Consider the following 144179-nt stretch of genomic DNA (forward strand, 5'->3'; position numbering starts at 1 on the left):
CCAACCAGCAAATATTCCAGTTATCTGATTTGGACACTCACAAAAATGATGGCCATGAAAAAAATATGTATGTTACAGTGAGGAAACTTTTTCAAAAATTACCCAAGCCAAAGGAGAACGCAGGCGGGGAAACAAAGAGAGCCGGGTGGGGCGAAGGCCCTACGCTGGCCTGAAAGCTGAGTCACAGAAATCGCACCCCTGCAGTGGGCGAGGCCCTCCAGCCAGGGACACCGCACCCTTGCTTGGGGATGTCTGCATCAGACAAAGCCAGCCTCGCAGTATAGGCATGTCTGTCCCCCTAGGTACTACCCAGGCCCTTGGCTATGAAGCTCCGATCTCATGAGAGGCTTTGAGCGGCTGTAGCGAGAATCTATGGAGATAAAATTGCCGTGAATGGGGGAAAACTCATTATGAAGGAAGTGTTGGAAGGTGGGCTTCGCTCGGCTTATTTTTCCGCCGTCGTTGCGGTTACGGTGCCCTGGGGGTTCGGGAGAAGGTGGGCCAATGCTAGGCCGGCCCCCGGACGCAGTTCCGCGGCCCGGCGCGAAGGAGTTAAGCGGCGGGCCGGTGACGTCACCTCATTTACATAGAAGCGTCTATATAAAGGCGCGTGCCGCGCCCCATTCGGCATTCGGCAGCAGTCTCTGCGTAGACCGTTCTTCGATCTTCGCGCGCTTCGCTCCGGTGAGCCCCAGGGCCCCTGCCTCTTGCCCTCCTGTCCCCTGCCCACCCCGCGCCAGCACTGGCCTCTCGGCGCCTGCATCCCTATTAAGGAACCCCTAAAGCCGAGCCCGGGCGGTTCTCCCGGGAAAGCCTGACAGGTGACGTAGAGCATACCAGCCTTCCCAGTGCTAGGTAACAGGGTCGGGGACTGGGTGAGTTAGAAACAAAACGTACGTTTTGCTGTGCAGTTTCTAGGGCTCCCCCACCCCGCCACCGCCAAAAGCATTCCACATTGCCTCTTAGGCGGTAATTAGCCAGGAACAAAAAGATCCTTTGTTCCAGCGCACCCACCCAAGCTCGGAGTTTTTCAACAATGACATTTTTCCTGGAGCCTCTGATGGCTTCGTGGGGTGTATCTGTCCGTGTTTAAGGTGGCTGGGCGATACTGTGAAATTAAAAAGCCGTTCTTGCAGGGAGATGTGCGCAGAGGCTGCAGAGCCGCATGCAGATTGCGGTTCATTTACGGGGCGTGGGCAGCTTTTTGTGCGCCGCTGGCGCATTGTTGCGCGCGGGCGATGGAGCGGGTGGGGCGGTGGTCGGAGGCGCCGGCTGCGGCTCCCGCCTTTGTGAGCCGGAAAGAGCAGCGTGGCCCGCATCGCTGCAGGAGAGACCCCGGCTGGGAAAGGGAACGTTTTTGCAGCCTCGGCATCATTTGCAGAATACTTGCTCGAATTATTGCCGGTAAACTTGAAATGGCGTCACTGATGTCCTTCTAGCCAGATTTTAATCTTTAAACACTCCAGTTAACAGCCCACGGTAGTCAGATTCATGATTCCGAAGGGTTCGGTCGCTTCCGGGGAGAGCAATCCAGTTTTAGTTCCTCGCGTTATGAAATCCTGAAGGGGATTCTTTTTTCTGTAGAAAGAGGAAGCTCTTTCCGCCCTAAAGGAGAACGGAAGGAGGTAGGGGCGGGGTTTCAAGCTAGAGAAGGGAGAGCTGGAGCGCATTTCTGAGCCGACAGAGACGAAAGTGGGTGGCTAAGCTCCCTCTCACCCTCCCTTTTGGCTTTGTGTCTGCAGCATCCTCTGCAACCATGTCTGACAAACCCGATATGGCTGAGATTGAGAAATTCGATAAGTCGAAATTGAAGAAGACAGAAACGCAAGAGAAAAATCCACTGCCTTCAAAAGAAAGTAAGCGACGCCCCCCCCCCCCCCACTTCTAGAGAAAAGGCTGGGCGGGAGTGGGGTGGTGGGGGAGGGGTTGTGGGGAAGAGTGCTGGAGGAGCCGACTGTTTGTGACGAATGTGGCCTGGAAAGGCTAATTAAAAATTTGCTTTGCAGCCAACAAACACAGGGCTTTAATAATTCAACAATGGCATGCGGAATATACCACATTAAATGCAAATGTTTTATCTGTTACAGTGTTATATTTAATACAGGGATTGCATAATGGCATGCTTATTGATATTTGTAGAATTTTTGATAATAGAAAGATGTTCTCAAGGAAAGTAGTAATGATTTTCTAAGCTATATTGAACCTGCATAATCCGCCCCCTCCATCTTTCTTTTTGTCTTTCCTGGCCACAGCGATCGAACAGGAGAAGCAAGCAGGCGAATCGTAATGAGCCGTGCGCCGCCAATATGCACTGTACATTCCACAAGCATTGCCTTCTTATTTTACTTTTTAGCTGTTTAACTTTGTAAGATGCAAAGAGGTTGGATTGAGTTTAAATGACTGTGCTGCCCCTTTTTACATCAAAGAATTGAGAACTACTGACAATGAAGGCCGCTCCTGCCTCTCCCATCTGCCTGGCTGGCTGGCAGGGAAGGAAAAGAAATTGCATGTTGGTGAAGGAAGAAGCTGGGTGGGAACGGGACGACAGTGAAATGTAGAGTAAAAACCAAGCTGGTCCAAGGTGTCCTGCAGGCTGTAAAATGCAGTTTAATCAGAGTGCCATTTTTTTTGTTCAAATAATTTTAATTATTGGAATGCACAATTTTTTTAATATGCAAATAAAAAGTTTTAAAACGTGACTGGTGTGACTGTTTCCTATTTGGAAGAGGCGGCTTATTGGCAAACGAAACCTTTGCAGAAGTTTCACTGGGGAGTGATAAATGACAAACGTCTGGTAGTTTGGGTAACTTTTCTACTGATGTAGAAATGTGATAAGCCCAGGTATGTGAAATACTCATCTGTACTAGGTAATTGGGTTATTTTCCTAGGCTGATTGAATTCCTTGTATGAGTTGTATGAAAACCAGTAAAAAATATATTAGCAGTTCTACAGGGTTTGATAAGCCAGCAAGCACTATTGCATCTGATAAAGAAAATGAAGGTGGTGATAATTCAGTACAGTATTTGATTCAGGTGTCAAACTGAACTTGGGTTATTTGGCCAATTACCAGCACTGACACAACTTAAGCATTCTTAGCAGATAAGGAAAAATAACAGCTTTGTAAAAGAACTGGAGGCGTGCTTGCTTCAGTGTTGCCTAATGGCTGGTTCCAATAGTCAATTACTTAAAATTACTTTTATAAAACCGTTAAGTGCACTTACAATTAGTGGATGTGATTTAAAAATTACTAAATCCTCAATTTGAAAAAAAAAAAGTACTTAAAGGGCATTAACAGGACAAGGATGAAATTTGTGCCAAGATTAAGTCCAGTAGGATTTAATTGGCTCCTCTGGGCTTGTCTGGTCCCTGACAGCTTCTCAGTTTTTTGAAGTACCTATTTTGACTGGTGGGTAAAAAAGCCAAGCCCTTGTTTTGGGGTATTTAAAGTGCAGAGAGGGAAGTAAGGTATCAGTTTTTCTAAAGTAAAGAAATTCCTCCCTTTTGTAAGGTTGCAAGTATTTTTTCAAAAGCAAGAGGATCAATTCAAGTGGAGCAGCACTTAAGAGCACTAGTTTACCTGGTATTAGATGGGATTGCCAATGCAGGTATCCAAGAAGTGAAACTTCCCCCCCCAAAACTGGTAAGATTATGAAATACCCTTTTGAAGGCGGGGGGGGGAGGGCAATTGTTGATCATTAAACCAGTTGATTTCATTTCCTTTGCTCAACACTTATTTTGAGAAATGCACAGGAAACCATTTACCTGTGGTTTAGATAACCAGACCATCAGCTAGAAGCCTTTATGTGCTTTGCAAAGGGAGGGGTGTGGATCCTCCGCGGCTGCAAAGCCTGAGGTGCCCCACTGCGCCCCATGGACAGAAAAGGCAGCAGAGGTCTGGGAGTCTTGTCAAGGTGATGCAGGGCCCTCCAGCCCTGCGTTTTCTTTTCCTTCCTGCAAGGAAGGGGGTGGCAAATGAAAATGCCCAAGGCAGGAAGAAAAACCAAGCCGGTGAAGTTTTTTGCAGAGTGTATTTTTCAAACAAGGCAATGAAGTCAGATTTTAAGAAATTAACTCCAGTGTCCCTCAGTTTAAAAATGAGCATCAGGGGGACAGGGATAATTTAATGAAATCAAGAGAAGACCTTTCTCTTCTGGGAGGACAAGGTTAAAACGCAGCAAAAAAAGAAAAAACTTAGTAACGGTTGACTTTCGGCTGTTTGGTGTGTAGGATGGGGGTCGGAAGCTGGGGCTATTAAGTGCGCACGCGAGAACGGGGCTGGGAGGGGCTCCCTCTTTTATTTTGATGGGGAAGATTATAATTTCTTCCCAAGAGAGAATCCTCCCGGAAGGGCTGGGGATATTTACGAATCAGTGTGGGAATTTATACTCCTGCTCTTTAGGCGCTTGGAGTGGACAGTCCTTTTCACAGCCGCGAAGGGGCCTGACGGTCACCTGGAGGCTGGACGGGCCCAGTCGGAGACCCCAAGCCCCGCCCCTTTGACCCCTCCCCTGCCCCGCAGGAAACAGGCCCGGGGAGCTCTCACTTGGAAGAGCCCAAAGGACCCACCGTCCTGTCTGGGACTTCTGCAAATGTTGAACTGATCAAGACGAATAAAACAAAAATGAAGGAAGTAAAAAGAGGCGCACCGAAGGGCTCTCAGGACAGAGTCATTTTCATTTCGAAGTCTCATTCCTCAACCATCGCAGCCACATTTTCCAGCCTTCCAATGGACAGAATTTTAAAGCTGCTTAATTTTTTCAGGGGAGCACCTTAGTTTGTGGGCTGTGTCTGCAAGGATTGAGCGGCTGGCTGGGAGCTTCGGGGAGGCAATGCAGTCGAACAGGCGCCTCTCCCTGTGCAGGGCCTCTGGGGAGTTACATATTGTCCCTTTGAAATGCACTAGGAAGATCTATTTATTTCCATAAAGAGGCATCTGACTCCTCAAGACACAAAGATTAAATAATTTCCTATTCTTTCTAAACAAAAATTTCCTATTCTTTCCAAACGTATGGGGCAAATTTGGGGCTTACTAGAAAGAACAGTCCATTTGGGAAACAACATTACGGCCAAAAAAAAAAAAATCTTGAGCCTTATCTTTGTTCAAAATGTAAACTGAAAATATTGTTTCATAACACTGAAGCTCCCAACATATTTATCCTCAGTAGTCTTCAGTGGCCTAGCAACAGAATAAGAAAAATACCCTCTCCAGCACTTCCCCGCCCTCCCATAGCACCAGTTTTTCACTTTTAAGAGTGGCTTACTTATGCAATCTAAAAGAATTAAACATGCCAATTCGAAGTTCAACTATATTTGATTTGCATGATGAGAAGGGACTAAATTACAAATTTAAGACATAGGTGTCCTATGAAGTAAGCTAGGAGGAAAATATATTTCTAATATCTATTTTTACCTGGCTTGTTTTTTCCTGGGATACTTGAATAGCCTTTTCTCTCTCTGGTCACATTGTCCTGCTAATACTGTCTCTACGCTTGGCTTCAGAGACTTGGGTGGGCAGGGTCTGTGCACTCTACGTTCATACTTGTGTATTTTCCCTTCGATTTCCAAGAGTGACTGACATGTACTAGGACTTCAATATGCACTTTGCCCCCTTAACTGATGGAGGCTTCATTTAACATGCTGGCGTTGGGGTTCCTTTGCATCCGTGAATGTCTTGCTAGATAGCACACTTTTAAACGGGGGCAGTTTCCTCCCTACTTAGTGCAAATACCCACCTAAATGTAACCAAAGGAAATTCACAGATAATGTGGAGTCTCCACTTGTAAAATTTAAGAAGTAATTAACAAATATATTTAAAGAGCTTTGAACACTAATTTGCCAGTGTCCTTGGTTGTGCTGATTTTGAATCAACACTTAAAGCGAACATGTTTCTACGCCAGAGCTCTGGGTCATTAGCTTACTCCACCAATATTTATGGACTGCCTAGTATGTGCTAGGTAGTTCATTTGCTACACAGACAGTCATGAATAAGATGTCAAGAAATTACTCCATTCCATTTTTAGGATGAATGATGTACCTAAGGGCTTTGGATTGTTAAGTGAGTGTTAAGACCTAATTGCTTTAGTGAGGACTTTTTCTCACTGGTATGTATAATGATGGTGAGTGACATTTGATGGGAACCAGCTGATCCTTTGCATCACAAATATTTTATCAGCAGAGAAAGATTGGGCATAATAAGTCTTGCTTGTTACCTTTTGATAATCTTTTATGAGGAATGCCCAAGAGTTAGGAATGGACCGAATGGGTATACTTTAAAGTCTTTTTCTAGGATTTTATGATTTAGATGCTGAATTTCCAGAGAAACACTACTTACTGTTAAATCCTTACCTTTCCACTGTCAGCCTTCTTTCTCCAGTTCAGCTGGCAGATTGCTGGGGACAGAAACGGCCACTTGGATTTTGAAATCCCTCAGAGAACGTAGCAAAATGACGACCACCTAAAGGTATTCACGAGCATAGCACCTCAATGCCTGACAGCGGTGTCACATTTGTTTTGTACGATTCTACAGCTTGGAGCTTCAACAGAGAGGGCCAAGTTATGTTCATGATCTATTCAAAGCATTTGGAGCTATTCCTGTCCAGTTATTGTCAAACCACAGGAAATTATGCCTTTCCTCATTACCGCACAGACCCCTGTAAGAGGCTGATACCCTTTGGCTACAAAAAGCACTTTGTAATAGTGTTTTCCCCATCCAGAAACAAAATATTTCATAAGATTAAATACACACACACATGCACATATGTATCTCAAGTGTCATCTAGATTTTTCAACCTAAAGTAATGGCTTGCATGGAGGATGGAAAGAACCATTCTTTATTTACTCAACAAACATTTACTGAGCAATTCCTATATGCGCAGCTCTTTCCCAGTTGCCGGGAATAGAAGATGCCAGGCCTGACAGGAGGGCAGATCCGTGTGAGTGGATAGCCATATATAGCAGGCAGCATACATCTGGTTGGTTACCCAACTGCTATTCCCCAAGCTTCTACCTTTGCCAGGTAAGACATAGCATGGAAGATCAACTGAAACTAGATAAAGGGCCCTTAAGGCTGGCTAAGGGGGTTGAAAATTACCCTTGGGCAATTGGGAAATATCAGAAGTAAAACCATTTGGCCCACATGAGATAGCCTGTGGACTTCCTGTACTGAGATAGAGCTATTTGGAGGACAGGGCAAAGAAGAAACTGTCCATCCTTGTCATGGAAAAAGCAGATTATCAGTGTGATATTAACCTAGTATGAGAAGGTAATAAATCATATATTATTGGTATTTCTTAGCCTACATTTCAGTAAGGCTGTAACACTCATGCATTATAAACACTTTTTATGTTCATTTGCTACCAGTTTTTATGCTGGTGTGGACAGAGGGTTAATATATTTGAAATGGTTAAAATAACATCTTTTGGGTGGGATCTCTGAGGTTTGCAGGGCCTTATCCTATGGTTTGCACATTAACAGCTGGTCTTCAACCACATATTAGTTTCCCCAGGCTGCTGTCACGAAGTGCCACAAATCACATGGCTTAAAACAACAAAAATTCATTCTCCCACAGTTCCAGAGGCCAGAAGTCCAACCTCAGGGTATCAACAGACCACATTCCTTCCAAGGGCTCTAGGGGAGGGAGCTCTCCTTGCCTTTTCTGGCTTCTGTTGGCTCCAGGAATTGCTTGGCTTGTGGCTGCATAGTTCCAACGTCCATTTTGGTCCTCATGTGGCTTCTCCTCTGTCTCTGTGTCTTCTGCCTTTTCTAGGGACACTTGTCATCGGATTTAGGGCCCACCTGGGAAATCTTTAACTACATCTGCAAAGACCCCTTTTCCAAATAAGTTCACATTCACAAGTTCCAGGGATTTGACATGGACAGAGCTTATGGTGGGGCGGGGGCGGGGCACCATTCAGCCCACCAACAGGTCTTCTAAGAGGCACGGCAGCTTGATGGTTGAATTGGTACACTGGTGAGCGACACTGTGGGCATTTCACTGAACATGTGGGGTTGTGGGAGGGGAGAAGAGAATTGCAATTTTTTCATATTAGTCAGAAAATTTACTCCATGATATAAAGATTAATATGGAGAAACTTACAGGAACTTCGAATGAGTGGAGACAAGAGGGCATAGAACAGAAGGAACATTAAAGGTTTGAGATGGGGTATGTGTCTATTGTGGTCACTGAGATGAATAACACGGGTGGTCATAGAAGAAAACAATCATACTGGTACAGTAATTCGAAATATCCTCAAGGTGAGTGAAAAATACCATTTGGGAAAACAAGTATATATATATATATATATATACTATTAAAAGTAGTTGGTGAGGCCAGTGTCAAAAATTAAGAAGGAAATAACAGAAAAAAATAGTGACTAGATGGTCACTGTTATAATAGAAAGTGGATTATTTAAAGAAAGGATTGTAATATATAACCCTGAACTTGTCATTTCAATAAGTATTATTAATGAGCTAGGAAGATGAGAGCACCATGCATTCATAGGTCCAAACGAGTTCTTCAAGCCACACATAGATGCCTGAGGTATTTCTCTAAGATTCCACTGACTTCTGTTTAAAAGCTCCATGTTATAACATGTTATAACAGAGATGCATGAATACCTACATACACCAGGAACAACCAGATTAGCAACTAATATTTGGAACCTTCATCCAATCGGGGCTGCTTTGCTGAAATAGGTCAGAAGTTTCCCAGCAGGAGAGAGAGATACCAAGAAGTAAGTGTATTTAGGTCCTCAGCCCAAGTGTCAAAGAATTAATTCTTCATAGAAATAGGTGAGGTCAGTTGTATCTCAGACATTAAGAACCATCTATCTGCTCACACCGCACCTTTGTCATGTTCCTTAGAAACAGCTGTGGGTTAATTTCTCTCTCCTCCTCTCCTGGAAACCGATGCCTATGTATGTTGACTCTATGCAGGTTCAGAATTTCTTGGATATTTGGCTGAGTCCAGGTGTGATTGTCCCCCTGCTGCCCTTTTTTTTTTCTACCACCGGTATTTCCAATTAAGGCCTCCTTAGGGTGTGAACAAAACCTGGGAGGGGCGGAGGCTTAGCCGGGAAATGAAGGCAGAGGCTGCGTCTCCAGAACCACCGGCATCCTGTCAGGCTAAGCCGCACTCCCCCTGTCCGCAGTCCCGCCCCGCGCAGAGCGTGGTTTTCCACCTGCAGCCTGTGTCCCCTTATGGTCTCAGACAACCAACTCAGTTGGTTTTTGCCAGCATTTAAAACCAAAATGAAAAAGTGCACCCAGTCAAAACAAATTACTAAAGAGAAACAGAACAGGAATGGCCAGAGTCCTGCATGTAAGGGGGTAGGTACTGTTTCATCAAGCTTCTCGGTTACTGATGTGAGAGAGAGTGTGTATGTGTTTACTGGCTGGGAATGTGAAATGTTTTTCTCAGTGTGGGTCAGAGTCACATTTATCAAGACACCCATTCCCCAGCCTCCTGCCTCCACGTGGCCTCGTTTCCTGTCTTTTCTCAGTCTAGCTTCTACTCCTAATCAATCACCCCGCATTGACTTAAAACCCCCTTCTCTCCATGCCCTGCTGAAGTCGTCAGCACACCTCAGTCTTGAATCCACTTTAATAGCCTACGTCTTGCATTCCTTCATCCAGGCTTTCGAGTGCTGACAGAACGATCCACTTCTCCAAGCTGTCCTCACTAAACTTGCCACTTGTTCCTGGTCAGCTCCTGTTAGCTGTGCAACCTTGCATATGCTTGGTGACTTCTCTGAGCTTTGCTTTTCTCATTTGTGAGGTGGGGGAGGGAATGGTCCTAATCTGTGGGCTTGTTGTGCATTATATTCATACACTGTAGGTGTTCATTTGTGGTCACTATTACAATAAGGACATTCTCTTACATAACCACACTCCAGTGATCAAATTCAGGAAATTTAACCTCCATACAATGCTACAATGATCTAATATGAAGTCCACATTTAAATTCTCCAAATGTTCCATTAATGGCTTCTACAGCAGTTTTCTCCCCCCTCCCCAGGGATCCAATCCAGGATCACACACTGCATTTAGCTGTGCATCTTCGATCAGAAACAACCTTTCTGCTGTTCTTTGACTTTCAAGACGTTCATATTTTTGAAGACTATAGACCAGCTGGTTTGTAGAGTTTCAACCTGGGCTGCCTGATGTTTTTTCATGATTGGGATCGGATAACTTTTGATTGGGATACCCGGTAAGGAAATGTGCTCCTCCCGGTGTCTCGCAGAGGAGGCAAGTGGTGTCAGTCTGTCCCATGCATTGACAGTGCCTTTGATGGCTTGTTTATGTGGTTGCCACCAGGTCTCTGCACTATAAAAATAACATTTTCCCCTTTATAATTAATAAGTAACCTGTGGGGAGATTCTTTGAGACTGAAATCTCCTGTTCCTCATCATACTTCCACCAGATGGTTTTGGCCCTTATTGATTCTTGCCTGAATCAATTATTTCTATGATGTCAGCAATAAGGTGAATAACCCTGTTAAATAACCCTGTCCTTCAGTCATTCCTTCTAATGTGACTTGCCATTTTTATGTGTTACACCTTATAAGCATAAACCAATGAATTCAATTTCAAATTTGTATGCTAACAATATTAAAAATAAAAGCAGCCTGTCGGCTTGTTTTTTGAGTAGACTCAGCCCCTCTATAGAGATGCCCTGTTAAAGGAATATTTTCAAAGGCCCTTTGAAGAGATGGCCCAGGCAGGCCTGTGCTCTCATTTCCTCTTTAAAAGGGGGCTTAGGGCTTGTTTGCAACCAACATTTTCATACACTATGGCTGTGATTTTAAAAGAGAATCTAGATGCATGTGTGTAAGTCACACTTACATTCAGTTGAAACTAGATCTTTACTGTTAATTTGGATCAATCACAAATATTATTCATGAAATGGCCGAGAAACTGCTCCTAATTAGTTCTGCATGGCTATAGCAAAGGCTGGAGATGTCCAGGGCTGGTAGGGACAGATCCTTTTCAGCTCCCACACAGACAGGGATGTTTCCATTATAAAGGAAAATGAAACATCACTGAGACAATTGGCCTTCAGTACCTTGGCTTCTGCTACTGCCCCTCAGAGAAGATCATCTGATCTTTCTCTGAGAACCAACAAGTGGCCGCGGAATTTTGAGGTTAACTTCAGTCAGGTGCCTGCACTTTGGCAAGCCTTAAACAAACATCACCTGCTCTACTGGTCAAACAACCCTTCCCTGCAGTGGCAGGAAAGGAATAAAAGGTAGAGAGCTGTTTAAGGATATCTGGCCTTCTTCATTGTCTACCCGGAAAAAATGTCTTCACCAAAGACCGCTGTTTGCTTAGAACCGCTGTGCCCTACCCTGAGTCTGGCCGGCGGTGCTAACCTGGCTGCATCCCCGAACAATAGCTCACCCCCAGAGTCATTTTAAAGACACCCTGGCCTCGTATTTGTTGCGGAAACCAGGGAAAAGTATGATTTCAATGGGGGCACATGCTCACAAGAGGCAGGTACCCATATATAATTATAAATAATAAAAAATTTCTCCTGCTTTTTTGGGCGGATGGGAGCTAGTGGTTGACCTTTGAATGATTAAACATTTGTGAACCCATAATACATTTATATGGTTCAAATATTAAAACAACATGGAAAGAATATTCCCCTTCAACTGGTTTCTCCTGGCTCCCTTTGGGTGACACTTTTTATTAGCTTTTTGTTTAGCCTTCAACATATATGCAAAAGCAAATTTATATTTATCTTCTGCCTCCTAACACAATTGGCATTTAAATCATCTTTCTAATGTAGTGTTCTTAAACTTTTAAAATTATAAGAATAATGCATATCTCTTTGAAGTAAGTCAAACAATATAGAATGGATTGAATTAGAAAGGAAAAGTTATCCTAACCTCCAACTCACTTTTCAGAGGTAGCCACTCCCAACAGTTTTAGGTGAATTATTCCAGATGTTTCCACATAGTGATAAATAGTGGCAAGAGCTGCTTATTTAAATTTTCCAAAAATTTGAGAGGTGATTATTAAACACAGCCACTATTAAAAACTAAATTATACAAACTTAGAATGAAATAAATTATATTAAAACAAAAGTAATAAGTGCTCATAACTCATCACTGCCTAATTATTTTACTATGATCTATGCTGTTGGGGTAATAATGTCTTGTACATGTGTGGAAATAGAACAAAGTGCTAGCTACTGGTCATCTCTTCTCTTGGGGACTTTATACCTGTATTGACATTGAATATAAAAGATAATCTATCCAAAAGAACCAAAAATATAAATTAGGGCATGTAAAGATGCAGCTAAAATGTCAACACAATTATTTGTAGTTGGTCTTCTAATAAACTGCATTGTTCAGTGAGGAAAAGGAAAGTTGGCTAATCCTCAGAGATGTGCGAATAGCCTTTCCCTTTTTGCATCCAAACACCCAAGTTGACAAGATCTGCCCTCTGTCATCCTGCAAAGCCTCCCATCTCATTCACCTGTCATTTTTTTAGTTGTCATTCCATCGTCTCCCCTTGTATTGAATTTTTCTGCTTCTCTTTGCTCTCTTTTACTCTGGCTCTACTTCTCTTTCCTGTCCCTTCAGTATTGGTTTGTCCAATGAGCTAACCTTGACCTCACGTTTTCCTCCTCTACAGTCCTCCTTTCCCCAGGGCTTTAGTTTCTCTGACGTGGTGACCCTTTGACTCCCTTGGGCTCCATCTGGCTAGACATCTCCATATGACCATGGCTTAAAGGCATCCTGTTACAAAACTGTGCTCCCAACTTGGCCCATGGTCACTGTTGTTTAAGGCACATGGCAAGTCAACTGCATTTTGTTCCTCTTTACTTCCGTCCATTACTCACCAGTGCCGGGAATCTAATCTGAACGGTCTGTCCTACAAACCTCTAGCTCTGTCCCTGGACTCAGGACTTCTTTGTTCTGTCAGGTTCGCTCTTCCCTATGTGCCCCATCCTCATCCCAGTCATCTTCCAGGGCCCAAGTCACTTGACTCCACCCAGATGTGTCCCTAGATCCTCATGCAGATTAATTCTGCCCTCCCCATACTTCCCACATTCTGCTTGCACTTTCTGTGAAGGCCTAGAGCCCACGCTTTTTGGGAGCAGCATAATTTCCTAAACCTCTCTCCCTCACCAGGTTGGTGGCCCCTGGGCTGGGAGGAAGAACGGATCCTCTGATCCTTGCACGGAGCTCTGTGGAGTATGTGCCTGAGAAATGTAAGTTGAATTGTTTTCTACAGGATTGATGTGCTACATGTAGGAAACTTGCTAATGAAAGGTGTAGGAAAGAGCAATTTTTCTTCATCTCTGGAGTCTCAAACTCATGTCTACAGGTACACGCATGTAGACAGTGGGTCACAAAAATAACCGGAGAGGCCAGAGAGGAGAGGCAGCCCCTTTTGGGCTCCAGCCAATTCCATAAAGAACATGGACCCAGAATTGCCATATCTTCCCGTTTTTCAAGAGAAGGCAGAAATATGGATTTTTAAATGCGTATTTTCCCAAGGTTTAATTATTGGCCATGAATTAAAAGCATTTTAGCCTTTTTATTGTAAAATTAAAAAAAGGTAAGGCAAACTACCAAAAATTGTACAGTTTAATGCTTTGGCATAAGGAGAACATCCAGCTCTTACAACCATCACCCGGGTCAAGAAACAGAACTCAGCCACCTACCCCCGGAGCCCTACCTGGACCCACCAGATCGATGGCTCCCCTGCTCTTACACTAATGATTTGCTTCTGTTTCCTTATGGTTTTATCATCTCGGTGTACATCCCTACGTGCTATAGTCCTACTAAACACAAGTTTAGTCTCACTCATTTTTTTAAAAATTGTGTCTTTTCATCTACAGCTTCCCCTCCAGCCCTTCCTTTTCCTTACAAGTTTTCTGATGAAGTACCTGGAGTATTTGACTTGTAAAGTTTCCCACAGTCTGGATTTTGCTGATGTTTACTCAATGGTGTAGCTCAATGTGTGGTCTGCTTTTCCTATATTTTGGCTACTAGGTCCAGAACTCATATACATAATTTAATACTGTTTTAAACTGTCAGTATCATTCGTTGGCAGGTCAGCTCTGCACCCTCTACTTTGCTTCATCTGCTTACTTCGTTTCTCTGCTTACTTTACCCTTACTGTGAATAATAAACCAACCTCTTTGCCACTTCCCATATTTAGAAGATGAGTGGTGTATTCTGATCTAACAGAAGCAAAGTGTGCATAATGTTCACATTGTGGACCATAAGCATTAAGTGCAGTGGCTCCTTTGATCCTGTAACATGGGCCTCGTAGGATGCTTCAAGGGGAGAAGAGCAGGCCTCATCCCAGAGACTGATTGGTTTTCTTTTCAGCCAGATGGTTTCTGGGTGGGATTCAGCCAAGACAACAATTTTCCCCTCACCAGATGACAGCGTTTCCTCCAACCATAGCTTTTGAAAACCACATATTGCTTTAAAAGAGAACTCTGGACCACTTCCCACAGGTGGGGGTAACTCTTGCGGCAGGTGTCAAAAGCCAGAGAGTTCTAAAGGCAAGGGCTGGGAGGGTTGGAGGTGTGTGAATACAGCAGAAGGGAGACAGAGCTTGTTCAATAGATGCAACCATATGTAAGGACCTGTGGCTTCCACAGGGGTCAGAGGAAGCGGGGTTGGCAGGGGGCCCCTCAGGACAACAAAGCTCTGGTGAGAACTCGAGGAGGGAAGCTGTAAAGTTCCCTGAAAGAACACAGAAGAAATGAGAACAACAAAACCCAGAAAGAAAAAAAAAGGACTCTAGACAACAGAACCAGACATTCACCTCAATGTCCTGATCAGAAAACATTTTCCCAGTCAGTGAAAGGGGCCTGGTGACCGAAGCTACAGTTTGTGCATCCATGGTGTGCATGTAATGAATTATAATTGTTGAAGCCATTTAATCATTTCAGGTAAAAATGTATCCATAGTGTTAGATTGCTGCCCAAGGAAAACTTCTCGTTATCAAAGATTACGAACTTAAATGCATAAGGCGGAATGTAATGCCCATGGAGTGACGAACTCCTAACCAGGCAGAAATCTGTCTCTAGGTGAGTTGACCCGAATGGCCGCTGCCCTGCGGCGAATTCCCCTCCTGCTAGTTGAGTGGAAACAATGTCCTGAGGCAGGAATGACCGGTTGGAACAGTGGGTAGGTGCTTCTTCCCGCCTAACCCTTTTTCTTCTCCTTTCCATCGTCTTCACTTCTTTTTGCTTGACGCTTTCATTTCTTATCCCACCTCAAGTCCACTGTTAATTAGACAGTGAAATGTCTGATTTCACCTAGATGACTAAGTAAAAGTTTCCTAAAGGAACATAGAGCATATGTCTGGCAATAATTGACTTTCATTAATATGGCTCTCTAATGCTAGACTACTGACTTTCAAAATAAGTTTTCTCTGAATAAAAATTTGCCTGAAAAAAAATGCCACACTTTGGGCATTAAAAGACCACATCGTGGGGGAGGAGACACATCTTCATTACAAAACAATTCTAAATTATGTATATAGATACTCTCCCTGTTTGAGGGGTGGGCGCAGGGATTAATCCCTCCCCCACTGCATGGGGCTGGTTTAGTGACTCACTTCCAAAGAATAGCGAATATACAGGGGACACAAAAGCTACGACATAGCGGAGAAACTTGGCAGGCAGCACCTTAACTGAGTAACGAAGGGAGACATCACCTGTGAGGTCCTGTAAATGTCAGGCACCCTCCGATTCTGATGTGAAGGGTAGCTCACCTCTTTAAAATGCCTCACCCCAGGCTAAGAGAAAAACATCAGGCAAACACAAACCGAGGGAAATTCTACAAAATCTCTGACGGGCACTTCTGCAAATTGTCAAGGTCAAGAAAAAAATACGGCAAGGTGAAGAAACTGCCACAGCCCAGAGAAGGCTGAGGAGATGCAAGATCAAATGCAATGTGTGTCCTGGATGGAATTCTGGAGCAGAAAGAGGCTATTTAATGGAAAAACTGGTGAAACTGGGATTAGTTAATAGTGATGGACCATTGATGGTTTCTCAGTTGTGACCGATGCACTATGGTGATAAAAGATGTTAACGATGGGGGACATTGGGTGAGCGGTACATGGGAACTTTGTCCTATTTCTGGAACTTTTCTGTAAATATGAAATTATTGCTGTAAAAATTTTTAAAGAAATTAAAAGCTACAAAAGAGGACATCTTTTAATTGGATACCAAGTATTCAGCGTAGTTTTGTTTTAATAGTTCACTATCCTGTTGTTATAACGTACAGTTAACATAACAAAGACCTGCCTTGTATTTGCAGGGCAGGCTGTTTAGTGTATACAGAAGCTAAAGGCAAGGCCGTGGGTTTGACAAGAGCTTGTTAATTCTGTTTGAGCAGTAGCCACAGCTCCTGCCCTGGCTTTGTCTGGAGAGATCTCATGCAAATGTGCACTGTGGGTCCCCCAGAAAATCATCGAAAATGCACGGAAATTAGCCTGCGGTGCTGTCTTTGCATATGAAGATCTGCTTGATTATAATTAAAACTTCCATTTGACTATTAAAATTAAAGAACAGCTATAAATTACGGTAACAATATTAAAAACCTCGGGGGACACGTCTAAAAATCCTCTAATTAGAGAGCTACAAATTTTGGGAACACCAATTCTTGCCCGGCATCAAGGTCTCGTTTTGTATGGAAGCTGGTATTTTGTAAATCACAGCTCCTCCAGGGCTGAGGACAAATTTTGGTTCTTGTCTAGGGTTATTGCCTGAAATATGTTGTCCTTTATGAGCTAGACTACAAGTTAGAGGACTGATTTCTTATCCTGACTGGATACGTGAGAATCTGGGGGGTCTTGGGCATGGCACGACCTTCCTAGATTAGAGTTTCCATAGCTCTATAGTTGGCTGCTGGGTTATAAACCTTATCTGAGTCCTCTAGTTCAGAAAGTTTGGAGTTTTTATTGTAATAATGAGAGTCATGCCCCCTAGCACAAGCTCTCCTTAAAACACAGAAGGCATCAGCTCCCTTTGAATGGTGGGTTTGGTTATTAATGGTTTGTATATTCTTCTGGGCACTGGCCTGTATTCTCCGTGCGTGTGCATGTGCAGAGTCATGTATCACTTTAAGATCATGAAAAATAAAATAGCTGCATTTGAAAACACAGTAAGGACATACACTAACAGATTTTTCGTTAAGGCTAACTGACTTTACGTTAATTTACTGAGTTAAACTATTGTGCTCAGGGGGACCTTAATCCTTCACTTTAAGGAGAATCTTGCCAGGACAATCAGAAAACTGAACTTGGCCTTCGGTCTATTCCCTGTCATTTTCCACTTGCCAGTCTTAATATTTGTACTCTCTAGATCTTACTCCTCAGTTTTTATCTCTCTCTTTTTTTCCACTGGATTAAAACAAGCAATGAACTTTAAAAAGAACATTCCTCATGGTAGATATCTCCAGAGAGCTTGTATTTACTTTGAACTGAATTCTGGCTGACCACCCAAGTGGATACCCCTGATTTTTTTAAAATTACCATTAACATATTACACTGCAGTGGATACAATGATATAAAAACTGTGTAGTCGAGCAAAGCTCTGACAGCTCAGCAGGACAACACAAAACCATGAGAAGGTTTTTTCCTAATTCATACTTTTCTCTCCCTTCCTCCCTTCCTTCCTTTCCTCTTTCTTTTGAAGTTTGCAGAAGGCAAAATTACAGATATAGTAATTTGGTTCCTAAGAACCTGGACTTTGGAAAATGGGATTGTCACTTGCCATGTTTCCCATTGGCTAAGGAGATGCTTTTTCTAAGAATACGCAAACACTGTAATCTAGTCTTCTACATCTCCTAAAGTCCTATTTGTTTGTTTTATAACAATGCCAACATGACGTCGCAGTCAGCTGTATCTGAGACTAAAACTGTATGCTATGTGTTCAAAGCAATGAGTGAGGCATGGAAAAATTGGACATTTGACTTTGCCCACGATTATCTTAAGTTGACAGAGATTTGAATATGGCTGGGTCACTTCTGGTTTGATTATCTTGGCTGATTGCCACCAATCACATCTAAGGATTCTGCTACCACATGGCCCATTGTTCATAATATTGGTATGTGTCTGTCAAATAGTGTGAAGGACTCTGGTAATTTTAACCCATTGCTTGGGTCTTCAGTTGTAAGAATAACAAGGTACATCTCAGTTTACTGAATTTATTGTGCAGAATGACATGCTTATACAGAACCAGTTTCCTTAGCAAAAGTAAAATCAATCTCTTCTTTGAAGATCTGCCGTAATTTGTGAACCTGACTACTAAAGGGTATCTTTGCTAATTTAATACATATCTATATGCCTGTTGCTACTTTTTTGTCTGTTTTCATTCCAAAGGGAGAAAAATCTTTTACAATAATTATATCATGAACTCTGATGGTTTCTCTCTACAAATGGAGAGTCAATAAACTGGCTGAGGGCCAAATACGGTCAGTTACTTGTTTTTCTACAGTCTGAGCACTAAGATTGATGTTTACATTTGTAAATGACTGGAAAACAAATCAAAAGAATACTATTTCTTGGCATGTAAAAATTATATGAAATTCTAATCTTGGTGTCTATGAAGTTGGCTCTCGTTCCTTTGTGGTTTTTGTATGGTTGCGTTCAGGTTCCATGGTGCAGCTGGGTAATAGCGAAGGCCTGCAAAGCAGAAAATATTTACTGTGTGGCTCACTGCAGAAAAAGTTTGCTACCCCCCGGCATAGACACAGCTATTTTCAGAAGAAGAGCTGAGGCACGGCATGAAATGTGCAGGCAGAAAAAATTTACCACAATGAACTGGCATGGAATGTAAACCAAACGGCTCTCGTGGTATAATTTCTAAGAAAGCATCTTGCATAAACAGGGAAAATGAAAACCTGGAGATTAAAGTAAAAAAACAAAAATTGAACCCCTGCATTTTGTAGAGTGGGTAAGTTTGGAGAATAGAGCACAAAGACTGAAGACCTATTTTACCTGTTGCCAAAATGTGCGCTTTGGGGACTGGGCTGAGTCCCTGAAAGCACAGGTATGCAGCCCTAGGCACTTGCTAGCCCTAGCTGATCCACTGACGGATGAGGGACACCCAGCTTTGATTCCGGTCTGAACAGGCAGTGATGAGGGGGGCCTTTGAATGGCTAGGGTCTCGAGGCAAACCTACTTCGGGGGTCCCATGAAAAGGCTGAGTATGAATGGCTCCCTAGAAGCACTACTGTCGGGTTCTCATGCCTATTCCTTTTATTTTGGACATAGGTTAGTCCATTTGGGAGGGGCTAACTCAGTTTCAATACTTGCTGTAAACTCTACAGCGGGGAAGAGGACTGTCAGCGGTAGAGGAGGGACGTGGCTGGGATGGTGGTTCTCTGTAATCTCTAGTTTTGTGCTTATGTGTGCATCTAATGTTTTATTTTGGGGTAATCCTTTGGTATAGTAGCTCATGTATGTAATGTATGAATATGTAATGTTTTAACGTATTTGTGTGCTCAAGCTTGGTGGTGGTTTTGTGTTACTAGGTAGCTTGCATACTTTTGGCTTAATTTTCTGTTGTTACATAATAAATCACAAATTTAGTCACTTAAAACAACGTATCTCACAGTTTTCATCCATTAGGAGTCTGGGAATGGCTTAGCTATACCCTTGGCTGAGTCTCATAAGGCTGCAATCAAGGTGTCATCTGGGGCTGGGTCCTCATCTGGAAGCTCAGGGCCCTTTCCAAGCTCAACTGGTTGTTGGCAGAACTATTTTCCTTGAAGCTGTAGGACACATGGCAGTTTACTTCTGCAAGGTCTTTAGGAGAGAGTATCTAGGACTCAAAGGAGGCCTACACTCTCTTTTAAAGGATGTCCAGAGGATGAAATCAGGCCATCCATCCAGGATAATCTCCCTTTTGATTAAAGTCAACTGATTTGGGACCTTAATTACATTTGCAAAATCTCTACTTTGCTATAGGATGTAACTTAATCAAGGGATGATAGATTCTAGCACCTTTTCATATAACATAACCTAATCATGGCCTAACACCAGGGGGCTGACATCACAGGCACCATCTTGGAGCTTTGGCTATTACAGAGTGGGCAAGAAAACCATAGCTCCACAAGGCAGAGGGAGCCGACATTGAAGCTTAGGCCTCCCACACGTGAGCTGTGTGACTGCACCGAGTAATTTCACTTCTCCATGTCTGAGTGCTTTTGGCTGGAAACTGGAGATGTCCTAGCATCATTTTGGCATTCTAGCATGTATCACTTTTGGCTGGTGCCAGAATTAAATAAGGTAATATGTAGAAAGTGTCTAGCACAGGGTGTCTAGCAAACATTGAGTGGTGAATAGGTGTCACATATTTTCATGAGATACTCGTTTTCATGCATACAGACATTGTATTCATATAACAAAAATAATATTGGGCCTCACCAGAATGTGCATCTCTGGATCTCCAAGAAAGTGAGACAAGAGGAGGGAAATGAGGAATGAAAATTAATCTGGTTTATGACAGAAGGGGCTTGCTCCGGTGGTGATGAAGAACAGGCTTGGTCAGTACGTGGCACTTTGACACAAAGCGAGACATGGTATGTGAAACCCCCTCACCTGGTAAACAGTCAAATTTAAGTCTGGTCAGAAGTACATGCTTAATAATTGTTAGTGGATTAATTGATATGATTATCTTCTTTTTAAAGTCTAATCACTTGCTTAACCAAATTACTTCTGTCCCTTTAGTTACCTGCAGAACTATTCGAACACGGCAAACATTTAATTTGCCAGGAGGCCCCTCCCTTCTTCCTGGATCTAAGGTAAGGTCTGTTAATATGAAACCGATAGAGAAAGTCAAAGTGCAAGAACATTGGCCAAAGGTCTTGATGAAGCATTGTGTAGCAGATGGAGAAATACAAATATGGAACCCAGGCCCTGTAGTTTCTGTACTGAAAAACAGCTCACAGCCACTTCCTGGTTTCAAGAGAAAAGCCTGCACTCAGCTCTTCCTCTGGGAAGGGGAGGAGGAAAAAGCAAACACAGAAACCCCAAACCACGAAAGGCCCCGCTGCCCATCACTGTAAATTTGCTTCTGTCCTTGGAAAGAAAAAGAGTTTCTCCTGGTTAGAGACTTCCTGATGCACAGAAATGCCCAGGCCCCAAGCTGCCTGTGCTCACACAATGGGCAGACAGAGAGGCACACAGTGCAGGCTTTTGTCGTCTCATGGTGGTGTCATCTCAGGCCCCGGCATGGCTTCTGGCCTGGGCCTGGGGAGAGGGCATGCTGGCTGGCTGAGGAGCCCACTTCAGAGTGGCCAGTGTGGCTGTGGGCGGCTGGGAGTCTTGGAGAGGAAAATTCCTGGGGGTAGGGGCTGTGTGTGCTGTGGCTGCCCTGGGATTCCTGACAAGGCTAGTGCTTTGGGCTCCCGCAGCTCCTACCAGCCTGGGTCAGAGAGCTCACGGAGCCCACGGTTCATGGTAAAGAGCAGATGGACGGGGGAGAACACCCAGTGCCGTTCTGGGCCTCCTGGTCAAGCGTAGGCAAACCAGGAAGTGGCAGATCCAGGTCTTGCTAAACTGCTCATAAGACAGGAATTGTTTTGGAGGGGAGTAGGAAAAAAGGGACCGTGGGGCTGTTAGATCATTTTTTACTCTCTTAGGAATCACTGTAATCTTACTATTTTTATCGTTAACTAATCAGAGGAAAACAGAATAAGGGAGACAACCATCCCAAAGTTTCAGAATGTCCAGGTGTTAGACATTGTGGAAATATACATAGGCACACATTGTCTGGGCCCTGCGCAGCCTCACTTTCTATCCTTTTTATTTATTTGTTTTTATGTATTTATTTGGAGGGGGTGGATTGGGTGGGCTGTGAACAGACTTCATTCATTCAACACACACTTGTGAAGCCTCTACTGTGTGTGAGGCCCTGTGAAGGACACCGTGATGGTGCACACAGGGACTCTGGCCTAAAGGTATTACCGTCCCATCCCAGGGACTATACATCTTGGAACAAGCATTGTTCAAAGCTGTATTGACATTCATACACCTCACTTGTCTTTGGGAAAAAGTGCTCCAAAACTGCAAGGGGCTGCCTAATTTTAGAAGAGAACACGAGTGAGATTGAATTGACTGGTAATTCAATAAATGTGGTTAACTAGATTTCCAGTTCACCAACAGCCAAATACAGGCTTCTAAAAGGAGTAAGTCGGCTCGCTGACCTGTGTGCATCTCCTCCGGGTCTACAGGAAGCGAACGCTCCCAGTCCCACTGCTATTGGCTGCTGCTGTCCAGCTGCAAGCAGCCAGTCCCACGCGGTTGTCATCTCTGGCACACGTGTCTGGTTTCACCTGCATGCTTCCTGCAGGGCGCTCTGCTCACTCAACATCCATAGCTGTATTTGTTCCCATTCAACCCATCTCTCTCTTAGTCACCACTGGCAAAACAGGATATGATAACTTTATTATTGTCTGAGGCTCAGGTTTTATCTTGTTATGTTTATCTCGTTAAAAGCTAGGAGGCCATTGCATTTCTCGAGAGGACAGAAGTAATGGATGCGATGAGGAGTTCATATAGCCAATGGGTATTGCAAATTATACTAAGAAAATCCGAGAGCGAATATTTTGTTATCAGCTTCTCAAATTTCATGAGTGCTATCTTATGACTGTTAGCTACACGTTTGTGGCATTTTTCTTAAGGTAACAGCCAATCTAATATATAGATTATTTGCAGCACCTATAGCACTGTTGCTAAGAAGAATGCTCCATGTGGGCGCTGATGGAATTTTAGTCTTTATTTCTGAGCTGTTGGAGCCGTTTAAGCAGCTGACATATGAATAGACGCCTTAAAGCACATTTGAATACCTTACAGAGAGGTATGATTTAACCAAGGCTGTACTGTCTTTCTGGCTCTGAGAGTCCCTGGAATGTTGGGGAAAGGATGATACATCAAAATTCTATGTTATTTAAATGTGTTTTTTTTTTATGAGAGTCATAATAAACTGTGCCTCTCTGTGCTATTTGAAGATATGTCATGTGGCAGGTCTCGCTAGACAAAGGCAGCCAGGAAGTGACTCTACTCCCCCGGCGACAGCATTTTCAAACTGCTCTTTTTTTGCTCGGTAAAGGTTAGAGAGGAAGTGAAACCTTTTGTACTTTTCTGCACTGCTGTTTTTCCAGACAGAGCAGAAACGCCTGCCCATACGTTCTTCTAAGGCTTTGCTAAGAAAGGGTTGAAAAGAGCAGGCAAGAAGTGTTACCTGTTTTGCTGTCTTAGGCTATGAAATGAAAACGAAAAAAATAGCATTGAACTTGGTGTCTGAAACTGCAGTACTGTTGTTGCAGTGATGACCGGCTCCCGAAGCCCACAGTGCTCTAGAAGCATGAGCCCGTCTCAGGAGCCAACTCGGTCGTTTCTCCAGAATGAAAATGACTGGGGCCCCGGGGTGTTTCCTCTTCCCGACATTTACAGCAAGCAGCAAGCTGGGCAGAAACACATGCAAATAAAAATCAAGAGCCCCAGAGTGTAACCGAATCACTTCCAGACAGACTGATAATGAACTTCAAGCCTTCAGCTCAAATATCACTGGTTTAAATCCATTTGTTCTTGCTCTTTAATAGAATATGAGGTTAAACACACAAACTTACATTATTAGAATGCTCTCTGTGCTGATACTGTCATGTGATTTTTTTAAAGACAACATAGAGTGATTTAAAGAATCTAGCATTTATATCTCAATAAAGCTGGTGAAAAAATCTAGCATAGATGGAGAAAACACAAAATGCTTTAGGGTTTCTTTTCCCTAATTTTGAACGGTTTTTCCCCCCCTTCATGTGCTGCCTTGAAGAGCTAAAACTTGAAGCTGGGTGTGAGCGCTGAGAGAGAGGAAAGGAGCATTTTATTTACCTTTGTGTCTCCGGCAACCAGAAATGGTGGTGGTTGCGTTTGTTGAATGCAACACTCTTCAGCTAGTTGCACTGCTATTCTTCTAAGTGATCTAATCCATGCTTCCAATTCATCTATGTAGGATGATGTTAGACTTGAGTCACAAGCCTCTGGGTCACAGTAGTAAGCCTTGATTACATTAAAGAGAAGTTCAGAAGATTGTGTATCTCTGAAGTCATCCTTTGCCTTTTTTTCCATGTGTCAGGAGATTTATTGAGAAAATCTGCCTCCAGCTCTCATGGTGGTTTGGCAGCCCTAGTTCTATCCCATTTCCTATTAATCATTCAATCATTTGCATTTATATGGCCTATTATAGTTAATATTTCAAAGAACCTTGTAAAATGTGAGGATTAATTAGCTAAGCTGTGCTTCTCTGTCTCTGAGATGGTTAAGGACAATGTTTTGCTCATTTCAGAACTGGAAAATTAAGGCCCCAAAGTTGGAGAGGTATTTCTCTTTCCCAATTCTGCATATATATGAAGTGTATGAATAAATAGAGTAAAAAAGAAATTCAGAATTTTTTTTATTAGGTTGGAAACAAAAACACTTTTCAGAGATTTTGATGATTCCTCCTTCAAACCTTAGCTTAATCACACCTTCTGCTAACTAACCCACCATTCTAGGACCAATAGTACCATCTGCCTTTGTGATCGGGGGAAACCATCAAGACATTAGCGAAAGAATTAAAATCTTCCCTTTCAAGGACTTTCATGATCTTTCTACTCTATGAAAATCCCTTCCTCTCTCTCTCCTTGTCTGAATTTCCCATTCATAGTGCTATATCAAGGGTTCTAAACTTATAAAAAAGGCAACCCCTTTTTTGCACCCCAAATTTTAATTTTTGTCCCAGAAGACACTATAATGATTTGTTTAGAATTTTGAAATTGATTGAAAAAGAAGAATCTTCTAGCTAAGGAATTGCATTGATTGGTTGGGAAAATACATGATTGATATTGAATCTCTTGGTCCCTGTTATAACTCTGTGCCCCCCCCCCCCCAGTAAAGCATCTCTGGTTGTTTTCACTCAGCCATTTGAGTGTTCCCTTGCCTTGTTTTCTAATTGCTTCACATTTCCTTTGGAAACATGGGAATCTGGCCATCTTTTTACCTATCACAAGGCTGGCTACATAGTATGGCTTCAGCCACTAGCTGTTCGCACATTGCTTGACCCATTTTCTCTATTCTCTGTTGCCCAGGAAGAGACCCTGCACTGACCTTCCTTACAAATCTTTGGTTACTGCAACTCGTTTTATATTTTAGTATAAAGTGAAGAGCCTCTGACGTCCATCTAGTAACCTGAGCAAATATTTGTGGATTAATAGCTTCTGTCTTGCCAGGTTTTGGTCCTTTGAAGCTCGTGTGCTTTCTTTTCTTTCAGTGGCAGAGTTTTTCAGTTTTCTGATGAGCATGAAGTTTCCAAAGACCTATTCCTTCTAGAAAGGAATATCAGAGCCACTTGGCTGGCTGGATAAAGGGTCCAGGCCTGACCCACTGGCTGCTGGAATAGTCCAGTGAAAAAAAAAATGGCCCCATTAACCAACTTTTCTGCCGATACTTTAAGTCTTGCTTACAAATTACCTGTTTCTAATGTCTTTCCATCATAGTCTTCACAATCATCTTGTCAACAAGTTATCCTAAAAACTATTGAAAGGCCTCCATTAATTCTCAGCACAGAAGCTAGCTATCCCTTGGATTCCTTTGTGACTATTGCTTTGCCCTTAACATGGGACTGGTATGAGCTGGTTTTGAAAATTCTGACACTGGAACACATCTTCACCCAGTAAAGTCACTGGCATCTTTCTCATGGGCTGGTTTCAAGGGGCTTCTTCATGGAATTGCCAGTGACCCTAGAAGCTTACCTCCACCGTGAAAATTTCCCAGTTAACACAGCTCCCAAACCTCATCACTACTTCAGTTTTCTGGGTTGCTGGATATTGAACATAAACTACCTTAACTGGGGTTGCATAGAATTGATTGGGAATCACATGAGTTTTCCCATATAAGCACTATTAAGAACTCTTCATAGGGTCTAGATCTTGACTTATGTTGCCTTCTCAAAAAATAAACAGAGATGCTTTTTCATTTTAAATAATGTACAGGCACCTGCCACTGGCTCCAAGTTTTGTAATTGCATAGTTCTCTGATGTTGCTTGGGTGGGGGCAGGGGATGTGTGGGGGGGGGGGCATGCAGGTAGTAGACCAGATAGATCAAGATTCAGGTATCCAGTTTAACGGCTCTCAGCTACAGCCAAGATGTATAGGTATGCTCCTGCCTTCTGCTTAGACATGTGACTTTGGATAGGTCATCGTCTCTGACTTTGATTTTCTCACTTGTTAAATAATATAATCGGACCAGGTTCCTTCCAGGCCTTTTTCTGGTCCTTTCCATCTCTAAAGGTCTATGATGAATAGGTGAGTCACGTCATTGTGGTTCCCAGCATAGCACCCTAGAGCCCTGCTCCCCATTCCTGGCACGCACACACATCTCCAGATGGGACTCCCTGGTTTTTAAAGAAGGGCAAATGGAAAAGGAGACCTGAAACCCACATAGTTTCAGTTCTGACTTAGGGAGTTTTGAATTTAAATGCTTTTGCATATGAAACAGTGAGTGGGCAGAGAAAATTCTGCAGAAAGAGGGCCCTGAGGTTGGATGAGCAATGTACAACCCCTTTCTAGTGGTGGTTCTCCTTAGGAACCAAACATATCACTGCTCAAAGCCAAAAAAGAAAAAATAAGTAGAAGTAGGAAAAAAAAAGAGAATCCACCACACTGAGAGAGGCATTATTGAACAAAGAGAAATTGAACTTGGTGGCACATATATCCACATAGGCCCTTGGCCAACCCACGTACTTCTAATATAACCTGCATAGAACAGGATGAGTTCCGGGTTGGAGGTTTTACTGAGCCTTTGAAGGTGGAGGAACTTGCTCTCAGTCTCAAGACTTCCAAGAAAAAGAAAAACAACAGCGCTAAGAGGGAAACCTGTTGGGATTGATGCTACATGTAGTAGCGTCTTCCAAGCAGCCCTGTGGGATGAGTAACTCTTGAGTTGGGATGTGTGACAATGCTGGGACCAAGAATGGCTGGACAGTGGTGTATCCCCATTGCTTCTACAGCTTCTCTCCAAGGCAGAGATCCCTGTTATTAAGGGGTCTGAGCACAGTGCCTGCAAATAATATGTTTGCAACTTTTAAATTAATTGGGGTCCTGATTGACAAACATGTTCCAGGTAAATGTTTACAGCCCTTAAAGGAAACACAAAGCCAGTCATGGAGGGAGGTCTGAAATGTTGCTTGAAGTGTAAAGAGTGAAAGGAGAGAAAAGCTAAGAATTTAAATGGGAAGAACTAATGAGAAAAACATATGACACTATTATACTGGAATTTTTCCTTTTTAGGCCATTCCTGAATTTCCACTGAGACCCATTTTGTCCCAAGTGATTTCTCTGATTTTTTTACATCTTATAAAAATGGAGAGTCTCTAAAAGACAACATTTTGTAGGCCTGAGCATTTGTAACTGGCTTTTGGAAGAAGTGGTTAATTATGTGCCCATAAGTGCCTTTTCAAGCTTTCCTTGGATTTTTTTGAGGGGGAGAGGGAAAATTAGTTTTTCTGTTTAAATATTGGACCTCTTGGATGACATCCGTTTTCCAGAGAGTGATAAATAAGGAACGTGGATATGATGCATACAACAAATCTAACACACATCATCAGTTGTGTGAAGGTACATAAAGAAAACACATACTGATTTGTGGAACAGGGTTCAAGGGAAGTCAGGTCTCATGGAGGGAGTAATATAATGGGACAGTTCATGGCAATGAATGAAGAGATGTAGCTGGAGAATCAAAAACAAATAAGAACTGAAAGTAATGTTGATCTGGAGGCTTAGAAAGTTTTGGGGACCATTTAAAAATAAATGCTCCGTGGTTCTCTCACTGTGCCTTAGGGATGGGAACAATCAATTCCTATGGGACAGCCCACTGTATTCCTGGGGCCGAGGCAGATCTTGGAGATACACAGTGACTAGAATACACAGAGTTCCTGCACGAAGGAGCTTGCATCCCAGAGAGGGATCCCTGACAAAAAGCCAAATATATAATATGCCACATGTATTGATAAAGACCTTGGAGGAAAGTAAAATAGGGTAAAGGAGATGGAGAGAGGGCAGGAGGGTGGGGCTTGTGCTATTTTATATAGGTTATGATCGCGACCATCGTTAAGTCTAGACACCATTCTCCCACTGTAAGATGAAGAAACTGAGCCATGAGAGATGGCCCAAGTTCCCCCACTGGTAGTGGCCCATTGCAAATAAACCCCAGGTCTTCACACAAGGCTTGCCCACGGTTGAAAATGAGTGGCTACCATCAGATTTTGAAGTCCATCATTTCTTCCCTTCGGCATTGATTTCTACTGATTTTCTTATAAGTATAGAATTAGCTGTCCAACACTATTCCCATACTGACTGACACTGGTGGTAATGGTACCTAAGATAGAAGATATTAATTTACCAGTTGGTGACTCAGAAGTTGTCTAGAGGCGACCCGACCCATTGTGTGGTCAATAGGCAGCTGTGACACCGCTTAGTGCTTGTCACCATTGTGACACCCCCAGGAGCGCACATGGAGCTCCAAGTGCAGCGTGTACGTGGGTCAGCTGGGAACTGCATGAAAATGCAGATTCTTTCTCAGAACATCTAGGTGGGGGCTGAGATTTGCATTTCCAACAAGCAGACGGGTGATGCTGATGTTGCTGGACCACAGACCACACTTTGAGTACCGAGGGTCTAAGCACCATTGCTCCAGGATGCTCAGCTCAATTAAAGAAGAAACTTCAGAGTTAAAGCTTGCATTTTCTTTCTTCATTTTTCCCTTTACCCTCCTCCCCTTCCTTGGAAGAACCCAGCTTAAAAAAAGAAAACGTTATGAAACACCAGTGCCAAGCCCAAATTACAAAATTAGGCACATAATTATCTGGGCAAAAAACAGATGTCTCAGACTGGGGGTTCGCTCAACTGCTGCCAGGGCCACATGATAAACTTGCTAGATTGAAAAGCTGGTCATGGCTGCACAGCATATGTAAGAGAAAAAGTGATGCACGTGCCTGAAACTCAGGGAGGTGAAAAGTGGGCAGGGTTAGCGTTGTGGAAATAATGTTGGCAGCTTCTCCTTCCCCGCCAGGTTGCAAGCTGGTTCCCACATGCTAAGCCGGGCTGCAACGGTGACTCAGTCTGTCTGCAAATGCAAGCTTTCATCCCTGGCCGTAAAAAAAAAAAAAATAACAGAGCGTGTGCCACCAGGGGGCTGTTCCTCTACAGGGGGCTGCTGCTGCCCATCTAAGAGCCTCTGCTTGAGCCATCCTGAAGGAAGCGACAAGCTCCTAATTTGGGACAGGTTGCAGAAGCGGTCTGTAGAGAGCAGGCTTCGTGCAAACCGTCTGAGCTCATGTGAGCATTGCCTTTGAGCCTATTCTCTTGCCGTACAGCTGACAACAACCTTGAGTGACCTGAAATATGGGAATGCATGCCCCAGGGCCTCAGATGGTGGCAGATCTTCCTGAGCTTGGGAATACTGGGCTTGCTGAGTCTTTTTCTAAGCTCAATTTGTTCTCAGAGGAAAATGGCACCAATAATAAGAAAAAATTAAATCATTACCTACAAGTGGAGACAGGCTAAACAGTCCCCATTATTCTCAAGTTCTAATGGTCCTAGACTTCCACAGCTATATGCAGCTTCATTTCAGTTCCAGACTTTGGACTGTTTGGTTTGTATTCAGTAAGACCCAGTGGGGCATGCGAGGATGGGGTGGGGAGTGGGTGGTACATAGCTGACTTTGGATTTCTAGGCATTTGTGAAAATCGTTTAGGCTGAGTTACTCCTTCCGCAGTTAAAACCTGTTGCTGCCAGGGAAAATGGCCATTCACCTTGGAACAATTGGAATCTTCCATAACGCTCTCAGTGAGGACAAATAGAACAGCCTGGACCACCATCCAATGGTCCAGAAGGTTGAATTTCACTCTGGAATTTTTGTGGTCTCTTTTGTTCAAAGTTGAGCTAGTGAGGTGGCAAGGAGAGGTGGAACTCTCTTAGCACTTATTGGAATGCTTTTCCATGACCCAAATAAACCACCCAGGGAAACAAAGACTGGTTTCCTTGGCCAATGGCCACTGCAGCAGAGAACAGTAATAGCGACTCTACCTGAGAACAGCCTTCCAGCCTTGGGGAAGAGAATAGCAAAGGCCAATACCCTCTTTTACTTCACCAAATCTCAATCCATTGCAAGTGTCAAGATTTGCTAATGCACGCTGGCCTGGGGTTTCTGCGTGAGACTGTGATCTTGGCTTAGCAAGCACAGTTTCCAGAGGGAGATTCTGGGGCAACAAAGGAAAGAACTCTCTTAATTCAAATGGCCCTTCTCACTGTCATTTTGAATGGCTAAGTCATTTGTACTTTTAACTGTCCACACTTCCAGATGTAAGTGGACACCCACTGAGAGGGCCACTCTATAGCTCTGGGGAGCGAGCCACACCTGAGGCGGGAGGGGGAGCAGGGAGAAACAGAGAAAAGTTCAACCCATTTTTCTTAATTGTACCACTAATCTTAAAACATTTCAATGTCTTTAAAGCAAAATAGCCTGCTTGTTTTAGTTTGAATAAACTTTTTACTTTGGTAAATTTTCAAACTCACAGAAAAGTTGCAAAGATAGCACAGAGGATCCCCATAGAGTCCTCATCCAGCTTCCCCTAAGGTTAGCATCTTACATTTCCACTGTTCATCTGTGAAAACTAAGAAACCAACATTGGTGCAGCACTATTAACCGAACTCCAGACTTATCTGAGTTTCATCAGGTTTTTCCATAACTGTGCTTCCTTTATTCCAGCAGCCAATCCTGGGTACCACAGCGCACTTAGTACCATGCTCTTTCCTAGCAAACCTCCACTTGAGAGCTGATCTTTTTACCGTACTGAGCACCTGTTCTGCACAGGGCCCTGGCTGGGCCAACTCGGAAGACAAAGATGAGTAAGTCCACAAGCAGGTCGCTGTCTAGTTGGGGAGGCTGATGTACAAATACCACCATTCGAAGCACACATTCAGAGTGGTTTGTAAGCGGTGCCTTAAGACTGCAGAGCCGGGGTATGGCCAGCTGTGCCCCTGGCCTCACTGGAGACACTTTTGCCATGAGCCTGGGAGAATCAGAAGTTGTTCATAGGTAGAGAAATGGGCTGGGGGAGGAAGTCTGGGAAGGCGATAAACAGGGCTCTACTCAATTTGACTTCAGTAGGGAAGGGGAAATACTGTGGGGTGTTGAGCCAATCATTCAAGACATAGGCATTTAGAACTAGGAAAGTCCTAGTCTCCAAAAATAACAAAGGGAAGTACCCTAATACTGGAAAAATTGTGTGTGTGTGTGATTTTCAATCAGGGCTCATTAGGAAGACATCTCACCAATCTTTATTCCATGGTAGCTGGTTGAACTATTTGATTGTATAGCAAAGAACTCACAAAAAGAGTACCTTTGTCCCCAGACTGAAAACCCCAAAGCTCCTGTAGCATGCTGGCACCTGGGTAGAAAACCCTCCATTTAAGTTTTGGTTATGAATTGCATTGGTGGCGATCATCTCCGTTCTTTCCTCAGCATAGCAGAGGCTTGAATAGTGGAGCGAGTGCCCATTTTCCCCATGGAAACCACGTGGCTGCAGGGAAGTGGGACAATCTGACTGTCACACAGACTCAGCCTAGTCCCCAGAGAAGACCATGGGGTGTCTGGAGAGAGACTAAACACAGAGTGGAAAGCAGGGTGTCCTTTGGTGTCAGAAGAAATAGCAATGTTGAGCTATAGGATTTCAGGTAGGGTTCAACCCAAGTGTTTCCAAGTTCTGCTTCCATATTGAAAGCTTAAGTTCTGTTCTCCCGTGAGAATTTGCTTTGTTGATGCAAAGAAGGCTAAGATGTAGCATCAGTACTCTTGTACTCTGGTCTTCCAGAAATTTCCCAGTGTGCACACGCTCACCAGCAAACACAGACTTTGGAAAAGGATGTAGGAGTTGGGGTAGGGCTGCTGCTGAGGACCAGCCAGGACTGGGAGGGCTATTTAGTGGGGCAACTGGGTTAAATTTAAAGATAAGAAGGAGAGACTGTGGGTGGACAGCCTTCCATAGGTGAGGGTCTGGAGGTTAAGAAGGCAAGAAAAAGTGTTTTTCACGGCTGAATGGAAGCCAGTGTGCATTCAGGAGCTGAGTGGACCTTAATCTTTTTGAACCTTAGGTTTTCTTCATCTGTAAATGAGAATATTATCATCTGCATTGTCTGTTTTGCAGGGCTCTAATAAGAATTAAAAAACAAATGAATGTGGAGTACATTGCCTGATATAACAGTACTCAGTAAAGGGTGGCTATCATTCATATTACTTCATGCATCCTAAAAGAGCACTTCCCAGCATTTGAATTCCTAGTAAATATGAGGGTATTATGGCAGGAAAAAGAGAACAAACCATATGCTACTAAGAAGAAAATAAATAGGTATCTGCCTGTCATGGTAAAGAGAATAATGGTTCTGCAAAGATGTCTATGTCCTGAACCCTGGAACCTGTGAATGTGTTATGTTGCAAGACAAAGCAGAATTTAGGTTGCAGATGGAATTAAGGTTGCTAATCAGATGAATTTAAAATAGGGTGACTATCCTGGAATATTTGTGTGGTCTCAGTGTAATCACGGGTCCTTAAAAATGACAAAGGAAGATGTGACTGTGGAAGAGAAAACAAGAGAGCCGGCAGCAGGAAAAGGACTTGGCCTACCTCTGTCAGCTTTGAAGATGGAGGAAGGCCCCATGAGCCAGGGAGTGCAGGCAGCCTCCGGAAGTTGGAAGAGGCACAGAAATGGATTCTTACCAACTGCCTCCCGAAAGGAACACAGCCTTGCCAATGCCTTGGTCTCAGCCCAGTGAGAGCCATGTCAAATTTCTGATCTACAGAACTGTGAGATAAAAACTTTGTGTTGTGCTATGCCACCAAATTTGTGGTAATTGGGTTAGCAGGAATGGAAAACGAATGCACTTGTCAGTAGAAGTTCTGGAGTTCTGGTGCATTCCTAGCTGTAGGAATGAAATGTTTGTGAGCTGCATGGTTCTCTAGGAACCTCCTTCATTCTTCTCCTTGTGCACAATCCCAGACGATTAGTATTTCCCCCTGTTTGCCTGGCCTGTATTGTGGTTGCTCAGCTCCAGCGGCTATTTACAGAGCTCTTTTTATACTTTCTATTATGTTTGCAAAGATTTACATACAAAATACTCTTGCGATTCAGACTCCCTAGTCTGATTTCCAACAGGGTGTGCCAGGGTAAATTAAAAGGGAAATTCCAACTCGAGGGCAAAGTGATGTTGATAAACTCCAACTCAAAATATTTACAGAAGAAAGACTGGTACGGCCAGTGGGCCTTTCCCCCTGTGATTTCAAGGTTTGCCTGGGAGCAGTGCAGATAACATCGCTTTCCCCTTGACTTGCTTTTAACATCAAATGAGAGGTAAATGATGATAACCCAGTTCACACTGTTCAACCCCCTAGAGGGGCTCAAGGAGAGGAACATCCTAACTCCTCAACGTCTGCAAAAGGATTTGCAGCAAAGGATGAGGAAGTTCCAGGACCAGCTAAAAGAGAAGGAAGGGCTTTATTTAAGGGCCCTGGATTGTACTTCCTGTTGTGAAGCTCCATGCTCTTTCGTAACAGCCCGGGGGCTGCGGTGTCTTGTGCTCTAATAAGGAAGCAGTGCTCTGGGTTTCTGTGTATTACACAAGCTAGTGACCTCTGCCGCACAGGCAAATCGATGGAGGAAGGAGAAGGGGACACTAGTCCTTGGTCTTGCAGTCACAATAAAGCTTTCATTTTTTTTAATTGCAGAAATATCTTTTCACATGTAATATTGCATATGCAGCACATCCTTTATATTGTGTGTGCTCTTTGCTGAAAGGGGTAAGTACCCACCAGAGGGGCCCCACCGCATGTGTTTGTTGTCACTGCACAGCCAGAAGCTACAAAATCCAGCATGGGTCTGTGAAAAAAAAGGAACTAGATTTATGTCTTTTTTATAACTTTGCCACAAGTGTCATGAAAACAGTTTTTGCAGCAGATTTGCCTGGAAGGTCAGCCAAGGAATTGGGAAACCATTTTAATGTTGACAGGAGACATTAAATCCTGTGCGTGTATCCTTTTGAGGATGAGTGTTACCAGACCTAGGTTTACACAAGTAAAATACAGTGAAAAACTTCAGATGTTCTGGGTATCTCATTAACAAATACAGAAAAGTCTAGATTTTTCAGCAATGAGATCTTCCATAGTAGATAGAAGACAGAGGTGGGGCTCTATTATTGCACCATGGGAGTTTGAATTCAGGTGGGAAATTTTACTAATTACGTGATCTTGGCTAAGTTAACTAACATCTCTGTGCCTCAGTTTCTTCATCTTTTATGGAAAGAGTAATAAAGCTTATACCTTATGGGTGTTGGGACACTTAAGTAAGGTGACATATGAAGCCCACAGAGCATTGCCTGCTGCTATAAACTGCTCAATCAGTGTTCATTTTGATTGGATGGAAAGGATGGATGCATATTCATGGTAGAGGAATGAAAGGTGCAGAAACAGGCGAGTCCCTACAGAGAAGGAGAGCTTGCAAGTCCAGGAAACACTGCCCACATGGTATCATTTGTACCCAGTAGTCAGAGCTCTCTACTGTCTTCACCCCACTTCTTTACCAGCCCGCTTCCCCACAATAATCTGTCAGGAAGCATCTGCAGCAGCCGCGCTGGTCTCTAGGACTTGCCCATCTTCTTCTCCAGACATTTTTTCCCTCCTAGCCATACCTCTGTCCATCTGTCCTATTGAGAGTTCTTCCTTCTTTGAAATCCTCCTTTGAGCTCACATAACTAAAAGTCACAAGGCTTTAAAAAAAATATTTGAAGGGACTTCAGATGTCTTGATTATGTTATAAGTTTATGTATCTGAGCCAGGAAGGTTGCATGCTTTGACCATCTTATTTCAACTCCACACTGGGAAAATATGGACTAAATCCCAGGTTTTTCAACTCCCTTTCCACTGGGCTGTACTAAAGATTGGGGCTACCACTCTGCCAGCAGGGAAAGTCTGTGCTGCAGGATTCTTTTCCCCTGTAACCTTTGGGGTTTGGTTTCTTATCTCTCTATTAGATTCGAAATGCTCCAGGGCTGAGATCAGATGTAAGCTTTGTATTCCCAAATATTATCTCTTAAATACAAATCTCAGATGCTGGATACTGTTGAAAATCTTTAATATAAATATTTATTGACATTTGCATTGATTCAATGAGTAGGTGACTTTCTCTCTTTCTGTGCAAACATCTATAAAAGGCAGGTGGTTTTCCCCCACTGCAGGCTCTGTGCATAGGTGCACCAGTCTCAAGAGTGGCCCCTGGCTGTTGTGCATTCTGGCTGTTTCCAAGACAGCAGGTGGCATTCTGGACTCTTCCCCCAGACTTTGGTTCCATCTCAGAGTCCTCCCCTTAGCATTCTGCCTTGACCACCCTGGAAGTGAAACTACAGGCTCCTTTTTCATGCTGAGACACAGTGTATAAGGAAGTAAAAAAAGACAAAAAGAGAATGGGACCTGCTTTGTTCCCTTTAATCTCAGACTCAGTGGGCTGCAGAATTTGGCGCAGGCTTTGGAGGCCAGCAAATTACACCACATTGCCTCCTTTGTAGGCTCCAAGGGACATGGCTACTGAGTTCCTTTTGCACAGGAATGTAGGACAGTTTCAAAATTTCATCATTGAGTATGTTTCCCGGGAAATGTAAAGGAAGGCAGGATCTTCACCTGCTGTGATGACTGTGGGGCCCAGGCAGGGACATTGCAGGTGGCAACTATCACTGGATCTTGAGTCTTCTTTTCTTCTGGATGAAGTTCATGCTGAAGATTTAGGAGATCCAGGTGTTGAGGGGAAGGTCCTACTATTGCCTCCATTAACTGCCTATTATCCTGGCCTTTTATGGAATTGGACTTTGGGGCCTTTTCTCTGATGAAGACTCACAGTAGAATTAAATGTCACTCTCATCAGAGCATTCATGTTGACTGGTCTTCCACATGTTCTAGGTGCGGTGGAAATATCTCTCTACAGTTTCTGGCATTTCCAAGAGGAAAACCATGGCTGGGCCTTCTGGGAATGCCTTTCCCCCACCACTCACAGCCTTTCACTGGCTAAGTCATGTCCTGCTTTCCGTCTCAGTCCAGAAATATTATTTCCTCCCATAACCTTAGAGAAGGTTGGGCCTAATGGCAAAGCCCTATTGGTTCCCACCTCTTGAGACTCTCCTTCCTGGGTGTGGTATGGTACAGGGAAAAGAAAGTGGGCCGTGGTGGCCCCTTGGGCTCCAGCAGCAGCAGTCCTGCTCCCTGGCTGCATGGGGTTCAGTGAGTTTACTTCTCCAAGGCTCAGTTTCCTCATCTCTCAAATGGGAATGATAATGCTAGTCTCCAAGGGCCATTGAGAGAACATTAATGAGGTCAAAGCATCTAGTACAGTGCCTTGCACACAGAGAGTGCTGAATGCACTTAGCTATTCTTATTACTGTTATTACTGTGTTAATGTTTGTATCTTTCATGGGGTTAAAAATAAAAAGAACAGGTCAGGTGAATCCTTACAGTGATATGTTAAAACATTGGGAAATAGTAAATGCCATTTTCTGCTATCAATCCTTTAGTCTTTCTCCTTCCATTTTGGGCCCCAAATCAGATCCTGTTATTATTGTACATTATTATCTTTGGTCTGGTTTCCATCATATTTCTCTTTGTCATGTATTCCACAGAATCTGACAAAGTGCTATATGCATGGCAGTGCATTATAAAACAAAGAACATATTGAATCAATGCTCATTTAGACCATTTCTGCATACCTCGGTCTTCCAATAACCTGCCTCCTTCTCCCCCAATGAGACTAAGCTGATGTACCTCTGGCATGGTGAGGGAGCAGTTGATAAAGTGTAGGCCAAAGTGATTGAGCTATTTCTAGTTTTCTCCCTACAAGTAACTCATACTTGGACATCACTGATTGCAACTGATGGTTCTGCTCTAAAATGGGTTTTACTTTTATTTTGCTACATGGGGTTCAGTTCCTAGCAACACCACTACCACGATCTACTTATGAACTCAGTTCCGAAGAACGTGAACATGTTCACAATTCTGTGGTGCAGACTTTGTAGGTATCATTCTCACTTCCACTTGTCGCATTAGAATCTTTTAGGTTGGGATGTTGTGTGTCAAATACTACAGGCCAATCTCCTTCCCCCTCCAATGTTACTTCCTTTTTTGAACCCTGGGCAAAGGACATATGAGGTTTTCCCCTATAGGAAATGCTTCACATGTTCCTATCCCTGGATAGTTTAAAACTCAGAGCTACGGGGCATATTTTTCTCTCAGTAAATCTCCACAGAATTAGCCTCTGACAGATCAGCAGCTAACATGACTCCTGGCCAATCCTGGATGAGTCCTTCCTTCATGGGGCGGGGCTTTCACTGCCCTGGGGCTACAGTCTCTGTTACCTGAGGGCACCATGCAGTGCGCAGTGAGGTTTTGATGAAACTCACTAATTGTGCCATCTCTTCAATTCCCTGTATGATGTGTGTGTTCTAGCATAAGATATACAACTTCTCACCATTTTTCTTGCTTTAAAGAGGCTAGGAGTGAAGATTCCCCACAAGAATTTTCATAGTATTTGACTGTAGTAAGAGAAAGTTTGAAATCACCTGAATACTCAAGTGAAGGACATTAGCCTGATAAATCATAACAAAATGGGATATTAGGCATCTATTTAAAATGAGGTGTCTGAAGGGCATTTCAGTGTTATGGAAAGTTTATAGTGCTGCAGCAAACGTCCTCATGTATGAGCATGCGTGCTTATGCAAGAAATTCTATAGGCTATATTTCCAGGAGGGGAATTACTCATTCAAAAGTTTAATTATTTTCATTTAATAGATATTGAAGGGTGAGAAAAGCTACAGAAAGACTGTATAAACTTATAATCACACGGCACTGATCAATTGGATAAGATTTTTTCCAATTGATTTTCATCCATCCATCTTGGTCTAAGATTAAGCTAAAATGCTCTGCAAGATTCTGTAAAACACCATACTTCTCTTTTCACTCAACTATGTATCATTTTACTGGAAAGATGTGTAGAGAGGCTGCATGTAAAAAGTTAAATGTATAAGGCTTATCTTTTGTTACTAAATTAATCAGTAGTAAGTGCATGTATTATAAAAATACATAGTTGAAAACATGTTTTTTTAAATATCCTAAAAGCTCTAGTCTGCATAAAGGCCATCCAACTTTGTGTCTAAATGCTATGCACCATTATTGTGTTTTAGCCCCCGTTTGCTTATTTTTAAAATGGAGGGTTGGAACCTAAGGTCCATTGTAGCTCTAATAACTTTATGATTTCACAGTTCCTCTTATCAACTGATTGTAACGACCGGGAGAACTTCTTCCTCTCTCCTAAGAGTGACATCTTGATTTTTAGGTTGTGTTTAGCGCTCGTAAAAGAGCTCTTTGAGATTTAAGAATCATTATACCTATTTGACAGGAAACTGAGGCACAGAAAGGTCAAGCAACTTGTCTGGGGCCACAGAACTATGGGTGATAGAGCCAGGTTCTTTCTTTTTCTCTCCCTTCTTTCCCTACAGTCAACAAATGGAAGCAAATGTCCAAGGAGATCCTATAGAATTTTAAACTTTGCATGCCCTAGCATAGATAGCATTTATTTCTGTGTTCCAAGGGAGAGGTTCTTGAGTAATATCCAATTGAATGTATAAATGTAAACTTGGCTTAGCTTCTTTGTACCTCTGCTTTAAGATGAAGGGACTTTATTTTTATTTTTATTTTTTTGCAATTTTTACAGGATACTGAAATTAAGGCAGGAAGGAGTTGGGGGGGGGGAAATCCCTTTAAGGTCAAACTGAGTCATTTTCTCTGGCATATCAAGATTACTACGCGCCCATGGGGCAGGTTGCTGTGGCCCACACAGAGATCTGAACTGATTCCATTTTCCTGTTAAAGAAGGGTCATCACAGATGAGAAAGCAGGGTAATGTTGAGAATCAGGCACAACAAATTGTGAGAGTGGGCCCTCAATGCATGCTGGCCGGTGCGTTTGCCTGAACGCCCAGCCCCGCTCCAGACTTCAGGCACAGATGGCTCAGGACATTTCAGCATTTTGTGCCAGGCAAGAGCCCAGGATTCTCTCCAAATCTACATCATGTTGGAAATTTTTTTTCTTTCCAGTCACCTGAATGTTCCACATCTCCAAAGAACAAAGGAAAACCACTTAATTTTTCATTTTAAACTTTCTTGCTTGCTGATCGTAAGTGTTCTTAAGAAAGCATTTTGCTGATCATCTTTGATTCGTCCATCTTTTCCAGTTGATGGGAACTTTCTCTTCCTAGATTATTCCCTATGTGCCATAGGCCCTGGAGTGGACAGGTTGGATCTACCACTTGGAGCAAGTTACCCAACCCCTCTGAGTCTCAATTTCTTCCTCTGCAAGGAAGAATTATAATATCTACCTCAAAGCATACTGGGGCTAAACAAGGCAATATGTGTAAAGGTCCCAGCCAGGGTGTGCCAAACCGAGCCCACTGCCTGGTTTTGTAAATACACTTTGTGGGCACGCAGCCCTGCACACCCATTTATTTACTGTCTGTGGCTGCTTTCCTGCTCTGTGGTAGACTTGAGTAGTTGCAACAGAAATTGTATGGCTTGCAAACTCTAAAATACTATCGAGTCTTTGCCAGAGAAAGGTTGCTGATTCCCAGTAAAACCATATAGAAAAATCGGTCATCAGCTGTGCTAATAAGCCCCTTTCATGACTTCATTAGTGTGTACATTCAACAAGTGTTTATTGAGCACGTGGGCCAAGCATATGCTAGGACCTCACTTATAAATAAGACACCCAAAGGATGCTCAAGGAATTTGGGAGACACTGCAGTTCTGTGTGTTAAGTGTGTATCGAGATATATCCAGGACTCCTAGATAGTGGGAGGGTGGGTAAGGTGAGGCGGTGTGAGAGAGGTGTCGGGGGTTGGAGTGAAGGAGGACAGGGTGGGGTGGGTGGTAGCAGTTTCCAAGAACTGAGGACATCCAAGTTGAATCTTGGGTAGGGAGGCAGTGGGAGACAGCTGCCTGTGTATGTTGACATGTACTCATTTCAGTAAACATACCTTGAAAAAATCGGGCAAGATCTCTGCTCTTAGGAGAATAAATTCTAAGATAGACAATCAACAAGTCAACCAAGGAATGAAGACAATGATTTCTGAGCATGGTAAATACCATGAACAATGAAAACCCAGGTGATGTGCTACAGAGCATGGAAGGGATTCAGGCAGGGGCAGATTTATCTCAAGTGCTCTGGGAAAGCCTTGCTACAGTGAGGAGGGCTTGTGCTGGGACAAGGATGACAAGAGTGAACCAGCTATGAGACAAATGGAGGGGCAGAGTGTCCCAGGCTGCAGGGCAGCAGGTGCCAAGACCCTGGGAGGCTGATGAGGGTGAGCATCTGCTCACTGCGTAACAGGGAAGGAGACCTACGTTGCGTGCTGGCTGATCACAGGGTGTGAGAGATGGGGAAGAAGCCACTGGCCTTATATTGTGATCTGATTCTCATGCAATAGACAGCCAGTGGAAGTTGAAGCACCAATGGAAGTTGAAGCAGGGAGTGAAGAGATAAGCTAATTTGTAATAAAATTGTTATAGTATAACTATTATGATCATTTTGAGATAAGAGTAACTTGAAAGGAAACACCCCACTCCTCTGCCCCGAACAATAGCTTGTTTACCTGAAATGGGAAATTCCTTGGAACAACTTCCCAGCCTCTAGGGCTTCTACAATTGTGAGGTCAACCCACACTCTAACCTGGAGCAGATCAGGACTCACTAAACTGAGACCGGCACCAGCCTGAAGGCAAGCCTCTCATGGTCCACGAGTTCTGCTTCAACCCTTCCATGAACAGGTGCAAATCTCACTCGTGATTCCATTATGATTGGGCATCAGATTTCCACCTACACAAATTCTACTATGAAACTGTTTCTGCAACAAAGCCACACAGATCGATTCAGTCAAATAAGTACTCAGCAGAAGGGAGGGGAAGCCAGTCAGAGCAGGCGTTTGGTGTCACATACACAGTGACAAGCTTTTACTGGACCACACCTTACCCTTTTTAGCCAGAGGTTGTACAGGCAGAGCCCAGGCTCGTTGCCCCCTCTGCCCACTGAGCCCTCCCTCTCCTCCTTCCCAGTGGCTCTGTGGGCTCCTTCATGCTGCTCCCTTGGCTACATCCATGGCCTCTCTGAGATGCTGTAGCTGTGGAAGATCAGAGGAAAGGGCAGTATGGGGTGCTCGGTCAAGCAGCTACGCCAGCCCAGTGCTAGACAGACAGGGCCTGGAGCCCAGGTGAAGGGAAAGCGTGAACACGTGGGGCTCTAGCACTCATTGGGTAGTGCTGGACAGCTGGACAAAAGCAAATATCAAACATACCCAAGATTAGCCAGCTGTTTACCCAGCCAGCGGTTTGCCAGTTGCACACTTGTCATTCTCTGTGTGGGACGTTCTCTTCACACGATGCATCAGGTCCCTTCCAGTGCACTGTAAGGGGCCTTCCTTTTCTCTCTTCCACATTCCATCCCGATTGTTCTCTTTCCCCCGCTCCAGGGAGACTAGGAGGCTGCCTGGCGCCTGTTTCCAGTCTTACAATGAGCATGGCCATTTGGGGCTGACACATGCAAAGGAACCCAACCCCTAGGCCTGCACATCTGGGGGAAATGCCTGTTTTCCTTTGCATTCAACAGGCCCCTAATGGCTTTTCCATCCCTTCAGAGCTCCCAGAGCTCTGCTGTTGTGTCCACTGGTGGGTGTTTGCAGATGTAAAGCCACTGAGAGTAGGTCTGGCAGCCAGGGGAAATGGTGGTCTCTTGTGTCCCTTGACTGGGCACATTTAGGAGAGAGCCTGGGGTGGCAGGAAAGGGAGTTGTTTCCACCCTCTCACTCTGGCCTTTTCAAGAATCTTTTTTAATAATGAAAAGGTACACAGATCATTGTACAGCAGATCGTAAGAGTCACCTTGCCATCTCCTGCAGATCAGGAATGTAGGCCATTTATAAAAATGAGACAGAGATTTTGATGTAAGAATAAATGTAGAAACCCATATTATCTACGAAACAATTCAATCTGGATCACAGCTATAAAGTACTAGTTAGGCTGCTAGTAAGTCGCTAGAGAGAAGCAAAAGCGGACTTGAACATAAGAACGTCAGTCTCTTAGAAATGTTTGATTCCCAAGGAAGTTACAGAAAATCCATGACCTAAACCTCTGAACTTGGGTATTTCCAAGGAAACCACCCGACTTCCCCACTGTCTTTGATTTAACACAATTAAGGAAATGCCTGGTAGACCCCAGAGGTCTTTGTGCAACTAGATCAATAGCAGTAAAAGTCATCAGCATCTGAGATTTTTCTTTCTCTCCAACCAAGACCCCTTAGGCTTAGTGACATATCCAAGTGGAAAGAAGGGGGAAGAAGAAACCCAAGAAAACAAAACCAGCCAACCAAACTGCTTCAGTTAAGAGCGCAGAGTTCTCCTGCAGGCAAACAGCTGGCCTGACACTGCCAGAGAGACTGACGGGAGCTTATTACTCAGCCTTTCTGCAATATTGGGCACGATTCATTCTTCATATTTTAATAAGACATGGGTCGGTAGCAATACAGTCCTTACATTTTAATAAGGTGCAGTTTAGTATTATCAGCCTCATTTTACAGATAAAGAAATCAAGGTTCTGTAAGTCATTGGCAATCGTGAGTCTAGAAAATTCCAGGACTAGGGCCCAAACCCAGGACCTGGGACTCTAGAGTCTAGGGAGTATGTTGTCTCCTTAACAGTCACACCTTCACAAGCCTTACTGGGTAAGAGGATTTCATATATAATTTTTAAAGAATGAGGATATGGGAGGAATGAAAATGTGGCCCATGAGTTTCCAAAAAGTAAGACAGCTCGTTGGCATGCCAGGTCATGCAATGACAGGTATGAACATGAGCTAGTAAACCACAGTGCACATGGGAGTGGCCCAGACACAACTGACCACACCATCTGGAAAAATGGTGAAGCCTACTGAGAAAGGATGCCCAGCAGAAAAGTGATAGGGATTTACATCAAACAAAGACTAGTATCTCGTGTTTCTTTTTACTTTAAGTATAGTTATTCCTACTTACAACGTATCCCTTCACCTTGAGCTGACATGCATTTATTGCGTGAGTGTGAAAAAAGAGGAAAGCCACTTGGGAACTGACATTCTTTTTTAGATTGAGCCCCTTCTGGTGAGACCCTGACTTGGGGTAAATCTCCAGGATTTCAGTGAGAGAGATTGCTTTCCTAGCAAACCACACTGGAAATTCTTCCTCCTCTTTCACAGTCCTGGTGTTCTGAATCATTTTATCAATGATCTGTAGGTTGGAAGAGAAAATCCTTCTCCCTAGATTTTAAGATAAGCTTATGGAGAGGAGGATGGGAGTTTGCTGATTGGTACCTAGCAGCTTGGAAGAGAGGTCAGAATTCAAGAGATCAGAGGAAACTGAACAATGAAAAAGGACTCATAAAACAGTACAACAAACACTTGTTGAATGAGTGATAAAAATGCAGGGTGGTTCTGGGGAAGATGGAGATGGAGAAGCAGATTCCAAAGGCCGATGGATCATAGTTATGGTTCCTTTGTTTCTGAAATGAAAGCCTCAGCTATATCATGACAAGCATAAATGCACTTCATAATATTCACTGAGAGCTCATTTGATTTATTCTGTTGAGATTCTGATGACGTAGGAAAAGGAAAATGAGAACCAAAATGATCAATTCAACTACTTGTTGGGCAGTCACAGGGTAGCTCTTGATTGGTGCATCAAAATGTACTCTTTCTGCATTTTTCAGCTTTATTGTGGGATAACTGACATACATCACACTGCATGTGTTTCAAATGTGCAGTCTGATGCATTTTGATTCATATACACACATCTACAAAACCATCTCCACAATCAAGAGCCATCATGTTTCAAGTGTCAGTATTTCATCTCTTTATTCCTGAGTAGTGGTCCATGTACAGCTGACCTTTGAACAACATGGGTTTGAACTGTGTGGGTCCACTTACACATGGATTTTCAATAACCATGTTGGAAATTTTTTTGGAGATTTGCGACAATTTGAAAAAACATTTTCTTTTCTCTAGCATTATTGTAAGACTATTGTATATAATACACATAACATATGTATTCAGTGTTCATTGACTATGTTATCAGTAAGGCTTCTGGTCAACAGTAGGCTATTAGTAGTTAAATTTCGGGGGAAGTCAAAAGTTACATACAGATTTTTGTGCAGCAGTAAGCTCCCCTACACCACATGATGTTCAAGGGTCAGCTCTAGTTTATTTTTTGAAGCTTAGTTATGGCTTCCCTGGAAAGATTAGTCAGTTGACGCATTCTTACTCTCTTTCTTTATTTTTTCTGTTTTTGTTGCTTGACTCACATCATCGACTCAGTGAATACTTACATTGATTTATTTAAGGATTTGGTTTTAAAAAAATCTTTGCGAGGACTCCATGCAAAGTCATTCATTCATTCACTTGTTTAACCATTCTGCAAAGAGTAATTGAGACTACCAGTGTTAAAAGATAAACTGAGGCATATTAAAATTTTGGAGAGTGTATTTGAGCAAATATCAGTTTGGGGCAGTGTCAAACTGGAAGTGGTTAGGAGCACTCAAGGGACAGCAGCTCAAGGGGAGATTTTATAGGGAAAAGTAAAGTAAAGGAAGTGTTAATTGGCTACAGCCCCAGGCCTCGTTGGCTATCTGTGATTCGTTGTCCTTAGGTTTCAATTTGGTTACCTTGAGGCATTTACAAGCTTAGATTTTGTTTTGCTTCTTAGGCTGCCACAACATTAAATTACCTCACTCTGTGGCCTCCCTGTTTCATTAATTTAGCACTAGGTCCCAGGCACTGTTCTAGGCACTGGAGATACAGTAATGAAGAAAACAATGAATTCCTGCTCTCATGCCTTCACATTCTAATGAGAGGAGTTGGACAATAAACACAGTAAAAGCACAAATTTTTTTTTTGGTATCATTAATCTACAATTACATGAAGAACATTATGTTTACTAGGCTTCCCCCTTCACCAAGTCCCCCCCCACACCCCATCAGCGTAGTAAGATGCTATAGAATCACTACGTGTCTTCTCTGTGTTGCCCAGCACTCCCTTTGTCCCCCGCCCCCGACATTACACATGCTAATCGTAATGCCCCCTTTCCTTCCCCCCACCCTTATCCCTCCCTTCCCACCCATCCTCCCCAGTCCTTTTCCCTTTGGTAACTGTTAGTCCTTTCTTGGGTTCTGTGATTCTGCTGATTTGTTCCTTCAGTTTTTTCTTTGTTCTTATACTCCACAGATGGGTGAAATCATTTGGTACTTGTCTTTCTCTGCCTGGCTTATTTCACTGAGCATAATACCCTCTAGCTCCATCCATGTTGTTGCAAATGGTAGGATTTGTTTTCTTCTTATGGCTGAATAATATTCCATTGTGTATATGTACCACATCTTCTTTATCCATTCATCTACTGATGGACACTTAGGTTGCTTCCATTCCTTGGCTATTGTAAATAGTGCTGCGATAAACATAGGGGTGCATCTGTCTTTTTCAAACTGGGCTGCTGCATTCTTAGCATAAATTCCTAGAAGTGGAATTCCTGGGTCAAATGGTATTTCTGTTTTGAGCTAAAAGCACAAATTTTACAGTTAGAAGTTAGCACATGCCGTTGAGAAATCCAAGAACAGTGTAAAGGGCCATTAGATGCCACCCTGAAGAGGCAGCCTAGATTTAGACCAGCTTGCACAAACTGGACTGAATGCAAACCGTTTACTGTGGTTCTCAGTCACTCTTGCAACAACCTCAGGGAAATGATCACCTTCCAACAGGACTTAAAGGGAAACCAGGCTTCCATGAATGCCAGGAGTTAGTGCTGGGTCCACTGGGACCATCCCCAGGTGTTAAGATGTTGTGTCACCTGGAGGAGAAAGGGAGAGACTGGTGGCATAGTCCCCTCCCCCAACCTTCTGGAATCCAGTCAGAGTGATAACGGGCAGTACACTCTGCCCAAACTCAAAGCAATTCACATTCTGTTGGCAATATCTCATTTCAGTTCCAGATATAAACCTGGACCCAGGAGTGCGTGGGCTTTGCTCATTCCAAGCGTTTCTTATTTGGTTTGGGGGAGGAAAGTTGAACCAAACGCAAATAAATATCTTGCTGAAAAGCTGACGAAATGGGGCCCCAGAGCCATAACCAAAGAATGTTGGACCCTTTCCCCAGCCTCAGAAATGTTTTTGCATTTAAGCTTAGGTAGTTTAAGGGAGGTGTGCTTGGAGGGAGTTTCTGTAACTAGAGGAAGAGAGGCCGCTGCCTGCCTCCGGCACTTTCACTCCCCAAGGTCTGGCACCTGGCCAAGGTGGCCTGTGCTTTCTGAGAGATTTGATTTCCTGTTCCCACTGCCTGTGCTGGCAGGAGGACTGGGGAATCCAGGCAGGGGAGCAGGGGTATGGGTTAGTTGAAGGCCCGGGGGTGGAAACTGCCCTGACGTGCTTAGCAATTCTCCCAGCAGCAACTGTGAAAATAAAACTGAGCTGTAGAAGCTTAGCTCTTCCAATGGTGAACTTTGCTCATGAGATTCTTAAAAATCTTTTGGGAAAACAAGTTTGTTTTGTTTTGTTTCAGTCATTTAAAACATTAAACTATCAATTTCTTAAAACCCAGAAGGGGGGCCTTACTGTCACTTAGTTCAACCCTTGCATTTTGCAGAGAAGCAAGGCAGAATTCAGAGATATTGAGTGACAGTGGTGCAGGGGATGGAAACAGGGCCCACGTCTCCTGACTCCGACCCAGTGCACTTTCCTCCACTGATTATAGAAAAGCGCAATTCCAAATGCCAGAACTTGGTGGGTTTTACTGTATGTAAGTTATACTTCACAGCCTGACTTTAAAAAAAGTATATCTTATCCAAGTACCCTCTTGAACCTGAGTCTGTTTGATGCCAGAGCCAGGGCCAGTCCTGCAATTTGCCTCTAAAGAGCATTATTGTCACTACTGTGAATCCACACTCTTTGCATGGTTTGTGTTTGAGGACGAAGTGGAGGACTGAAGCGGCAGTCCGGCATGTAGGTACTAACCACGGCAGTAGGAAAGAAAAGTTTGCTGAGCCCGGAGCTCCAGGGTCACGAGCTTCTGATGGGGCCTTGCAAATTTCACTTCCCAGTGAAATTAATCACTCTTCGCATAGAGGGGCCTTTATTTCCTCACCAGTCCCTGCTTGGGGTCCAGCACAGAAAAACAAAACAGGGCCAGCCCCGTCATGGGAAAGGGACGTTTTATATTCTCCTTGGCTTCCTGGCTAATTACACAGTGTTAATGACATTCAAAGGAAACCTGCCTCCCTCAGTGATCTACAAATAAGGAAGGTCAACAGTAGGCGAGCCAAAGAAAAGCCAGGGTTCTTCCCCCTGCCCCCTACCCCGGAAGTGCAGAGCAAAACCAATCAGCTCCAATGGAAAAGCATCTTAATTTACAAAGGAAATAGACACTCCAGTCACTTGGAAAACCAGCACAGGCCAAAATTAGATGGGACCAAGGCCTTTTAAACTAATCAGGGCTGGTTTTCAAATCTTAAGGTTATTACAAACCATTTCTCAAACAATAAACTGATAGTATGAATGCTGGTCTCTTTCTTAACATCTATAGTAAATATATAAACATGAAATCTAAATAATGTGTATCACAGGAATAAGGAAATAAGAACAGATAAAGACAATGAAGCTTTTTAACTTTGGTAACAGAAAAGGTTCTCTAATAATATTCCTTGGGATAGAAGAAATATATCTGGACCTGAAATGAGACATTGGCCAGCAGAATGTGCATCGCTTTGAGTTTGGGGAGAGTGTTCAGCATAATATTGTTTTATCCCTTATGAGTATTCTTGATGAATTTTGCTCCAGTGGTTAAAATGATATTAAACTCGAGATTTCAAATTTTTCCTTTGAGAGCGTGTGCTTGCTGGTCAGGGCCAGTTCATCCTGATAGTTGATATGGTTTTGGTTTATATCAAATACCAGTCTTGGCAATCCAGGAACTGAATCTTTTTGTTCCGCAGCGTGCTGAAACCATGCTCTGTGCTCAGCCTATAATGAGACTGCTGAACGAATGAATTTGGCAACTTCTGAATTACACCTCTTGAAATTCCTGTGTGTTTTATTCTGCCTTTTCAGTACTTCTCTGGTGTCTTTCAGGGTTGTTAATTTGCTTACTCCCTTTCCTGCTTCACCGTTTCTCATCTCCAGTTTGCTCTGTGGGGTGTTTCACATATTAAATGGCTTTCTTTACACAACATTAAGATATGTTCCAGGGATGTCACAGGCAATGATTTCTGGATGTTCAAGTTTATGAAAATAAGGGTTAAACTATTACAAAGGCCGGGAGTATTCACCGTGATAGCAGGATGAGTGAAAAGAATCTCCTGGTTTGGGGACTGGTTGCTTTAAGGTATCTTTAAGAATGTATTAATTACCTACTTTTAGAAATGATCCACACGTCTTTGTGAGCTTGAGTACCAGGGATGGCCTGCCACAGGCTCCGGGCATTTAATTTGGTCCTATGCTACTTCAGTCACTCAAGCCAGGCACTTCACGATTCTCTAGTACATCTATAAAGTTAAAGACTTGCCTAACAAATGGCTCGCAGGGTCTTGGAGCAGGCCGAATGTTCTGGAAGACATGCTCTATATCTTTCTGCAGCTCGGACTTGCCTCACCTTTGCGCTGAGTTTACCATCATGTGACCTGCATTGCTTCGGGAAGAAACAAAACAGGAAACCATGACCAGGGACATAAAAAACACACCCTTTTCTTGGCCTGCTTCCTTTGTCACATCTTCTCCGGCTCCTCCGTTGCAGAGGACACCCCTTCAGGTGCTGACCCCTTGCCCACATCTTCACTCTCCCACTCTCCAGAAGGGCGCCGGAGCCCAGAGGGCACAGCCCCATGTCTCTGGCAGCTGACGGCACCAGGGGTCTTACAACATGCAGGATGAAACGACCACCCAGAAGACCCTCGGCTACAAACAAGCCTATTTCCCCTCTGAGGAAACTCCTCCAAACCTGTACTACCTTCTAGACCAGCAATGTTAAGGATGGATTTGAATCTATCCAGGCCTTTCCTACTCCACTGGGTGAAGTGTCCATTCTGCCTAAAATGGTGGGCTTGGAAACATGAGGCTGCCTAGCCTCAGAGGTCCAGAATGATCCCGCCCACAGCTCTTGCGCCATCTCTGTGTAGGTACTCAAGACTGCCCTGAGCCTGCTTCCTCATTGTCTGCTCCTGGCCCCCTTCCACCTGGCCTCCCTTGCTTCTCCTGGGCAACTCTCCCCACCCCAATATGGGTCCGTACCTCAGGCGCAGCCCCAGCTACACACCAGAAAGCCCTGCTTCAGCCTGGAGCTCAACCGCCACACCTCTATGTTGAAATTTGTCTTCATAGGATCATTTCCATTGATGGGTTGGAAGCCATCTTCCTCCTTCAAGTCAGCCTACCTTTATATCCAGGAGTGCTCAGTAACCTGAAGGGAATCCCCAATTCCTGACACCGCTGGCTATCCGCATTTCCCCACCATCCACGTGGCACCCAAATTAGCCAATGAGACATCTTGGGCAATTTTATGCTAAAATTGCCCCAGGGTCCCCTCTGTTTCCAGCATAAGATGTGTTAACAGTTAAGAAAGAAGACAAACCTTGTTGAGTGCTTTGTGCAACCAGCCTTACTGCTTTATAGGCCGTAAATAAAATTTACAAAGGCCTCATCAAGAAATTCAGCTGAAAGCAAGATCCCAGGCCTGTTCTGTAATCGAGAAAACACACACAGAGCAACTGGCAGCATTCAGCTAGAATTCCCTGCTGTCTCAGTTTTCTTTAAAAGAATGTCAAATTAAGGAACACATCTCTGTCCCAAGGCAGGATGACCTGTGAGGTGGGGACAAATGAGGATTCCAGAGCTACGTATTTGTCACAACCACCTAGAAACAAACCAAAAAGAATTTCGCAATGTCAAGCAGGCACAAGGCTTTCTTTCCAGAGCACCAAGTGTCCAAGTTACAAAACCCTAAAAAAATTCTTCTAAACTCTCAGATGGGGCAACTTACCTCTTTTCCTCGCTGGAGTATTTGTGAAATGTCTCTCAGAAAGAAACAACTCTATATGCAAATCTTTAGGCCTTTGTAAAGGGAAGAGGTCTATTTGAGTCAACTCTGGGTTCAGGAAGCCCAAGACTTGAAAATGCATTTTTTACATAGGTTTTGTGAACTGTCCGAAGCATTTAGAGCAAACATGGTCACTTCAATGTTTTTCCCACTAAAGGTTACCTGCTAAGACCACAGGAAATGCCTAAGCAAATATAAAAGCTGTTTCTCAAGAGTTATTAGGATAAGAACAGTCATTTAGAGACTTGGTTTCCAACAGCTGAAGGCCTGACACCTCCCACCCCTAATATGGTTCTCCACCCTGTTATGTGAATTAGCTCACAAATAGTAAAAACGCTTGCAAACAGGGCAGGAATGCCTTTTGTTAATGTTCTCTCTTTTATTGTGCTCACTGAGGAAATGTACCATGCAGGTTAGTAGATGGACGGAGGGACAGACCCGTGCATAAGCAAGATGCAAGTGGTGGAATCGAGGGGTGGGAGCATCGGTGTTCTCTATAAAATTCTTTCCGCTTTGCATTACATTTGAAATTTTTCAAATGATGTGTTAGAAAAAAAAATCTACCACTCATTTTGCAAACATCTAGAAGTCTAAGATGTGGCGACTGGGCTGAAGACTGGAAACATCCATCCCCTGTCACCTGAGTTAGTGACTTCAGCTCTAACAGCCAATCAGTCGGTATTAATTTACCAAATGGGGTCAGTGGGGCAGGAGACGAAAGTTTCACTGCCAAGAATCCTCTAGATGTTTGAATGCTTCATGTTCCTTTACATTTCAGCATTTTCTCCAATTCTCACACTCTTGGCAAAAGTTTTTGCTCGAATGCAGCAGCAAATGTTATTAGGCTCTGGTTGTTTAAGAATCAACTAAAGCGTTCCTCTCCTTTAGAAAGCCTCTCCCAGTTATTCCCCCACGCATGAATGCCCCCCATCTGTACTCTGCTCTGGGCAAACTGTCTCAGGGCCCTTCTCGATGGGTGTTTCAGGAATCTCTTCACCTGGATCACAGTTCCGTGGAGGCCCAGAACAGTCTTGGTCAACTTTGCGTCTCCAGTACTCACTGCCCCGTCGGCCCAGGGTAGGTCCTCAGCAAGCACTGCATTTGTCAGCACGTGCACCGATGCTGTGCAAACCTGTAGAGACAGGGGCTCAGGTCCTGCCACCAAACAGCAGCAGCATCCTGTGCAGGGTTGGGAAGCACATGTCTGCTTAGGGCAGAGGTTCCCCATGCCAGGGTTCCCTGGAATCACTTGGAGAATACTGAAGCACACTGCTGCCTCCATCTTACCTGCTGAGTTTCTGGTAAGTGCCCTGGGACGTTAAAATCTCTCCCCAGTGGTAGAGACATGCAGGAGGCACCAAAGCCCCCGCCTCAGCTCCTAAAAAGGTCTGTGTTGTTTTAATATAAAATTAGTAATCAGTAATCGTGTTTCAAAAACCCCTTTGAGAAACTTGGGGCTGAAACATTCTTTGTCTTCCCTGCTCTTGGGTCAAGGAATTGAGGTTCCACATGACCCTAATCATAGCAAGGCATACCGGTGCCCTTTTCTCATGATCCTACCCTCCTCTTCCCCACCAAGAATCCATAACATGCCTTTTAAGGTAAAGTAGAAGTCACTTTTGCATTCTTGGAGCCCTGGCTTCTCTTTATTGTCATGGATAATTGAGGTGACTGTGCGAATGGCAGCTAGTGAAGAATCTAAAGACAGTTCTATTAATACAGCACTGAATTCATCATTAAAACGGAAGGTACCTGACTTACCGCTGTACTGCCAGGTCTAGCACGATTCCTGGCATAATGTTTATGCTTAACAAATGTGGACTGAATGAACCAGTGAAGTAATCCCACGAACCAGAATAAGAAGCCATGAATTCAAGTGATTTATAGACTGCAAAATCTAGAGAGTGTTTGAGATTGATGTCTTCTCTAATGGTAGCCAAAAAGAGGTGATAGCTGGCTTTCATTTTATTATTAAAGCATGAATGGAGGATATCAATATTTATTTTCTCAGGGAACCCTTGTTTACTGTTGGTGGGAATGTGAATTGGTGTAGCCATTATAGAAAACAGCATGGAGGCTCCAGAAAAAATTAAAAATAGAAGTACCATATGATCCAGCAATTCCACTTCTGGGTATATACCCCAAGGAAATCAGGATCTCAAAGAGATGTCTGTACCCCCATGTTCATTGTGCATCATTCACTATAGCCAAGGTATGGAAACAACTTAAATGTCCATTGATGGATGAATGGACACACACACACACACACTTCTATGCTCTGCTCTGTGCAAACTACCTCAGGGCCCTTAAATATTATTATTATTTTTCAGTCTTAAAAAAGGAGGAAATCCTACCATTGCCAACAATATATATGAACCTGGAAGATTTTATGCTAAATGAGATCAGCCAGACACAGAAACACAAATACTTAATTATCTCATGTATATGTAGAGTTTAAAACAGTCAAACTCTTAGAGGCAGAAAACGATAGGTGCCAGGGGATGGGAGAGATGGGGAGATGTTGGTGAAAGGGTGCAAAGTTTCAATTATGCATGTTGAATAAGTTCTGGAGATTTAATGTACAGCACGGTGACTATAGTTAATAATAACATTATACCCTTGTAACTTGCTGTGCAGAACTTCGGTGTTCCCATCACAAAACTAAACAAACAAAAAGCAATGGACACTATGTGAGGTGATAGAAATGTTAATTAACTTGATGTGGGAATCATTTCACAATGTAAATGTATATCAAAACGTGTTGTACATCTTAAATATATATAATTTTTGTCAGTTATAAAGCTGGAAGAAAAATGTAACAGCATATTCAGAATGCTTATTTACTTCTATCATTAATAAGTTATTTTAAAATGACAAAAAAATTATTTTCTCATCCTTATATCAGAACTTAAGAGTATCATCAAAATTATGGATGAATATAATTCCAATATTCACTTCAACATTTCTTATTGGCAGATATTAATTACATTTCTCTTTAAAAGAAGGATAAACAGTTTAAAACAGGAAATATTTAACATGATTGGGTTTTTTGAAAAGAATTTTTGTGTTTTTATCAATATCTGACAAACATCCCAGGAGTGACTTCTCCATTAGGCACAATTATTTTGATTTCTTATAAAAATGAGCAGGAAAAAGACTAATATAATCCAGCCTGGGTTATACTTAACATCAAACCAACATAGTTATAAAATACAATTTTTAATATATATTCTTTTTTGTGGAAGAGAGTTCCATGAAGGGAAAAGTGCCTGCAGCCCATGAAAGTTGTCCAGGGGTCCTGGCTACCTACCACCTCCCTATATTCCACTGCTCTATTCTTTTCCAATGAAGAATGGGTTTTTCTCATTTGCTTTTGCTTTCAACTTTTCAGAGAGCTTCATTCAATCATCTGACTCAGTGGAGGGAGAGTGGCAGCTGAGGACATTTTATATCCAAGCAGTAACCAAGGACTGTCTCAGACAGTGGGGAGTGGAGAGACAATGTATGAAGCAGGACTAGACTGACTTACAGGTCAAAGGAGAAGGCTCAGAGATGACTCAGCTGGGAATCTGGGCGGAGGAAGGTGCAGTTATCTAAGAGAACTCCAGGAGATACCATGAGGAAGGAGAGGGTCAATGGGTCTGATGGAGAATGGGACTGGAAAGGGCTCAGGCTGACCCCGGCAGACATAGGGGTAAAGGAGGCACCGGTACAGACAGTGGTGCAGCAGGCAGAGGCCGGAGGACAAGCCCGAGAGTTGGGTCCACAGTTCTGGAGAGGTCAGAGTCGTACGGGTTATGGAGAGTCAATACATTCAAAGACTTTGTAGGGGTCAAGGAGGTTGAGGTTTGGATGGCCAGCCCCAGCTTTAGCCATCTGGAGACACCAGAAGTCTTTGCTTGCTAGTTTCTGAAGCCCCATGTAAGGAGAAGTCAGACTGCAGTGGATAGAAGATATGGAGGTGGAGAGGGAAAGAGAGTTCCTCCCTTAAGGGCCAGAACATTTTAGAATCTAAGTTGAGGAAAAGAAGTCAGTGTCAGTGAGAAAGAGAGCATGCTGGTGTTTGTACTTCATTTTTGTCTCTCAAGAATATACTTTAACAGAGAGAATGAAGTATAATCATCTAGATCAAGGGTCACCAAGCTATGGCTCATAGGCCAAAGCCAGCCTGCTGCCATCTATGTTTGTAAATAAAGTTTTGTTGGCACACAGCCATGCCCATTGTTTATGTTTTGTCTACAGCTGCTTTTTGGGTACATGGCAAAGTGGAGTAATTGTGACAGAGACTGTCTGGCCAGCAAAACTGAAGATATTTACTATCAGGCCTTTGCCTTTATAGAAAGTTTGTCAACCTCTGTTCTAGGTCAACTTCCCTGATGTAAAGATGAAGAAACACACATTCCATCATATTTCTGTGCTCATTTGCTGTCATGTTCTGACAAAGCAGAAATGCCTCCTGGAATGACTAATTATCTAGTGTATCTCTCATCACTCACTGAATTTCTACTCCCCATTCTAGCTACAAACCAAAACGAAAGCTAAATGCACCTTCTCCTCTGCCTGGGCCTCGTCTCACGAATGTTTCTTGGGCATTAATGAGAAGTGTCTTCACTTCATAGCTGTTTCTGAAAACGTGGACATTTAAGTGAAAAGGAAAGACTTTTGTTTCTGCCTCAATCCTTCAGTGTGAATCAGTCAATAGCTCATGGTCAGGTTGGCAGTTCACAAGAAAGGGCGAGGTTGCCAGAAAATCAAAATCATGCAGTTTCCTGTTTTTGAAGATGTATTTCAACAATGTCACTGAGGGCTTCAAAGACAAAAATGGCTGTTTGCCAGCGCCAGACCAGCTCTAAAAGCCTTTGTATGCTTTATTGTTTGAGGCTGAGGGGTCAAAGCCCCCTCTCCATTGTGTTCTCTCTGCTCCCCAACCCTATTTTTTTGTTATGCTATTAAGAGTTCTGCTGAAAATTAACTTAAACTTCCCAATTTCCTCTTTGTTGATCCAAGCACCTAAGTATAGAGAAATTGGAAGCAATTTGTACTATTCGAGCATTTTTTGAGGTTGCAATTGGCCACAAAGATGGTAGAACAATAGTTTTGACAAAGGGAAGCTACTTGTACTGATTTTTCAATCACTGCTTTATGTATCTTGGCATCAAAATTCCTCCCATTCACTCCATGAACACGAGAAGGTGCCTCATTTCCTCCGCCCTCTCCATCCTTGCTTATCACATATATCCTCTGCATATTTTTTAATCATGGTGCAAGGCCTGTATAGCTTCTGTAATCTAGCTCCAAGAGCAAAGCCACTACCTAGCATGTCATTGCCATTTACACCCATAGCTTCAGTTTTGGCACTGGTGAAAATTCTCCCACCTAATGTCCAAGAGGGTTCTTTCTCTGAGGTAGGCTTGCTGGGCTAGCCAGAGGGCAGGGTAGATTTGGTTCCATTTCAGTATAGAATGTATGTAATGCAGCCATGGAAGGACTGGAAGATTCACCAGCTAGAGAAGCTCCCAAGATGACCTTTAATGAATTCAAATGGGTCAAGGAACTGTAAGATCGACCCACTGTCCTAAGCTTTGGGTCCAGATCCATGTGGTCATCATAGGCTTGAATGCAGTGACCTCTGGCCACCACAGCTGAAAATTAGACTCTTGAAGAAGGTAAGGGTTTTTGGAGTCTCCTTAAGCTGTGGGAGCCTTCGGCCTGGAGTGCCTTAATGGTCTCCGTTAGGAACCATTTGGGGTATGGTGATTGCATTGTCTGACTTTAAAGTTGGGAGGTATGAGCAAATATCCGGAGTCATGGACAAATATCCATGGAGTACTTGAAGTGCCATTGCCTCTGAGCTAAGGACTTTTCCAGGCTACTTGGCATTTCTGTAATTTGCCACTCCTGAGTCTCCTAGGAGACAAGTGGTTTCTGGGGCCTGGACATCCCTGTCTAGGTCGACCATCCAGATCTGTCCACCTCAGAAACAAGATCTGGGGCCCATGGCGTCACACAGGTAGCCCTGAGGGGAAGACAGAGCTGTCCAGTCATCTCAACTTAGGGTAAAGGCGTGTGACCCCTGTACTGCAGTGAGAGGGCCAGCTCACGCTGCAACCCGGTGAGATCACCTGAAAGTCCTTGGGCTGGAATGGAAGCTGCCATGGTTATGGTGATCACGCTCCTTGTACCTTACAAAATATTCACCCACCAGCATAAGGGGAATCCTTTATAGGCCCCCAGGGACATTTTAGTTACGATGATTTTTCTGTATTTACTGAAGGCCATCCCAGAAATTTGTTCTTCAAAGATGTTTTAACTGTAGAAGTTTGCTGTCCTCTTTAGGATTTAAAATAAGTGATGAGCAGTCATTTACACTTAATTAGTGTCTGGTTTTGAACTGTCTCTGAATCATGAGTTTATGCTGTTCAGATTTCAGGTGGACCAGGAATCACAAACACACTTGAACTTTGAACCCATATGAGTTCATCAACACAAAAGGAACTGAGACACAGGGATACCCTTTGGCCATTAGTATTCACCATAGCAATTACTGAGATAATCTTAAAACATCATAAAGAATAAGAGGTTACGGCTTAGTCCTGGAAAATCAGAATTATAAGACACTTGAAATCAGTATTGCTCTAAATCAGCATGATCCATTCATCACACCAATTACAAGTAACAATTACTGATTTGGAAGGGTTTCCTGAATAGCCCACACATTCAAATCAATGTTCTATTTAGTACAATCACAGCATTTTTGATAATTTTTTTTATAATTCTAAAAATAATATGAACTCAGGATAAAGAAACGATGGTTCAGCCTTTCTCAATCCTGCTCCTCAGCAGGATAGTAACACTAACTCATATAAGCTTTCAGAATATTTTTTCCTCTACTTACAGATATGTAATTGACATCAGTTGATTTCCTCTTCAGTGGCCTTGTGAGTAGAACTAATATTTCTTTGTTTTCAAATCATACCACACATCTGCACCTGCCTTTTATTTAACCTCATGATGAACCTGGGGCACCTTGTGTATCAGGACACACACGTTTGCCTTGGGTCGTGGTTGCACAGCAGTCCATGTATGGAGGTAGCGTGTTTTAACCAGTTCCCTCCTGATGGCTGTTTGTGTTGATTTTAGCTTTTTTCCCTTTGCTGATATAAACATGGCATTTTTATATCATCATTCACTTGCACAAATTCCTAGAAATAAGAAAACCCTGGATCAGCTAGGGTGTATTTAAAAACCTTGTGATCTATTGCATGTTTCATGTTGGCATGAAAGCCAGTCCTAGTATTTAGGAAGGTGAGGCCCCTGGGTTAGCAGAGGTGTCACTAGAATCGTTTGGAGCAGAGCCTTTGCTCGCTCACTCGCTCTTTTATAGTTTGTAAGCCGTTAGCAGGCATTTTGTATTTATAGCCCTCAGTGGCAAACTGCGTGCTACAATCACACTGGATATTATCCCCGCCCGTGATTATGGGACGCTCTTCACATGCACACTGAACTTTGATTGTGAAGATGGAGCTTGCTGATTTCGCGAACATAGAGAAGACAAGATTAATGCTTAAGACTGCTATTTAGAAGACAATTGTGAATTTGTTTATTTGGCACATAAATGTAGAATAATCAGCTTTGTTATTTGTGTTACAAATACTCATGCAAGCCTTTGCCCTGAATTATTTATTATTCCTCAGAACTCAGGCCATTCTAAGTGCCCACTGAATGGTGTTTCCATAATGATACAGGCCTTCGGAATCATTGTTTATAAAATGTAGAATCCAAATCTGGATAATTCAAGCAAAAAAGGAATTAATTAGAAAGACAAGGGTAGTTCACATAGTCATCAGAAAATGGAGCTCAGGCTCAGAAAATAAGCAAGAACCAGCAGGGTCCCTGATGACCCAGGACAGGGCCGACTTCACGCTGTGCTCTGGTTCCAGCCTTCCTGCTAGCACCGTTGCTCCTGGACCTGCCTACACCTTTAGGCCCCTGGCTGCATCGTGCCTGCCTCCCTCAAGACTCAAAGTGCTGGGTGGGACTTTCTGATTGGCTGAACCTAGTCATGTGCTTCAATCCCAGTTGTAGAAAACACTAGGAGAGGGGACTATCTCACACCCTGGGGCTCTCCCCTTGGGAAATCAACCAAGATTTACCCCGCAACATGGGGAATTGTCCTGAAATAGTGAGTTCAATGCCTCACAACCAAAAGAATGAGAAATAAGAACTAACCACCACTGTGAAGTCTCCACTTCTCTTTCCGGAATGACATTATAATCTCTTTATGATTCTCTTTATTGGCACTTCCCTAAGAGCAGCCTGTCAGCTCCTTGTAACTTCATCTAAATTCCATCCCTTGGCAGGTGTTGTTAGTGTTTGTAATGGTTCTCAGCAATAACAATAATGCTGCATAGTCATCTAGGGCTTGTGGCTTTCTGAATGCTGTTCCGTGTAGGGCTGCATTTAATTACTTAGCCTCTATGTGGTAGGCAGAATTCCTCCCCTTCATGTTCATTTCTTTTTGACATACTTTTTTTGTTTTTAACCCTCTCCCTGTTCAAACCCTAACCTTGCGATTCCCGCCTGCTTCCTCAGCGACATTCAAGAGCTCCATATTGTCATTGGAATGAGGACTTGGCTGTTTGCCTGGATATCAGGACTCTTTGGTCCCACCTTTGCCTGCCCATCAAACTGCTGCTCACCATCACAAATCATTCATCCAGCCAGTGGGAGCCCTCTTGCTCAATCCTCAGGCTATATGCATACTTTACCCATGGCCCTAAGTGGAAATAAGGCCCCAGATTGGGTACTGTTATTTGTTAGTATTCCAGACATGTGCAGGTAGCAAATTATTTTCAATAGCTTTATATTTTGCCCATCTCCTCTGTGAATCTTTCTTGTGAACAAAGCTGAAATGGAATAAAAATACACTAGCAAATTCTATAAAAACTCACATGAATCCAGCTGTGTATTTTTGGAAAAGCAGAGTTCTCTGGGCCTCGGATCTGAAAAGCCAAATGTTAGGCCAGATGATTTCTGATTTCTTCCTCAACTGTAATCTATATATATATATATATTTAAAATTCCTTAAACAGAAGTGGGGACTGACAGAGAAGGAGACTCGAGGCAACATGATAGAGTGCTTTACCTGGAAATGGGAATCATAGTTGATCTTTGATCTTCTTGGAGCAGCTTGAGGGTAGATGAGTGCGTTGAGGCCCCGCACTTTTCATTGTTGTGAGCTGCATTAAGACCTTAGTACCCGTCTCCTGGAGATCTTTTTCAGTAATTACTGTTTTCAGGAATGATAATGGTATTGTTTTTATGTTCTTAAAAAGTCTCTATCTTTTGGAACAGAATTGCTCAGCCTCTGCAGTAGGATCACTGCACAGAGTCTAGGTGTTGTGGGATCCTTGTTTGTCGGGGCTGGGGTGCCATCCGTCACCTCTACCCACCAGGTGCCAGCAGCACCACTTTCCCGGTAGCTGTGACCACCCAGCTCGTCTGCAGCCATTGCCACATGTCCGTGGGCGAGTCCCCTGAGAGCCACTGTTTCAGAGCTATATACCGAAGTGTTTGACATGATGATGTCTGGTGGAGGCTGGGGCGGTGAGGTGTGGAGGTGGCAGGATTGGCCCCAGGCTCATGGTGGCTGGGGCTAGGTGATAGGTTCTGGGGCTTCATTATATTCTTTTGACGACTACTTTTATGTCTGTTTGAAAGTCTCTAAAATAAAAGCACAAAAAACATGGTCTGAAGACATCAGTGGCATCAATTTAAAACCCATTCCCAATCTTGAGCCCTCAGAGTGCCTTGCTTTGGGAAGAACAGGAAGAGCTCAGATTGAGACAGTAGAATATTACTCACACTCTTGACTAGGTGGTGGTGATCATTTTGGAGACATACTAAGTTCTGGATGGTTAACCCAAGCTCCTAACCAGTCTCACTAGCGTCGGGCTACCACCATCATTTGGTCCCTTGTCATCTGGACCAGTTTTGGTCAAATTGAAGGCTGGGACTCCATGACTCGTGGAGGCCTTCCGTCCTCCAGTGGCCAGGCACACTCCTGATTTAGACCATCTGCCTCAGTGTGGCCCTATCTCAGCCCTGCTGCCTCCGGGGCTGATGCATAGGGACAGATTTCCCTTACTGTGAGAAAGAGGTGGGCGGAACGCTGAGCCTGCCTGGAAATACAGAAACACCAGCCGTGAGCCAATTAATAATGCATGATTACCAGTTAGACTGAGCTTTTTGTAGCCTCAGAAGCATAAGTGGAATTTGCTCAAACCTTTATTTTGAGGTTGAGAACTGGGGTCGTCTAGACCTGAGCAGGAGCAAGTCAAGGATTGCTTTGGAGATGATGACGTTGTGCGGGTGGTAGAGCTGAGGTTGGACAGCTTGGCAGCAGAATGGCAATGTGATTCTTTTGCACCATAAGGGAAATAATCAGGGCTGTCTTGAGAAACTGGTGATTCATAATTCTTGCCTGCATAGAGAAAGCACAGCTGTAACGGATGTAGAAGACTCCAGGACTACTTGCGATCCTGAAGACAGCAGTGGGTGTGGCTAAGAGATGCCGCTCTGACCAGAACACCTGGAATCAAATTCAAAGTCCACCCCTCACAAGTTAGGCAAACCTCAGTAAGGCACATTCAAACCCCACCACACCTCAGTTTCCTCATCTGTAAATCCAGGACAGTAGTTGTGTTCTTCTCTTAGAATTACTGTGTGAGAATTACATGAGTTAACACACTAAAGGGTTTAGAAGAGTGACTGGCTCAGAGTAAACAATAGGTGTTGGGGATTGTTAGCTAGAAGTAGCCTGCTCTTACCAGCAAGAGCAAACAAACATCAGCTCGGCCGGACAATTTGAGGGTCTGGGAGAAGAGGCCCCTTCTGTAAAATGTAAAGTGATCAACAAGGGCCTGTCCTTCGGATTAACCTATTTCTTGCTTTTCCCAAGGAGAAGGGGGAGGGTTAGCATAGAGTATGGGGCCATGTTTATCAAATGCTGCCCTGGACAGCTCTCTGATAGAACAGTGTGGAATGTGGAACGGGAGTGTGGATGAGCAGAAGTGGGGAAATCTGAATGATGGGGGCTCTGCCTGTGAGATGGCAGTGGGGTGAGGCTTGGAGAGACTGAGCTCTGGAAGGCAGAGGGCAGGGATGCTGCAGCTCAGTGAGGTCCCCAAAGGGAGTTCTGCGGTCCTAGCATTACCTCTGAGCCAAGAACCTCCTGCTGAAAGTACAGTTAAAGTGAATGTGCCCCCCATCAAACGGATGGAGCTATCCATTTAAAGTTCATCTTTTGTGCTGTGAATCTGCTAAAGACTCACAAAAGCTCTGGCCCTTTGAGGTACTTGTTATTATTTTTTTTAACCCCATCTCCCAGATGTCATGTAGACCCTTTCTGGCATCGTTTCAAATCTAGAAGTGAATCTGGTAGCTATCTTTGCTGACAGCTTTCTTGTTAAATGAGGTTATACGAAATTCAAATACTCCATATTCACATGCTCTCTATTCTGTCTTTGGTGTTTTTCTTTTCAGCTAGCAAATCATTCCGGCTTTCATCCAAATACTGCTCTGAATCAGAATGAGGCTTCTCGCTCCCCTTCAAAGGTGGCCAAACCATTGCCTGCTTTTGTTTGCTTGTCCTGTGTCTCTGCAAACAGCATTGCCACTCTAAGCCGGATTCACAGAGTAGTCCTTGTACCTCTTGTATCAGAATCCCCCAGAGTATGAATTAAACTTGAGTTTCCTGACCGAGCCCTAGATCCTCTGCATCTGAATTTCTAAGAGTGGGACCGAGGGAACTACTTTTACCAAGCATCCCAAGAGATTCTGATGAGTACTGAAGTCTGGGAAAGTGGCCTTGTGCCTTAAACTCCGAATCTGCCCACTTCCCCCATGGCAAAGCCTTCAGCATCCTTACCTCACCCACCCGCGACCCTCCTGCCTGGTGTCCTCAAGTTTGCCTTCCTAGGAGGATAGACTCTTGGTATGAGCTTCATGCTGACTGGGGAGAAAGCAGTTTTTAATCTGAAACTGAGAGGTTCTGTCTTGAGCCTCAGACAGAAAACTCAGATAGGATGAGTCGCCTGAGGGGCAAGTGGAAAGGTATGCTGGCCTGAGCTGATAAGAGACAGGCAACCCTGCGGGTCTGACCGTGGGGGCCATGCTCTTGGTTCAGGAAGTATCTGCAGAATGAAGCTGCTGATTTACCGATATGGGCATGGTGAGACTGGCCACTCTGATGATCTGTCTCCGCACTGTGTCTCACCCTGCCATTCCATTCACTGTCGTGAAATAGCCCGTGTATCCTCCAAGCTGCCTGGGGCACAGCCCTTCGGCAGGCCTCCATTGCTCTTCTTTTATGCATAATTCTGAGAAGATTGATTATCTGATTGCTCAGACCACTGCTAATGGGAAGCAGCTGATTAGAAGCCATTTGCGAGACAAGGAGAATGTGCAGACAAGGCACAGTGACAGAGGCACAAATTGACAGAACTTAGAATTCGGGAACATTTGGTTATGGTGGGGCCCATTATTCCATGATTATGATAGGTAAGTTACGTGGGAATGTAATGATGCCTGCAAAAATTGAATACTCACAACTTAAAGTCTTTACCTTAAGGATCTTCTAGTGCTTAAAAAAAAAAGTAGGCCATTGGTGATCAAGTATAATTAATCATCAGGTTGACTACTTAGGGATGGAGAAGCAGGGATAACAAAGGTTAAAAGGCTTACTCAGGTCTTAGAATAGAGTCAGTAATGATCCGGGGCCTGGAACTAGACACTAGACAGGTGTCCCTGAATTCATAGATTTTGTTCATAAAAGGAGAATGACAGTCTAAAAACGTACTTTGAGCCTCTCTTCCATTTGATTGACCTGAATTTCTTTTAGCTTTTGGCTGATCACCAAAAGCATTACATTAGCACAATGCTTCCCGTAGTGTAAGGACATTTAAGCTGGAAATACAATACTCAAGTAATTAGAATCAATGTTCCCTATACAAGTATAAGTGACAGCTCTGACATTTCTCTGCCTATAGGGAAGAAACAAAATCAAGTTCTGGCATAGTTCTGTAAATATTAGCTGATTTCAGACAATGCTAACAATGCCATCACCAGCTATAGGATGTAAAAGTCCCAACTCTAAAGTAAAATTGAACATTCTTCTGCCAAATTGTGTAACCCTTATATCTGAGGTTATGTTAAGAGAATAAACTTAATGTTTGTGGTTAGCTGAGTAAATTAACTAATTCAGACAATAATGTTGTGTTAGATAGCACAGTGCACTTATATGACTTGGGCTCAAGAAAGGCAATACACAAAAGTGAAATGACGTGGTAGTAGAGCTTGGGGAATTGTTAGCTATAACCAGCCAGGTAAGTTAAAATCTTAAATTCCAAATAAGAATTTGCAAAGTTCATCTCCTGTTGAAAAACATCTTCCCTGAGAACTCTGAAGAGGCCTGAAACCATCTTACCTTTGAGTTTATCTGCTTCCTGAGCCAGGACTCACCAAGATGTGAACCTGCCGTAGAGCCCAGTTTGTCCATTGAGAAACTGGGGCTATTATTGTTCACCATAACACAGTGCCCTCAAGGTTAATGAGGACAACAAATGACCCTTAACCTCCAAACACAGTTTCTGAGGGGACCCATGACACTTGAATAGAGCACTGGGGCAGTAGGTCAGGAGGACACTTGGGGGTAAGCCGTGCGTGCTCATTTGCTAGGTGAAGGAATGGAGTCCAGGAGGTTACGTGGCTTCACCACCTCTTTCCATGAATTTTCTGTGGTAAGGAAGAGTGGTCATATTGTGCTCCTCTCAGATCTGAGAGTTCCTTCAAGGCAGGAGGTTATCTTAATCGTCTCGGTGTCCCTCTGTCCTAGTGGAGTGCCAGGAACACAACAGATGTTTTCTGTTTATTAAATAAGTCACTAAAGCAAGTCAGAAAAGGAGTGTCCCTGGCAACCAGACTCCCAGCCAGCCCTCCTTTCATTAAGTCTCAGCTCTGTAAATATTCTTCACAAACATGTCAGTTCAGAACATTCCGGACTCACTTGAGGGATTTGTCTCAGCAGCGTCTCACTAGAGCAAGATGTTTAAAATCCTTAGTCAAACGTCCTAGCTCCCTCATGCCGTAGGCCCTGGCCACGTCTGCACATACAGGATCTGTTTCTTTGGGGCTCTTTCTCCCTGCTGCAGGTCCCTTGGGACTGTGACTGAAGTCATCACGTCTGTGTCACTGGAGGCCAGCACAGTGCCTGGCGCACACTAGCACTTCTGCAAGTGTAACTTAATGTTATCTGATGCTGGCTAAACACTTACCATGTGCCAGGCACCTTCCCAAAGGTGTCCCTGAGGAGCTCCTTTACTCCTCACAGACGCATTGCTGCTGTCATTCCAGCTTTATAGATGGAGAAACAGGTACAGAGAAGTTCTGAACTTAATCTGAGGTCACATAGCTAGCAATTAGGGGAGCCGGAATTTGAACCAAGGACATCTGGCTGCAGGGGCCAACCATACCAGCTATTCCCGTAGTTTTGGTCTCAGGCCCCCTCGGCACTCTCAGAATATATGAAGGACTTCAAACAGTCTGTCTTTATGTGGGCCAAACTCGCAAAATTTACTATAGTAGAAATTAAAGTCGAGAAATTTACAAACATTTATTAATTTATTTAAATATAACAATAATAAGCCTGTTGCATAGTAACACGATAGATTTTTATTAAAAAACAAGCTATATTTTTCTGAACACAAAAAATATATTCAGGAAAGTAGCACTGTTTGACCTTGTTGCAAATCTCTTTACTGACTGACTTCATAGAACACAGCTGGGCTCACTCATCTGCTCTGCGTTCAGCCTGCGAGGATGTCCTGCAGCCTCAAGCTCCACTGCACACTTGTCAGGGGGTGAGCAAGAACCAGGCACGGGATTCGGCGGTTCCCAGGGCTGACTCTGGCTGTAGTTAGGACCATACATCACTCCCTCTATGTATGAGCCCGGGGGTAGGTTGGGGGTCACAAAGAGGAGACCCTGCCTACCAGGAAGGCTCAATGCTGCCGAGGTGACGGTCGCATCCTACTCTAACCTGGCGCAGCCTGTGATGGGACTGCACTGTCCCTTCACTCTGCGTGTGTTTTCCTGCCTCTGTGCCTGCACTCTTGCCGTGCCGTTTTCCTGGCACCCTGGCCTCCCTCAAGCAGCTTCCCGGAGGCCCAGGCTGGACAGAGTGCCCCCTCCTCCCAGCCCTCCATGTTCCCTGAACAGCACTCCGTGGCAGCCATCACCGCATCACGTCGCATCTCTCCATCCCAGGCCGAGCGCTCTCCCAGAGCAGGGATTTAGAATTTCGTCGTCTTCCCATTTCCAGCATTGCGCTGCAGAGCGAAGTCCTGGAGCACGCGCAGGTAGAGGAGGAAACTTTGACCTAAAGCCAAGGGAGACTTCCTGGAGAAAGAAGATTGGACCTGCTCTGCAGGCAGAGGAAGGGCAGGGCAATCCTGTCATTTGGAGCAGTTTGGCTGGGACAGGCGCATCTCCTGCAGGATGGAGTTGATAGATGTGGTTGGAGGGTCCGTGGCCAAGAGGTTGGTGGAAGACAACGCTAGGAAGGCGAGAGGGAGCACAATGTCACCTACGTACAGGAGTCACTTGGATGAAAGGGGGTCATCTGATCTCGCCCCCCGTGGGTTTCAGGACAACTGGGTGGACGGCGACACTGATGGTTGGCTCAGTGCGGGGAATGAACATTCAGGCCTTTTAGGTGAGATGAAAGCGCTTTTCCTGAGCAGCAGTCCACAGACATCACACGCAGGAAGCTGCTGGCCACAGGCTGGCCGCTAGGCTGGTTCGGCTGGAGCAAGGTCTTAATGCAGAAGAGAGCTCACAGCCCCTGGGCCCGTGAGGTGATTTGTTCTCAGGGACGTAGGCCACAGCCCTCTCACAGATACAGGAGAAGACCTGTGCTGAGGAAGCACAGTACTTAAGGACGCAGGGATTTATCTTTAGATAACAGCAACAAATACACTTTCCCCCTTGTGCTTCAGCTGCTGTTGTGGCTGCTTTGTGTTGCTCTGGAGAGAGGCAAAGCCCCGAGTTTCTTACAGACATTATTTCCCAGCAAATGTCCTGTTTTAAAAAGGATAGAAACATCTCCTTGATCTATTCCAGACATTCAACTTCACCCCACTTAATAAATTATTATTATAAACTTAGCACCATTTAAAATGTATCAAATAATAATTTATAATTCATTGTAATTATTAAAATGGTGCTCACTGAAGAATTTGAAGGTATAGAAAAGCAGAAAGAAATAGCTCTTATCCAAGAAGCTCTCCTATGCAAACACCAAGATCCTTATCCTACGTGGTGGTCTCCCAGATGTCTGCCATCCATTCCTTCTCTCCCTGTAATGCACATGCTCTTCTATCAAGAGGTGCTGTCTACCTCCCCTATCTGGGCCGATGCCCTGAATTGCTTTGACCACTAGAAGTTTGCAGAAGTGATGCTGTGCCAATTCTAGGCCTAGACTTCAAGAGGCCTAGAAACTTCCACCACCCCCCTGCTTGCGTATAAAAAGTCCAAGTACAGACTCCAAGCTGTGAGGAAGTCCAAGTTGGTGATGTGAAGAGGCCCCATGGAGGAGAAGCAATGTGTGTGGCACATGAGAAAGCCTTCGTGGACCCTCCGGCCTAGCCCGGCCAGCAGTTCAGCGCAGCTGAATTAGTGACCTCAGTTCATGTCACATGAAACAGAAGAAAACAACTCAGCAAAGAGCAGTATACTCACTGAATCAGGAGAAACAATAAATAATTATTTTTATCACACTCATTTTTACAGTTTGTCCCTAGCCAGCAGACATTATCTGAAACATTGCATTGTTTCGAAGAATATGTTTTTACTGTCTTTATCAAAGCATTTTTAGCAGAGTCACACTCACACAATAAAACCAATTGTTTTTTAGGACTTTCACTTCACACTGTAGAGTACAACTTATGCCATTTTATAAAAAGTGTTACGAATATGTTTAATGAATACACACTGTTCCACTGTAGGGAGGTATTATCATCTGTGCCAATTAGATTCCCCCTTCCAGGAAGGTAGGAACGAGGCAAAGTGATTCTGGTCAATCTCGTGGCTGGGGCTGCTCCACTGGGGCACTGTGCATGCAGGAGAAGAAAATCAGTTACAGAGAGAAACAGGACAAAAGCAGACACAGAGAGAGGAGGAAAGCTGGAGACAGTGAGCCCCCAGGGAGTCTCTTGGGAATCTGCTGGTGTTCTAGTTCTAGTCTGTGTATGCAACACCCTGTGTTCCGTGAAATATTTGAATATTTGTATCCAATGAAGTCTTCATTTATTCTTAAACCACTTTGAGAGACGTTGGTTTCTTACAACCAAATGACTCTTGAATAAGGCCAATGGTTTCAAAAGAAGAGCAAGAAGGAATATCATCTTGGAGAGGGAGCAAGATTTTCTTTTCTAGAGAATAAAGTTGCTTTTGCAGACCTTAGTTTCCTGATGATGAATCAGCTTTCCAACTCAGAATTGAGTAGTTAACAGAAAGCTTGTGCAGAGTAATTCTAGTGATGGATGTACATTTCACCTAGAGATGTCCACCATTAAGATGTCCACCATCTCTGCTGCTGAATTCTGATTCAAAAAGGAATAGAGGCTATATTGGTCAGCTTGGGCTGCCATAACAAACACCCCAGACAGGGGGCTTAAACAACAGAAATGTATTTCCTCATCATTCTGGAGGCTCGGGACTCCGAGATCAAGGTTCTGGTCAATTTGGTTCCTGGTGAGGGCTCTCTTCCTGACTTGTAGAAGGCCACCTTCTCACTCTGTCTGCACATGGGAGAAAGAGAAAGAGAGAAAGATCTCTTTCTTTCCATATAAGGTCACCAATTCTATCAGATTAGGGCCCCACCCTTATGATCTCATTTAACCATAATTTCCTCCTAAAAACCCTATATCCAAATATATAAGTTGAGGCTTCACTTTGGAAGGTGGAGCTTCAACATATGAATTTTAGAGGCACACAGTTCAGTCCATAGCAGAGACCAAAATTCATATATGTCCCTGAAAGAACAGTGCCAAACTACCCACTTGTAAAATGGGGACATTAGTGATTGTCACTCTACTACACTGGGGCTGTGACAAAGATTATTGCTTTAGTTTTCCAAAATCAGTCATGGCTTGTGAAGTTAAGGACACCTGAATATTGTTTGTGTACACATATATGCCCATAATTAATATGGTAGTTTTAGGCTAAGAGCCCAGAAACTATTTTATGTAAGCATGTACAAGTGTACCTTTATACTTCGAATATATTTAATTTCCTTGTAGGCAATTTTCTTCTTGAATAAATTACTTGATGACAGTATTTTTCCATGAAAGATCATAAGCATTTCTTGATTTATTCTCCAGTGTTTTAGATGTACAGTGACTTTGCCAACATGTAGTCTTGAATGTTCTGCAAGTGGCTGTGGATCTGTTAGAACACCACTCTATGGCTACCCTTTTCCATACAGTACCTACATGTGGCTACTAAGCAACAGAAATGTGTCAAATCCAAGTTCAGATGTTCCATAGGTATAATATACATACCCCACTTTGAAGACTTAGTACAGAAAAAGAATATCTAGAAATTTCTATGTTGATTACATGTTGAAATGATAATATTTTAGATATAGGGAGTTAAATAAAATGTATTAATTCACCTGTTCCTTTATACTTTTAAAAATGGAATTACTGGGAAACTTTTAATTACATATGTGTTTCACTTTTGTGGCTCACATTATATTTCCAGTGGACATCCCTACCTACTCTGTGGATTTGAATTCTGCCTTTTGTGAGTTCATCCAATTAAGACTGGTGACTGTACATCCTAGGGTATTTCCTTTCTGGGGTCCAGACTCAAGCAAGCCTAGGAGAACTTGGCTGTGTGTTTGCCTTTGATGTCCCCTTTGCTTGTACTCTTGTCAGCTCCACCTCTGCCACTAAGCGTCCCACCAACAGAACCTACCCATCACCAAGCCCCCCCACAAACCCCATTACAGTCACTGTCCGTCAGTGTAATAAGATGCTATAGAATCACTGCTTGTCTTCTCTGTGTTGTACAGCCCTCCCTGAGCTCTGCAGTCGGTCATTATTCTTTTTATTTATCATCTCCTCCAACTTATCAGCCCCTCAGCCTAAGGTTCTCCCATGGTTGTCATATGGAAGATGGGCTTTAAAAAATTTTCCACAGGACTGTAAAAGACAGGCTCTGTATCAACCTTGTTCATAGTGAGATTATAAGGCTCTCTAACAGGAAGACTTCTGACCAAGTGTCCCAATAAAAAGACTCATTTCCATCACTTGGGAGAGAGATATTTTGGGATAATGTATTCAAGCCAAGCATCGTCAATGCACAGCTATTCTGTAAATATATTAAACTTCTCCCTGCTAAAGGCATAGTTAGCAGTCCTACAATTCAGTATTAGGTGGTCTCAAACTGATTTCCCCTAAATAATCGCTATTAAAAATAATTTCCACGTAAGCCCTTCTGCCCCATCCTCATATCCTTTTCCTCCATTAAAAACCTTAAAAAAGCAGAAGGTTCCATTATTGACCAAATCACTTCTGTTGCAAAACTGTGTCGCAGGTGTTTTTAAGTGTGCCACTACTGATGACCTTCTATCCCTTGGAGTGACGTGTTTCTCATTCATTCACTTGATATTTATATATCATGCACTTTCCAAAAATTCTTGAAATTGCTAGGTGCCTTTCATATGCATACAAATGTGCTCTTCCACTGTTGTTCTGTTGAACTGGGGCTTCTGAAGGAATACAGTTCCACATGCACACCAATTCTGCTGCAAACAGACATTAAGCCGGGCCTGTTGGGAATTTTCAAGTAGCCTCAGGTAGAGAGGTAGGCTTTTTTAAAAAGTCCCCCTAAATTAACCCATAGTCTATAAAAATTAGCTGGGCCTGAAGAGGTTTATTAAGCCATTTCCACAGCTACAGCATTATATTTCAGGGAGTTTATAGGGATAAGTGGATCTTTATTGGAAATCACCATTAACATGGTCATTAGCTTTCACACCATTAAATATCTAATTTCAAGGGCAATTATGTTGGACTCTATATTCATCAGAAAATAATTGCAAAAAAAGTGTGCCATACACACCAATTACTGAGGCATCAGCAAAACAAAAGATGGAAATCAAAAGTAACATTTCCATTTGGTGTATTATTTGAAAATTCTAGTACAGCCGGTTGGCAGGACTAATTCACAGATTGGTTTATTTATGGCTGATGTTACATGAGCACCCAGACTCCCGACCCAGGGAAACTATGAGATAATAAATGAGTCACTAAATTTGTGGTAGTTTGTTACACAGCACAGAAAACCCCAATGGCTTTTCCACTAATGTCTATGACAGTGTATTCATAAATCTACCTTTACAATGGTTATTCTTAAACTCTCTCTGTGAAGAACCAACGTTTTAATCTCCAGTCAATCCATGGAAAAATATTTTCCTAAAATGAAATAAAAATGAATTATTAGAAAAAAAGTAAATACAAAAGACATGCAAAATACAAACACATTGACCAATATGTTCAAAAAGTGAAATAAAAATGAGTTTAAAAATCAGATAAAAAGATGTCCAAAATGCAAGCCTGGGACTTCTATTATTAGATTTGATAGACGTGTCATTTCTCTGTCAAATTAGTATAAAGGGTTCTCCATATTTACTACCAATTTACATCTCTCACTGAGGATTAGTAATAAACCCACCACAGACCAGTGCAAGTCTATGGATCATGCATTTGAAAGAGACCAAATCAACTTAAAGACTAGCTGGCATTTATGGAGGGCTTCCTGCACCTTGGACACTATGTGCACTTCTCTTCATGAATTACCTCCTATTCGTGTTCCTCACAACTCCGCAAACTTTACAGATGCTCCATTTTATGTGTGAACAAACTGAGATTATTGGGGGGACGTACCTTACCCAGTGTGGTCACGCAGGAAAGTGCGAGACCCAAACCCAGGAATCTTAACAGTTCGATACTGTAGAATTCCTTCATCATTCATAATAACTGTGATAATATAATACCCAGGTTATCAGAAATAGGAGCTCTAATTAATTTCACCCTGGCCAAATAGCCAACTGTTTTGCAAAATACACAGGGAGTCTCCTGGGCTCACATTCCATAAAAATGAGACCAATCATTTGTACCAAACATGAGCTATAGAGAGATGAGACAAGTGGTGATTTCTAGAAGGAAATGAACCGTGCTCTTGTTGATGTCTCTTCTCAAACCCTGGTGGTGCTTAGTAGCAGAATCAGAGATGCGGAAGAGCAGAGAGCAGGTGTACTTGGTGGGGGTTATGCTCCTTCTACACTCGGCTATGGCTTTCGCTTCCTCCACTGAAGTCTGTCAAAGCTTAAGGGTAACAGTTCACATCAGAATCACTGGGGGGATTTTTATAACTACAGACATGACGCATGGGCCCAGTCCCAAGGCATTCTTAGTCTACTGGTCTGAAAGAGCCCAGGGAATCAGGAGTATTTCCAAAGCGTCTCCCACAATTCTAATGTTTAGCCAGGGTTGAAACCTGGATTTTTAAGGAAGAGAAGTGTGTGACTAGGGGCAGCTGAGTTATTTCTGCTCCCTTCTTGATGCCCTGTTGTCCAGGACTGTGTGGAAGCCACATGGGAATGACTTTCCGTCCTGGGCACCCATGTATGGGGAATGCGCCATTAGGGTTAGGGTGGCTCAAGTACCCCATTTCCTTTGCCTATTTTATTCCAGGAGCAACATTACCAGTCTCCAGGCTCTGTCAATTCAGGCTTCCATTAGCTCAGGTCTCAACTGTTTTTCAAAATCACATTCAACTGATTTTCATGTTTGGGATGATCATTTATGGCAAAATTAGAATTTCATTGCTATTCAGCCCTCATTCATGCTTTTTACCCACACTGTAGGAAATACTTCTGCCATTTTAGAACTTTCCTGGGTGTTTTTGTGTTTTTGCATTTTACATCTATTTTTCCAGCTTTGACCAGAATGACAAATCGTGGAGAATTTGCTCTTCAGGATTTTCTGTTGGTCCCCACTCCCATATTAGACTGGACCCACTAGCAGAGCGAGGGTCAGGACTGTACTTTCCTATTTTTAGAGAAGTTCCTTGAAAAGAGAATTTCCCAGCCCCTTACTACTCAAAATATGGTGGCCCATGAGCTGCAGGATCCCCATCTCCTGGGAGCCTGTTAGAGATGCAGAGGCTGGGCCCTTCCCCAGATCTAAATGCAGAATCAGAATCTGCATTTCACTAGCCTCCCCCCACCCTCCCAGGTGACTCCAAGTCTGCGTAGGAAGAGTTTGAGAAGCACGGAAAGTTGAGAAACAACTGCAAATTGTGTCCCCTTTTTGAAGCTGGATGATACACATTAGCATATGAAGGATTCTGTTAAGTCCAATGGTAAAGAAAACCAATTACTCCAGATTTCCACAAATGTAATTGACCACAGAACATCATTTTCCCCTTGCAGGTAACACTTTAAAAAAACTTTTTGTTGAAGAGTAACATAGATCATTATTGTCGGGTGACCAATTCTCCATGGGCCTCCTACCTTTCTGCAAGTCCTAGAACCAGAGGTACTGACTTCATTTATTCTGAACTGTCTTCTCAAGGACGTTGGTAGAGCAAACAGCCTTGGAAGGTACAGAGAGGGTCTTGCTCCCGAGCAAAGATCAGTTCAGTGTAAAAAAGGCAGTACAATATGATAAAAACAATGTTTCTCTCCAGGGCAAAATAGGCCTATGCCAATTTTAAAATAGGGGTTCCCTACTGTCTGGGTTCTTCAACTCTGACATACCCACTGCATGCCACATGTGCAAAATCCAATGGGGAGGCTCCACATGGCCCCCAGGGAGTCGCACCAACAGGAGCCTCGCGCTACCTACTGTGCCGTAAGCAATAAAGTCCTTTGTCTCTGACCCGGAGTCTCGCATCTTCTGGCAGCAGCCACAAAACTAGGGAAGGCTAACTTGTCAGCTGGTGACTAGGGTCAAATCTGAGACCCTACACAGTTCTCGATAACTATATGGGATCAACTTGATAGGTTTTTTACAAACCGTACATAGCCATGGGACGGGTTAGCAGATCAGGAAAGATAACATTATCAGTGCCCAGAAGGCCTCCTCACCACCTTTTCCGGTCTTTCACAACTACTCTCCTCAGCTCAGGTGGACTTGTAGTGACGCCACATATATGTAATGAACTGTTTTCTAAATCAAGATCACTGAAGCTGACATTTGGAGTGCTTAGCATGAGTCAGGCACTTTCCTAACCCCTTTACATGTAGTAAGTAACTAATTAAATCTTCATAGCAACCCTCTGAGGTAGGAACTATTATATTCATTTTACAGGTGATAGATCAGCACAGAGAGGCTTAGTGATTTGCCACAGGTCACACAGCTAGCATTCAAACCCCGCTAATTTGACTTGGAGCTCTGTCATCACACTGGACCCCGTGCTCTGAAACTGACATAGGATATCTGCAACAGGAATCGTCCTGGAAAGTCTGGACATGTGTGTTTTTATGAAGCTGAGCAGGCCCCAAATAGAAATATGCTGTGTTCCAAGAATTTGCTTATAAATCAATCATCTCTGTTATATGGTAGAAAACACACTGAATTTAGCTGGTGAAGAATCTAGATTCCAATCATAACTCTTGCCTAGCAGCTGTGTGACCTTGAAGAAGTCACTTAAACTCTTTGAGCTTCAGTTTCCTCACTTGTCAAATAACAGAGTTGGCCTAGATGAGTACGCAAGCGTCTTCTAAGCTTAAAATTCTGTATTGTTATATTCAATATATATTCTCCATAGATTTGATGTTACTAATTCCAAGGCTAACAGAATCCTTCATAATATTTTTTTCAAGTAAAATGAACCTGAAAATTATAAATATATACGTCATAATAAACACATAATAATATCCCCATGAACTGGAACTTGACTTCCTCACTTGTGACTGGGGCAAGTCATTTATATGTGTGAGATTGCTTCTACTCTGGTAGAATGAAAATTGAAAATACTTGTTTTGAGCAGAATCATCAACTCTGCTCAGCTATTTTATCTATCTGCATGTTTTATGAGGGGATATGCATTGTATACACTGATATTTGGTGTTTATAAGTTCATCCATTTATCTATTCATCCATTCATTCATTCAAAAGGCATTTCTTGAATACCTGCCCCCTCCTTGCCAGGTACTATGTTAACACTGAAGGCATAACCTTAGAATACAGTGTGGTAGAGTTTCTGAGAAAGGCAGGTGCAGAGTGCTCAGAATGGGCACTGCCTCTAAGGGGCTCCTTTTGTTGGTGTGGAGGGGATACCAGGGAGCTACTAGAGAAATTGCCACTTGCAGGACAACACTGACCCAGCTGGTGGCCGCCTGTGGGGACAAGCACTGCCTGCTTGTAACCTTTTGTCCCAGAACAACCATGTGTCTACACGGCCCCCTCCTTCAGGTGGTATGCTAAGTACACGGTACCTTGATGGCCTGGGGCCTTACTGACAGAAGCATCTTGTTGGGAGACAGACCCCTTTGACCAAGGTTTTGTTCCTCGGGGTGCTGGTCACATAAGAATGATCCCTTCTAGCAAAACACGCAGCATAGTTATAAATAACATGCCCTTTATGGCATGCATGTAGTCTCTGTCCCCTCATCCCTGACACACATGTGGTCCTTGTCTCCTTCCACATATCCCATAATAGCAGTTCCCTCCCCCGCCATCATAGCGATGTGCAACTTCGTCCAGGCGACTGCTCTTGGACTCCCTGAATGTAAGTCCCAATAAACCCTCACATCTCCTATGCCATCTCATCTCGGGGACTTTTCCGGGTCTCTCAGACCCTCGAGCACTTTCCCATTGCAGCTCGCCCAGCTGGGCACGCGATCGGACTCGTCATCACACAACCAGAATGGAGTGTGGGTAGGAAACCCTGTTCCAGGCCCAGGACATGGTGTGGCCCAAGGCTGGGAGGCATGTGAAAACCAGATTCTATTTTTGTCAGTGGGCTTGAAGCATTTAGATTCCTTAAAGCCACAGTTTTCCCCAACAAGTGGCTGAAGGTGGGATGGGGGAGGGGTGGCTCCGATTATGAGACGGTGCAGATAGCTGTATTTTGCAAACTTTCAACTCATCTTTAGAATAGAATCCTTTCTTAAGCAGCCTTTCCCCTTCCAAGTTGAGGAACTGGGGCAGGGCCCCCTGAAGCCAGCTCTGGCTTATTTGCAACTCCTCTGGAAGTCACTTTTTGACCAGAGGGTGTTATGTGGCCGGGGTGGTAAGCCTGCAATGCCCCAGATCCCACAGCTGCCCGTGATCTCAGCCCTCGCCTCCCTCCCCCACCAAGAGGGTGCACAGGCTGGAAACTGTGTTTAGGGCTGTACTTCCTCCTCCAGACTGGCTGCTCTTAACCCAACTGTGCCTGAGCAGATCTGCCTCTGCCCTCCTTTGTGCCCTGGCCCAGCTCAGTCCAGGAATCACAAAGCCGGGCCCTGCTTCCCTGGAGCTTATGCTGAGGCCCTCTGGGCCTGCAGCCTGGACCCTTGGCTGCACTCCCTGGGGAGGGAGCTGGGGGTGCCCTGCTGGAAAGGGACGAGCTTCCCAGTCTTGGCTTTTACTTCGAAGATCAGCAGGCTTCTGCCACCTTTCCAGCCAGACCAGGCCACACATGGTGGCTAGATGGTATTGCTGGCACACCTCTCATTTTCCTTATCACAGTGATTTCTGTGACTCAAAACAGTTTAGGGACAGAGAGTCAGCCACCCGGAAGCTCCTTTCAAATGCAGGAAAAGACTTTTGATGTATGGGGTCAGCTTCCCTGAACATCAGGCTTGCTTCTGGCCCCATTTGGTTTTCATAGCTGCTTTGTGACAGGAGAAAATGTGTCATTGTTATTTGCTCTCTGCCGCCTAGCACTGTCTGGCAGGTCATAGGCACATGAATTCTTTGGTGGAGGAGGGAATATGAGCCGGAGCGATGAAAACTTTCTACGGGTCAGGCACTGCCCTGCCCTCAGAGACTCAGGGACACCGATGCTGGCCTTTTCCTGTTTCAGGATCCACTCCAGGACACCACGCTGTATTAATTCACCTTCATTTTTAAACAAAAATGATTTCCCCTTTTGGTAGGAGAATTTTCATTCTTAATCATTATTGCCCATCCTTCTTAAAATCGCTTTCTCAATTTTGGAAAACATGAATTCTCTGGATCATGAAGGCATTCTTATATTTAACAGTTGATTGGCCTTTAATTGCCAGTGGTAGGGGAAATCATCAAATTTTTTAAAAAGTTCTGGTAGGAGTAGAAATTTTAAGTAGCCAAGCAGGTGGTGGCACATGACAAAGTGAGGGAGGGGTCCAATACTTCCAGTGGGAGAAACACATTCACTCATTGACTTGTGCCATTTAAAAATTGATTCACTTATTTAGGGAAGGAGATGACTCATATAATAGCCTCTTATGTATTGTATAAAATGGAAGTGAGATCATGTCCTTTTGTTATTTACAAGCCTACAATGTTTATAGCAGCACTACACACAACAGCCAAAAGGTGGACACAGACCAGATGTCTACGGACTGATGAAAGGATACACAAATCGTTGTCTATCCACACAATGGAATATTACTGAGCCATAAACAGGAATGAAGTACTGCTGTATACTATAGTATGGATGAACCTCCAAAACACAATGCCAAATGAAAGAAACCGGTCACAAAAGGCTACGTATTGTACCATGCCATTTACGTGAAATGTCCAGAAGAGGCAAATCCATAGAGATGTTATGCAGACTAGTGGTTGCCAGGGGCTGGGGATGCACAGGAATGGGAGTAACTGCTAATGCGTACAGGGGTTTCCCTTTGAGGTGATGGAAATATTCTGGAACTAAACAGATGTGGGGTTGCACGACATTGTGAATGTACTAAATGCCACTGAATTAGCCATTCAAAATGGTTAGTGGTTAATTTCACGTTATGTGAATTTGACCTTGGTAAAAAAAAAAAAAAGAATCCAATTATTTAATTAAAACCTACAATGGCTCCCCATTTCCTTGAGAGTAGAAGCCAGTCCTTACAGTGGCCTGCCAAGTCCTACAGGATCTGGTCCTGTTACCTCCTGACCTCATTACCCCCCTACTCCCCCTACTCCCTTACTGGGCACATTTGTCTCCATGCTTTCAGCATGCTGGCCTCCATGCCCCCTGATTCTTCTACAGGCCAGACATTCCTACCCTCCAGTACCTTTCGCACTGGCTGTTCCCTGTGTCTCGGAGACACCTTTCCCCAGTACCCATGTGGCCCCCTCCCTCCTTTATGTGTTTGCTTAAGCTGACCACCCTATTTTCAATTTCACTGCCCCGAGCACCACTCCCTCTATGCTGCTCTACTTTACTCATTACCTCTAACGATCCCTGGGCTTTTACTGCTGTATTCTGCTTACTGCTGCTTCTCTCTCTCCCTTCTCTGCCACCATTAGAATGTAGCACCACTAAGAAAAGCATTTTAGTGTATTCTTGCATTCTGGGTGCAATTTGTGTTGATTTTTTAAAAATGTCCACAGAACCAAATAACAAGGAATTATACAACTAAGTGGATTCTGAAGGAAATACACATAGAAAATAAAGAAGCAAGTCTCATAGTAAAATGCAATCACAGCTTTTATTTTCTGCATATGGAGGCATAAAAGCATTTAGGATGAAGTTAAACTTTCAGTTCAGAAACTCCTTTCTCTCTTCTCTCCGTTTTCATAAATCACTTGAGTTTTTAACCTAAAGAAGCACTTTGGGTTGAAAGTTACTCATTATAGAAAGTGGTGTAACTGTAAAACATTTTCTGCTGGGAGAAGGTAAGTCATCTTTTAACAAACAGTTTTATCCTCTTGTCTCGGGGTGGATCTGGGTTGTTACAGCTTTTATTGGTGGGGGAGTAGGGGAGAATAAAAAAACCTCTTCCTGCAGTTGCATTTATTTATTATATTTATGCAAGGCCTGATGGTGATTATGGGAGGTCCAAAGAGCACACATATCAGTACTTAAAGTGAGACAACTGATTTGTCACAAGGGGCATGAAAGTCTGAGAAAGAAAGGGAAAGAAAAAGGAACAGAGAGGATAGAAAGGATAAGAATTTAGAAATGGGTCTCCGCCTGAAATATTTTTGTACATGAGCAGGAAGTTGCTTTCAGAAAGCCAGGCCGCAGACTCTTGCACAGACCTTGCACAAGGAGATCTATGATTAGAAAATAGCATCATGAGCTTCAAGTGATTACATTTTGCAGATGGGGTGTCTCTGTTAATCTGGATCTATACTGTGGCTGGAGACCCCCTATCTGATGCAAAAGCAAACAAGAAATGCTACCCCCTGCTCTCAATGCTGGCGTTAAAGCTGAAACATGTTTTTACGTGCATCTTTTTATCTCAAGCATAAGGAAATAGAGTATCATAGTCCCAAAATTGATCAGTTATCTCAGAATGAGTGCAGAATTCTGATAGGCGAGCTCTTGAGCATCAAGTTTCAGCTTTGGACAAGGGAGGAATGTCTCTGTGCCAGTTACCATTCTCTCATTTGGCTTAGGGGAAGGCTTCACAAACCCACACTCCATTGTCCTGGCATCCACTTGGACACACCACTCATGGATTCCATTTGAGGAGAGAAAAGCTCAAGCAGAGGGAAGGTGGGATTTTTTCTGAATGTTGTAATTTCAAAGGATGCAAAAACAGCATGAGAGCTGTGGTCCCAGCCACGTAGGAAATACTGCATTTTGGAGGCAGCACTGGCCGGTTCAGGAACCGGCAAAGACTCAGGAGGTAGAACACCACACGTGGACTCACATCTCGTAACAAAGAGCAGGACTTTTACCTGATGGTGTAAGGAAGATAACTTTTCTTAATTTGACGTAAGGCAAGTTGATATGAATGCTTGCCTTGACTAATTTAAGCCTCCTCAAAGAATGCCGGCATTTGTGGTTCCCCAGGGAGAGCTGGACGGAGGATGTGACAGTGTAAGGCAGGGGTCATCATTCAGGGTTCTTCGTATGTCTTGCAGCATAAACCAAGCAAAACATATCCAAAGAAGCCAATTCCTCTTAGAGCTCTTATCATGTACAGTGAGACCTGCCCGGGAGACTCCAAAGAGTGCCCAGCTCGGTGGTTCTCAACCAGGGACACATTTGGCAATACCTGGACACATTTTTGGTTGTCATGACACAGGTGGGCATTGCTGGTGTCCCCGAATGGGTAGAGGCAGGGCGTGCGGCTGAGCATCCCACCATTCGCAGGACAGCTCCTCTCGGCAAAGAATTACCTGATCCAAAATGTCACTAGTGGCAAGATTGAGAAATCCTCATTCTAACCCATGTCCGAAATATCCCCGAAAGAAACCCGCTGGAAATATCCCGCAGCCGGTAGATTTAACCAGAGCAACAGTCTGATACAGCAAAACCAAGCAACCCAGTTACTAATAGTTTCTCCTTCCTCTTTCCCACCCCATAGAAAATCAATAGGTGTGAGTGTAACCTTTTTAAAAAAACGACTCAGTGAGCAATCTCCTTAAAACATTTCACTGCAATTTCTGACATTCTCTCGAGGCTATCATGTTCCCAGTAAAATTATTGAAACCACTGTAATAATCAAATTTGTAACTGCATTACGTCTCTTGGCTAAACTCACTGAAATGACAGGTAAGGGGGAAACAGAAAGCCTTTGTAAAAAATCTAGCTTGTTTGCTGCTCCACAGTTGAAGGAATAAGAGTGGAATTTAGGCTAAGACTGTCTTTAGATGCAGGGCAGTAAGTGGCAAACATAAAAATTTAAGCGCAATAAAGCAATTCCTGTTTCAGTGGGCCTCACCTTATTGCTCTTCTAATTTGTTGGCCAGAGAGGAAACTGAGCTTAGGTTGTTCTTCCTAGTTAGGAAACTTGACGATTGTTATTGAAATATGAAGCCCAAGATTCTTTGAGAATGTTAATACAGAAAGTCCCAACCATGACTTTAGAGTTTTGCGCAAAGAGCATGAATGGGGTAACTGGGAGATTTGGGCTTTTAAGATAATTGGTGCCATTTCTCTGTGTGACCTTGGTCTTCCATTTTCTCATCTGTGAAACAAAGACTTTGGGTGAATCCCTCCAAGGTCATTTTAAACTAAAGAAGCAGTAACACAAAAATAGATTAGTACCGGCTGACCTTGAGAGTTCCACGTACCACCAAGTGTCTCTCATTAGCTATTTTTACCAATTTGGAAGCAGTTAAGTGACAGCTCATAAACCCGTGGATTTGCTCTTTAATCCAGCAGAGAAAAGAATAAATATCTGCCGCAAGAGAAGTGTGATTAACACCTCTTTCCTTTATCAGAATAAATGAAACCAGGAAAAATCTATGATGGAGAATTGATTATTTCTCCTGCATCTGAATCTGTTACTCTCAAGCAATTGAGCTTGGGTACTATATGACAGTAGGCTATTTCTGTGTTGCATTTGGCCTGGGCGATCCCCTTCACCATAGTTCCGCCTGAATTTTCGTGTAAGTGATTTAGAATTTTCCAAGCAAATCTGTATGTGAAAGGGATTGCCTGACAGTGTGTGGCCTTCCCACACCCAGTGTCTTTGCTATGACAGGCTCTTGAAAGCTGCAAACAGGCGAATACACAGGGCAGGGGCACAGAAAGCAAGCGCTAGATGTTTTTTCCTCTACAGGAAGTCTCTCTCCGGAAGCCATGCCTCAGAGCACGCAGGCAGCCTGCAGGGAAGGATACGACCCACACTGTGTCCAAGAGGACCCCAGGGAGGGCAAGGCACGCTGGGTTCTCAGCCAGCTCTAGTCCCGGCCTGCACATTCCCACCCAGAGCACTGCGGTCTCCAGTTGCCTCCGTCTGCAGCTGCTCCCATTATGTGGGGGCTGGCTTTACAGTCTCCGCTGTACTCACAACTTCATGCTGCTTTTTCCTCTGCTTGGGCTTGAACTTAGATGGGACGTGAGAGCAGAGGGCAATGGATCCCAAACCCGCTTTACTGATTTATTCATCTGTTTATTTACTTTCATCTCAGCAACAGTTTAGCAAAAAAGGAGAATAGGATGACAAGAATGTGAGTTTAGAAATCCATTCGCGAGTTTTAAGAAGTCAGGCCACCTTGGCCGCTGTAGCTAGGCAATGGGGCATTGGCTGTATAGGGCAATTTTTAAAAATTGAGTGTTGCCTACTTAGAAATGTCTCTTGGATTGTTTATCAAGGTGGAGAAAATGAAAGGAGAGTAAGCAGAACCATCCTCCATTTCAGATCTTGTGAACCAGCTTTGTTTCCTTTGCTAACCCTGCCTAAAGTTAAAAAAAAAAAACCCATGTGTTGAACCCATGGGGAAATACATAAATATTTACAGAGGCTTCCCCTCTATCTGCAGTACCCTTGTGCAAGATCCATCATCTTGCAGTCTTGCAATGTGGTTGCATTTGAAATAAATGGTGCAAGAGGTATTTCTTTTTGTTTTTTTTCTTCACAATGAAGTGCAACCTGCTTGCAAAGCGTGCAGGCATGCAATCTGAATGGTGGGCTTCATCCTCCTTGGACAGGAAGAGCTTGACTCGGCACCACTGGGATCTGAAAGAGTGGTTCCCAGGAGTCTGAGCATCTTAGATGTGATTTTAGGGCCCTCTCAGACTGTCCACTAATGCTTGTGCAGTAGTGATAAATAACATCAACTGGCCTGGAGACCAGACTACTGACAGAAGGCCACTAACAGGTATTTTCTCCTGGCCTCATTTCCCAAAAGGGCTCACTTGGCTGTGCTAGCAGTGTGGGTCTTCCTTCTTTGAGTGGTCTCTTTAGAAGTCTGAGGGATTGTTGCTCAAGGGAAAATGGCTCAAGTGGAGGGATTCTTTAAGAGCTGCTGAGAGGCCCCAGGCCTCTCCTCGGCTGGACCCAATCCGTGGTCCTTTGCTTTGGTGCCTTCAGACCGCACAGTAAGAAAAAGCAAATGCAGTGTGAGAAATCAAGTGGCAAAGTGCAAGAGGGGTTGCGTCTAACTCACACTGGGGTTGGATAGAAACAGTAAAGGGTGTCTTGTGTGAATGTTTCTGGCTACAAAATCTACCTGACTACGGCCCTGAAACCACAATTATCTATCACATGCCCACAAGAAACCCCCAGAAGCTTGCTGTGTCATGTGGCTGGTGAGAACGACTGCACACTGCAGTACAGCACAGTCTTTGTGTTATTTCCAGGCTAGGAGAAAAAGGCATCCATACATTGTATTTTAAGGTGTTCATGAATACAGCTATAAATCTCTCCATTAGTACGCAGATGCTGTAAGGCAATAGAGAGGAGACTGTAGATCCAGGTTTCCCACCCTATCTAGGCCTTGGGGAGGTGGTGGGACATTTCCAGAGCTAAATGCACTGTAGTTTGGTGGGGGACTTGCAAGGAAGCATCAGGTTGAGAGGGAAACAGGACTGACTGATGGCAAGATGGTTCTAGAAGATGGAACAGATGGGATTGGCATGGGCAGGTTGGTGTGGGAGGCCAGAAGGCTTGTAGCCTCCCCTGCTGAGTCCAGTAGCCACCAAGGACTACTATGAGAGCATGGAGGAGCACACGGTCCCATGTGAAGATCACGTCAGGCCCCCCATGTTAGGGCAGTGTACCCCCTAGGAAGGCTGTGGATCTCTTCTTGCAGGCTACAAAGGCCAGGCATCCGGTCAGCCAGTGACCAGTGGTGTCAGAGTCCTGCTTGCAAGGTGAGCAATTTCCTGAAGACAGAAGAGCAGTGTGGCCATGGCCACAGGTCCCCAAATGGAGCTCCCAGGGGCCTCGAAGGCCTCTCCTCGCGCTCTATACGGTTTGTTTCAGTGTGCTCTGAGAAGGCTGTGGTTGTTGCAAGCTTTCTCTTCGCCTATGTAAACTCAAGAAACAGGAGAATGCCTCAGCCCGACACCAGCCACCTGGCTTCACGCCCACACCCCCTTCTGCGAGTCAGCTCGACATTCATGCGTTCTCTTGGTCACTGCACATTGTCCCTCATCTGGCAGCTCCTCCTCCTCCACACACCTGCCGGCGGTGGGAGGGGCTTTTTGCATGGCACATGTTATATGTAACCAGGATGACCCTTTTATAAGCAGCAGAGTGGAAAGTACAGGATGGACTCACGACTGACGGTCTTGCCTCTGTCACGGTGACTGGGCTATGAGTACATTGCTTTTCTCCCATTCTCATGTATTAATTAATTAATTTCCTAGATGAATTTTTAATTCTATACACAGTACTTAATAACTGCAGGGAATCTGAGCTATACAGGAAAGCGTAACAATGAAACAAAGCCCTTAAGAACATTATCCTCAGCTAGCCAGAGCTGCTCTTAATATTTTGATGTATTTCTTTCTTGTGGTTTTTCTGTACCTCTACATATTGTCATAAGCAAATGTCCCTCTTTTGACAAACCTAAGTCATTCTGGATATTCAATTTTGTTTCCTAAGTTTTTTCATGTTATGTGGTATTTTAACCATATTACCCCCATTCTCCTATAACATGGTTATCAATGGCTGTGTTCATGTAAGAATATGCATATATTTTATACATAAAATTACTGTTAAGGGTCATTTAAGAGGTTTTTCTCCATCTTAACATTGCAATGGACATCTCTGTCCATAGATTTTAGATTGTATCTCTGAATATTGCCCAAACATGACTTCTGAATTAAGATTTTCACTATCAGAAGGTCTAAATACTTTTAAGGCTGTTGATGCACGTTGTCAGACTGCCCCCAAAATGGCTATGTACAGTTACATAGGTTTTCTTTATCTTCATTTTCAGAGGATCCTTGGTATTGAGGACTGCCAGTGACCCATGCAGCATCTTCACTGTGAGTGAAATGCATAGAGCAGCTCCATATCTGAGATTTAAAGATCCTGAGGAAAACTGAGATCACATGTGGATCTAAGGGTTGCTTCCCTGGGTTGTTCTAGAAGGAAATGACCTGTCAAAGACCATTTGGGCAGAGTTACTGACCTTTGCCAAAGCGACAGCACAAAAAGCCCTCAACTTAAATACAAAAAAGACCTATACTTCATCTGAAATTTCCCCCAAATCCACTTCTCTATTCAAGTCAAGGTTCGTGACAGAGTAGCCAAATTAGGGTTTGAGGTTTCAGGGCTGGGAGAGTGCCTGCGCACGTGATTAGCTCTTGCAAAAGGAAAGTGAATGTACAGGTTGACCTTTGAGGTCATTTGGTGGACACTGTGCAGTGGGCAACTCGAGGTCAGCCAATCCCAGTCTCTTCTGCTTCTGGCAAGAACTGTGTCATTGTCTGCTTTTCCACTGGGGATACTGCCGTCCATCGGCTTCACTGTGAGCTGGGGGTGGAATTGCTCCTTGTCAAGGATTTGGAAGAGAGGACCTGACCATGTGAGCAAATGAGTGGCGGGGTGGTCATCCACAGAGTGGGCTCCCAGACAGCTGTCTAAAGAGGCCTGGGGCTGCTCCACAATGATGCTGGCATTGGAAGTCTTCATCCTTACAAAGCTCCTGGGGTGACTGAGCAAGAGACTCATGCATGACTTTGTCCCAGGAGCAAAAAACGTGCCTGTGTTGCTGATAACAGAGAATTACACTGGCTGGGAACGCATGCCAGTGCTTTCAAACACTGGGTGGAAATCTGAGCTGCAACGCATTTTATTGTCTCAGGCCATCGCTCAGAGCCCCCAGCTGAGGATGGAATGCTCCTCAGACTTAAATGTCCCAGACATCTTGGGGGTGGCTTCTCCACCAATTCTTTTCTGTCAAACAAGGGTTAAAAATGTCAGCCCAGACTTAAGGCCGGGCTCCTCTAGCAGCCAATAGCTAGGGGCTCGAGCCCTGGTTTGGTTTAAATGATGAACGAGCTTGAAAAACCATTCAGTTGATTTCAAGACTTCCTGGGGATGGCGTTTAAACCACAATGTTCTCCTTTGGGGACAAAGTTAAGAGCCAGTCACAATTGAGGTTTCTCAACATGTTCTGCCCATATTTGGCTATATTCTTGCTTCATTCAAACTAAACTCATAACAAATGTACTTGAAAAGCAAGGCTTTGAAAAGTATCTCTTTCTCTCTCCCTGTTATAAAAGAAGTCTTACCTTTATGCATTTGGCCTGCCTGTGAATTTACAGAGTAGCTTCAAAGCAAAGAACAGCCAGTGTAGGCAACTTATTTTTTACTTTTATTAAAAGAGAAATGCAAGCTTCAACTGTAGGATCTGGCTTTATACCATGTATATGTAAATGTGTAGGAAACAGAAGCTAGTTTTGTCCTGTGCAAAAATAACCAGAAGTGGCTACGAGATTATGAGGATATTGAAGAAGGAATGTCACATGCATTACTGTATTGTGTCTATGATGTATGGAGCTGCGCCTCTCAGAGATTCCAGGAAATAAATGTACCCTCTGAAGTTTCTTCTTTAGGATTGTTTGAGAAGAATGATCAAGTCTTGTGGAAAGATACAAAACAAATATGATAAATCTTATTCAACCTATTTTAGGTGAATATTTATCAACCACTTTATAGGTACCATCCATTTCATTCTCACCACAATCCCACAAAGGAAATCCTATTCTCATCCATGCTTTGCAGATGAAGAAACTGAGGCAGGGAGGTCATACGATTGCCCAGGGTGCCTGAGCTTAGCAGTAGCAGAGCCAGGAATCTGCCTTAGCAGTCCGATGCCCACACCCTGCACTCTTAACCATACGCTCCTCTACTCCAAGGAGATGTTTTCATGTGTGTATGGACAAGAACAGAGACCATGAATAGTACAGAATGGTCCTGGGGACCCCGATCTCTAAGGCAACACTTCTTCTGACTCTCAGGAGAAAGAAAATTGAGAGGTTGTTCAGCTTGTCTCAGGCCTGAGGCTGGGAAAGTTCCCAGTGACCCCAAGGGGGTCACGTCCAGAACTGTCTGGCCAGAGAGGAGCCCAGCAGCAGAGGCCCTCTCTCAGGGCCCCAGTTAGCCCTGGTCTCAGGAAACCCAGCCCCAGAGGCTGCCTCCGCGGGAGTGAAGACACAGGGGCTGGGCCAGAAACTCAGCAGCAACAGGGTCCTGTGTTCTCAAAACTGAGGAGGACTAGAGACAGGAGGGAGGAGGGAGGCACCCGTCCTCCCTGGGGGCAGCGGAGACTCCCCACCTCCTTTCCGCTGAGTAGTGGTGCTCCGGGGGGCAATCTGGGCCTCAGGGGACATTTGGGGGTCTCTGAAGACGTTTTTGGTTGTCACAGCTCAGGGAGGGTGCTCCTGGCATCCAGGGGGTGGAGACCAAGGACACTGCTCCCCATTCCACAGTGCACATGATACCCCCACACACACTTAAGAGAATGATGCGGCCCCAGTGTCACTCGCACGATGGCAGGAAACCTGTCGCAGAGCCTTGGGCCGGTGCATGCCACCCACAGCTCCGAGGAAGCTCTGTCTGGGGCTTCTTCAAAGAGTCATTCTGCAACCAGGAAGCCAGCCACCCTTACAACTAGGCAGAAGGCGTGAGAGACAGGAGGCGGGACCGTGCACAGGTTTCAGTTTCCTGCCTCTTTCTTCCTGACAGACGGAGGTCAGTGTCTGCCTCTGTTAGCAGGCATCAGGACCAGGCTGGAGGCCAGCTCTGTGTCCCTATGTAGTAGGCTGAATAATGGCCCCCAAAGACCACAGGTCCCAGTCCCCGGAGCCTGTGAATGTTACCTTATACCAACAAAGAAATGGACTTTGCAGCTGTGATGATTAAGTTAAGGATCTTGAGATGGGGAGATGACCCTGCATTATCTGTGTGTGCCCCAAATGTTGTCACAAGTGTCCTAAGAAGGAGGCAGAGGGAGACATGGCACATGCACAGTGGAGAAGGTGCTGGGAGAAGTGAGGTAGGAACTGGAGCAATGGGGACTGTCACCAGAAGCTGGAAAAGCTGAGGAACTGACTCTCCCTGGAGCTTCTGAAGGGAGGGGGGCCCGGCCCACACCTTGATTTCGGCCCAGTGATACTGATTTCAAACTTCTGGCCTCCAGACCATGAGAATAAATTTGTTGTTTTAAGCCACTCAGTGTGTGGTGGTTTGTTACAGCAGCCACAGGAAACTACAATACTTTGATGCCCCTTGAGCTCCCAAATTGATCAGTTGAGGCTGAGGGGTAAACCCTTCCAGTGCAGACAAAACCAGAGCCTTTCTGGGGAAGGATTTGAGGGGAGAAAGGAAATTTCCTTTGCATCCCCCTTTGTACACTTACCTCTTCAACCCCCCAGCCGATGCATCCCGTCTATGGCAACACGGCGCCTACCTTCCCTCAGCCTCTCTCAGCCAACAGTTTTCAGGGAATTCTGGGCAAAAATATTTGATTGGTGATCCCAGCACTTGGTTCTAACCTGTCTGGGGCCACCCATCACTTTCCCCTTGATTTCTTGTCACTGTACATGTGGTATGTCCCATCCTAGACTGAGCTCCTGGGCAGCAGGAACCCTGTTTGTTTTACTGTTAGGCTTCCCGAGGTCCCAGCACGGTGCCAAGCACCCAGCAGGTGCTCAGTCAATGGTTAACGTGTGCTTCGTCCATCCTGAGTATGCGAAAGGTGACTTAATTCTCTGTTGCCTGGTGGTCAAGAAGCTCGAGGCCAAGTCTGATGCTTATAAACAGGAATCCCCACCCATTCTGTCAGGCCTGCGGCAGCTGCACAAGGACCCCACCAGATTTCTTTGTTTTTAAACTGGAGTGTAATTTACAGAGTAAAGTGCACATATCTTAAATGTACAGCCTGATGAATTTTTACCTGTATGTACCTCCTTGTAACCACTGCCCAGAACAAGATAGAGAATCCTCCCCGTCTCCCCAGGAAGCTCCCTTGTTTTCTTTTTCCAGCCAATTAACCCCCTTGCTGCTCACACTCCCATGAACCACTGTTCTGTCTTCTGCCCCATAAACCAGCCTTGCTCGTTTGTGAACTTCATATAAATGGAATCATACAGATTGTGCTTGCATCTGGCTTCTTTCCATGTAGTGTTTTTGAGATGTATCCATGTCACTGCATGTAGCAGTTTTCTTTTTTAGAAAACTGGGGTGTATTATTCCGTTGTAAGGATATGCCACAATGTGTTTATCCATTCTTCTGCTGTTGAGCATTTAGAGTGCTTCCAGTGTGGCCCCCTTGTGAAAAAGCCGCTATGAGTGTGGTTATATTTTACAGCCCTGTGCTTTCATTTCTCTTGCTTCCGTGCCTAGGGTAAAACTGCTGGGCCATAGCGACGGGGCCTGCTTCCCTTTATAGAAATTAGTATCACTGTTCTTCATTTAGATACAAGAAAACAGATTTTTAGAGAAAACTGAAGTGGCGACAGTCTTCCTGCACTTATTTTCCCAATTGCATCCGTTATAGTAATTTCTTAAAGAAATAGAATGCCTCAGGCCGGGCTCACTGAATCAGCGGTAGAGAAAGTTAGAGCGTCATGCAGCATGGAGAATGAGACACACGTCCCCACAAACCCATTCTCATACCGCTTTTCTACTCACTCACACCACCCCATAGCTTTAGAGCAGGTCTTTTCTGGCACTGAGATTGAACACAGTGCTCACACAGACAGGATCCCGATGAAAGAAAATATTTTAAGAGGCAAATTTACTCTGTAATGAAGCCCTGATTGAAATGACAACTGCAGGCATCGAGAAGTATGTGGAATATGTCAACCAAAGGCAATCTGATCCTGCTGTGGTGTCCGTTCTGAGTATGTGAAGAAGCCTTACTCCCCTGCCAAACCCACAGCTCTCCTGAGGCCTGGGCACAAAGAGAACTGCCCTGCATTCCCAGCTGCCGGCTCCCTGCAGAAGGGAATTCCTAAGTACCAGCTGCTCCCCGCTTGAGTGCCACTGAATTCTAGAAATCCTAAACAGCTTGGCAAAGGTGACCAGAGAAGGGGAAACTGTTTTAAGACCCTACAGTGCCCTCACAGCACTATAGAGTGAAGGCTGGGCTGCCAAAGGACAGAAATGTCCACTTCTGCCTCTCCATGAGGTGTATCTTACAATAGCCATTACTCATCACAAGTCAAATTCCTTTTGCCCACAAGGGTGTTCTGCACAGTTGTTCTAATGGTGCACAGGCTCTAATTGTTTTCAGATTTACTAACATCCCATGCTTTTTGCTGTTGAAAACTTGGACCTGTCCCCATGAGGCACATCTTATGATTCACTGATTGCAGCTTGCTGCTGTCTGCATCTCTTATTTAGGAAAGTGTATGATCAAATCTTTAGGCCGTTTTTAAATCGAGTTGTTTGGTTTGTATTATAGGAATGTGAGAGTTCTTTAGAGATTTCTGGATGCGAGTCCGTTATGAGATAGAGGATGGGTAAATGTTTTCTCCCAGTCTTGTCTTGTCTTTTCATTTTCTTACCAGTGTCCTATTGTACACTCTCATTTTCAGAGAGCTGGGGTTACTGCTTGCCCCACTCCTGACACCTCCGCTACCTTAGCCAGGTAAGGCGCTGGGAGGTGCCACTGGCTGTGGTCTAATTCATAATACCTTGGCTATGAGTTAAGGTCAGTCTCCTGAAAGAAGCACAGTGGCCTAAACAGTGGACACTGTGCTCTATGACTATAGTGTGCATAGAATAATCTGGAAAGTTTAATTAACATGCAGGTTTTCAAGTTCTCCTCCTAGAAATGTTTATTCAGTAGGTGTGAGGTGAGGTACAGGTTGTAATATCAGCAAGCACCTAGATTTCCCTGTACAGGTGGCTTCAGGATGACCTTTTGAGAAACCCTGAAACTGGAATATCCCTGACCACGTGCCATGTCTGCGATGGTCAGGATGCAAAGTCTCTGTCCAGGGCTAACCAAAATGGTGTCAGATAAGTCAGAGGAGGGAGATATTGCCACACAAGGAGACAAAACGAAGAAGAAACAGCAAGAATGCAGGAATTTTAGGACATTTTTGTGGAACAGCCATCCATCCCTCCTGCCATCTCTCTGCTATTATATGCATGTGTTAGTCCAGGCAGATGTCTTTTTTAAAGTACCTTTCAAGTGTGAGACCATCTGTGTAGGTACTGGTGGGAAAAGATGGCTAATAAATAAATAAGTTACGGTACATGAATAAATGTCAATAAATTCATTACCTTGATCCTGAATAACATTTTCTCCTTACGTCAATACTGGGCTGCCAGCTGTGGTACTATAATAGATTCCTGTTTTTTTCAGATCCACTATACTTAGAGGAAGTCATCCTGAACTTTTTCACCAGGGATGTGTAGTTTTACAATAAACATTTTTTTGGACAATGACAGAACTTATTCTGCGTATTTTCCAAAAAAAATCCGTGAAGGATGTTGGAATATGAATCATTACTGTTTTTTACAGAAAAGGAAATACAGACAGTAGCAACAAAACACCCAGCTCCACAAAATCCAGGTGTTTTGACTGTATAATACCAAACAACCAGTAGGTCTGAGGTTTTTCCTGAATTGGACAAACTATTCTGACATTGCACAATGACACCCCGCATGATTTAAGTTTTCTCTAGAAAATAGAAACCAGTTGGGACTGACTTGACTTTCCCTGTTAATTAATCAAATCTTATTGTTCACGCTTGTTGGTACCTCACAGCTGAATTCATTTAAAAGGCCTGTTGTTTTAATCCTGCGGTGGAATGTTTCTTTAAATCACAACTAGTTAAGAAATCTTCTAGGGTAACTAAGGCCCCTCCGCCTCTAGCAAAAAGAAATGGTCAATGACGTTAAGGATGCTGTACTAGGAAGAAGCCTGGATCCAGAGGCACGGGATGCAGATTCTACTGCTTGCTGGAGCTGAACGATGCCTCCTTAAGCTTTCATGAGAGCAGATACTTAAGGAAACACAAATGTGTCAGAAGACGAAAACTGAGGTGTTTAGCCACTCTCTCTAGACATAAGCAAGCAAGGAAACGACACAACAGCCCTACTGGGCTGAAACCAGGAAACCACAGACTCAATGAGGTAAGCAGAGAAGGATTTTCTTTATTCTACAACATTATTCAAGTCATATATAATTAATGTTGAAAAAACTAGAAAAGAAGGAAAAGACCAATCAATCAATAAAATCAATGAAAAGTCTACTACTCAGTAACAACTACCGTTAGCCTACTGACATCTGTTCTCCCAAGGATCCATACATGTTTATGATATATGTATATTTCAAATGGCTGCTGCTCTGACCTAACGCCATACTTTGCAGCTTCATGCATCACCCATTTGAATTGCCATATTGTATTCCGTTGTAGGCTTGTAAATAGTACCAGCTAACACATATTGTGCCCAGCAGGGCTCTAAGCACTGTAACCCCATCCCTGTGACTTATTTTACAGACAGGGAAGCTGAGTTAAGGAGAGGTTAATTAACTTGCTTTCTGGGATTCAACCCTAGGTCTGGCTTCAGAGTTCAAGTTCTTAACACCTGGTCATATTGCTTCTCACCTCATCCCCTTTGGTTACTCAGGTTATTTATCATGTTTCATTCTCCTAGACAGTGCAGATCAGTTTAAACCTCTACCTCTTCACAGGACTGGGGGTGGAGGTAGAAGGGGAGTGTTGAAAATGCATTACTTTTCAACGAGAGAGTAGCAGGTAGGATCAGATTAGAAGGGGTTTACTCTCATGGTAAAAACTAGAGACACCCCTAACTTCAGCGTAGTTACTGAGGGGCAGGGGCATTTCCAGGCATGTGCAGAAGGCACATTTGGCAGTGCTGCCAGAGAGGGGACTCCATCAATTGCATGGATCTGTGTAGCAGAAAATAGCTTCTCCGTAGTAGAAAAGAGCAGTATAAATACCGAATTAAATTCTGCAGGCTCAACTTTGACCTATTGCAAAGAGAGAGAGAGAAGTCTTTAGCAATTCGAGTGTCAGCTTTAAGAGGAGGAAGTGAGCATTCAGTTGGGACGGGGTGTGGTGGGAAGCGGGGCAAAGATTTACTCACAAGTTGATCACGTGATGGGACGGGGCGGGGAGAAGGGAGGAGACAGCAGAGCTACGCTTGCGCTTCTCTGCTGGGGTTTCAGGCATCGCTGGCTCACTCGGGACAAAGGGCTTTCTTGTCTTGTATCTGCACATTAAATTACACAGCTGACATGGGGGGCTGAAGGTGGGGGTGGGTGGTACTGAGTGAAGAAGTGAATAGGTAGCTAAATACATTATAAAGAGTGATGAGAATCTGAATAGACCTTTCTCCAGAGAAGCTATTCAGATGGTTAATGTCTGCATGAGAAGATGCTCAGCAGGGTTAGCTTTGGGGAAATGCAAATCAAAACCACAAGGAGATATTACTTCACACCCGTTGAGAGTGGATACAATAAAAAAGACAAACAATAACGAATATTGATGGGTATGTAGAGACGCTGGAACTCTCATACACGGTTGGTGGGAATGTAAAATGGTGCAGCCACTTTGGAAAGCAGTTTGGCCGTGGCTCGAAAGTTTAAACATAAAATTAGCATATGAGCAGCAATTCCGTTATTAGGTAGATGCCCAAGAGAAATGAAAACATATGTCTATACAAAAAAGCAAACAAATGTCAATAGTAGCATTCATGGTGATAGCCAGGAAATGGAAACAGCCCACATGTCCACCAGTGGATAAACAGATAAACAAAATGTGGCTTAGCCACGTGAAATGGAGGAGTCTTCAGCCATAAAAGAATGAGGTACTGCTGGGTGCCACCTGGATGAGCCTGGAAAACATTACACTGAGCGAAAGAAGCCAGTCCCCAAAGGCCACGTACTGAATCCTTCCATTTATATGAGATGTTCAGAATAGGCAAATCCACGAAGACATAATGCAGACAGGAGGTTGCCAGGTGTGGGGGGGGGGATGGAGGAACGAACAGGGACTGCTAATTGGTAAGGAGTTTCCTTTCGGGGTGATGAAGATGTTCTAAAACTGTTGTGGTTGCACGTTGGCTGTGAATATGCTAACAGCCCCTGAACTGTACACTTTAAAAGGGTGCAGTATATGGTTTGTGAATTATATCTTAATAGAGGGCATTATACTAAGTGAAATAAATCAGAGAAAGGCAAATCATTGAAGATCTCACTTGTATGTGGAATCTAAAAAAGCATAGAAACAGTAGGGGGATAGTTGCCAGGGGCCACGGGGAGCAGATGAGGAGATGTTGGTCAAAGGGTGCAAACTTCCAGTTATAAGAAGAATAAATTCTGGGGACCTAATGTACAGCATGCTGAGTACAGTTAACAATACTGCATTATACTTGAAATTTGCTGAAAGTGGATCTTAAATGTTCTCACCACCAAAAAAAGTCACTATGTGAGGGAACAGAGGTGTTAACTAACCCTGTTGTAGTGATCATTTCACAATGTATACGTGCATCAAGTTAGCACATGGGCCCCATAAACTAACAGTGTGGTATGTCAATGACATCGCAATAAAGCTAAAATGGAAAAAACGTGATGAAGTGAGTTGAGGGAATAGAAACAGGACCGGGAGGCACGAAAGGTCATGAGTGCTCCAGGAATGAAAGGGGCCTGTGTAGCCAAATGTGCTGGAGGGTCAAGGGAAGCAAGGGTTTGCGGTGACTGGGCCGGCAGATGACCTCGGTAATTAGAGGCCCTTTGGGATTTTGCTCAAAGGATAGTGGGAAATCTTTGAAGGCTACAAAACACAGCAATTACATAATCCAACTTGCATTTTAAATAGCTCTCTCCTTCTTGAATTGTTAGGGAAGAAATAGGTTTGCTGTTATAGCTGATAAAACCAGATAGAAATTATTAACTTAGAATTTTAGAGTTAAAATTAGCGCAGTTATTTTCCTTTGATTTAGTATGCACGCTGGGAACATGAGGACATCAAAATACTTATTCACTAACAGAGCAAAAGCAGTGCATTGTCATGTAAATAATAATGTAAGCTTTTGACTTTTTAACCAAACATCATATTCTTTCGTATTCAATTCATTTGCTTATCTTCTGCTTTGAGAGTCTCTTTGCTTTAAAAGCATGTGTTATGTATCACAGAGAGATGGAAATTGTTTTTTTATTCAAGCTGAGAGGTTTTTTTAAAATAAAATGATGATTTCATTTATCACTATTGTTATTTATACATTTTCCTATATGTTTGGTCTTAATTCTGTAATCTTATTTTAAATTGCTTTTCCTGACTTTTAAATATATGAACATGTGAGTTTTCCATCTGATAATTTAGAAGATTAATATGCATATCTTAGTACCTCAAGGGGTCACCTCACAAATTGAAATAATTACTAAACATTTCAACAACTGTATAATAGCTATCACAGGACATTATTCTAATTTACTTTTATCATTTCCATTCATTGTAAATTTAGATGGCTTGCAGAGCTTTGCTAGTATGGGCTAATGCTATGATAAACATCTTTGGGCTGAATTTTCTCTCCCTATATTTCAGATTCTCTCCAGTAAACAGATTCAAAGGGTAATGATATCAAAGAACTGGAATACTGCAAACTCCCGATCTCTATTGTAAAATTACTTTCCATACATTCTATGACAATTTATACCCCAGACTTCCACATAATTGGAAGGAAAAGAAAGTCTTAGTAAATATAAGAAAATTGCCCGCATCTTAATTAGCCTTAAGGCTGAATGGCCTTGGGATAAATGTGTCCACTCTGATTAGCATTCTGAAACAAGTTACCTGAGGGCTTTCCACAGCCCCATAAGGGAGCCAATTACCTTTGCCTCCATCCAGTTTTGGACTCCTTTTCTTGATGAAGGATTTCAGAGATGGTATCTCTTCGTATGTCTATGGATTTCTTATACCCACAAATAGCCTTAATAACAAGCTACGTTAGTCTTTTTTTTTTAATTGCAGTGGAAAATGAAAGAGTGTTCTGAAGATCTTTTAAACACAAAGAGTTTCAGTTTTTGGAGACTATAAGCTCATGTAGTTATCACCAGGTTGTACGGAAGTGCAAATCAAGAAATTCACTGAGGAAAAGTAGCTTCACAGCAGACTGACTTCCATTTCTGGCCAGGAGGCCTGAGGAGTCTGAGCAGCGAGCGAGCTGGCGCCTAGGGACCCACTGAGGGGCTGGTGGCTCAGCTCTTTAGGCCCATAATTTGAGCACATGGTGAAATAGAAAGTCGACTTTAGATTAGTTCCAGTTACACTGCAGCTTCACAAGAAAAAGAATTTCTGGGTATTTATGCTGCTGTTCACTTCTACAATCTTCTCGCTTGTTTACATAAACTCTTCAGAGTCTTTGTGTGAACTCTCCAAAGCGCTCCACCGAGCTGTTGGGTGTAAATTTTCTTTTGCTGTATCTGTAATCCCAGCCCATGTAGGGAATTTGCAGTGTTGCCCAATCACAGTCCAAAACCTGAAAGAGGACTTAAATACTTCATGACTGTGCTTCTGTCCCCGTCATCTTCCACCCCAAGTTTTGAGTAGTAATCAGGCAATCCTTCCACTTGTAATTCCTCCCCAGGCTGACTACTTTCCTTGTGAGACAGAGATCAGCAAACTCTGGCCTCTGGCCCAAATCCAGCCACTGCCTGTGTTGTTATGGCCTGTGAGCTGTGAATGGTTTTTACATTTTTAGATGACTGAAGAAGATGAATATTTCATGACATATGAAAACTATGTGAAATGCAAATTTCAGTGTCCACAAATAAAGTTGTATTATACAACAGCCAGGTACAATCATTTATGTATTGTCTACGGCTGCTCTCGAGCTGCAGCAGCAAAGCTGAGTAGTTGTGACAAAGGCAGGGACTGTGTGCCCACAAAGCCAAAGGTATTTCTAACTGGACCTTTACAGAAAAGGTTTGCTGGCCTCTGTTCTAAAAGATTCATTAGATTCTGGAGGCTTGCTAAGAGCAGCTAACATGGCCCAGGGATCCCATTTGCTCCAAGTGGGAGCACCTGATTCCCCATCCAATGATCCACCCCCATGGCCCAGGCCTCCCAGCCTTCCCCAATATGTCTATCTCATCTCATGTCCCTCTCTATTCACTGAGATATCAGGTCCTTTTTAACCAGTAAAAATTCTGCATGGGGATGCACAGAGAGCTGAGCACGTGAGAGCAAATATGGGTGTAGTGGGCTAATGTCTCCAGAAATAGGGTCTAGACTGTGCTTCTCAAACTTTCCATGTGCATTTCTGTCACCCGAGAGTTTGCTAAAATGCAGAATCTCATTGGGTAGGTCTTACGTGAGGCCTAGAATTCTGCATTTCTCACAAGCTCCCAGGTGATGCTGTTGGCCCACAGACCACATTTTGAGTGGCAAGGGTCTACACTACCAATGTTTGTTTCTTCCACTGACTGGGTTGTCTTTTCATTGTTAAATTTCTGTAATACCAATAGAAATATTCCTAGATGGTCATGGATGGCTTATATGTTATACTTGTCATTTCCTCTTCTTACCTCATGCCTAAAACTTTTCCTATAGTGTTTTCTAGAACGTGGATAATGAGTCTCTCCTATATAGACCAACTCATGTAGTGAGCTAAGTTTGCCTTCTGGCCCTGATTCTCTTATCTTTTCTCACCCTTTCTTTTCTTCTGGGTCCCAGGTGTGAAGCTCCAAAGCCTTCCTACTCTCCTACTCCTGGATCAATCCTCCACCCTGGTTTCTTCCCTCACCCATGGGCCTTTGCAAGTCCCTTCTGCTCTCTAATCTGATGAACACCATCAGGAGTACTAAAAGACCTTAGGAACATCCATTCCAGCTCCTTTGTCTTGCTAGCAAGCACACCAGGACCTAGAGAACAGAGAGGACACTCCCAAGGTGGCCAAGCAGAGACCAGGGCTCCAAGGCCTCCAGACTTTCCGCCCTTGGACTTTGCTCCCTCAGCCCTCTTCCTCTGTCCCAGGAGTTAACCCTTCTAGATGGCTTAACATGTCATCAACAATGAAATGTTCAGTGAGCATCAGGGTACAGATGTGTCACACCTCTCTGGCCACGTATTTGCAGTGAAGCAGGATCTTTCTGCGGTGATTCTAATGGTCTTGATTTCAGATATCACGATGAGGTGGCTGGGACAACAGCTTTGAAGTTCTGAGACTTTTCCTCCCTTCAAATCTACACTGAGAGGGATTGCTCACTTGGCTTCCTATGTTAGAATTAGAAATTGAGGTACAATTCATGTAACATAAAATTAAAAAGTGAACAATTCAGTGGCATAGTACACCACCATGTTGTGCCACCATCATGTCTCCCTTGTTCCAGAACATTTCATCACCCCAAAGGGAAACCCCATACACGATAACATTACTCCCCATTCCCCCTGCCCCAGCCCTGGGCAACCAACCAGTTGGCTTTCCATCTGTATGGATTTGCCTATTCTGGGCATTTCATGTAAATAGAATCATACAATAGGTGACCTCCTACGACTGGCTTCTTTCATTTAGCATATGGTTTGGAGGTTCATCGTTGGTAGCATATATCAGTCCTTGATTCCTTTTTATGGCTGAAAAAAATTTCATTGTATGGATATACCACACTTTATTTATCCATTCATCCACTGACGGACATCTGGATTGTTTTCACGTTTTGGCTGTTGTGAGCAGTGCTGCTGTGAACATTGTTGTGGAAGTATCGTTTGAGCCCCTGTTTTCAGTTCTTCCGGTTACACACCTAGGTGGGGAATTGCTGGGTCATGTGGTAATTCTATGCTTAACATTTGAGGACCTGAATTTCCTTTTAGTGGTTTTACTGATCTCCCGTTCTATCACACTACTGCACAATAAGGACAGGTGAAATAATCAGGCCATGGAGAAGTATCACACTCTTTTCATATCTCTCTCCCCTCGACCGAATGCCTTTAGCCAAATAAATTTCATTTTATATCATTTATCTTCACAGTCCACAACTTAACATAGCAGTTTCTGAAGGGCCAGATATCTGTTGCAAGCCAGGAAGCAGGAAAGTGGATGAAAGAAAACACAGAGCCTGAATAGCCTTCAAACTGCTTATGAATAATCCAGAATGAGGGCTGGCTTCATGGGTGTGTGACCTGTTTAGTCCACAGAGGGCCCCACACTGTCAAGGACCCTGTACCTGGTTTTACGTTCTGCTGTCTCTGTCCTGAAAATCTTAATTTTTGAACCAGGGATCCCACATTTTCATTTTGCACCGGGTCCTGTAAATTATGTAGATGTCCCTATCAAGAATTACTATGTCTACTATGACATAGCATGGCCTGAGAAACCAATTCAAACAAGCCATGGAAGGAAACTGAGCCCAAATAAGGACAAATAGCAAACACATTTCTTCTGCTCACCAAGAAAAAGTCAGAAGGTTTCAGTTCTTATGCCTTCAAGGAGAACTGAGCAATGCCCCGTGCTTGGAAGGGCCTGGTAAAATTGAGAGCAGAATGCAGGCTCAAGAGATGAACTTTAAAGGAAACAATCCTTTTGCGGTAGGTTGCTAAGCCTTTTCATCGTGCTTTGGCTGTAGGAGAGGTCAGGATTCATGGGCTCAAGGAAAAAGAAATGTGTTCCAGATAGGCCTAAACCCTGCCCTGCCCTTCCCAGTGTAAGTAGAGAGGAGGGCCTGGATTTTTCCTAAAATAAGAGTAAACAGGTTTTAAATTCCAGATGGAATCACAACTGGCCAGAAAGCTGACACAGCCTCTTTATCTGCTCATCTGCCAGCTTTCAACAAGCTTTAGCAGTTGCTCAATTGTGACGTCTGTCATGAAATCCTGCCAAGTGTGCCCTTTTCTCAACCTTTCCTTAGTGAAAACAATATACAAAAAACTGAGGGAGGAAGAGCTGGCCATGTCTGTATTTACTACCAGTGAGTATGAGACGCGTCCTAGGGCACAGATCCTCCCGGAGAGTGACTAGCCAAACAGTCCTGTCCAGAGGCCTTCCAATAAACCAGATGCGCTGGCATGTGATTATGGACTTACATGCGTGTTTCAAGGAGACAGCGTAAATGGCAACCACCAGTCTGGCATCAGGCAGCCATCTGTGGGGTACTCCGTATCAGGAGCCAAGTCGGGGGGATACAACTAACAGCAGGAATCCCTGGAGTAGGGAAAGAAGCTGGGGGGAAGTGTTTGGCGATGGTGACAAATAGAACATATTTGTAGTTTCTGATAAGGAGTTCTTTATACTTTTTTATAACATCTGTCCCCATCCTTGATTCCCCTTTACAGCTCACAGCCTGAGTTTTAAAAAAAGAAAGAAAAGAACAAAACAGCTGATGGTAGAAATAGCAGGCTCACCTATATAGGCTGTGCCTCTATGGAGTTTTGAGGGAGGGTGGTTCTGGAACACTTGGGTCCTCCACCCTCCTCACCTCCAGCTGCAGATCCCCAGCTGCTCTCACACAGCCCTTCCGGCAGCAGGAAAGGCCCCCGGAGCTCGCGCTTCGCTTGCCTCAGGCTTCATTAGCTCCCGATGGGCGGTAGTCAGGCACAGCTGACGGAGGATCGCCTGTATCTCGGCATATGTAATTTACTCCCCCAGTTTTAAAGAATAGTATCGATTCTGATCTGCCCCAAATTGCTTGAACTTGATTCTGTTAGAAGATGAAGTGGTATCAATGATTTTATTTCTTTATTTATCTGTTTGCCCCACTGAAATGCACTCCTCAAGGGCAGGTATCTCATGATATTGACCATTGTGTTCCCCGGAACTAGAACAGTGCTCCGCACATGCTGAGGGCTTAATAAATGTTTCATGAGTCTTTGCTGAATGAATGAAGCACCTAGAGGCTCTTTCAAGCTCCTCTATAGCCCATCAAGCATGGCAAAGTGGTTAGGAGCAGAGATTACAGAACTGGGCTACTCAGTCTTGTGTCCTAGCTCTGCCTTTTTCTACTGGTGACTGTGGCTGAGTTACTTAACCTTCCTGTGCCTCCATTTCACTGTTCTTAAATCGAGTATGTTAATAAGATCTATCTTCCAGTGTTGTGGAGATTAAAGGAGTTAAAGCTTAGAACATTGCCTGGAAAGTGGTAGGCACTCAACTGTGTCAACTCTCTTTATTACTTAAAAAACCTGTACTGATACCCACTTCCATGTTCTTGCAGCGTTGTTCCATTCCCACTGCTCCACAACAAAGTAATCCTTCAATAAAATATTTGCTCCTAATAAATTATGATATATCCCATCATTACCCTGTAGTTGTTGCATCATATATGGCAAAAATCTCGGCAGGAACAATTCTCTCCAAATCCACACTCAGTAAGACAATGCTTAATGAATATCCAACTGGCAAAAATAAGGGGGTGGAGGGTGGACTTTGGGAGCCACTTGAAGCTCTAAGTGACCTAAGCATTTGTAATATGTAATAAATTTGGATGAACTATTTTCCATTATTATACATGACAGTGGTTTGCTTATGCATGGCTGTTTGAGTAGACTGGGTTGATAACCTACATTTTCCAGTAGTTCTAAACTACATGATGGGAACAAAGTCAGAATAGTGAGTTAAAGCTTTATAAAAATAAACTGACATCTCCACCACTTCAGAAAATGTCTGCACGGGTCCTCATGGAAAGTTTGAAAAGTTATAAATATTCTGAGTATGTTTTGTGCCATTCTTCTGTGCACACCTCTTATGCTGCAGGGAAGGCCTAACTGAATTATACTTGATGCTCAGGGGAGAAGGACCTGGCAGCGAGCCGACCTCTACCAAAGTCCCGGATCAGGAAGCCAGTGGAGCAGAGCCTGTGGCATGGTTGGTGAGTGTGGCTGAAACTTCCCTGACACAAACCCATCCGTTTGTGTGTCCTGAGAATAGGCTCCCCAGGGGGGCTCTGAGATGACAGGCAATAGTCACCCCTGAGTTCCATCACCAACATCAGCTTGTCTCCCTGGTTAACCATCTAGTCCCTTTCTTCATATGTCAAGCCATCAGCTTCTCCAAACAGCCTTCGGAAGGAAAAGGGTAAGAAGCCGTACATACAAAATGGTCTGTACTGTGTCATAAGAGAAAACAACCACACTTGGGAATAAGATTGAAGGAAAAGCCACTAAAAGTTAGCACACGTTACAATGAAGTTTGAATTCATAGCTGATATTTATTTTCTCCTTTATGGGTATCTGTGTTTAAGTGTCTATAAACTCCACTCTGCAGAGCTCGGCCCTTTACTTGCTGGTGGTTCCCTGAGACTGCCTCCCTAGCCCTGTCCTGTCCACCTCCCGAAGACTGGGCTGCGTGGCAGCTTGGTGCACAACTGCCGCAGGAAGGGGCTCTCACAGGCCGCCATGCGTGAGCGGTGCTGAGGGCCGCAGCACAGAGGGCTCTGTGTCCGCGGGCCGTGCCTCCGCCCTGTGAGAGCTTTGCTGGCTACTCTTAGCTCAGGAAGGCAGCGTCTCCATGTCCTTACCAGGTGAACCGGAGCAGTTTCCTTCCTTCCAGAAAACAGAGAAGGTTATGATTTCATAAAACCGACTTCTTCCCTTTGGGCGAAAGATTAGACTCATAGACAGTTTCATTTTCTTGTGAACTTGTCTGTTTGCCTTTTGCTTTGGGAAAAGGTATTTGAAGAACTAATGTGTGCCTTATTCTAAAGCTCCAGTGTGGAAAACAGTAGTTAAAAATATCGATATCCATTGATTATTCACTGAACCTGTCAAAGGATATAGCATTTGTATAAATGCTAATGACCTAGGAAAATATAAATTTAAAGGGATATTATTATTACCTAAGGGAAATCCCTATCTGGTGAGAGGGATTCTAATTCATGGATTTCTGATCTAAGAGCTTCCTTCCCCATTGGGTCTACCCTGATTTGCCATTATTTTTGTCTAGCCTTCTGTCACACAAACTTCTCTTTAACTGAAGCAATTTGTGTGTGTGCCTTATCTTCCCTATTCAACTGCGGCTCATCAGGGGAAGGTGCTGGGCCTGTTTCATTTTGTCAAGTCCACATTGCCTATCTCAGTTCCTGGCACACACTAGTAGCTCAATTAATTATTGGTAAACAGCTGAAATTTAGATTCACTCATTGGCCATTTATTTGTTCATTCATTCAGTGAGTCAGTTACTCTATATTTTTTTCAAGCACAACCAGTCATGTTAAAGGTGCTGGGGACACAACCCTAAACTGATCAGACTGAAACTCCTGTCCTTTGGAAACTTACATTCCATTGGGTTTGACTGATCACTGTGAAAACCCTTACTTTCCTTGGTTGGGTATCTAATTGCTAATCCCTGGGGGTTTGTCAGAAAAGAGGTGGGAAGATTTTTTTTCCGTGGTCTTTCCTTTCTCTAAGGATGTGATAAGGATCAAGAAGCAAAACCCTTAAAGAAAACCTATGATTTCAAAAATTTGGCCCAGAACTTCATGTGGCCAAGATAAATCTCTCTTCCTTTGGGAAATCAGGGCTGAGCGTGGTCTGAAATGGAGGGGGTGAGACAGAAGGGGGTCTCTCACCTGAGTCGTTGGAAGTCTCCTTCATAGTTCCAAAGCCAAGAATTTGGGAACTCTATGACTTAGAGAAAATGAGCTGTGGCAGAGGTCTCTGTGGGAAGGGAGTGGGGGCCGGCCACATCAAAGGTGTCAAGAAGCCTAAAAATGCCTTGGGATGAGGAAGATCCACAGGGTCTGAACCCTGGGGCTGGGTTGGGAGCAGAAGCAGCAGCAACCTGCAGGAGGAGGAAAGTAACCACTGGAATGTTCAGGAATTTTAGGATGGGGGCAAGACTGCTGCAGGATGTGTGGTTGAGCCCTGAGTAACTTTATCTAGACATTAAAGGAAGGCAAGGCCGGGGCCTGGAACAGGCTCTGTGCATGGGGAATTCTGATGATTCTGTAGTCATGACCTTTCCAGCCTGGGAGAGCAGCTTATTGGCAGCTCTTTATAGGATTCCAAATGTGTTTATTTGTTTGGTCTTCATATTACCTCACTTCCAGCAAGTCCAAGAACTTTGAAAGATCTCTGGGAGTAAAAGAGTCTCATTTGAAAGCCTTTCACTCATACGTATAAACAAACTTCCCCTAAATTAAAAGTGGACAGGATATAAATCTGAGTTTATGTAATGGAATGTTCTGCGCCAATCCCTGTTGTTTTGTGAAACTCTTTTCAGGAGATGTTATTGGTCACGGCCCCATGGGTCTTAGAAGGCCACCATTTCTCTCTGAGAGATCCAGAACTAATCCCAGGAAGAAGCAGAAAGGCTGTCAAGCACACGGTTTTGATGCATTCCTTGTTCACATGGAAGTTGTTTTCCATGCAGAAATGCTGCTGAAATGTAAAGCGGATTCATCAGCAGTCTGTTTGCACAAGCCACCTTGTCTGTGCAAACTGGAAATACACATCCACCAAAATTCCCAGCAGTGGGGGCAATGCGAAGAAGGGGTGATGATGCTTTCTCTCTTCCAGCCTCTCCACCGAAACCCTCCATCCCCACCCTCAAAAGAGCAACTAACCCCAGGGCCACCCCCAGGTTTCACAAAAATGACAGACTGAATTTGATTCAGATTCCCAGTTTCCCCAAAGGCACACACACTCCTGCAGTATTCTACTTTGAAATTAAACTTTGGGAAGGAAGGTGCCAAAGATCACCTCAGTTTGAGGGAGACCCATGTAGCAAATTACCTCTCCTCTCTTTCTGCTAAAAGCGAGGATTCCCAGAAAACCTGGAACCGCAAGACTTTCACCTAAAAATGTAAACTGCTGCTGAAGAGGACGCTGTATTTACAGCCACTACCAAAACAGGTCCTGGCGGTGGCGATCGGGCAGAATAGCCACTTGCCTGTCCACTACTGCGTCTGCAGCTTAGCCTCTAAAGCCCTGTGATTTAACCTCTTCCCTTTGGAGGATGACAACCTGAATAACGGAGAACAGTTAGCATCAGAGGATTAATAATCTTTTCATCCATTTGCTCTCATAAAACCAACTGGAAGAATGGAGATGCTTCTCCTATTATCATCATTTAGCTCCTTACTTTGATGCAATATTTGGCTCCCTTAAAGCTTCAAAGGGTCCCAGATAAATCAGAACTTTTATATCACCCACTACTTTTTGCAGCCAGAATATTCTGTATCCTGATCTAGGACTGAACATGTCTAACATTTACTTTTGATCACATTCTGCTGAGACGTTCCACCCTCCAGAGACATTGTCTGCATCGACAAGTTCTCAATTCCAGTTCAGCTTGCAGCTGGGTTTTCCAGAAGTTTCCAGTGGTCTCCCAAAGGGTGAGAAAGAGAATAGCCTTAGAGGCTGAGACAGAAAGCAGGCATGCTGGAGGGGAGAGAAAAAAGCTGTCTGGGAGCTAGCAGCAAAATAAAACAAAACCTGAGCCCCCCACTGCTCTTCCTCTGCCCGGCAGGCTCTTATCTGCCTCTAACTCACCCTCCTCAGTCTCTGAGACTCACACCTGGAGTTACTGTGGAGGTTGCTGGCACTTCTCCATCACATGTGCCTTTTGGCACCTGCACGGTTTTCATTTCAGCATGTTCCTCCTGATTCTGTAGCTATTCACTTGTCTGTGTCACATCTAACATCCAGCACCCCCATGCTCGTTGCCTATATTCTTCACCAGCACCCAGTACATTTTTCTTCTCCATCCACTCTTATCCACTCTTACTCGGGCAGAGCAGCATTGACATTTGGTGGCAGCCTGTGCACCGTAGGATGCTGAGCAGGAGCCCTGGCGCCCGTCTGTTAGGCGCAAGGAGCACCCCTGCTGCCAGTCACACTCCGGGTTGTGGCCATCAAAAATGTCTCTCGGAACTTCTGCCAAACATCCCCTGGGGGCATGATCGCCCCCCCACCTCCGCTCCCCGACAGGAGAGCCACCATGGGGCCCTGGAGCCAAGATGCTGCGGCCTTTACTCACTCAGATTCTCCAAAGCTGCCCTTTATTTGTTTATTTCTTGTTCTAAAAGAATGCAGCAACATTTTACTGGTACAATCTCCAGATCCTTCTTGAGATATTTTTAAATCATAGTAAAGCCAAAGTTTAAAAAAAAAAATCCCTGAGAAGTAGATTCATTTGCAGGCTTTCTGGAGTAGTAAAGAGCCCAGTGTGGGGAACCAAGTGTTTCGGCTTGAAATCCGGTTCTACCAGATACTCTCTGTGATCCTAGGAGAATCACTTAGCCTGTGTGTGCCTCTTCAGCTGAGCAATAATCCAGTTAATTTAAATCATCACCTAGAGTAGTAATATTAGCTGCCCAAAGGGGTCATATGTGAATGACAACTTGAAAAGCTCTTAGAATAGTTCCCAGCCCAAAGTCAGCAAGAGGTTAACACTAGCTCAACACCAAGGAGTGAGGGGCTCTCCAGAGGGCTGTGCAGCAGAGCATCTTTGTTTAGAACTATTGGGAAGCTTTACATTTGTGGGGCCAGGAGGATCAGAGCAGATCCTGCAGAATGTACGAAACATCTTTATACCGTCGACATTTTAGAACCAAATTGTAAGATTAGGGTCAGCTCTGTCAATTTCTCCTCTTGAGACTTGCCCTTCCTTCAGCTGTGACTCTAATTACTTGTTTTAGAAAGTGGGAGGTACAGTGAGTCTCGGCAGGTAAGAACCTGGAAACTCATGCTGCATCTTGTGTGTGCTAGTCATGTGTTCACACTCACCTGCTAGAAGCAAAATCACAGCAGAAAGCAGCTGGTCACTGTTTTTGCTAACACACCCAGGTTGGTTTGTGCGCTCTGGGATACTGAGTCACTAATCTCCAGGGAACTTCTCTTTTTAAATTCTTCTCCATTTTTATATTAAAAAAACCAAAGAGTTTAAACCATGTCATGCCTTTGTTCTCACTGAGCAGTGGTTTTAAGACTGTCGGTCTGTGATCATTTCATCTGTTCCCAGTGTTGAATGTATTTTAGAGGCAGCATAGTGTCCGCGGTAAGAACATAGCCTGGAGGCTCAGGTTCCACTTCTGCGACTCACAAGATGGGCCACGTTGGGGGCGGCACTTCATTCCTCTGTGGTGCAGCTCTCTAAGAAGGTGAAGTTGATAATAGTGCTCTGATCAGACAGTTTGTGTGAGACTGGAATGAACACTGCATCCTCAGAAGCCAGCACAGAGTAGGACACTTGGGTAAGGTTCCGTAGACGGTAGCCATTACCACTAATAATATCTCATAACCACGGAGCACTTAATACTCTTTCAAGCAGGTTTGCGTTCAAGGTCCCATGTGGCAAGTGAGAGTATAGTCCCAAGACATGGGGAAAATGACATCAGCCCCTCTTTAGAGAGAAGATGGCTGAGGCAAAAAGATGGTGAGGAATGTACCAAGGTCACCAGGGAATTAGCACCTGTTGATGTACCTGCAACTGGGTCTCTAAGATCCTGAGTCTTGGGCACTTTTCTTCAATTAGTGCTTTCTGGAAATTAATGCATTTGCAGAGGATCTGGGAATCCTGTTAAAAATGCAGATTTTGATTCAGCCGCTCTGGGAGGAGATCAGAGATTATGCATTTTCAAAGAGCTCCCAGGAGATTCTGATGCTGCTGTCCCATGAGCCCCACTTGAGATAGCAAAGGTCTGTAACTGGTCACCTCAACCTCTAGCATTTCTGATGCCTTGCTGCTAATTTCCATCAGAATTTGAAAAAAAAAAAGTGTGCCGAAAAATCACAAAACCTATTGTGGGGCTCATTCCCAAAGTTATCATTTTCTCACCACTGTGAAGTTACATGGGAGTTTATTACCAAAATACTCATATCGACCTTCCCAGTAGCAGTAGGGACAGGCAACCCTACGTTTTGCCGCAGCCCACCAGCAACACCAGTGCCTACTCTGTGGGTGGATTGGAAGCCCTGCCGGGACCCACAGAGTCCTTCCGCCCCTGTCCCTTCACTCACCGCCAGGGAGCTGTTCCCAGTGAGGTGCTCCAGTGAAAAGAACATTGCTCTTTCTTCTGAAAACCCATTACTCCCTCCCAGTGTTCATTTGTTTTTCATTTACACAGACATTTCAGCTATTTTTGCTTTGTTGTGTAACCTAGGTAACCCACACCAGCTAACCTAAAACAAATTCCAACTTTTGCATCCAATTTCAAACCACACCTGAGCTTTCCGCAGATCGCACAGCAGAAAGCCTGGCCAGGTTCTCACAGGGCGGGCAGCCTTCTTTAATCCCGGATGACCAGGTGTCACCAAAGTGGGTTCGAATGCACAGGAGATGGTCAAGTGCAGCTTATGAAAATCAGCTCATGAAGGGGGCATCTTCCTCTCTTCCCTTTTCTCCGTATTGTTTTTCTGTACTTTTCCTTTCAGATGAAACCTGCCTTTGCATGGCAGGGGAGTGGTCAGCAGACTTTTTCTGTAAAGGGCCAGACAGTAAATATTTTTCGGCTTTGCAGGCCATAGGGCCCTCTGCTGAAAGGGCTCGCCTCTGCCCTTGCAGCTCAAAAGCAGCCACAGACTATGTGTAAACAGTTGGGTACAGCTCTGTGTACACAGACTTTATTCACGGGCAATGAAATCAGAATTTCAATTAATTTTCATGGGTAACGAAATATTATCTTCCTTTTGATTTTTCTTTTCACCGTTAAAATATGTAGAACCCATTCCAGCTCTCAGGCTGTACAAAAACAGGCAGCAGGTGGGATTTGTCTCACAGGCCATAGTTTGCCGACCTCTCTATGAGTCACGTGAGCTTGCCAAAGGCAACATTCTCATATATTGTGATGTGAAAACTTAGATGTAGAGTACACTTCCAGATTTCCTGCGTTTCTGGTGGCAGCTTTAAAGGAAACCAAAGCTGTGTGCTGGGAACTGTTCTAAGTGTTCTGCAAATGTGTTTTTCACATTAGCTTTCGGTATAGAATACGTTCTCATTTCCTAGGGCTGCTTAGTTTGTGAATGTGAAACCATCAACTTCCTGTGTCAACTTCAAGAAGCTTAGTTTCCCTATTTGTTTGAATTCCTTTAGTGGACTCTCATCTTATATTTGCTTATTTTAGCTCCAAAGGCGGATCATGTTCATAACAAAAGCTTGGAAGCCTAAGGAAGTTTTAGGAATATTTTTGCAAAGGGATATATTCTAACCACTTCATTTCACTGAGGCCTCCTGAGCTATGTACTTTTATTCAAGTACTAATGATGATAATAAGGGCTTGTGGCCATGTTCTTTAGCCCCTTGGTTGGAGCATATTATAGCTACAGCAGTGCAGTTGGATTTTTTTCCTGGAGGAATTCCATGCATAGCCCAGAAACTGTCTTAAATGTCGAATTTATCTTTTTAACACGCACCTTCAACAATGTGTGGGCACTTTTTGAGCCTGCACAACTATTCCCCTTTTTCGTTAGCTAGTCTAAGCTTATTTTTCTTCTGCATGTTTATTTTCACATCAGACACGATCGCCTATCAGATTCCCTTCCGTCATCACCACACACATGCCTGTCAACCTCAGCAGCCTGAGCTGTAGGGGTGTCTCTAAAATCACAAAATTAATTATATCCAAACACCTCATTCATTTATTCCTCCTCTTAGCAGCACTAACTTGAAACAAGATACATGGGCTTTTGGCTTGGCAGTCTTCTTTCGTACCTTAGGTAAACCATCACCTAGCTGTTCATCGGACATTGTGCATGCAGAGTAGATTTATGAACCAGCGTATCTTTTTGTGACCCCATAAAATTTATTTATTTCTACCAAAAGACTTTATCTGGGGAGTGGGTTGACAAGAAACATCTGAATTACAGTCACTTCAGGGGCAGGTCTTGTACTCCATTAAAATAACTAACTCGGGGTGCTCCCAGTGGGTGCTCCCTCAGAGGCGGGTGGGATGCTGGGATGGAGCAGCGCCAGGCAGCACAGTGCTTGGGGGAGTTCACAGCCCTAGAGGAGGCTCTGCTGGCCAGCAGGGAGGAGCACCCTTTAGCTCCTCTTGGGAAGATCTGCTATAGTTCTGTTGCACCTGTGGGGGCAGGGGGGTATTGTGATGCAGAGGCTTTGTCCCAGGAGGAAGAGGGTGGGGAAGGGTGAAGGCTGCAGCTGTGGCCCAGCTGAGGAGACCCGCATAAGCTTTCAGGTCCTGGACATCTGCTCTTCCCAGGCTCTGACCTTTTCCTAGCCGTTCCTAGGCTAGGGGGGTAGTGCTCCCAAGAATTCCAGCCCTGCAGGATCAAGGTCGTCCCTGGGTGGCCTAACAGAAAAGCAAGGTGTTCTGGAGGAAAGAAAAAACAAGGGCAAGAAGAACTCTAAGTGAGCAGATCTGCGGTGATAAGGACCACGCTGTTCGATGTCTGTTTAATCACCGGTGCAGAAAACTGAAAGGAAAAAAGGAGGTACATGCAGATGGTCCACCTTTACTTGTTTTCAATGACTTAATGCTTTGAAGAAAGTTGATTGAAAGAACGTCATCTTCAAATATAGACAGGCAGGTTTTGCTCATAGACAACTGTAGATCAGAGCTCCAGGCACTTCCTTGTTGCCCTAACAATTCTGGCCACAGTGGAGATGGAGGAGGAGAACCCCATTATTTCTCAATTAGCTGCACTGATAGGGGCGGGGACATACATGAGCAGAAGCCACTTCTGTTACTGCAGGATGAGCTGTATGGTGTCTGTTGCACCAGCTTTACCCCTCTGATCTTCCTATAATGTTTAGCTTAGACGAACTTTAAATGCTCTGGTATTCCCTGAGTACTCTTTCTGATAAAATTTACCCCAGATGCAAAGCTCCCAGGGCCGTTTCATTGCAGTTTGGGTAACTTCCCGCTGCCATGACCCAGGAGAGCTGGTGGAATTTCTCCTCTAAAGACTGTGCCCAAGGAATCATGTATTCTCTTCATTTGCTTTTCTTGTAGTAGCAACCCTGTCCCCATAATGTGTCAAGCGAAACAGGAAGCTCTGGAGAAGTCTGGTCAGTGGTTGACAGTGTACAAAGCCCTTTACTGCAGACGCCCGGCCTCGGCACTGCTGGCCTCTTGGCTGGGCCATTCTCTGTGGCGGGGGCTGTCCTGCACACCGTAGGATCCCTAGCCTCCAACTCCATGCCAGAAAACCCTCCCCCCTCATCACAACAACCCAAATTGTCTTCAGATATTGCCCGATGTCCCCTGGGGAGCAAAATTGCTCCCAATTGAGCACCATTGTGCTTTTATGAGAGAACTGGGCAGGGGGCGGGTTGGCGGGTACACAAGATAGTTAATGTGATTCCTTTTAGCTTGACTCAGAAGCACTGTTCATCCTTTCCCAGATTTTTAGGACCAGGACAGCCAGTCGTGCAAACTCCATGTGGAAAGGGCCCCTGCTTTTTCCCTTGCTCCTAGCTTCATCAGAACAAAGCAGGTGTTCAATAAACGTGTGACAAGTTAAATTATATCTTCTTTTTTCCTGCTGATTCTCTGTCCTAGTAACTGGAAGGGAGAGCACTTTGGCTCTAGATCCCCATTTTTGGCTCAATGTCAGATCTTAACTTCCTTTAATACCAGATCTTAACTTCAGGACAACCCCCCCACCCCCCAGTAATATTGTTTACAGCGTACGTGTGAAGGAACATCTCTGTGCCAGGAAAGCTTTATCTCCCTGCCTTCCTTTCTCAGTCGAGTTTCTTCAACTGTCTTTCTGACCCCAGTTCTTCACAGTCTGCCTACAGCCCTTGTTGGCCATCAGTGACCTCCAAGTCTCTCTTTCAGGTCCCCATGTTCCCACCACTCAGAAAATCCCCTTTCTGGGCCCTCAGCCCTGGGCATGTCTCTTCCCAGATAATTATTCCCGGACAGTTGAGAGAGGAGGCTCTTACGCAGAGCTCACAGATGGGATTTAGGGAATCAGTCAGTCTCTGAAATGTCAGCCTACCCTTTTTAGGTGAGCACTCAAAATGCAGAACTTCCACTGCCCTCAGTGCATATCCAGAGGGATTTAGGGCACAAAGAAACCTCCAGAACCATGTCTCTAGACCCTGGCCCAGCGAAGTTTAGCTGCACTTTGAGCTCCTTTACACAAATGAGTGGCTCGTACTCTATATGACATCTTTAGGGGAAGGGATTAATTTCATCATCCCAACAAATGCATATTGAGCACTAGATACAGGACTAGGTGTTAGAAATACAGCAGGAGCAAGATAGAAGCAGTCCCTACCGTCAGGGAGGTGATAGTATTAGGATGAGCTGGGGAAGTGGGTCCAGCATACAACTCTGAATGCACCCAGTCTTTTGATCACTTTAGAACATGGCAAACAAAAAATATGCGGTGTGAAAATTTCCCAGTGAAAGAATCCTTCCTTGGGTCTGTATGGATCCAAAGCATTACCAAGTAAAGGCAAATATCATAGGAAACACAGAGTCTAGGAGACCAGACGGACAGAAAGGCATGTAAGCAAGCCTTCTGGATGGGAGAAAATTTACAAAGGACTTTTCTTCCAGGTTTTTAAAAGAAGCGTTAAGCTCTAACGCTTCTTTAGAAAATTTGAAGAAAACTTGAGGAATTCATTGAAGGACAAACTCAATTACAATGGAGAAACCTTCAGTAATACCACAAAGTGTTTGGTTTGGATTTTAGTCTTTCATCTTACAGTGCAGGAAAGAAAGGCTGCGAGGAGATTTCGGTGAGTGCGAAGATCTCCAGACAACCTGGCTCCTGGATCTTTTCAGTCTCATAAGCCCTTGGTAACTTTATTCTATTTGGCGGTGGCTGTGGATAAAGGATGTAGACCCTTCCTTTTCTCGGTTGGGTCACATAAAGAGTGATATTGCAAAAGGTGAGGTTGTGCCAGAGATTATTATATAATTGACTCTCCCACTTTAAGAAAAATATGATCAAAAGCTATAATAGACTAGATTTTTATTTTCCAGTATACTGTGCCTTGGGGGAGCTGTAACAAATCACAAGGCCATCTTATCTCACCCATTAATTGTTAAAGAGGATATTGTCAGGCACAATGACTACATTCTAGAAAGGCAAACAAAAGAACATACTTATTTCAATTTAAAAAAAAGCCTAAGAAACAAGGCAAATTTTATGTCTCTAGACAAGAGATGGAAGTGTTCCACAGAGATGTATGGGAATATTACCTTGAGAGGCAGACTAGAGAGTTTAAGTTTTGGTGAGAATCATTTAACACACTGGAATGTGGTTGGATTTTTCAAATATTTCCCAAATGCATGAATGATAATACTTGTCACTCTTTTTGAGTCTCCTCATTGGGACAACAGATATCTTAAGGAACTGAGGAAACTTACCCTGAGTCCGCTAACCACCACTGCAGGCTCAGAGAGAATGAATGAGCACCAGAACTGTGAGGATCAGAATTCGGATTCCAATACCATTGATTCTGAATACCTTTGCATCAGAGTCTAACATGATTATCAAAGGTTTGATTCTGAGCTCCTAAAAACCAGTCATCATCAGCATCAAATAGCAACTCTCAGGAAGGAGTAATGTCAGATGAATCTAACATCTTTTTAAAATACAGTTACTACACTGGGGGGACAGGGATATGAGAACATCAGGGAGAAGGCATCTACCCCATTGCCTTAGAACAGGATGCAATTCCAAGATTCCCTGACACATATGGGACTTCCTACTTCCTGCCTGCCTTTCTAGGAATGTAACATGATCCATAAAATATTATTTTGTAATTTATAGTAAGCAGCACCAATGATAAAAAATGTCTAGTGGTTATGTATGTAGTTCATAGTATTTTTTTTTTTGAGTGAGAGGTTTGAGTATCTCGAGTGCGACAGAGGCAATAAATGGATTACAGACATAAGGGACAGGATTGTCATGTGAGCTTACTCTTTGTAGGCATTTGTAAGTTGCATATAGTGTGCATAACAGAACTCTGACATGAATTGTCCCAGAGCTCTTCTTGGAATCTGCTGGTGGAAATCTTCCTGGAAATTTCAGGGGTTAGGTGTGTTTTTCTGAAAGGAACATCACTACTGGAGTTAAGCCAGTTGAGCTGACACTCCCAACGTCCCCACATGCAACTGCCTTCGTAGTAGAAACATGCGGTCAGGGATTGCAGGACCTCACGTGATGATGTGGTCTAGGCAATTACTATTTTTATAACAAATTTACCAACAAAGCACATGGGATCCTCTATGATCTCTAAGTTTCAGGGGAGTGCCAAAACTGAAGGGTAGCCTCGAACAAGAGCCCTCTGTTATACACATACATGCATATACTAACACAATAAGTAGCAGGATATAATTTGTTTTTTCTCAAGTACTCCTCTTTCTCCCCAGACTCCCTGGGCTCCGCTACCAAGATGGTTAAAATAAATAAATACAACTGTAATCCTCTGTCACTAGATGCCAAGCAATTGTTTCTAGAACCTGGAACTCAGCAAGTCCCTCCTAGTGGACCAGAGACATCAAATGGGACAAGTAAAGATTGTTTGAAGTTGGTATCTATTTGAGAAGGCTCTGGCTTCTGAATCTTTGCAATGTGTGTCCTCTCCCCCGGAGGAGGAAATGTTGCTGTGGAGATTAGGAAAATATGCCTGATGCAGCTTGTTTTTCTTTGCATGAGAAATTCCATCCAAAGCATATGGCCTTGAAAATAGTCTCTGAGCTCGGAAAGAAAGCAAGTAACTATAGAGAGATGGAATTCAGAGGCCAGGAGAATGCTCTCTGGGTGGCTAGCACCACCAGATGCAAATTCATTTCTAAAATTGTAATTTCTGTGTTCATCCATTTGTTTGCACTGGACTTTCTCATTTCACATTGTTTTGTTTATTATGATTTTGTTCTAGAATCCAGTACCAACACCCTGAGAGGAATAGCTTCTAGACAGTGTTTATGAACAGCCGAAGGCCAGGATCAAGTTAAATAGCACATAGACTCCCAGTGGGATTTTCCTCTGCACTTCATAATCTTTGCATTGCTTAATACTTACACTACAGTTCATTCTCTCTGTAAGAATTGCTAAGGCACTGCCAAAGGAAACTTCAAATAGCTAAAAACATGACTTTTTTACAAATATATGGTGAACGTGTATCAAAGACATAATTCATTAATGAGGGAACCAGCGTATAGGAGAGACTGAAGTATACACAGTCAGTGGCAAAAAGAATGTGAAAATATGATTGCAAAGATAGATACAGAACTGCTCAATGTCCTGCAAGGCAATAAAACTGTAACCTTTGAGGTTATCTTTTTTAGCAAACGGAAATGATTTGCAACTCTATTGGACAAAAAAAAATAAACTCTAATGGACAAAAATCGCTTGTAACTTACCAGTCTGTGTGCTAATATCAACTTCGTAGCATCCTAGTCCTAATAAATAATAGTCAAAGATGCATTTCCATAGAGAATTAATTACCCTTGGCTTGATAGGCTGTGCCTCAGGGTGGCTTTGACAGGACACGGGGTCATTCTTTTGCTTATTTCCAAGTATTGTATAAATTTTCATCCCAGGGCCACCCTTAAGGCATTTTGCCCAACGTTCAGTGGAAGGATGTTTTATGGGTCTTGGTGCCTGAAATTCCATTACAACTCCTCCAAAGCTGCATGTTTCAAAATATTTCAAAAAAGAGATCTTAAAGGATTTGTCTTTCTAAAAGCACATTTTTACCCTGCACCCAAGGCGAAGGTGGCCTCCCCTCTGCGCAGCCACTGACTTGCTTATAGGGCAAGCATCCGCTGTGGGCTGTTCGTTTCCATTGTAATGGGAGGTTTTGAAAGGGGGACTGCCCAAGACGACCACAGCTCCTCGGTCTACGTTTTGCCAGCCCGCGCTTGCCGCCAGAACATTGCAGTGAACAAAGGAAAGCCCACAGGCTGTCTCAGGCAGAGGAAGCCACAGACCAACTCCCTGTCTTCCACAGGCTCCCGGCTCAGGCTGACCTGTTCGTTTCTCAGTATTTTGAATCCTATGAGCTCAGCAAAGTTTGAACGGGCAGCAGTGACTGAGCAGCAGACACAGGACTGCAGGTCTTGACACAGGCTGTGCAGGCACAAGAGTTAGATTCAAATTCCCGGGTCTGCCATGTACATGTAGCTGCACCTGCTCTGAGTCTCAGTTTTCTCATCTATACAGTGGGAATGAGAAGACTTACCTGACCTACTTGTCAGAAATATTTAAAGATCAACAAAAACCGTATGTGAAAAGGATTTGTTGTAATAAATGTAGTTAGTGTTACTTTTGAAAGCTACCCTACCCTGGATGCCAGCTGATATGAGCACTTTATGTCCATGACTCAAATCCCCTAAAGAGCCACACAGCTGCTGGTTGTCGCAGCATGTATGACAAATACTGGTGTGTGCATATCATTCACCTCTTCTCCGTTTTGTTTGCTGTAGCAGTGGGCACAGTGCCGTTCCCCGGACCCTCTTGGAGCTAGGAACAGTCACGCACCCTGATTCTGGGCAGTGAGAGCTGGCAGGAGTCTGCTTGGGACAGGAGTGAACCCTGGAAACCTTTTGTTTCCATGAGAAAGAGGCTGAGCCAGCCGTGTGGCCTTCCCCTCTTCTCTTCCCATTTTCCTCCTGCCTTGAATGCAGAAGTGATGCTTGTAACTTGGAAAGTGAGGGAAAGGCCGAGAGAGCTGCAGGGAGGGGGCCCAGCTGTGAGAGGGGGGAAGCTCTGTAACCTGAATGTTGATAACTGCCTGTCTCCAAACTTCCTGTTCTGTGAAAAGATAAATTCCTCTAGGTCTAAGCCACTCATCTTGGGTTTTCAATGACTTACAGGTGAATACAACGCTAAGTGGGCGATGTACATGAAGTAATAAAAGAGCAAAATCTCATACTGTAGACTATGGACTTTGAGTGGTAAGAATGTATCAGTCCAGGTTCATCCTTGGTAACAAATGACCCATCTGATGAGTGAGGTTGATAGTGGGGGAGGTTGTACATGTGAGGGCAAGGGGTAAGTGGAACATCTCTGCACTTTCCTCTCAATTTTGTTGTAAACATAAAACTGCTTCAAAAAGTCAAAGTCTTAAAAAAAAAAAAGAGAGAGAGAAAGAGAGTCTTGTCTGCAGGAGCTTGAACTTTGATTACTCAACTAATGCTGCCTTCTCTATTAAAGCCAGAAGCTCTGAATCCTGGGGCCTGGCTTTTCTTAAAGAAATGTTATGGCCTCTGTAACCTTCTCTGCCCCCACCCTCGGCTCCCAAAAACATTAATTAAAAATTAAATTAAAATATTTAAAAATCATCTGTAATGGGAAACTAACTCTTCATGATTAGGCATGTGATGGGCACCCCCAAACTAAGGTCGCTTCTTGACATAGAGCAACTGTTTTTAATCACTTTGCCCTTTTATTCCCATAAATTATAGAAATACCTTGGAATTGAAAATATTTTGCCATGCAAACTTAATTGATTTATTAAACGAAAAATTTCATGGATACCAGCTAAGTTCCAGCCTTTGGGAAGATACATAAGAATAAAACACATGGCATTCACAGTGTAGGGAAGATAGACGTGGAAATAAACAGTTCCAAAAAGACTGGAAGGAAAACCAGCAAGATATCTTCGTGGTTATCCTGAAGGAGAACAATCCATGAGCAATTTTACTTTCCTTTTTTATGTATTTCTGAACATTCCGGTTTTCCTATATCAAACATTCCTGGTTATAGGGGGCCCAGATAAGTCGTCAAACTTAAAAAAAAAATCCTTTGTTGGATAATAGACCCTGTATTTTGATCTAAAAAATATGGTTACTGGGTCTGACATATCCCTTAGGGTACAGACAGGCAGGTTTGAGTCAGAGTTTTGGAGCCAACCTTATACACTGACTTTTGTTGGACGCCACCTAGCTCCCAGACTGGGAAAGCTAAAAAGGACCTTAGAGATGATCTGGGGTAACTCCCCAATTCTCAGAGAAGGAAACTGAGTCCCCAACAGGTAAGTAGCACATGAGAACTTCATTCTAAGGTACTGGGCTGAAACTAGTGGTCCTAAAACTCTCAGTGGGACTCTTCACATGCTGTGGACACAGCATTTCAGGGTTTAAAAAGTCTTGCTGGGGGAAGACCAAATAGTTACAGGAAAAATGGCCTTGTTATCAGCAAGTATTTATAAGTACATTCTTAGTGCCAAGGACTCCACTAAAATTCTTTTTAAAATAGACTTGTGGGGTTTTTTTTAGCAGTGTTAGGTTCACAGCAAACTTAAAAGATGGTACAGAGGTTTCCCATATGCCCCCTGCCCCCACACATGCACAGCCTCCCCCATTATCAATATCTCCCACCAGAGGGGGACATTCGTTACAGTGAACCTACATTTACACATCATTATCTCCAAGAGTCCATAGTTTACATCACGGTTCACTCTTGGCGTATATTGTGTGAATTTGGACAAACGTAGATGACACGTAGCCACCATTATGGTATCATACAGAGTAATTCCACTGCCCTAAAAATCCTCTTCATATTCATCCTTTCTTCCTTCCCATCCCCCTGGCAAACACTGATATTTTTCCACAGTCTCCATACCATTGCCTTTTCCAGAATGTCATATAGTTGGAATCTTACAGTTTGTAGCCTTTTCAGATCAGCCTCTTTGTCTAAGTTCCCTCCATGTCTTTTCAGGGCTTGATGGCTGATTTCTTTTTAGCCCTGAAGGTACATTGCCTGGTTGGACCACTGTTTAGTCATCTGTTGAATTACTGAAGGACATCTTGAAGCTTTGGCCAAGTGCAGCTGGCAAAGCTTTTTATACATGAAGCTGTTAGAAACATCTGTGTGCTGGTTTTTGTGTGGCTATAAATCTCCAACTCCTTTGGGTAAATACTAAGGAGCACAGTTGTTGAATCATATGGTAAGAGTATGTTTAGTTTTGCAAGAAATCACCCAACTGTCTTCTAAAGTGGCTGTCCCACTTTGCTTTCCCACCCTCAGTGAATGAGAGTTCCTGTTGCCTCACAGGAGCTCCACATCCTCCTCAGCATTTGGTATGGTTGGTGTTTGGGATTTTGGCCTTTGGCCATTCTAATAGGTGTGTAGTGGTATCTCATTGTTGTTTTAATTTGCATTTCCCTGATGACATCTGATCTGGAACATCTTTTCATATGTTTATTGACCATCTCTGCATCTTCTTTGGTTCTACTAGAATATTTAACATGCAATTCCCTGAATATCTCAACATTTGACTACACTTTGAGTGACATTTTGCATTTGAAAATCGGCTGTGTTTACCTTTTAGCTTAATAATTATTTAGTATGGAGATAGCTTCATAGATACAGTGCATCACACACTTTCCCCTCAGAGAAGTTTTTTCAACTGAGGTGACTAAATGGGCACTCACTAGGTGACTAGGTGGGTGCCTAGAGACCTAACCCAAAGCAGGCTGCGTTGTTTTAAATATGGCTATTAATATAACTTTTATACACTAATTGTAAACACCACTGACCACCCAAGCAGAAGAATCATTGACCGCCTGTACTTACCTCATCTGTATAAACAAAATCTGGCATGTCCATGCAATGGAATATTGTCAGCCATAAAAAGGAGTGAAGTACCCATATATGCCATAAAGTGGAATGAAGTTTGAAGACATTATGCTGAGTGAAAGTAGCCACACACGAAAGAATACATATTGTATGATTCCACTTATGGGAAATACCCAGAACAGGCAAGTGCATGGAGACAGACAGCAGATGAGTTATTATCAGGGGTGACGCAGGGGGGATGGGAAGTGACCGCCACTGAGTATGGAGTTTCTTTTGGGGGCTGATGAAATGTTCTGGAAGTAGAAAGTAGTGATGGTTGCACAACTTTGTACATATCCTAAACACCACTTACTTGTGCACTTTCAAAGAGTAAATTTTGTGCTATATAAATTATATCTCATGTTTTAAAAAAGGGATTCGTAGGTTAGTTAGCTTTTCCATTATTCTCTAGAGGCACTGCAGAGTCAATTCTCTTTCAAAAAGTTTTCGTGAGGTAGTTTTTGCCATCGTTTTCACTTAGATATTAACAGTCTCTTACTTGGAAATAACATAGAATTTATAATCCACTTTGGTTCTTATTGACCCCTGTTTCATGAGTTGGGTTTCCTTCCTTCCACAGTGACATTTGATGAGCACTTTTACAGCTTTTTCTGGAAGTTTAAGAAATGCCAGGAAACATAAAGCCTTAGACACCTAGTAAAAAATGGTCTCCTTCTAAAATATAGTATAATTGTATCATTTTTTTACTCTTGGACTTGTATTGGTTTTATTTTTTGAAAGGTTTGATCCAGCTTCCTCCCCTCCCTCCCCTTTCTTTCTTTTTATAGTTAAAGTCCCAGGGCAATAAAACATACCTGTGGCCTGCAGTGCCTCCCAGGTACAGGCAGGTTCAGTAAACAGCATGATCAAGATAAAGCCAGGTGGTTGGCCAAGAGAGAAGCCCGGGAGGCCCATGCCCAGGAAGTCCAGGCTCCCAGATAACCCAGGTCCTGCCTGGGGGCCTCTCCCACTGTGCCCAGAGCAGCCAGTTTCTTCACAGCCTCAGCCCCAGGCCTCCTTCTCTATTAGCAGAATAGCTCTGGGCTGAAAGCTGACCCCAGAGGCCTGTGCTGCCCTGAGCTGTGTGGGTTTTACACAACATGTCTGCAAGATCTCAACACTCATTTACGTTGGGTCATAGCAAGAAGTTTGTTCACAGATGGAATAAAGAACATTTACTTCTGGGTTGTGCATGGAGGCTAATAAGAATCCAGACTCACTTTGCATGAGGTACCCAGCCATTTTAACTGTCCCAGGCCTCTGTAAAGGGGGGCTGAGGGAGGGCAGGGACATGGGACAAGCATCATGATTAACTTTTCCTGCCTATGATGAAAAATGCTGAGATATAAATAGTGCAGTAGCACCAGGAGGGACTCCATCATAAGGCTAAGATTTCATTTTAAAAACTAGGGAGTTAGAAGGTAAGATTCCTAACATATTTTATGGTAATTAACCAGCGACTGACCCCATCTTAGGGCAGGTCAAATACTCCTAAATGATATGTCCCTACTGCTTGAGGGCAACCACTATCTTGCAGAAGAACAGGACCAAGAAATTCTTTGTATTAAGTTTATTTTACAGAATATCTAGATGGCAGAATATGGATGGTGACATAATGTCTCTCACTGGAGACAGATATCATGAGGCCACATAGCAAGCCTACGCCACTCCCTGTACTCTTTGCCCTATTCTTAGAAGCCTTAAAAGACAGAATCCTAAGCCTCTAAGCGTACCTCCTCTCTGAGGTTGCCTGCACTCCCGTCTGAGTGTGTACTCTTTTATCAAATAAACTTGCCTGTCATAAGCTGATTGCACTTGTCTCTGAACTCTTTTCCATGATAAAGACAAGAACTCTTCAACCACCACCTCCAATGGTAAATGCCTTTGTCACTTTACTATTTCATTCCATTTTCTAGACTTAACAACAAGTCTTCATTTTCTCTGTCCTACTTTCAACAAGAAGGGAAGAGCTACTGAAATCTCTGATCTGGGCTTGCAAGTTCCCATCACCTGGGTGACCCAGACAGGACAGCAGCTGCTGCCTGAAAATCTCCTTTCTTTGCCTTTGGGAAGTTCTCAGCACATAATCTCACTCCGTCCAGTGCTTTGTGGCTCCCCAAATCCTGGGGTGGTAGGGGCTTACTTCCCACACTGCAGATTCAAGTGGACACTGGACACCAGGTGACGCTGGCTTCAGGAGCTGGCAAGGGATGTGCCCTGTGCCGAGCAGGAGTTCCATGAGCTTCCCTCTCCTCCCGCTGCTCTGCCTTGCTCTCTGCTGCCTGCACAGGGGCTGCCATTCGCTGCTGCTCTTGCTTTTCATGAATTCCTTCCTTACCTGCACTCATCCAATCTGTTCGAGAATTCTTTCTCGGTCAGAGTCAAGAACCGCCCCCCAATCCAGGTGGAGGTTTTACCCAATGTGCCAGAAGAGACCTCCCAAGATGCATCTGCCCAACAACAGGGCTAATCCTTCACCCAGGTTGAGACAGGGTGGGCCCAGGACAAGGCACACTGTGTATGGCCTTTGACTCACTTCACACAGCAGGTTTGATCCTGAAAAAAATCGGTTTAAATCAAATTATGCTGGAAGGACAGGCTTATCAGAGGAATCCGGAAATACATTCCTTTGTAAAGGGAAAAGACGCTGAGATCCCATCATGCAGCAGTTTAGAAAATTGGGATTATTTGAAGATGTGCTTTCACTGACATTTGTCTGTGCAAGGAAACAGATGGGGGGAAGTGTCCAATGTCTTTGTCCTTCGATAGCCTTGAAGTGTGTGAAGCCACTGAGCCACCTTCATCACTTCACCTTCTGCCACCAGCACAGTGTCCGGGCACAGTAGGGGTTCCACAGATAGCCGTTAAATGAACATACGTGAGTGTTGCATTATTTCCCTCAATGGCCCAAGCATCTCCATGAGGTAAGCGTCATTATCTATTTATAGGCCAGGAAGCTGTGGCTGTGGTGGGTTAGCTAATTTGCTCAAGATCTAACAGCAGATGAGAGCTGGAGGTGGGATTAGAGCCAGGGCTAGGAGTTCTGAGGGCAAAACCTGAGGACTGGGGAGGGTACTGCCCCCCCACCAACCAACTACCAAAGATAACTCAAAGTTTACCACCATTCAACTTTTTAAAAATTCATATTGATTTACAAAAAATAGGTTTAAAGTACTTTTTGTCACATACATTGCCTCTGTAGACTAATATATAGAGATTGTGGCTTTACAAATTCTTGTATAGCAATTGGTTCCTGAAGAGCGGTCCCTGGACCAGCAGTATCTACATCACCTTAGAACTTGTTAGAAATGCAAATTCCCAGATCCTGTACTAGATTTACTTCATCAGAAACTTTGGGGGTGATGCACAGCAATGTGTGTCTTATTTAACAAGCCCTGTGGGGGTTCTGATTTACATTCTAGTTGAAATGCATCTTATTTTATTGTGTAAGTATAGTTCATATTACCATTCGTCTCTTATTGGAAACTGAGGGATCCCTGGACATTTTGTTTTTCTTATAAAAATTGTGGTGATAAACATCCTTATAATAAAACCTTTGGGCACATCTACTATTATTTCTGTAGAATAGATGTAAGAAATGCAATTGCTAGGTCCAAGGAGATGCCCAATTATAAGCACCCATGCTTTCTTTTGCTCCAAGATCACAAGGTCAGTGCAAGATGGACTGTGGTCTGGAACCGAGGTCTTCCGGCTCCACAGCTCCACGATGTCCTTGTGCAGGTGAGCTCGCCAAAGACGTCACCATCCCATGCAAGAATACGGAGCAGGCTCTGGACATCCTGACACCTGTGCAGGAAACCATTAGATCATGATAAAGATCTGCAGGCTTCGGGGAAGAGGGGGAAAGTAAGATGAAGAGCAGAGAGATCTCCCCAAAGTAACCAAACAGCAGAGGAAGTGATCACAAATTCAGCTCATGTCATGATTGACTGTGATTGAGTTTAAATGCAAGGAAAGTATAGAGCAAAATTTAAACTCCACTGGGATGAGAATTTTATATTAGCTATTACATTAAAATGCCTTCCTGCATACGGATCAGGAAATTATTAACACAAAACATTCCAGGCATTGTAAATGTTTCCAGAGACATCTGAGTCATTTCATAAAAATAGACTATTTTTCTCTTATTACTGAGTTGGTATCAAAAGTTAGAAATAGAAACCAGAAACCCCACCCCAGGACTGCTGATACATGACAAGGAATTTCATTATTCCTTGAGCTAGTCCCTGCTCAAATGGGGGCCCTGGTTTGAGGCTCACAACTGCCAAGCATTGTGATAGGCTCACTATTAGCTGCCTCTTCTGACCTATAAAAGTGGTGGTGCCCCATTATGATTAGCAGACATAATGTGTGGGGGGGGGGCACAGGGAGGGCTGTACAACACAGAGAAGACAAGTAGTGATTCTATAGCATCTTACTACGCCGATGGACAGTGACTGTAATGGGGTATGTGGTGGGGACTTGGTGATGGAGGGAGTCTAGTAACCATAATGTTGCTCATGTAATTGTAGATTAATGATACTAAAAAAAAAAATAAAGTGGTGGTGCCCCATAGAACAAGGTTCTAGTCTCCACTATGTTACTTCCAGGTGTGTGACCTTGGGCCAGGTCATTCTCTTAGCCACAGATATCTGTCCTGTCTCCCAGGATTATGGTGGTCATGAGATGAGATAAACTCTGAGAATGCTTTTTAAAGGATGGCATAATGGGAGGTATTGCCATCATAATAAGCAGATCTTATGAACCAATGGCAAGGCTGAGAGGCATTTTAGTCTTGACTATCCCAGTCAATAGTATGTGGCTTTGGGTGGGCAACTAGAGTGGATACTGGTGGCACCCGGCTCAGATCCCCTTTACTGGGGCTGATGCCTCATCCCCGAGCTGCCAGGTGCTCACAGCTGTCCCCTCTCTGCTGCATTGCCTCTGGTCAAAGGGGGTCACCTTTTCTGGGAGGTTATGCACCTCTCCACTGCCCTGCAGCCCAGAGCTAGAGGAATCTCAAAGGAGTACCGTCTTGCCTCGAGGTGCAGGTCTGTGGTGTTCTTCATGCTCCAGAGCTCCCCATGGGATCAGGGTCGAGCTAAGCTGAGATCAAAGTGTCTCTTTGCTCCCTCCCCTTCTCTGCCTTAGCCCTCCCTCCTCTTCTCCGGAGAGCACTACCTCAATAACCCCCATGCACCTAAATCCTAGTCACAAGTTTTGCTTCTAGAAAACCCACTGAAGATAATACACTTTCTTATCTTCCTTCTACTTACTGCCATACAGATCTTCCTCAGCTTATGATGGATATACATCCCAATAAACCCACTGTTAGTTGAAGATATCACAAGCTGAAAGTGCATTTAATACACCTACCCTACTGAATACCACACCTTAGCCTGGCCCACGTTAGATGTGCTCAGAACACTTATGTTAGCCTACAGTTGTGCAAAATCATCTAATGCAAAGCTTATTTTATAATAAGGTGGCAAATAACATGTGTGATGTACTGAATACTGTACTGAAAGTGGAAGACAGAATGGTTGTCTGGGGACAGAAAGGTTGTCAGTGTATCAGCTGCTGATCCTTGTGATCACGTGGCTGACAGGGGGCTGCTGCTCACTGCCCTGCCCAGCATCGGGAGAGGATCGGACTGCACAGCAGTAGCCTGGGGAAGGAGCCACATTCAAAATTCATGTATGGTTTCTACTGACTGCCTTTGCACCATAGTAAAGTCAAAAAATTGTAAGTCAAACCATCGTAAGTCAGGGGTCATTTCTAACTTTGTTCCAAAGTGGTTTCTCAGCCCCAATAGTTGGTTAAATCTGATCACCAACATGCTCTATCATTCCCATCCAAGACACATCTCATCAATCTCCTGGTTAAACACTCATTTTTAAACAAACTGTTGCTCTTTACAGTGCCCTTGGTGTTTCTCAGGTTACTTGCATCCTAATTACATTCTACTTTGCCTGCAAAGTAGCTCCAAGAAATGACTTGAAAATGCACTCTCTCTCTCATAGACGAGACACAATTATTTCTGAGCAAATTGGAGCTTAAAAGTCAGTCAGTTTTGCTGATCCAACTAACTCAAAGCCTTGTTGGTTCTTTTTCCAGGAGTGTAAATGAACAAACACCCTGTCCTTTTAGTTTTGTTTATAGAATGCTCTTTCCCCCTACCAGGCTGTCTTTCCACAGCTTGGATGAAATCCCAGAAGACCATGTCCCCAAGCATAATAGTGTTGCTCCTGGAACCTCCCGGGCTACAGACGTGACTACTCTTTCAACAGGGAGTGTTTCCCATAGTAACCTTCACATGGGACCTGTTGCCAGGGCGAGGCAGGAAAATGGTCTAGTCTGTGGCATTTAATAGAAGTCTTCCCACAGCTACCTTCCAGGGGCCTATGATAAACACAACAATCGTATCTGACATGTAGCACATCACATCACTCTTCTGAGGATATGTTAATCCCCAGCAAACATAATTTACTAGCAAGTGTTTCTTTGTGCATTCAAAGATGGCCAGCATAAAGGTTGTGGGGATGGAAGCCTCACTCGCTGGTTGTTGGGCAAATGGACTTTCAAAATCTCTGAACTTCTCTTGAGTTCCACTGGCTTGCCAAAACATTGCCCTTCCTTCTGACCTTCAGGAACATTGCTGCAATCCTCTGTCCTTGAGCCAAGAAAACACAGAATAGAAGAAAGTGGGAAAAAGTGATTCTGTGTTTTGCATTTCTACTCACTCCTAGAGTTATTTCTTCCTGTGTCCCTTTCTTCCTCCAAACACCAGTTCTGCAAGTATTGACTTCGCTCACTGGCGTACTCAGTAGGCAATGTGGAGTGGACCGAAGGGATAGAAAACCGTCTTTGCTTTTATGCTGCTAACAGTCAAGTTGGAGAGAGAAGGGAAGGCTAAACTGGATATCGTCATGCACATTTCTCAGATAAAGAAACAGGGGCTGGAGCCACCTAGGTACCCAACATTGAGCTGAGACCCAGACCCACATCTGATTCCTGCTCAGCCCTCCTTCCACTGCCCCCAGTTGCCTCTGTTCATGAGCGAGGCCTAGAATGGCTATATTCATTCTGTGGCTGTAGAATAACATGGATTGAGAAGAGAGAGAATCAGAGTCACAAGAAAAATCCAGGGAAGACATGGTAGAGATCTAGAATATGGCTGCCTCGGAACTACTAAAGAAGATGCATATTCTAGGTAGCATTTTCTGATGAGTGAGTAAACCAGTTCCACCATCCAGGGGTTCTCTTGTGTACTCCTTTGAAACGGAAAAAAGTAAAGTAAACGGTGACTATACTATGTGTTCAGCAGTACACTATGGGCTGTGAGGAGCTAATATATAACAGCACAAACTTAAAGAATTTACACTCTTCAGGAAAAGAAGGTTTATAAAACAATGATAGTTACCAGGGAGAATTCCCCAAATAGCCGGGCCACTAGCTGCATGATCACACCGCTCATGCTTATAGAAAAGACAATTAAGGAGGTTTAGTCCTATGGCAAGGTTGGGGGCGTGGAGGGGGCTGCCCAACGAAACTCTCAGGAGACAATTAAATTACCTATCATAGAAGCTTACCCTGTTACCCTCAGGTTCTATGTGCCTGGCAGTGAACACATCCTGTTTTTCTTTCTAAAGCAATAGGACCTACTTGCCTGCTATTTTTGTTCTAGCCGATGATTTCAGGTCAAATAGGCAAGGCAAGTCAAATATCTGAATGACTGGCAGGAGTTGCTCTAAGTGAGCCCAGCTGCGGTGGTCTGTGTCTGGGCTGTAGGAGGTCTGGGGTGGGGAGTACTAACCAGCAGGAGCAGACAGCTCCTCTCCATGCCACCAACTAAATATATTCCGTGAGCAATCATCTTCCCAGTGACTCCATGCAACAGCAGCTAAGAACATTTTCTGCTAAGACATTAGTGCACTGGAGTTCATTTCTTAGGGATTCATGCTACAATTTTTTATTTGAAAAACTCCTAGTATTATATAAATTTAATTCTGGGAAAACTAAGAAGAAGGCAGGAAGAAATATTGGCAGACCAGGGCTGACACTGTCTGCAAAGCTTTGTGAAGTTTCCTCAAGTCCTTCCCAAGCGTCTCTGTGCAAAAGCGACTTTGTTTTTCCTGTTGTACCTCCCTCCCTCCCTTCTGTAGGAGCTGAATAAATGCAGTGAGTGGTCACTGAATTTGATCTAAGATGAGCTGGGTCATAGTTCCCACCATAGGCTGCTGATTCCTGACCTGGAGCTTGTTCCTGCTCATTCTGGCTCAAGCACATCCCAATGTCCTTCTCCTCCCTTTCCGAACCGTACCCACCATAGGCGCGCAGCCCCCTCCCCACCTCTCAGAAGCATCACGGTATCTAGAGCTGGACAGAAGGGGCCAGACTCTACAGAGGATCCCTGGTTCACTACATATGGAGGGAGACCCTGGGTTTTGTTTATTGAAATATTTTCCAAGTGATTCTGATGAACAGCCAGGGTTGGTGAAATTAGCCCCTGGTTAGTTTGCCCCAGTGGTTCTTAGAGGGTGCTGAGGCAGCGGCTTTACTGGGGACTTTTTGGAGATGCAAGTTTTCAGGTTTCCACCCCAGACCTACTGGATCAGGATTTCTGGGAGTGAGGGACCAGCAGTCTGAGTATTAACAAGCCCCAGGGGCCTCAAGTCTGAGAGCCACTGGTTGATCTCTAAGAGGCCTTTTCCACAGCCCTAAGGGAGTCTTTATGTTTTAAGGGTCCCGCAGACATCTGTGGTGTCAGTTTAGTCTGGGAAGCACCTAGCAAAGAAAACCAAGACCCAGAAAGTTACGTGGCTAACCAAGTTCATAGTCATGCGGTGACCCAGACCAGGGGCTGGAAGCCCTGCCTTCCGATTCTCAGGACTGGAGCTCACTCTGTGCCCTCTTTCAGCCTGCAAGGAGTCCAGCCTCAGGGAGCTTTTCCATCTCTAAACTCTGTCAACCTTTACCTCGACTCTTTATCACACCCTTGAGATCCTAACCAAATTCTGCCTCGCCTTACTGACTACCTTTCCGATGAGATTGCAGCTGAGGCCGGGTGAGGCCTCCTGGGACAAGGCCTTTGTCCATATTTACCTTCTATCAAGGCAGCTCTCCCAACCACCCCTACTTTGGCCACGCCTCTTCCGGTCCTCTCACAGAATGGGGCGCCTTATTTACAGGTCGCTCCTGCTCTAGGTGAGATGCAGAAGGCTCACTTAACATGGATAGAATGGATTGAATACATCTGCCTGCCAGCCTGCTTTTCCCATAGTAACTTTTTCTTTAATATTTTATTGTGAAGTACGTTATTTGAATTAAAAAGGCTTTCAATGGGACATCACCACAATCAATCTGGGCTTGGAAATTTTCAAGTTTGAGGTAAAAGTCACTTAGAATTGACCACGCTGAAGTGTACTGTTTGGTGGCATTTAGAACATTCAGTGTTGCACAATCAGCGCCACACCATCTACTCCAGAGTGTCTTCACCCCCCAAAAGGAAACCCTGACGCATTAAGCAGGCACTCCCAATTTTCCTTTACCTGCAGCCCTGGCAGCCATCAGTCTGCTTCCTGTGTCTATGGATTTGCCTGTTCTGGACATTTCCTATTCAGTGGGATCATGCAGTATGTGACCTTTTGTGTCTGACTTCTTTTATTTAGCTTAATGTTTTGAAGTTCATCCGTGTTGGCGCATGTGTCAGTGCTCATGCCCCGTTGTGGCTGAGTAATGGTCCGTTGCATGGCTAGAGCACCCTTGGGATCCATTCATCCATGGATGGACATTCGAGCTGTTTCCACCTTTTACTTTTTGTGACTAGCGCTGTGTGAATATTTGTGTACAAGTATTTGTTCATCTGTTTTCAGTTTTGGGGGAAGCCTGTTCACTTTTAACTGTAGAGCAGCTATGTATTTTGGCGGGTGACAGAGGACCGCAGGCTCCTGTTTCGGCAGCGGGGTGAGCCCCCAGTGGGCACCTGAATGCCATGCTCACCTCCACAGGCATGGTCATGTGTTTGTTCTCTTTTGGGGTCTCCCATCATTATTCTTTTGTAAAAGCCCAAGTGGCTGCAAGAGAGAAGTTGCATGACCCAGGTCGTCTTGTATAACCCAAGGGTCGGGATCCTGCCCCACTTTCTGCTCCCATGAGAAACTCCTCGCTGGTGCAGGACTGTCAGTTAATGAGCACAGTGTCAAGGGGAAGGGTCTTGGTTTCTCTACTTAATCATAACTTCCTGTTTTTTCAAAAGGATGAAAGGTTGTTGTTAATATAAAAAAGCACCAGGGATTAGATAACAGCCAAGGATGATATTTTTAATGACTGAGAAAAACAATTACAATCTAATATTTCTATTAACTGAAGAAGTCCCATCTTAGGCCCACACACCCAGCTGTGGGAAGGGAAACTTTCCCTAGTTTGGCCTGTGTAAAGCAACACAGTGTATCTCTAGTAGCTACCGAAGGGAAACAAACACAAAAAGAATGGAAGCAGCAAAATGCTAATATCGCTTAGAGACTTGGAGCCCTTTCCAGAAGCCTGCGCTTCTCTTTGTAGTCTGGTTGCTATGGTTCTGTCTTCGTCATTGCCAAATACTGTCAGATACACTCCGCTAAGTGGTTAAATGAAAGAGGCGATATGCACAGAGGCGTTGCATTTGCAGCCCCTGATCTTTCAGGCTCGCCTCCCTGCCTGGAGCTGCCTAGCCTTTACCCCTCCCTTCTGGAGCCGCCAGTGATTAAAGCAGCACAGGAGGAAATCAAAGAAAACACCTCTCAGAACACATCAGTCAGTTGTCTGCTGAGACTGTCAGGGCCTCAGCGTGACAGGAATTCCAAGCTGATGGTGGGCTGGGTTTAAAGGCAATAAGGCAAAGGTTAGACCTTGCAAGTACTCTACCTGCAGAGCGCACTGTGGGTTGAGATGTGCCAGTGGGAGTCTTCAGTCTTCAGGTGAAACCTGACAGTTGACTTCATGGTGATTGACACGAATGCATATATTCAAAGGAGACCCTTTGCTGGGGACAGTCATGCAGGGAGCTTTTGAGAAAGCATTCAGACAGATGGTGGTAGCCCCATCTTCTCTCTGCCCTTCCCTCCTCATCTGTGAATGAATGGACCTGTAACCATCTCCGCTTTGGCCTCTTCGCTGCCATCTCAATGCAAGAAGGGTTCCCCTTCCATTCCAAGGGACCCCAAGGAGCCTCACCGTATGTGTCCTTGTAAATCAGCTTTATTGAAGCAGAACTGACATCCACGTAAAGTGTACAATTCGTTGAGTTTTGATGCCACGAAACTGCTGCCACAATCAAGATATAGAATATGTCCATCACTTCCAAAAATGTCCTTACACCGCTCTGCTGTTGATTCCTTTCTCTCTGCTTCTAACCTTAGGCAACCCGTGATCTACTCTGCTGTCACTACAATTAGGTTGTATTTTCTAGAGTTGCATGTGAATGAAATCAGGCTGTGCTCCGCCTTTGTTGTCTGGCTTTGTTCACTCAGCATAATGGTTTTGAGGTTTATCCATACTTTGGCGCCTAGCCGTTGGCTGGTTTTTATTACAGAGCTCTGTTTTGTTGTATGGATGCACCACTTTGCATTTATCCATTTTCCTGGTGGTTGCATTGTTTCTGGTTTGTGGCTATTGTTTCTCCTCTATCTTTAATTGCTTCCTGTCATCAGCCTCCACCCCTGTAACATAGACATATGCATCTCTCTTCCGTCTTTTAAAAAAAAAACACTCTCTTGACCCAGCAACCTTACGTGTTCAGTCACAGAACACTGATGAATTGGGCTTTTCTGGGGGTATTCTTAGGATTTCTAGGCGTAATCCAAATAAACTAGGCAGGCAAATCTGTCACGGTCATGGGACAAGCCAACATTTGCAGACATAGTTTATCCAATCTGTACATTCTCGGGGCTGGCTCACGGTCTCTGGAAGTGGCTATCTTTGATTGGGATCCCCCGGCGTTATTTTTCTTTCTCTTTCTGGACCAAATAACCATTCTGTGCCTCAGGTTCCCCCTTGGAAGTCAGGGAGGACCTTTACTTATAACTAAAATTAGTGAACCAAGTAAAAGTCAAAAAAATGTTAGCTTGGATAGGGAAAACACAGTAACTAAATCTTAAGCATCTGTATCTTACCTTCTTGTGCATTTTAAATATGCTTATAATTATGGTCAAGGATAACTACTCGTTTTTAATCATAAAGTTGTACTAGTAAAGTGTAAGTGCCGTGGACATGGCATCAGTGATACACAGAATGGTTCAAGGTACCGTGCCTAGAGGGCATTAAACACACATCCAGCGGCCGACCCCACTCCCCAGTGAGGCAGACCGGGGGGCTAGATGCTGCATCACCCTTACCCATCTTCTGGGTCTTTGTTAAGCATTGACTTGGCAATGGGACCTGGGGGCTGCACCAGAGCTTTCACCCTGTGGCTGGACAGAAGGTGGGAAAAGGAGGACAAGGTGCTTCCACAGCCCCAGAAGGAAATGGTTGCAGTAACCATGAGAAGCCAAATGGAATTCCCTGATAGGGCTTAAAATCACAGCCTTTGCAGTAAGAGGTGACTAGACTCATAGCTGTGGGACTCTTGGCAAGTCATTCTGCCTTCCAGAGCTTCAGTGTTCTCATGTGTAAAATGGGTGTACCAACACTGAACTCCAGGGTTGTTCCGGGATGACATGAAATGATGGACATAGAGTGTGCACTGGCCATGTCAAGACCACTGTCGGTGTTTAAGGGTAGTGAAGACGATGATGATAATGTTTCAAGGGGGCCTTTTCTTTGTTGTGTTTCTGTGGTAGAATAATAGCCCCCAAAGATGTCCATGTCTTAATCCCTGAAACCTGTGAATATGTTACCTTATATGACAAAAGGGATTTTGGAGATTGGTTAAGGATCTTGAGGTGGGAGGATAATCCTGGATGGCCCTGGCGGGCCCAGTGGCATCACCCTCATATGAAGGAGGTAAAGGGAGATTGGAAGATGTTTTGAAGAAGGAAGAAGGGGCCATGAACCAAGGAATGCCAGTGTCTTCTAGAAACTAGAAAAGACAAGGAAATGAATTCTCCCCAAGAGCCTCCAGCAGGAAGCAGCCTTGCTGAACCCTTGATTTTAACCCAGTGAAAGCCATTTCAGACTGGAGACCTGCAGAACTGTACAATAACAAATTTTTGCTCTTTTAAGCCACTAAGTTTGTGGTACCTTGTTATAGCAGCCATAGGAAACTAGTACAGACTCTGAGGCAAAGCCAGTGTAATTAGTTGGAATGGCCATTCCTGACTTACTGGTCACCACCATTATAGGCTCCCAGGGTAGATACACAGAGAAGACATGCCAAGAAGTGAATAATGCTTTTTACTAATGGTGGCCATGGACCCACTCTTCTAGGTGGGAACTCTTAACTTTGGTAAGTGTGCCCAAGCCCTTGGTGGCCCTTAAGGAGTTGAGTAATCTGGAAACTTGGCCTTTCAAGGGCCCTGCTTTGCCTACAGCTTTGACTTTGCATTTTCTCTTGCTAAAAATTAAGTCATTCAGATGGTTAAGAGACAAAAATTATTTCCATCCTTCCCTGAAATGATACTTCCCTGACATCAAAACTTAGAATAATTGAATATATCACTGTATCTTTATTCTGAATAATATTCTAGGGTAAAAAGTTCTTTTTTGGACCCTGTACTATTAAGTACAGGGCCATCCAACATAATCTTCCCATCTCAAGATCCTTAACCAATCTCCAAAATCCCTTTTTTCATAACATATTCACAGGTTTCAGGAATTAAGACATGGACATCTTTGGGCACTATTATTCTACCACAGAAACACAACAAAGAAAAGGCCTCCTAGAAACATAAGTATCATCGTCTTCACTGCCTTTAATAGTACAGGTGCAACTTAATACATTTTAAATGTTTGGGAGCATTTACCTGGATATAATTATGAAGAAATTATAACAGTATCCTGTGATAAAAGTGATATGAATGTGGTCTCTCTCTCTCTCTCTCTCTCTCTCTCAAAATGTCTTATTGTACTGCACTCACCCTTCTTGTGGTGATGTGAGATGATGAAATATCTACATGGTGAATACCTGATGATGTAGGCACTGTGACACAGCCTCAGGCTACTACTGACCTTCCAACAACATGTCAGAAGGAGGGTCATCTGCTTCCGGACTGCAGTTGACCTTGGGTAACTGAACCCATGGAAAGCAAAACCACAGATAAAGGGGGCAATGCTATAATTAGGGACGAAACTAGAAAACTCCAGCAGAGGTGAAAAGGCAGTGGACGGTCCTGCAGGCTCTGTCAGTGTGGGTAGGAAATGGTAGAGACATCGAAGGGCGTCCTATTATGAAAGTCTCGCAATAAGAGAACTAATTTGGGGACGCAGAATGTCTTGCACAGGAGAAAGAAACAGATGCTGGAAATACTACATGTGGGTCAGCAATCCGACTGGGATGCTGGCTTTGCATAAGGAATGCCAAATGGGAACTAAGGCAACCCACAGAGTTCCAGCCTGGGTCCCTGGGAAAATTCTGGTATTCTAAGAGAAATAAGGAAGTTAGGAGGAGCAGCTATTTTATGGGGTGGATAAAGGACAGGGCAATTTTCACACTATAAATGTCTAGTCTGAAGGTGTTTGGGACATCAGGGGGACATGGAGAAAGGTATTGGTTACAACAAGGGTTGACAAACCTGGCCAACAGGCCAGATCCAGATCACAGTCTGCTTTTGTAAGGCCCGCGCAGAACAGTTTCTACACTTTTAAATGGTGGGGGTGGGGGGTGGGGGGGCGGCAGGGGTGGAATCTAAAGAAAAATATTGTATGACAAGTGAAAATTACATGAAATTCAAATTTCAGTGTTCATAAATAAAGTTTTATTGGAACACAGCCATGCCCATTCATTTTCATGCTGCTTTCATGCTGTGAAGACAGAGCTGAGTAGTTTCAATACAGACTGTATGTCCTGCAAAGCCTGAAATATTTACTAGCTGGTCCTTTGCAAAAAAAGTTTGCCAGCCCTTGGGTTAGAGAGACATGTGGGACGTGTGGCCTCCTAATTATGATACTTAAAGCTGAAAAAGTGAGAAGGACCCCAAAACTGAGAGAGCCGAAAGGAAGAAGCAAGCTGGGGCCAGTCCTTGGGGTTGCTTCTGTTTAGGGGCCAGAGGAAGGTAGAAAAATCTGTGAAGACCATAGATAAATAGATTTCAGTAAACCTCAACTTAATAAAACGTGTCAACTCCCAGACTATTTTATTGCTCAACATTTTAAACAGACTCCCAAGAGGAAGGTCATTTCATAAAGGGGCACCGTCCCTCCAACCAGGCCACTGTGTGCACTGGGTACGTAGAAGCCGAATCCATCAACTTGCCAAGTGGCCTTGGTTAAGTCTTTTCAACATTCCATTTTGGTAACTCATGTGGAAGTAGGAAATAAATCCTAAATCGCTTTTAAACATGAGGCACAGAAGTGTTTGAGTCTCCCGTATTTGCTTAATTAAATCATTGCCAGCTGGCTTTGTAAATAGCGTTTAGAGGAAAGCACCTCCATTAGAGATGCGGGTGAAATGGCTTTTTCCTTTCCCTGGACTCAGCGCAAGGAGTGGAGAGCAGGAAGCCATTCCTAGGAGTGCCTTCCCCTCTCATCCCTAAGTCAGTGGCAGGGCCGCAGCTGAGGCTGAATGCCCAGGCCTAGAGCCCAAGTTCAAACCTGTGCCCTTGAAAGCAGGAAGCACATTGTTTCCATTGTCTCTGCTTTTTGGGAGCAAACACCACAGCTCTTGAAGGAGGCCCTCGTGGGCCCACATTCAGCAGAGCCTCGGCTCTCTCTGACCATTGCTCCACCTTACATTGGTTTCCGGGCCGTTCAGGAAGTACTGACTGGTGCCAGCTGCCCTATGAACCATGCGTGTATAAATGATCCTTCATATCTATCCACACACACCCCTACTCACTTAGCTTATCTCACCCAAGGGATCAGGAGAGAGACAGAGAGAAACATTAGTGGACTTTACAACTCTGCTTGGGGAAACAGACCCTGGATTCTCCCTCCACCCCCTACTCACCAAAATTAGTAAATACTCAGGTTCCTTCTGAGTGTGCTCTGTGCTCATGGCAAATTCACTGTTGACTGGTAATTGATAAAAATAATGCTTCAGTGTCCATTCAATATGGGGCCATCAAAACCTTCATAATACAGTGTAACTGCTGAGCTAGAAATGATCTCAGCAAGCCACTGGTCCCTCCCTTTCATATATAGGGAATCTGAGGTCCAGAGATTTTAAGTGCTTATAAAAGATGACAGTTGAGACAAAACCTGGAATAGAACTCAAGGCACCTTGACTCATAGTCCAAGCCATCTTTCTACCAGTGCCAGCAGAGTTCATGAACGTAAAAGACTTTATAAAAAAAATTGTTAACACCTATCAAGATGCTAACCACCATTGTTTATTGTTACCAATTGTATGTCATCCATCCTTCAAGATGCCTCTGCAGGGATCATGACAGACATTTCTAAACCTGCTCTAAGCAACAGTCGCTGAGACCCAAGTAGCTACATGGACCCACACATGGAGGGATTCAAGGGAGGAGCACAGGGGAGGCAGACCAATGCAATTCTGCAGGCAGAAAAATTTTAAAACCTTTAATACAAGCCCCTCTAGTTCTTTGTATTTTTGTGTTTCTGTTTTACTTAAAGAAAATACCAAATCCTTGATTACAAGGAGTTTTTTAACAAGGAATGAAAGGCTAGAAATTCGCACAAGCCGCCCTGCCTAGCAAAGCTGCAAAATCCTCTGGATTGAAGGTTGTAAATTACAGGATAAGAGTCCAAACGTGTGAAAATCAGTGACAATGTAAACTTTATATAACAAACTACAGAGATATATAACTATACAGGATAGATAAATAGCTGGATAGGAAGAGCTACATGGGTGATGGATGAATGGGAGGATGGATGATGGACGGATGCAGGAGAGGAAGGAAATAAGGAAGCGTGAAAGACAAAATTTAACCAAGTAAATCTGAACATCTAATTGACTTTATTAAGTGACTCATGAATTGGGCAGCATCCCCTCTAGTGGGTAGAGAGAGGCTCCAGGGAGCTGTACCAAATGGAAGGTTTTTTTATAGGCAGAGGGGCAGGGCAGGAGGTTATTAGCGTGAAGGAAAGAAGGGATTGTCTCAAGCCACGTCACCCCCCCTTAGGGGGACATGCAGGGGGTCTCATCATGCAGGTTACCTCATCTTCTTTTTGGGGGGGAAATGCAGAGGGCCCACGTGACAGATCACCTCATCGGTGCTGACCAGAAAATTCCCGACTGACTTGTTAAGACTACTTTTCGGGGGAGGCTGAAACTGCAGCTCAGCTAGGCATTAAGCTGGGTGTGGTGACTTGGCCCAGCACACGCGACTCGCTCTTAGGCCTGTGGCTTTCCTTTCAACATAAGAGGGTTACAAAGGTAGAAAACAGGTCAAAATGTTTGTGGTAGGTGATCTCTGGGTGACTAGCAATTTCAATTTTCTAACTTTTGCTTCTCTGTATTTTACAAATTCTTGTATTTTCTTATAATCAGTAAACAACAGCAGCTCTAATAATTGCAATTTGTTAAAAGGATTGATTGACAATGACCAACACAAACCCCTCGAAATTTCCAACTCTGCTTCCCAGCAATTCTGCTTTGCTTGGGCTCTTCCCAGCTCCTCAGCCCCAAGGAGGTTCCAAGAAATCCCATCCAATTGACGTCCAGACCACATCTGAGGCCGAACCCCCTACACTTAAACCTTTCTCGGATCCTTTTGGCGACTTTGACTTGCTGTTGATAAAATGACGACCGGCACCCTGTTTCATTTTCCGTTCGGTTCAGCCACAGCGATCCAAAGCCTGCTTCGGTCGTTGCATTTTCATCAGTAATGATTCAATTCACCCAGTGAAAGCATCTTCGCAATTACGACCTTCACTCAGGGCCTCGGGGTGAGCTACAGGGCCCCGACTGAAGATTCCCAAACCACTTGACAAACCTAATTTGAATTGCAAAGAGCTACTGGCCCGAATCCAAACCTTATCTCTTTGGCTGGAGAAAATAGCTGTTTTGATATGTTAATCATTTAGCCAGTAAGAACTCTCCCTTTGTTGTTCTATCATAGGCCAACTGCTTAACAGAATTCTTCTACAGTACTTTTTTATTATTATTTTTAACTCTAAGATATTCGTAAGTTGAAAGCATATGATATATATCTCCCAGCTATTAAAAATGCCAGGAAATAGGCTTTGACTCTAAAAAACGTGAAAACAGGAGAATGAAGGTTTTCATGACATTTGGATCTAGCTCTTTTTTAAACCCAGATCAAAGAAGGCTTGTTATATCAGGAAAAATATATGTTATCCAGCATGTTCTGGAAAATTCATTTTAGGACTTTGGAAACATTTAGGTGGGATTGTGGGAATCTCGGCAAAGCATGCACTGTAAATTTTTTTTTTTTTACTTCTGTACACTGCTGCATTTGTGTTTAATTTTGTTTGGTTTCAGAGACTGAAACAATAGATATTCATATTTTTAAACATGTGTTTTTATCTCTAATATGTGCTAGGAACTCTGCTGTTATTATAAGGAAATTAAAGTTGGATACAGCTTGGCACAGTGACTGGCACATTAGTGAGACTAATGAACTAAGGAAGGACTAAAAGCTAGCTTATTCACATGAGATTGAAAATATTACCTAATCCTATTAGGAGTAAAGCTTTAAGATTTATACAGTAGTTCCTAGAAGTGTCACAAAACACCAATTCCTTGTAGAAGATATTCTAACTACAGACTTTGCTCAGCTATGTCTTAATGAATCTGAGTGTCTATGATAAAAGATCATATTATAATAATATTAGTAATAATATTATCTAGCATTTATCAAATGCTTACTCCTTGCAAAGTGCCATTCTAGATGTGTTCCTCTATATCGCGGTTAGTCTTCAACATGCGTGTAGTCCTCACAATCGGTAGTTTTTGTTATTGTTACAGACGAGGAAACTGTCATCACAGATAGGTTAAGTAAATTCCCAGACTGCAGTGCAAAAGTGTCGAAGGCAGGAATCCAAATCAGGACTCAGATTTCAGGCCTCTAATAAGCTGCTTTGCCTCTATCATGCTACTTTTTGTAAAAATGCTAGACTACTTGATTTCTAAAGCAACTTGTTAGTCTTGCTTAGACCTTTTGAGTATGCCATTTAAGTGAGAAGTCATACAACCAGTGTTGTTTTAGGAAGCCAGGTAGCTCTGTCAGTCAGGTGGAAAATGGGCTGGGGTTCCAGGAGCCTGGGGCTAGCTCTTTACTACTAGAGTAATGCAAGGGACAGGTAAGAATCTAAAGGAGAGGTGGAGGGAATGGGGCTAATTTAAGCAATAATCCTGGCAGAATTTGGTAAATCCATTGGAAAGGGAGGAGGAATGGGTCTGACATTACTTGAAGGCTTTTAGGGTGGACACCTGGGTAGTGGCAGTGAAGTGTCCCCAAGAAGATGGGAAATAGGGGGAGAGGCAGGAGTTCGGGGATGGCAGGAGCAGGTGGTGGAACAAGCAGCTTGGTTTAGGAGGTGTCTTTGGGAGTGATTCTCCAGTGAAGACGTGGGTGCACAGGGGGCAACTGGAATACAGGACTGGGGGCCAAAGGCCATGGTGCCTACAGAGAGGAAATTCTCTGCTCCCAAATAGCACATACATCAGAAGGTAGAAGCACATGTTTATAAAATCTTAGGGTTCTTAAAAATTTTAACTTTCAGTGACTCCAGGTAGGAAACCAAACTAAATGCTAGAACTCAATGCACTTTTACCAATTTTTACTCAGAAACAATGAGCTGCTTTTCATCAACTCAGGATCACACAAAGCCTTTCCTGGTTTTGCCTGGATCTTGTATGCAATTCCTTCTCAGAAATACCCACTCTCCCAGGTTTAAGTAAAATTTCTCTCCTGAGGGAAGGTAGGTTTTTAACATCCCAAGGCTGCTACTTGGTGTCCTGAGCATTTTTGTTGCTATATTATGGTGTCATGTAATTTGGGCTTAAATTTAAAATTATAGCATGAGTTGCAGCTACAGCCTTGGGCTTTGTGCAGAGCCTGGCACTCATGCCCTTTTCTCCATGACATCACTGTCTTTCTAATTACAAAGAGCTTCACTTTTACTTAAGACTAGTGACAAAATAGAGCAATGGGCATTGGCAACAGTGAGGCCTTGGTGTGGAGAAATCGCCAACGAGCCTCAGGTGGGCAGACTTCCTTATCCCACTAGGAACTCCCAGAAGGAACAGGTTTCCTTCTTCCTGTTTAAAGACAAAACAGTTTTTGACCCTAAGTGTATGTCATGGTGCATTCTGGCTTCTCCTGCGGGCAGAAGCTTCTCTGCTGGTTTTCTTTAAGAAGAATTCACCCCTGGTGAAGGTGATTTTGTTTCCAAGGAAGCCTGCACTGGATGTCTCTCTGCAGTGAACTTGTGAACCCTTTGACTTCCTGTTCTGAGAGGAATTCTGCCCTTTGAAATGCTCTCCTGTTTCTCCTGTCTTTACCCCACCTTTCAGTTGATTGTGGAGACTTCCCAGTTTTCATTTATTCTAAACCTATCCCATTCTCTCAGCAACCTAGAATGAGAGGGAAAATATCCACTCGAATTTTAACAGTCCATTGGAGATATACCGAGCCAGCCATTCACAACTGAATTTCCACGTAACTCCAGGGTTTGCAGAACAACATATGTCAGATTCTGGCAAATATTTTTTGGCATGGTCCACACTATGATATAACAGCAAGGCCGTGAAAAGGTTAAAATATGTTCATTTGTGTCTTGGGTAGATATAAGGAATCTTCAGTCTCTACAGCTTCCTTACTGTGTGGCTGGTGGTTTGCCGCCCTCCATGCGGACCCACCTTGGATCTCTGTACAGGTCTTCTCAGGAATCATCGGCTAATGAGGTCCCAAGAAATCCATCTCTCCTTCTAGCTTTCTATGGATCAGGAAATGAGGACTTCCAGCAAAGAGTAAGTGATTCAAAATGGGGAGCAACAAATTGAGAATAACTAAGGAGTTTGCTGTTGGTAGACATAAGGCTTTATCAATTGAAAGACTAGCTGTCCTTTTAACCCGATGTAAATTCCCATCTAGCTTGAATAGTATGATCTGGTTTTGTTTGCTATAAATAATATAGATATGATTGAGTTTTTAATGATCCTGAAATACTTGGTTAAGTGCAGAATGTGACAGGGTTGTTGGTCCTATAAATCATTCCCACTGAAGGAAAGGAGAGAACAAAGCACACAGCATATGGGATTCTTTACAACATGCAACTTCCAAGAACCCTCTGATGGAAAGCCTGTTCTGAGAAGGGAAGATATTTAGAAACGAGGTGAAATATTCTATGATGCGAGTGTGTGCATATTGGTATGGGAGGATAGAGAAAGAAATGACTGTTTCCATGGCTGGGAAGAACCATATTGAATTTTATCCATTGATCGATGGTTGTGGTTATGTTTTCCTACATATGTTGATCAGCTATGTCTATATTTTTTTGGATTTTGATTTTAATGGACTAGCTCAGAATTAACAGAATAAAGTCATATGGACATATTTTAAGCTCAAGTAGTATTCTACAACTTAGGAGAAAAACAAGGGTTGCTTGTCTTCCCTTCCACATCCTCAGTCCCATTCCTCAGAAGCACCCATATCCAACTCTCTTGGCTTTCTCTTCTCCCATGTCTGCCTTCCACCAAATGCTTAATCCTTATCTACTGTAATAGAAAGTCAGTATGTGTCTAAAAATTAGACATTATTCCTCATTATTATCTGTCCTGATTCTCCCAATAGTGGTCTCACAGTTTTTGGCTGAATCAGTATTTATGTTACTATTACTGTATATTATATATGTGTTACTCACTGCTAACTCAAGTAGTATACAATAAGTCTTTTCTTCCCCTAGAGTCAAAATCACATAATTTTTCATTTGCTTAGTTTTTATTTACTTATTGCTAGTTCTTTTCATACATTCTATCATATGTATGGTCAGAAATACAATATAATATATCAGATATATTTGTTTGTTTGTCATTTATTTTCCCCCCCCTTTGGTAACATCCTTACTAGACTCTCTTGTCTTCCTGCTTCAATCTGACCTGATTGCTGTATGACTGTCCTCCTAGGATTTCTTCCCCCTATTCTTTTATTTTTTTAATTTTATTTTGGTATCATTAATCTACAATTACATGAAGGACATTATGTTTACTAGGCTCCCCCCTTCACCAAGTCCCTCCCACATCCCCGTTCACAGTCACTGTCCATCAACATAGTAAGATTCTGTAAAATCACTACTTCTCTGTGTTGCAGAGCCCTCCCCGTGCCCCCCCCCCACTATACATGCTAATCGTAATGCCCCCTTTGTTTTTTTCCCACCCTTATCCCTCCCTTCCCACCCATCCTCCCCAGTCCCTTTCCCTTTGGTAACTATTAGTCCATTCTTGGGTTTTGTGCTTCTGCTGCTGTTTTGTTCCTTCAGTTTTCTTTTGTTCTTATGCTCCACATATGAGTGAAATCATTTGGTACTTGTCTTTCTCCGCCTGGCTTATTTCACTGAGCATCATACCCTCTAGCTCCATCCATGTTGTTGCGAATGGTAGGATTTGTTCTTCCCCCTATTCTTCTGTGTTGGATCCCCTGATTCCCTGATCCCACATATAGTGGTTTTAAAATGTGGCTGCAAATTCTTTGGCATTCTTCCCATCACTGGTGGTGCCTGTGTCCCCTCCCTGGAATGTGGGTGGACTTGGGACAGCTTCAAACTATACAGGATGGCAGAAGTGATGGTGTATGAATTCTGAGGCTAGATCATAAAGAGCCTTAAAGCTCTTCCCTTATCCACGGGGAACGCTTGCTCTAAGAGTCCTGAGCTACCATGCAGGAAGTCCAACCACCCTGAGACCAGTGCTTCAGCCCCAAGTCTGTCCTTCAGCCAACCCAGCCTAGAGGCCAGACATGTGAAAGAAGGAACCAGCTTGGAAGTGGGTTCTGAAGCTCCCAGTACCCAGCCTTCCAGCCATTTGAGTTATTCCCCGTCATGCGAGTCATCCCAGCCAAGACCTCAGATATCATGGAGGAGAAAAGAGCCATCTGTGCTGTGTCCTTTTTGAATTCCTGACCACATAATAACTTTTCTTATGCCACTACATATTTGTGTGGTTTATTGACCAGCAAAATATAACCAGCATACCATATTTCTCTTCTTTCCTTCTTTCCTCCCTTCATTTTTGTTTGCTTATTTATTCATTTGTTTTGCTGGGCCACATCCACCAGTGTTTTTCTGGGAGAGAATAGATGGCAGGTAAAGTTTTGAGCATTCTTGTGTCTGAAAATGTTATTTTAACCATTCACTTTGTTGAAACTTTGGCTAGGTATAGAATTTCTGTTTAACGTTTTATGACATTGTTCCTTCAACTTCGGGCATCCTATGTCCCTACTAAGAACACTCCTAATCCTTTGTATGTTATCTGCCCACATGCACCTCTCCCACCAGGAAGCTTTTATACTTGAAAAAAAAATTCCTGGTGGTATGAAATTTTACAATGCCTGGAGTCACACATGTTTCTTGTTTATTTTTTGCTGAATTTATTTATTTTGCTCTCAGTGAGTTTTAATCTGGAGACCCTTCTGTTTTAAAGTATATTCATATGTTATTTTATGATTTTCCTCCTCTGCTTTCCCTGATTTCTACTTCTGGAACTTCTATTTGTTATATAGTTGACCAACTAGACAGATTTTTCTTATCCTTTCTCTCACATTTTCCATTTGATTCTGTTTTATTCTCCTTTGTGTCACTTAGTTGCACTTCATGGAGTACTAGATATTGTTGATTGTTTTCCATGAGGTTGTTTGATAGGACAGTATGGCTGGGAGGTAACCTTGACTTTATCATCTAAAACTTTTATTAAATTTTTTCACTTGGGCTATAAGAATATTTTTCTGTTCCTTTTAACATGTCATCCTAATCTTGCTTCATGTACAATGTTATTCCATGTTTACTATCCCTTACAGTTCCGAGGAAATTAATTTTAGTTTCTTTAAATTTTTTCTTTTTCCCGATTTATCTTTGCCTCCTGCAAGTTCCTTTATTTGTGTGTGTTTTGGTTTCTGTCTTTCATGTTGCAGCCTTTCCTTGGTTGTGTGTTCAGATTTAATGCTCAAGCATGGAAAAATAAAATGAGAACCTTTGTGAGCAGAGGTGGGCTCAGGGACGGTTGACTTTCACTGTGGAGTGTGGAGTGATTTTCTGTTGAGTTAGATTTGATATTGGTGGATCTCTAGATATTAATATCTATAGATTAGTATTTAGTATTTATAAATAAGTGTCTATAGATAGTTGTATCTGTAGATATGCGAGACATTTGATTTCTCCTGTTACCACTCCACAATTTGTTATCCAACTTCTAGAAAGTCTTGGTATCTGTATTGTGACCTATTGCTAGTCACAGACACCCCTCCCCCAAATCTCAATGGCTTATAACAGCACTTTTTTTGGTCTAAGTTACATGAGGGCTGTTGCTCTGCTAGGCTCTGCTGGGTTTAGCTCCATGTGTTCTGAAATCCAGGATTCAGTTTTAGGAGTAGACACCATCTGGGGAATTCTGTGCTCCTGGTGAAGGATACAGCACAGTGTAAAGAAAGGAACCACACAAATACACCAAATCTTCTGCTCGGACATGTCTTATGCATCATTTGCTCGCACTGCATTGGCTGAAGCAAGTCAAATGGCCATGCCCCAAGTACACGGGGTAGAAAGGTATTTCCACCTATAGGAAAGCAGAGTAAGTTCAGGCAAGGAACAAATAATTGTGAATAAATAATGAAATCTACCACAGTATCTCATGGTTTCATTTTTCCTGTTCTATCTTTGTGTAGTTTCACTCTTCAGCTTTTACTGTCATTTTAATGGTTGGTGGAGGATCAGAGATAAATATGGGTGTTGAGTCTAATATTTAAGTACAATTCTGCTGTTAATTTGAATTCTGGGTACCACTAATACAGTTGGGCCAAACTTAGTGTTTGTTAGAAACAACTCTCGTATAAAAAAAGATCAACATTCGTATTTGTTTGGTTGAAATTCTAAAAAAAATGCACACACAAGAAGAACAGCATTTCCCTGGGGGTGGCCGTGGGTGGTGAGAACTGGGATACGGCAGACAGGAATGCTGGGGAGCTTTCCTCTGCATAACAGTTACACATTGTTCTTGTACCACTGTTCTTGTACTTTCTCAGAAAGTCGAATTTTCCAGAAAATTCTAGCAATGCTAAAACTTCGAAGAATTAACCTAAATTTTCAATATCGTTATGGCTAACCTAGCAAATCACATTGGCTCTCTTCCCAAAAGCCATAAACAGTTCCATGTCTTTTTTGTCACTTGAATCTAGTTGCCTCATACGTAAAATGAAAGTGCTTTATTGCATCTCAAATGTTCCTCCTCTCTCCTATAGATATAATTTAAATTCCTTGTGGTTGAATAATAGATTTTCAAGTCAGAATGGAGAAGGAAATCTTTCCCT

General features: G+C 43.7%; 1 protein-coding gene and 2 long non-coding RNA genes across 3 annotated transcripts; 2 read left to right on the forward strand and 1 right to left on the reverse strand.

Annotated features, from left to right (window-relative positions):
* Positions 1 to 526: 526 nt before the first annotated feature.
* On the forward strand, positions 527 to 2699 carry TMSB4X (thymosin beta 4 X-linked). Its single transcript, XM_037020557.2, has 3 exons — positions 527 to 684; positions 1743 to 1856; positions 2253 to 2699. Exons 2-3 carry the CDS (start codon positions 1757 to 1759, stop codon positions 2285 to 2287), a joined length of 135 nt encoding a protein of 44 aa, XP_036876452.1. The 5' UTR covers positions 527 to 684; positions 1743 to 1756; the 3' UTR covers positions 2288 to 2699.
* A 6404-nt stretch (positions 2700 to 9103) lies between these two features.
* On the forward strand, positions 9104 to 100968 carry LOC108389825 (uncharacterized). Its single transcript, XR_001851370.3, has 5 exons — positions 9104 to 9327; positions 10016 to 10207; positions 13139 to 13218; positions 20712 to 20785; positions 100895 to 100968. It is a non-coding gene; the product is annotated as an uncharacterized lncRNA (long non-coding RNA).
* On the reverse strand, positions 18015 to 24013 carry LOC118972784 (uncharacterized). The gene is made up of 4 exons (XR_005061867.2): positions 23874 to 24013; positions 23227 to 23449; positions 22190 to 22404; positions 18015 to 18662 (listed from the first exon to the last, which is right to left on the reverse strand). It is a non-coding gene; the product is annotated as an uncharacterized lncRNA (long non-coding RNA).
* Positions 100969 to 144179: the final 43211 nt, after the last annotated feature.

The sequence above is a fragment of the Manis javanica genome, chromosome X (assembly GCF_040802235.1).
Source record: "Manis javanica isolate MJ-LG chromosome X, MJ_LKY, whole genome shotgun sequence".
NCBI classification, from domain to species: Eukaryota; Metazoa; Chordata; class Mammalia; order Pholidota; family Manidae; genus Manis; species Manis javanica.

Excerpts from the sequence above, each read along its gene's own strand:
- TMSB4X (XM_037020557.2), top strand. The coding sequence starts at position 1,757 with ATGTCTGACAAACCCGATATGGCTGAGATTGAGAAATTCGATAAGTCG. Across the intron at positions 1,857-2,252 it reads TCCACTGCCTTCAAAAGAAA|CGATCGAACAGGAGAAGCAA; the intron begins GTAAGCGACGCC and ends TCCTGGCCACAG.